The sequence below is a fragment of the Arachis stenosperma genome, chromosome 10 (genome assembly GCF_014773155.1).
Source record: "Arachis stenosperma cultivar V10309 chromosome 10, arast.V10309.gnm1.PFL2, whole genome shotgun sequence".
Classification (NCBI taxonomy): domain Eukaryota; kingdom Viridiplantae; phylum Streptophyta; class Magnoliopsida; order Fabales; family Fabaceae; genus Arachis; species Arachis stenosperma.
In genome coordinates, this window is record NC_080386.1 from 91,452,651 (window position 1) to 91,561,134 (window position 108,484).

The 108,484-nt window shown below is 36.5% G+C and overlaps 4 protein-coding genes, 1 long non-coding RNA gene, 2 other non-coding genes and 2 pseudogenes across 9 annotated transcripts; 3 read left to right on the forward strand and 6 right to left on the reverse strand.

Moving 5' to 3' along the window:
- The first annotated feature begins 27,734 nt into the window (after window positions 1-27,734).
- LOC130959636 (small nucleolar RNA R71) lies at window positions 27,735-27,842 on the forward strand. Its single transcript, XR_009078708.1, has one exon. It is a non-coding gene; the product is annotated as a small nucleolar RNA R71 (small nucleolar RNA).
- A 6,125-nt stretch (window positions 27,843-33,967) lies between these two features.
- LOC130959320 (small nucleolar RNA R71) lies at window positions 33,968-34,075 on the forward strand. The gene has a single exon (XR_009078412.1). It is a non-coding gene; the product is annotated as a small nucleolar RNA R71 (small nucleolar RNA).
- A 2,057-nt stretch (window positions 34,076-36,132) lies between these two features.
- LOC130954785 (uncharacterized) lies at window positions 36,133-42,958 on the reverse strand. Its single transcript, XR_009076419.1, has 3 exons — window positions 42,766-42,958; window positions 42,492-42,605; window positions 36,133-37,679 (listed from the first exon to the last, which is right to left on the reverse strand). It is a non-coding gene; the product is annotated as an uncharacterized LOC130954785 (long non-coding RNA).
- A 529-nt stretch (window positions 42,959-43,487) lies between these two features.
- Window positions 43,488-46,678, forward strand: LOC130956291 (uncharacterized). Of its 3 annotated transcripts, none has more exons than XM_057883332.1 (6): window positions 43,488-43,818; window positions 44,083-44,566; window positions 44,700-45,033; window positions 45,200-45,298; window positions 45,405-45,525; window positions 45,799-46,678. In XM_057883332.1, exons 1-6 carry the CDS (start codon window positions 43,590-43,592, stop codon window positions 46,011-46,013), a joined length of 1,482 nt encoding a protein of 493 aa, XP_057739315.1. In that variant the 5' UTR covers window positions 43,488-43,589; the 3' UTR covers window positions 46,014-46,678. The 3 variants fall into 3 exon arrangements, with proteins under 3 accessions (XP_057739315.1, XP_057739316.1, XP_057739317.1); XM_057883333.1 differs by having other exon boundaries at window positions 43,503-43,818; window positions 44,088-44,566; XM_057883334.1 differs by having other exon boundaries at window positions 43,503-43,818; window positions 44,196-44,566.
- Window positions 46,679-48,050, reverse strand: LOC130956292 (uncharacterized; annotated as a pseudogene).
- A 1,621-nt stretch (window positions 48,051-49,671) lies between these two features.
- LOC130956463 (GCN5-related N-acetyltransferase 3, chloroplastic) lies at window positions 49,672-51,373 on the reverse strand. Its single transcript, XM_057883510.1, has 4 exons — window positions 50,822-51,373; window positions 50,577-50,635; window positions 50,109-50,165; window positions 49,672-50,024 (listed from the first exon to the last, which is right to left on the reverse strand). Exons 1-4 carry the CDS (start codon window positions 51,320-51,322, stop codon window positions 49,874-49,876), a joined length of 768 nt encoding a protein of 255 aa, XP_057739493.1. The 5' UTR covers window positions 51,323-51,373; the 3' UTR covers window positions 49,672-49,873.
- A 1,436-nt stretch (window positions 51,374-52,809) lies between these two features.
- On the reverse strand, window positions 52,810-54,864 carry LOC130957338 (uncharacterized). Its single transcript, XM_057884205.1, has 2 exons — window positions 53,588-54,864; window positions 52,810-53,479 (listed from the first exon to the last, which is right to left on the reverse strand). The coding sequence occupies exons 1-2, from the start codon at window positions 54,862-54,864 to the stop codon at window positions 52,810-52,812; spliced, it is 1,947 nt and encodes a 648-aa protein (XP_057740188.1).
- Window positions 54,865-74,452: 19,588 nt separating this feature from the next.
- On the reverse strand, window positions 74,453-79,175 carry LOC130958082 (cytochrome P450 714A1-like). The gene is made up of 5 exons (XM_057884977.1): window positions 78,831-79,175; window positions 76,349-76,575; window positions 75,817-76,067; window positions 75,295-75,682; window positions 74,453-75,028 (listed from the first exon to the last, which is right to left on the reverse strand). Exons 1-5 carry the CDS (start codon window positions 79,168-79,170, stop codon window positions 74,603-74,605), a joined length of 1,632 nt encoding a protein of 543 aa, XP_057740960.1. The 5' UTR covers window positions 79,171-79,175; the 3' UTR covers window positions 74,453-74,602.
- Window positions 79,176-92,313: 13,138 nt separating this feature from the next.
- LOC130957339 (ATP synthase subunit a, chloroplastic-like) lies at window positions 92,314-93,274 on the reverse strand (annotated as a pseudogene).
- Between the last annotated feature and the right edge of the window lie 15,210 nt (window positions 93,275-108,484).

Consider the following 108,484-nt stretch of genomic DNA (forward strand, 5'->3'; position numbering starts at 1 on the left):
TGGCGCATGTGTATTGACTACAGAAGGCTCAATACAGTCACTGATGTGTGGAAAACGATCCAACACAAAACTCACCGGCAAGTGTACCGGGTCGCATCAAGTAATAATAACTCACATGAGTGAGGTCGATCCCACAGGGATTGAAGGATTGAGCAATTTTAGTTTAGTGGGTGGTTTAGTCAAGCGAATCAAGTTTTGATTGAGTGATTTGTGTTTAACAGGAAGTAAATGACAGTAAATGTAAAGGGGGAAGGGAAAAGTGCAGTAAAATAAAGAACAGGAAAGTAAAAGTGCAGAAACTTAAAGTGCAAGAAACTTAAATTGCAGTAACTTAAATGGCAAGAAAGATAAATGGCTTGAATATAAAAGGGAATTGAGGAATGGGATTACACGATCTGAACAAAGAAGAAGTAAATTGCAGCAATTGATTGAGCAGAATTTGAATCAGAAGCAAAGAGCATTCAAACAGAAAGAAAATAAAATGCAGCAAAGGTTCACAGAAGAACCCAAAATAAATTGTGATCTCAGGATCCCAAGGCTTAGGTAGCAGAGCCTAAAACCCAATTTCCTTCCCAGATCTGAATTATCTAAGCAATTGACAGAAAATTAAAGAAGAAGCAATAGAATAACAATGAAACTGAATTATGCAGAAAACAATTTGAGAAGAGTTTGAATGGGAATTGGGACAGAATTTCCCCAATTTCACACACCCAAAACTCAAAAACAGAAGAGTAGAATTGCCCAAGGGAAATGAGGAAGGAGATCAGTCAATTCTCCCTTGATCCTCTTAGTGCTCGGTCAATTCTCTCATGAAAACTCAAAGAAAGTGAAGCTCTAAAATAAAAGTAAAAATTCAAAGCTCAAAGTAAAGGTAGCTAAAAAGGTTCCTAATTACATCAAACTAACTCCTATTTATACACTTTCTATTCTTGGAAAATGGGATTTGGATGGGCTTTTGAATTGGTGAAGAAATGAATTCAAATGAATTTTTAATTTGAATTCTGGCCCAAAAAGTCACTCCCAGGAGGCTGCCCTGCCCTTGTGGAGGGCAGGGCAGAAAATTGATGTATGGTGCACAAGCTTGGTGCAGCCTTGGTGCAAGTTGGTGCTGCGTGGTGCGCGTCTGGCACGGCGATGAGTCTTAGAGCTTGGCTTCCTCATGGTTCCTTGTTCGAACCTTGTGGCATGCATGGGTGACCTTTTCTCTTTGATTTTCTTCCTTATGGAGCCCGATTCTGCTCTCCACAAGGGCAGGGCAGAGTTTGCTTTCTCTTGGTCCCAAGGCACCATTTTGTGCTCTGCCCTTGGAGTGGGCAGGGCAGAGTTGCCTTTTCTTATTTGGTTCTCTATGTTGCCCTCCTAGAGGGCAGTCTGCCCTTGTGGAGGGCAATGTTGCTTCCCCCATTGCAATGCGGCATGCTTCTCTCCTCTTTGGCCACGCTTTCCTTTTCTTGTGTCACGCTTCTTAGGCCACGCTTTTCATTTTCTTTTCTTTTCTTCACCTACAATAAACCAAACAACCACTCAAAGTATCACTAAATTCAAGAGGCTTATAATCAATTAAAATTCAATTAAAATTAGCTTAAACCTCATGGATTAACATTAATTTCATGGTGGTTGCTTGATTTAAAGAGTTTATGCATTTTCACTCCAAATCACTTACTTAGGATGCAAGAAAGTGCATAAATGCTAACAAAACAAGTGAGATTAGCTTGAAAAATGGGTATATGATGACTTGTCATCACAACACCAAACTTAAACCTTGCTTGTCCCCAAGCAAGCATCAAAATTAAGAGTAAATGAGATGAACAAGAAAAGAATGCATATCCTTATTATGCAGATAGCAGAACTTGATCTATGGGGTATTTATGCAGACAATGACAACTCATTTATTGTTGCTGCTGCATAATACACATTTTGCATCAAAGGTTTGCTAGACTTGCTGTTATAAGACTCACTTTGTTACTCTCTCCCTTGCTAACTTTTCTTGGCTTACAAAGCTTAACAAGCTTATTATTCTTTCATAGGTTGGGTGTCAAATGCTGCAGCATAGCCTTTGGCTTTATTTTTTTTTCTTTCTTTTTGCTCAACATCTCTCCACCACAGACACTTGGCTTGCTAATTCTTCCTAGGATCATTGATGCCCAGCATCTCTTTGGATAACTAAATGCTTTGTATCTAAGTTGCTCTTTATTGTGGATTTTCAATTGGCCATCCCAAATCAATTGATCTAAGTGACCAGGTTTCAAAATACCCCTTAGAATTTACTCATCCAAGCAGATCTTAGTACAAGAACACCATAGGCATATGTCCTAAGATTCAAGCTATTGGTGTCCAACCTTTATTCTTTGTTTTTCTTGCCATTTTGGCTTTTTCTTTCCCTTTTTCTTTCTGTTTTTGTTACCAAGGGTTGTTTCATTCTTGATAGGAGTTTTTATAACAGCAAGCTAACTCACAATTGAATGAGAATGATATTATGCAACACTTATTTCATGAGTCATGCATTTAATCAAACACATATGCCACCACCAACTTCCATTCATACTTATGCAACATTGGATATTTTACTTTTCAATTCAAACCAAACTCTTTTATTTAAGCATATGGGAAACAAAGCAATATTTAAGCTAAGTGATGGATACAAGCATTATGCAGACTTGGCATTTTCAACAAACAATTTCACTTGCAACTATATAAACACTTTAGCAAGACCTACAAAGGTTCCCAAATTCAAAACATCACACAACAGCATGGATTAAGTTCAGATACAACCTTTGAAGTTGCAGCTCTTTGATTTTTCCTTCTGTTGTGTCCTCTTTGAGTTAAGATGCATAATGTCTTCAATTATTGACTCTTGTCCTGCATAATCCTCAAAGTTGCTTGCTTCTCAAGCCTTTAAGTGCATGGTTAATATGCATACATTAAATGTGGCTCTTGGATTTATTTTGGTGTGGGAACACCAAACTTAATTGTTTGCCACTGTCTCAGATACAACAAGTTAACCATATTTGAAACCATGTATCCTTGCTAAAGGTTAATGGAATTAAAGCTAGAAAACAATTCAATAGTTGAATAATATGTTTGATTGCTTGGAGCTAGAATCATGCAAGAGGTGAGAATGTGTTTTTAAATGATATTTTTGGTGGAACACCAAACTTAGAAGTTTTCATTCTCCCTCAAATTGTTTTGGTGTGCAACACCAAACTTAGCTCCTTGCAATGCATACCAATTATTCAACATTTTTATTGAAAAGCTATGAAAAAGACAACTACCTCAGGTTGGGTTGCCTCCCAACAAGCGCTCTTTTATTGTCATTAGCTTGACATCTTCATTTTTGCTTCAAGAGGGATTCAGGTTTTGGACCTCCTTTTCTTTGTTCCATTGCCCACCTAAGTACAGCTTTGCTCTATGACCATTTGCTGTAAATTGACTCTTTGTTGCTTCATCGAGCAACTCAATACTCCCATAAGGAAAAACCTTGGTCACCAAGTATGGACCAGTCCATTTAGACTTGAGCTTGCCAGGGAATATCTTGAGCCGTGAATTATACAAGAGTACTTGTTGTCCTGGTTTGAACTCTTTCTTCAAAATCTTCCTGTCATGCCATCTCTTAGCTTTCTCCTTGTATATCTTGGTATTTTCATAGGCTTCTAGCCTAAACTCATCTAGCTCATTCAGCTGCAACAATCTTTTCTCTCCTGCTGCTTCAGAATCCAAATTTAGAAGTTTAGTGGCCCAAAAGGCTTTGTGCTCAAGCTCTACAGGGAGATGACAAGATTTGCCATATAGTAGTTGGAATGGAGACTTCCCAATAGGAGTTTTAAAAGCTGTTCTGTATGCCCAAAGTGCATCTTCCAACTTCCTAGCCCAATCCTTTCTTGTGCTACCAACTGTTTTTTCTAGGATCTTCTTTAGTTCCCTGTTTGCTAATTCTGCTTGACCATTGGTTTGGGGATGATATGGTGTGGCTACCTTGTGAATAACTCCATATTTGTGGAGAAGTTTCTCCATTTGTCTATTACAAAAATGGCCACCACCATCACTGATGAGACCCTTGGGTACTCCATACCTAGTAAAGATGTGCTTTTTCAAGAATTGAAGAACCACTTGTGCATCACAGGTAGTTGTGGCTATGGCTTCCACCCATTTTGAAACATACTCTACTGCTACCAAGATATATCTGTATGAATAAGAAGGAGGAAAGGGTCCCATGAAATCAATGCCCCATAGATCAAACAATTCTACTTCCAAAATGAAGTTCTGTGGCATCTCATTCCTTTTTGTTATTCCTCCTGCTCTTTGGCATTCATTACATTGATGGACAAATTCCCTGGCATCTTTGAAAATGGTTGGCCAATAGAACCCACTTTGTAGTATCTTTGCTGCTGTTCTCTCTGGACCAAAGTGTCCGCCGTACGCAGAGCCATGGCAATGCCACAATATATCTTTTATTTCACTCTCAGGGACACATCTTCTAATTATTCCATCAGAACATCTTTTGAACAAGTAAGGTTCATCCCACAAGAACTTCTTTGCTTCATTGATTAACTTCTTCATTTGTTGCTTAGTGAATTCTTGAGGTATCTTCCTTCCCACTTTGTAATTAGCTATATCAGCAAACCATGGTGTTTGTTGGATTTGCATGAGATGTTCATCTGGGAAGCTTTCATTCACAGGTAATGAAGCCTGTTGAATTGTCTCTGGTGGTAGCCTTGACAAATAATCAGCAACCAGATTTTCAGTGCCTTTCCTGTCCCTCACCTCAATGTCAAATTCTTGTAAGAGTAGAATCCATCTGATAAGCCTTGGTTTAGCATCTTGTTTTGACATCAAATACTTGAGAGCAGCATGATCAGTATAAACCACAATTTTAGCTCCTATCAAGTACGATCTAAACTTATCAAATGCATAGACCACAGCTAACAATTCCTTCTCTGTTGTGGTGTAATTTTTTTGAGCTTCATTTAATACCTTACTTGCATAATATATGACATGATGCAAGTTTCCCTTTTTCTGTCCAAGTACAGCACCAATTGCAATTTCACTTGCATCACACATAAGTTCAAATGGTAAATTCCAATCCGGGGGTGTGATGATTGGTGCTGTTGTGAGTTTATGTTTTAAAGTTTCAAAAGCATGCTGGCAATTTTTATCAAAAACAAAAGGTTGATCATTCATCAAAAGGTTACTCAAAGGTTTGGCTATTTTAGAAAAATCTTTGATAAACCTTCTATAAAATCCTGCATGCCCCAAGAAACTTCTAACACATTTCACATTAGTTGGTGGAGGGAGTTTTTCTATTATTTCCACTTTTGCCTTGTCAACCTCTATTCCTCTTCTTGAAACTTTATGACCAAGAACAATCCCCTCAGGTACCATGAAATGGCACTTCTCCCAATTTAAACTAAATTAGTTTCTTGGCACCGTTTCAAGACAAGAGTTAGATGGTTTAAACAAGTATTGAAAGTGTCACCAAAAACAGAGAAGTCATCCATGAAAACCTCTAAAAATTTTTCAACCATATCTGAGAAAATGGAAAGCATACACCTTTGAAAAGTGGCTGGGGCATTGCATAATCCGAATGGCATTCTTCTATAGGCAAAAACTCCAACTGGGCATGTGAATGAAGTCTTTTCTTGGTCTTTTGGATCCACCACTATCTGATTATACCCAGAATAGCCATCAAGGAAGCAATAATAAGCATGGCCAGCCAACCTTTCAAGCATTTGATCAATGAAGGGAAGTGGGAAGTGATCTTTGCGTGTGGCATCATTCAACCTTCTATAATCAATACACATTCTCCACCCTGTCACAGTTCTGGTGGGAATGAGTTCACTCTTCTCATTAATAATAACTGTCATCCCACCTTTCTTTGGTACCACTTGAACTGGACTTATCCATGGGCTATCAGAGATGGGATATATGATTCCTGCATTCCATAATTTCATTACTTCCTTCTGGACAACTTCCTTCATTGCAGGGTTGAGTCTTCTTTGAGGTTGGATTACTGCTTTGGAATTGTCCTCCAAAAGAATCTTATGCATGTATACTGTGGGGCTGATGCCTTTCAGGTCATCAATGGTCCATCCCAAGGCATCCTTGTGAGCTCTGAGAACATCAAGAAGCTCTCCTTCTTCTTTCTTTGTCAAAGCCGAATTGATGATCACCGGGAGGCTTTCTGAAGTGCCAAGGAATGCGTATTTGAGATGAGAGGGTAATGGCTTCAGTTCTTGCTTTTGCACCTCTTCTTTCTTGCTTAGTTCCACCTCTTTGTTTATGAAAGCTTCAGCCACATGTTCCTCTGTTGTCTCTTGATTATCTTTTTCTTGCTCATGCTGATTGATGTCTAACATTTCTTCCACCAGGCTCTCTATCATGTCCACCCTCAAATGATCTTCTTTCTCTGGGGGGTGTTGCATTGACTTAAAAACATTGATGATCATTTGCTCATTGTGTACTCTGAAAATCATCTCTCCTTTTTCCACATCAATAATGGTTCTTGCAGTTGCTAGAAATGGTCTGCCTAAGATGATTGAATTGTTGCCTTCCTCATCGGTATCTAGGATTACAAAATCTGCAGGGAAGACAAACTCTCCAACCTTTACTAGCAAATTTTCCACAATTCCATTTGGTATCTTGATTGATCTGTCTGCCATGACTAGTGACATCTTGGTGGGTTTGAGTTCTTCTATGGCCAACTTCTTCATCATGGACAAGGGCATTAAGTTGATACTAGCTCCAAGATCACAAAGAGCTTTGTCCAAGGATAGTTTGCCTATAGTGCATGACACTACAAAACTCCCTGGATCCTTGAGTTTTGGTGGGATTCCCTTTTGGAACACGGCACTACATTCCTCACTAAGCATCACCGTTTCCTTCTCATTCCAATCTCTTTTCTTATTGATGAGCTCCTTTAAGAACTTGGCATACAGGGGCATTTGTTCCAAAGCCTCTGCCAAAGGTATGTTAATTTCCAACTTCTTGAAAGTCTCAAGAAATTTGTGGAAATGCTGGTCCTTTGCTTCCTTGTGAAATCTTTGTGGATAAGGTAGTAGTGGTGTTGAGCTCTTCTCCACTTGATGCTGTTTTGGAGTTGGTTCCTCCAAGATCTTCTTTCCTTTCTTCAAATTCTGTGGCTTGTTGTCTTCCTCTGTGAGCTTTTCTGGAGCATTCTTGCTTATCTTGTCTTGGTTGATGGTTTCATCATTCTTTGTTGGCTCAGTGTCATTCTCCATAAGCTTCTTTGTTGCTCCTTGGCTACTATCTGTTAACACTCTTCCACTTCTCAGTTGCACAACCTTGCATTCTTCCTTTGGGTTGGGAATGGTCTCACTAGGTAGTGAACTTGATGGCTTCTCAACAGAAATCTTCTTGGAGATTTGTCCAATCTGCCTCTCTAGATTCTTCATGGAGGCTTCTTGGTTCTTGGTTGTCAATTCTTGGCTCTTCATTAGTTTCTCCATGAGTAGCTCTAGATTGGTGATTCTTTGTGAGTCTTGGGAGATGGTTTGATTTTGTGGTGTTGATGGATGAAGATAAGTGTTTTGGTTAGTTGGGTGGCTATTGGGTGGGTATTGGTTAGAATTTGGGTAGTTTTTTTGTGGTTTTCTGTATGAGTTTTGGTTAGTGTTTGGCTGGGGGTTGTGGTTTGTGTTTTTCCAATTGTTTTGGCCTGTGTTTCTTTGCCATGGTTGTTGGGTTTGATTATGGTTGTCTCCCCATCTGAGGTTGAGATGGTTCTTCCAAGATGGATTGTAGGTATCACCATAGACTTCATTTGTTCCAGGATTTTGGTTGTGCATGTATTGGACCTGCTCTTGTTGTTGCTCTTCTTGAGTTTCTTCACTTTGCACCCAAGTGGTTGGAGGTTGGCTTGTGGTGCTCACTGCTGCCACTTGCAAGCCATCAATTCTCTTAGCCATTTGTTCAAATTGTTGTTGGATCTGCTGCTGCATCATCTTGTTCTGGGCCAGAATAGAATCAACTCCTTCTAACTCCATTACTCCTCTTCTTTGTGATGGTTGGCGTTGTCTTTGATGAGCAAAGAAATATTGGTTGTTGGCCACCATCTCAATGAGGTTTTGAGCTTCCTCTGTGGTCTTCATGAGTTGCAAGGATCCTCCTGCAGAATGATCAAGAGCTTCTTGAGCTTTAAGAGTGAGTCCTTCATAGAAGTTTTGCAACTTATCCCATTCAGTAAACATTTCTGGGGGACATTTCCTCAATAGAGCCTTATATCTTTCCCATGCTTCGTATAAGTTCTCGGCCTCCAATTGAGTGAATGTTTGAACCTCTGTCTTCAACCTTAGGACTCTTTGAGGGGGGTAGAATTTGGCAAGAAACTTGCTCACCAAGTCATCCCAAGTGTTGATGCTTTCTTTTGGAAAGGTCTCTAGCCATTGAGTGGCTTTATCTCTGAGAGAGAATGGGAAGAGTAGCAACTTGTAACTATCAGGAGGTACACCATTTGTTTTCACTGTATCACAGATTCTCAAGAAGGTGGACAAATGTTGATTTGGATCCTCCAAAGGCCCTCCTCCAAAAGAACAATTGTTTTGAACCAGAGTTATGAGTTGTGGCTTGAGTTCAAAGTTGTTTGCATTGACATTGGGAGGAAGAATGCTACTCCCACAATGCCTAGCATTTGCAAATGTGTATGAAGCCAAGACTCTTCTCTGATGTTGATTATTATTGGCTCCTCCTTCAGGTTGATTGGTATCTCCTTCCATGTCTTGGAATTCCTCCTCAGATTCTTCTTCTCCCACAATATTCTTCCCTCTTTCAGCTCTTCTTATTCTCCGAAGAGTCCTTTGATCAATTTCAGGGATGATAGGAGAAGATCTTCCTATACCTGACATACAAACACACAACAATAAACACACAAACCCAGAAATACAATGGAACTTCAATCTGTAGCTTAGAATGAAGTTTTAGTTAGTTTAAGCAAAAATTCAAACAGTTAGTGTGTTAGTAAGAAGTAGAATAACAGAAAAGAAAAAGTGATTAATCTAGACCTCCACTTCACTTAATCATTGTCAATCTATTTCAATCCCCGGCAACGGCGCCAAAAACTTGATGTGTGGAAAACGATCCAACACAAAACTCACCGGCAAGTGTACCGGGTCGCATCAAGTAATAATAACTCACATGAGTGAGGTCGATCCCACAGGGATTGAAGGATTGAGCAATTTTAGTTTAGTGGGTGGTTTAGTCAAGCGAATCAAGTTTTGATTGAGTGATTTGTGTTTAACAGGAAGTAAATGACAGTAAATGTAAAGGGGGAAGGTAAAAGTGCAGTAAAATAAAGAACAGGAAAGTAAAAGTGCAGAAACTTAAAGTGCAAGAAACTTAAATTGCAGTAACTTAAATGGCAAGAAAGATAAATGGCTTGAATATAAAAGGGAATTGAGGAATGGGATTACACGATCTGAACAAAGAAGAAGTAAATTGCAGCAATTGATTGAGCAGAATTTGAATCAGAAGCAAAGAGCATTCAAACAGAAAGAAAATAAAATGCAGCAAAGGTTCATAGAAGAACCCAAAATGAATTGTGATCTCAGGATCCCAAGGCTTAGGTAGCAGAGCCTAAAACCCAATTTCCTTCCCAGATCTGAATTATCTAAGCAATTGACAGAAAATTAAAGAAGAAGCAATAGAAGAACAGAATTGAAACTGAATTATGCAGAAAACAATTTGAGAAGAGTTTGAATGGGAATTGGGACAGAATTTCCCCAATTTCACACACCCAAAACTCAAAAACAGAAGAGTAGAATTGCCCAAGGGAAATGAGGAAGGAGATCAGTCAATTCTCCCTTGATCCTCTTAGTGCTCGGTCAATTCTCTCAAGAAAACTCAAAGAAAGTGAAGCTCCAAAATAAAAGTAAAAATTCAAAGCTCAAAGTAAAGGTAGCTAAAAAGGTTCCTAATTACATCAAACTAACTCCTATTTATACACTTTCTATTCTTGGAAAATGGGATTTGAATGGGCTTTTGAATTGGTGAAGAAATGAATTCAAATGAATTTTTAATTTGAATTCTGGCCCAAAAAGTCACTCCCAGGAGGCTGCCCTGCCCTTGTGGAGGGCAGGGCAGAAAATTGATGTATGGTGCACAAGCTTGGTGCGGCCTTGGTGCAAGTTGGTGCTGCGTGGTGCGCGTCTGGCACGGCGATGAGTCTTAGAGCTTGGCTTCCTCATGGTTCCTTGTTCGAACCTTGTGGCATGCATGGGTGACCTTTTCTCTTTGATTTTCTTCCTTATGGAGCCCGATTCTGCTCTCCACAAGGGCAGGGCAGAGTTTGCTTTCTCTTGGTCCCAAGGCACCATTTTGTGCTCTGCCCTTGGAGTGGGCAGGGCAGAGTTGCCTTTTCTTATTTGGTTCTCTATGTTGCCCTCCTAGAGGGCAGTCTGCCCTTGTGGAGGGCAATGTTGCTTCCCCCATTGCAATGCGGCATGCTTCTCTCCTCTTTGGCCACGCTTTCCTTTTCTTGTGTCACGCTTCTTAGGCCACGCTTTTTATTTTCTTTTCTTTTCTTCACCTACAATAAACCAAACAACCACTCAAAGTATCACTAAATTCAAGAGGCTTATAAATCAATTAAAATTCAATTAAAATTAGCTTAAACCTCATGGATTAACATTAATTTCATGGTGGTTGCTTGATTTAAAGAGTTTATGCATTTTCACTCCAAATCACTTACTTAGGATGCAAGAAAGTGCATAAATGCTAACAAAACAAGTGAGATTAGCTTGAAAAATGGGTATATGATGACTTGTCATCAGTCACCAGGAAGGATCATTTCCCTTTACCATTCATAGACCAGATGCTAGAGAGACTAGCAGGTCATGAATACTACTGCTTTTTGGATGGCTATTCAGGTTACAACCAAATTGCAGTAGATCCTCAGGACCAAGAGAAAACAGCATTCACATGTCCTTCTAGAGTATTTGCCTACAGAAGGATGCCTTTTGGTCTGTGCAATGCACCTGCAACCTTTTAGAGGTGCATGCTCTCTATCTTCTCTGATATGGTAGAGAAGTTCCTAGAAGTCTTCATGGATGACTTCTCAGTATATGGAGACTCATTCAGCTCCTGTCTTAACCATCTAACACTTGTCCTGAAAAGGTGCCAAGAGACTAACCTGGTATTAAACTGGGAGAAATGTCACTTTATGGTGACTGAAGGAATTGTCCTTGGGCACAAAATTTCAAGCAAGGGAATAGAGGTGGATAAAGCAAAGGTAGAGGTAATTGAAAAATTACCACCACCTGCCAGTGTTAAGGCAATCAGAAGCTTTTTGGGGCATGCAGGATTCTACAGAAGGTTTATAAAGGATTTTTCAAAAATTGCAAAACCTCTGAGCAACCTGCTAGCTGCTGACACACTATTTGTGTTTGACACACAGTGTCTGCAGGCATTTGAGACCCTAAAAGCCAAGCTGGTCACAGCACCAGTCATCTCTGCACCAGACTGGACATTACTATTCGAACTAATGTGTGATGCCAGTGACCATGCCATTGGTGCAGTGTTGGGACAGAGGCATAACAAGCTTCTGCACGTCATTTATTATGCCAGCCGTGTTCTAAATGATGCACAGAAGAATTACACAACCACAGAAAAAGAGTTACTTGCAGTGGTCTATGCCATTGACAAGTTTAGATCCTATCTAGTAGGATCAAAGGTGACTGTGTACACTGACCATGCTGCTCTTAAGTACTTACTCACAAAGCAGGATTCAAAACCCAGGCTCATAAGATGGGTGTTGCTTCTGCAAGAGTTTGATATAAAAATAAGAGACAGAAAAGGGACAGAGAACTAAGTAGCAGATCATCTGTCCCGAATAGAACCAGTAGCTGGGGCGTCCCTCCCTTCTACTGAGATCTCTGAGACCTTCCCAGATGAGCAACTTTTTGCTATTCAGGAAGCTCCATGGTTTGCAGATATTGCAAATTACAAAGCTGTGAGGTTTATACCCCAGGAGTACAGTAGGGTGCAAAGAAAGAAATTAATTTCAGATGCCAAGTACTACCTATGGGATGAGCCATATCTTTTTAAGAGATGTGCAGATGGAATGATCCGCAGATGTGTACCCAGAGAGGAAGCACAAAGGATCCTATGGCACTGCCATGGATCACAGTATGGGGGACATTTCGGAAGTGAGCGAACAGCCACTAAGGTCCTCCAATGTGGCTTCTACTGGCCTACTCTCTATAGAGATGCCCGAGAGTTTGTGCGTAACTGTGACAGTTGCCAAAGAGCTGGTAACTTGCCTCATGGATACGCTATGCCTCAACAAGGGATCTTAGAGATTAAATTGTTTGATGTATGGGGTATTGACTTCATGGGTCCGTTCCCACCATCATACTCAAACACTTACATTCTGGTGGCAGTGGAGTATGTATCTAAATGGGTAGAAGCAATTGCTACACCCACTAATGATACTAAGACCGTGCTAAAATTCCTCCAGAAACACATCTTCAGCAGATTTGGCGTTCCCAGAGTCCTAATCAGTGATGGAGGCACTCATTTCTGCAACAAACAACTGTACTCTGCTATGGTCCGATATGGAATTAGCCACAAAGTAGCAACTCCGTATCATCCACAGACAAATGGGCAATCTGAAGTCTCTAACAGAGAGCTAAAAAGAATCCTAGAACGGACTGTAATTGCCCGTAGAAAGGATTGGGCGAAGAGCTTGGATGATGCTCTGTGGGCATACGAAACAACATTCAAGACTCCTATAGGAACCTCTCCATACCAACTTGTGTATGACAAGGCCTGTCATCTGCCCGTGGAACTGGAACATAAATCCTACTGGGCAACCAGATTCCTAAACCTGGATGCTAAGTTAGCTGGTGAAAAAAGATTACTCCAGCTAAATGAGCTAGATGAATTTAGACTCAATGCCTTTGAAAATGCAAAAATTTATAAGGAAAAGGCAAAGAAGTGGCATGACAAGAAGTTGTCATCCAGAGTCTTTGAGCCAGGACAAAAAGTTCTGCCCTTTAACTCTAGGCTCAGACTGTTCCCAGGAAAACTTAAATCCCGGTGGAGGGGTCCGTATGTGATTACAGGAGTGTCACCATATGGATATGTTGAGCTTCAGGATACTGATTCTGACAAAAAGTTCATTGTTAATGGACAGAGGATCAAGCATTATCTTGAAAGCAACTTTGAGCAAGAATGCTCAAAACTGAGGCTTGAATGATTCTCAATGAAGGTCCAGCTAAAGACATTAAAGAAGCGCTTGCTGGAAGGCAACCCAGTCATTAGCAGGTTATCTGTTTTGTTTAATCAAAGTTTGATACATATTCTCAAAGGGCAATCATCAAAATTGAAGGAATTCACAGAGTTACAGAAGGATTCAGTGCAAAAAGCAGAGAAAAGGAGCTTGCTGGCGAAAAATGCCAGTAAGGGGTACTTTGGGCGTTAAACACCAGAATGGGCACCATTCTGGGCGTTTAACGCTAGTAAAGGTCCCATTTTGGGCGTTAAACGCCAGAATGGGCACCATTCTGGGCGTTTAATGCCAGGTGTGCAGCATCCTGGGCATTTAGCAAAACGCCCAGTGATGAAGGGGTTTCTGGCGTTTAACGCCAGCCAGGGTACCTGGCTGGGCGTTAAACGCCCAAATTGGCCAACATTTGGGCGTTTAACGCCAGAAAGGTGGGAGACAGAGATTTTGCTTTCCACTTCAAATTTTTTCAAACTTTCCTGTTTTAATCCATAATTTTCTACATAAATACATTTCAAACTTTCATCATTCACCTTCAAATTTTCAAATTTAAAATCATTCTTCAAATCTCTTTCAAATCCTTTCCAAATCTTCTTCAAAAAAACTCAAATATCTCTCAATTTCTTCCCATATCTTCTCAAATCTCCTTCAAAATTTTCGAACTCTCTCTCCCTTCCTTATAAATATATGTTCGGCCACACCCCCCTTTCCCACCATTTGAATTTTCTCTCCTCCTCTCTCTCCTCTTTCCTTTCTTTTGCTTGAGGACAAGCAAACCTCTAAGTTTGGTGTGTTTTTCCGTGATCACTAAGTTAAGGCTCATCAAGATCATGGCCTCCAAAGGAAAACAAACCAACTCAAGAGGCAAGAAAGAGAATGCTCCAAAAGACCTTTGGAGTCAAGAGAAGTTCTTAACCAAAGAACATGCAGACCATTACCACAAAATAATGGGTCTAAGGTCAGTGATCCCGGAAGTTAAATTTGATCTGAAAGAAGATGAATATCCGGAGATCCAAGAGCAAATTCGAAACAGAGGATGGAAAGTTCTAACCAACCCTGAGACAAAGGTTGGGAGAAATATGGTTCAGGAATTCTACTCAAATCTGTGGCTGACAGATAAGTAGAGAATGATTGGAACCGCTTTTCATACCTACAGAACCATGGTCAGAGGGAGAATTATTTACTTCCATCTGGACAAAATAAGAGAGGTCTTCAAATTACCTCAACTACAAGATGATCCTGAATCCTTTAATAGGAGAATGGTGAGAGTAGATAAGGGGTTGGATCAAGTTCTAGAGGACATATGCCTCCCTGGAACCAAGTGGATGACCAATTCAAAAGGTGTCCCAAACCAACTCAAGAGGGGAGATCTCAAACCAGTTGCAAGAGGCTGGTTGGATTTCATAGGGCCTTCTATCTTGCCCACTAGTAACCGTTCTGAGGTTACTATCAAGAGAGCAGTGATGATTCATTGTATTATGCTGGGAAAAGAAGTGGAGATTCATCATCTGATTGCTTGTGAGATTTACACAATTGCAAACAAGAACTCCACTGAAGCCAAACTGGCTTACCCAAGCTTAATCTCTTTGCTATATAAAGATGCTGGGGTGAGGATGGGAGTAGATGAATTCATCCCAATTGAGCACCTAATCACCAAGAGGTCAATGGAAGGACAAATGCAAGATAACTCTATCAAAATGAGGGCGCAGGAGTTCCTACCTGAACTTTCTGAAATTGACTACTGGACTCGTCTAGAAGCATCTGTTGCCAAGCTGCAAGAAGCTATGGAACAAATTAAGGAAGAACAGCAGAATCAAAACTACATGCTCTGCAAATTACTGAAGGAACAAGAGAAGCAAGGGCGTGAGCTACAGGAGTTGAAGCGCCAAAAGCTCTCCCCTGAAGGGTCAAATACCCCACAAATTGAGGGAGCATCCACTTCTCAAAATCAAGGTTGTTGAATCCTAACTCTGTGATAACCTCTATCATTAGGAGTCTATTTAAATTTTTGTTTTCTATTACTATTAGTCTTATCTTATATCTATTTTTGAGTCTTGTTCTTAATTCATGATTAATAAAATTTAAGGTTCATGTCTTAAAGTTATGAATGTCCTATGAATCCATCATCTCTCTTAAATGAAAAATGCTTTAATCATAAAAGAATAAGAAGTACAGGATTTCGAATTCATCTTTGAAACTAGTTGAATTAGTTTGATGTGGTGACAATACTATTTGTTTTCTGAATGAATGCTTGAACAGTGCATATGTCTTTTGAATTTGTTGTTTTAAGAATGTTAAAATTGTTGGCTCTTGAAAGAATGATGGAAAAGGAGAAATGTTATTGAGGATCTGAAAAATTATCAAATTGATTCTTGAAGCAAGAAAAAGCAGTGAATACAAAAAAAACGAAAAAAAAAGTTGTGATCCAAGGGAAAAAGAGTGTGCTTAAGAACCTTGGACACCTCTAATTGAGGACTCTAGCAAAGCTGAGTCACAATCTGAAAAGGTTCACCCAAGTATGTGTCTGTGGCATGTATGTATCCAGTGGTAATACTGGAAGACAGAGTGCTTTGGGCCACAGCCAAGACTCATAAAGTAGCTATGTTCAAGAATCATCATACTTAACTAGGAGAATCAATAACACTATCTGAGTTCTGAGTTCCTATAGATGCCAATCATTCTAAACTTCAAAGGATAAAGTGAGATGCCAAAACTATTCAGAAGCAAAAAGCTACTAGTCCCGCTCATCTAATTGGAGCTAAGTTTCTTTGATATTTTGGAGTCTATAGTATATTCTCTTCTTTTTATTCTATTTTTATTTTCAGTTGCTTGGGGACAAGCAACAATTTAAGTTTGGTGTTGTGATGAGCGGATAATTTATACGCTTTTTGGCATTGTTTTTAGTATGTTTTTAGTATATTTTAGTTAGTTTTTATTACATTTTCATTAGTTTTTAGTTAAAATTCACTTTTCTGGGCTTTACTATGAGTTTGTGTGTTTTTCTGTGATTTCAGGTATTTTCTGGCTGAAATTGAGGGACCTGAGCAAAAATCTGATTTAGAGGCTGAAAAGGACTGCAGATGCTGTTGGATTCTGACCTCCCTGCACTCGAAGTAGATTTTCTGGAGCTACAGAAGCCCAATTGGCGCGCTCTCAATTGCGTGGGAAAGTAGACATCTTGGGCTTTCCAGCAATGTATAATAGTGCATACTTTGCCTGAGATTTGATGGCCCAAACCGGCGTTGCAAATCAGCTTCAGAATTCCCGCCGTTTAACACCAGAACTGGCACAAAAATTGGAGTTAAACGCCCAAACTGGCATAAAAGCTGGCGTTTAACTCCAGAAAAAGTCTCTACACATGAAAGCTTCAATGTTCAGCCCAAGCACACACCAAGTGGACCCCGGAAGTGGATTTTTACATCATTTACTCATTCCTGTATACCCTAGGTTACTAGTTCACTATTAATAGGATCTTTTGATGTGTATCTGTACCTCATGACACTTTACACGTTTCTCATTGTATCTTCTACAGCATGAGTCTCTAAACCCCATGGTTGGGGGTGAGGAGCTCTGCTGTGTCTTGATGGATTAATGCAATTACTACTGTTTTTCATTCAATCACGCTTGCTTCTATTCTAAGATATCACTTGTTCCTAAACCTGATGAATGTGATGATCTGTGACACTCATCATCATTCTCACCTATGAACGTGTGCCTGACAACCACCTTCGTTCTACCTTTAGATTGAGTAGATATCTCTTGGATTCCTTAATCAGAATCTTCGTGGTATAAGCTAGAATTGATGGCGGCATTCAAGAGAATCCGAAAGGTCTAAACCTTGTCTGTGGTATTCTGAGTAAGATTCAAGGATTGAATGACTGTGATGAGCTTCAAACTCCTGAAGGCTGGGTGTTAGTGACAGACGCAAAAGAATCACTAGATTCTATTCCAACCTGATTGAGAACCGACAGATGATTAGCCGTGCTGTGACAGAGTGCGTTGAACATTTTCACTGAGAGGATGGGAGGTAGCCATTGACAACAGTGAAACCCTACATACAGCTTGCCATGGAAGGAGTCTTGCGTGCTTGAAGAAGAAGACAGTATGAAAGCAGAGATTCAGATGATAGAGCATCTCCAAAACCTCAACCTGTTCTCCATTACTGCAAAACAAGTACTTATTTCATGTTCTTTTACTTTTTACAATCAATCCTGATAATTATTGATATCCTGACTAAGAGTTACAAGATAACCATAGCTTGCTTCAAGCCGACAATCTCCGTGGGATCAACCCTTACTCACGTAAGATATTACTTGGACGACCCAGTGCACTTGCTGGTCAGTTGTGCGGAATTACAAAAGTGTGATTGCAATTTCGTGCACCAGAGACACAGAGACACAAAACCATGTTTAGCAGATAAGACATGGACAGAGACATTATATCCAGAGACACTAAATTAATATATTTTGTGTCCATCATGATAGGAAGAACACTGAAATATTAACGAGGGACACAATATTTTTTATTTTTTCTTTTATTATTCTTATTAATTTTTCATAATTATACTTTTTATTATTATATTTTCTTCCTAAAGTTTTTGAATGAAAAAAATGAGAATAAATTAGATTTTTATAATTTGTTCTAGTTTATCACCAAATAAAATACAAAAACACTAATTTTTTTTATCTTTGTCCTTTATGTCTTGTTCTCAGTATCTTATCTTGTCTTATCCTGTTCTCAGAACCAAACACGGTCTTGGGGACTTTATCTTAGTTCTTGTCTTTTGTTATTTTTTTTTTTTGCTTTGTTTTATTTTTTTTTTTTTTGTTTAGTCTCTGTACACCAAAAAAATCTTTACAATAATATGATATCTGAATTCCAATTCAAGGATGGAACCTTTGTCGAACCATTTTCATTCAAGTAACGTAGCATATAAGGGAACACAATCTACAAAAAAACAAAAAACAAATGCTATTAAAATTTACAAGGAAAATGACTAAATTGATAGTGCTCTACTAGGGTTTAGTGAGTGCTCTACTAGGGTTTAGTGGAGTAATCCTAACTTGGAGTGATCTCTGCTACTGATCGTCTTAATAGATCAAAGTATGGCAGCAACCTTTACTGCTTCACAGAGTCAAAGAGGGCGGGGAAAAAGGAAAGAAGAAAAGAATGTGATTAGGTTTGAAGATGAAGACATAAGGGAAGGGTTAGAAGTTTGTTCTTGCAGCTTAATTGGCAGACTACTAGCCAATAGGCAATTCAGCTCTAGCACATTAGAATTAGCTTTCTATTCAATATGGAGGTAGCTAGAGGATTTTAAAGTAATGGATCTCGGAGGTAACTTATTCCAATTTTTCTTTGGGAATGAAATAAATATGATCAGAGTGGAAAAAGGGACTCCCTGGCTATTTAAAAATTATATCCTGAATTCAATGAGATGGAATGAGAACGTTCAGTTTTCAGAAAGTGAATTCTCTCATGTCCCTATTTGGATTCAGTTATGGAGATTACCGAAGTACTGTAAAACCAATGAGTTAGGGAGAAAAGTGGGGGGAGCAATGGGATAGGTGTTGGATGTTGATTTGTTTGCTTTTAGGGGAAAGCAGGAAAGAATAGTCAAGGTTCAGATCAATCTAGATGTCACTAAACCACTACGGCGGCTGTTAAAGATCGCAAGAGGTAACAATCGAATCATTGAGGTGAAAATCTGATATGAGAGGATCGAAAACTTCTATAACTATTGCGAATACCTAGGCCATGAAGTCCAATGATGCCCTATGTTTTTAGAAGATTCTATGAAAGGTGTTCAATGGGAGGAACGGCGGGGATCATGGTTACGATCAGAAGAGTTTGGATGAAGACTTAAAGACCACAAAGAAAATTTCAATCCAAACAGGAAACATCGAGAGCTTGGAGGGAAAGAAAGAAGTCAAAAACCTACTCTTGTGTGACTATTAAATGAATTTGCTTGTCTCTTAATGTAGCACAACAACTCTCAATGCAAAAAGAAGCAAGGGGAGGTCCAAAGCAAGAGAAATATTGAGAAAATAGTTGTTATAAAAGAAATGGTGAGGCATAATGAGAAGAATGCAGAAATTGATTTAGCAGTAAAAACTACTGAAGGTACAGGGGGGTGGTGCACGAAATTGTAATACACAATGGCACTAACAACTTGGTACGCACAATTGTAATCTCAACTCTTTTTCACAACTTCGCACAACTAACCAGCAAGTGCACTAGGTCGTCCAAGTAATAAACCTTACGTGAGTAAGGGTCGATCCCACGGAGATTGTCGGCTTGAAGCAAGCTATGGTCACCTTGTAAATCTCAGTCAGGCGGATTCAAATGGTTATGGAGTTTAATAATTAAAAGATAAATAAACATAAAATAAAGATAGAGATACTTATGTAAATCATTAGTAGGAATTTCAGATAAGTGTATGGAGATGCTTTATCCCTCTTGAATATCTGCTTTCCTATTTCCTTCATCCAATCCTTCTTACTTCTTTTCATGGCAAGCTGTATGTTGGGCATCACCGTTGTCAATTGCTACTTCCCGTCCTCTCAGTGAAAATGGTCCAAATGCGTTGTCACCGCACGGCTAATCATCTATCGGTTCTCGATCATGTTGGAATAGAATCCAGTGATCCTTTTGCGTCTGTCACTACGCCCAACACTCGCAAGTTTGAAGCTTATCACAGTCATCCCTTCCCAGATCCTATACCACAGACAAGGTTTAGACTTTCCAGATCTCAGGAATGGCCGCCAATATTATAGCTTATACCACGAAGACTCCGATCTTTCGGAAAGGAGGCTAAGAGATATACGCTCAATCTAAGATAGAACGGAAGTGGTTATCAGGCACGCGTTCATAGGTTGAGAATAATGATGAGTGTCACGGATCATCACATTCATCATGTTGAAGTGAAAGCGAATATCTTAGAATGAGAATAAGCATGAATTGAATAGAAAATAATAGTACTTTGCATTAATACTCGAGGAACAACAGAGCTCCACACCTTAATCTATGGTGTGTAAAAACTCCACCGTTGAAAATACATAAGAACAAGGTCTAGGCATGGCCGTGAGGCTAGCCCCCAATGTCTAAGATCACATAAACTGATCAAAGATAGATACCAAGATTCCAAGATGAAAATACAATAGTAAAAAGTTCTATTTATACTAAACTGGTTACTAGGGTTTACAGAAATAAGTAAGTGATGCAGAAATCCACTTCCGGGCCCACTTGGTGTGTGCTTGGGATGAGCATTGAAGCTTTCACGTGTAGAGGTCTTCCTTGGAGTTAAACACCAGCTTTGGTGCCAGTTTGGGCGTTTAACTCCAACTTTTATGCCAGTTCTGGCATTTTGACGCCAGAAAAGGGCAGAGAGCTAGTGTTTTGACGCCATTTTACGTCGTCAAAACTCGCGCAAAGTGTAGACTATTATATATTGCTGGAAATTCCTGGATGTCTACTTTCCAACGCAATTAAGAACGCGCCATTTGGAGTTTTGTAGCTCCAGAAAATCCACTTCGAGTGCAGGGAGGTCAGAATCCAACAGCATCTGCAATCCTTTGTCAGCCTCTAAATCAGATTTTTGCTCAGGTCCCTCAATTTCAGCCAGAAAATATCTGAAATCACAGAAAAATACACAAACTCATAGTAAAGTCCAGAAATGTGAATTTTTCTTAAAAACTAATAAAAATATACTAAAAACTAGTTAAATCATACTAAAAACTATATAAAAATAATGCCAAAAAGCGTATAAATTATCCGCTCATCACAACACCAAACTTAAATGGTTGCTTGTCCCCAAGCAACTGAAAACAAAATTTGATAAAAAGAAGAGAATATACAATGAATCCCACAGCATCAATGAAACTTAGTTCTAAATAGATGAGCGGGGCTTGTAGCTTTTTGCTTCTGAACAGTTTTGGCATCTCACTTTTTCCTTTGAAATTCATAATGATTGGCATCTATAGGAACTTAGAATTTTAGATAGTGTTATTGATTCTCCTAGTTCAGTATGTTGATTCTTGAACATAGCTAGTTTATGAGTCTTGGCCGTGACCCTAAGCACTTTGTTTTCCAGTATTACCACCGGATACATAAATGCCACAGACACATAACTGGGTGAACCTTTTCAGATTGTGACTCAGCTTTGCTAAAGTCCCCAGTTAGAGGTGTCCAGAGTTCTTAAGCACACTCTTTTTGCTTTGGATCACGACTTTAACCACTCAGTTTCAAGCTTTTCACTTGGACCTTCATGACACAAGCACATGGTTAGGGACAGCTCGATTTAGCCGCTTAGGCCTGGATTTTATTTCCTTGGGCCCTCCTATCCACTGATGCTCAAAGCCTGGGATCCTTTTTACCCTTGCCTTTTGGTTTAAAGGGCTATTGGCTTTTTCTGCTTTGTTTTTTCTTTTTCTTTCTCTCTTTTTTTTTGCCTTCTTTTTTTTCTCACTACTTTTTCTTGCTTTAAGAATCAATTTCATGATTTTTTAGATTATCAATAACATTTTTCTTTGTTCATCATTCTTTCAAGAGCCAACAACTTTAACATTCATAAACAACAAGATCAAAAATATGCACTGTTCAAGCATTCATTCAGAGAACAAAAAGTATTGCCACCACATCAAAATAATTAAACTAGTTTTAAGATAAAATTTAAAATCCAAGTACTTCTTGTTCTTTTGTAATTAAGCACATTTTTCATCTAAGAGAGGTGAAGGATTCATGGAGTTATTCATAGCTTTAAGACATAGATACTAGACACTAATGATCATGTAGTGAAGACACAATCATAGATAGAACCTACAGCATAAAGCCGAAAGACAGAAAAATAAATAGACAAGGAGATTAAGGAATGAGTCCACCTTAGTAAGGGTGGCATCTTCCTCCTCTTGAAGAACCAATGGTGCTCTTGAGCTCCTCTATGTCTCTTCCTTTCCTTTGTTGCTCCTCCCTCATAGCTCTTTGATCTTCTCTAATCTCATGGAGAATGATGGACTGCTCGTTTTTCTTGAGCATGAAAGGGACCTCAAGGATCACCTTCTTCTTGGCCACAACTTCATAGAAGTGGTCTTGATGGACCTTTGAGATGAATCTCTCCATCTTCCATGACTCAGAGGTGGAGGCAGTTGCCTTCCCTTTCCTCTTTCTAGAGACTTCTCTGGCCTTAGGTGCTGGTGCACGAAATTGTGATCAATACTTTTCAAAACATAAACAATCCCTAGTAATGGCTCCAAAGACTTGGTGCTCACTACCATGGCATAAACACAACTTCGCACAACTAACCAGCAAGTGCATTGGGTCGTCCAAGTAATAAACCTTACGCGAGTAAGGGTCGATCCCACGGAGATTGGTGGTATGAAGCAAGCTATGGTCATCTTGTAAATCTCAGTCAGGCAGACTCAAATGTATAATGGTGATGAATGAAAATAACATAAAAGATAAAGATAGGGATACTTATGTATATCATTGGTGTAAGAGCTTCAGACAAGCGTATGAAGATGCCTTCCCTTCCGTCTCTCTGCTTTCCTACTGTCTTCATCCAATCCTTCTTACTCCTTTCCATGGCAAGCTCGTGTAGGGTTTCACTGTTGTCAGCAGCTACCTCCCATCCGCGCAGTGAAAGCTAATGCACACACTCTGTCACAGTGCTGCCAATCACCGGTTTGGTTCCCTCCCCTACCGGAATAGAATAACTCTTTTGCGTCTGTCACTAACGCCCAGTAGGTTACAGGTTTGAAGCACGTCACAGTCATTCAATCATTGAATCCTACTCAGAATACCACAGACAAGGTTTAGACCTTCCGGATTCTATTGAATGCCGCCATCAGGTCCTGCCTATACCACGAGGATTCCGAAGAATCCAAGAGATATTCACTAAGCCTCAGATGCTTGTAGAACAAGAATGGTTGTCAGTCACCTTGTTCATGGGTGAGAATGGTGATGGGCGTCAATCATCACCTTCATCATGTTGAAGAACAAGTGATATCTTGGATAAAGAACAAGCGGAATTGAATGAAAGAACAATAGTAATTGCATTAATACTCGAGGTACAGCAGAGCTCCACACCTTAATCTATGGTGTGTAGAAACTCCACCGTTGAAAATACATAAGAACAAGGTCTAGGCATGGCCGAATGGCCAGCCTCCAAATGATCTAAGAACTAGATGTCCCAAGATGTCTAGATGTCAAATACAATAGTAAAAGGTCCTACTTATAGAAACTAGTAGCCTAAGGTGTACAAAGATGAGTAAATGACATAAAAATCCACTTCCGGGCCCACTTGGTGTGTGCTTGGGCTGAGCAATGAAGCATTTTTCGTGTAGAGACTCTTCTTGGCGTTTAACTCCAGCTTTTATGCCAGTTTGGGCGTTTAACTCCCAGTTAGGTGCCAGTTCCGGCGTTTAACGCTGGGAATTCTGAGGGTGACTTTGAACGCCGGTTTGGGCCATCAAATCTTGGGCAAAGTATGGACTATTATATATTGCTGGAAAGCCCAGGATGTCTACTTTCCAATGCCGTTGAGAGCGCGCCAATTGGGCTTCTGTAGCTCCAGAAAATCCACTTCGAGTGCAGGGAGGTCAGAATCCAACAGCATCTGCAGTCCTTTTCAGTCTCTGAATCAGATTTTTGCTCAGAACCTTCAATTTCAGCCAGAAAATACCTGAAATCACAGAAAAACACACAAACTCATAGTAAAGTCCAGAAAAGTGAATTTTAACTAAAAACTAATAAAAATAATAAAAACTAACTAAAAGATACTAAAAACATACTAAAAACAATGCCAAAAAGCGTACAAATTATCCGCTCATCACAACACCAAACTTAAATTGTTGCTTGTCCCCAAGCAACTGAAAATCAAATAAGATAAAAAGAAGAGAATATACTATAGACTCCAAACTATCAATGAAACATAGCTCCAAATTAGATGAGCGGGACTAGTAGCTTTTTGCCTCCAAACAGTTTTGGCATCTCACTTTATCCTCTGAGGTTCAGAATGATTGGCTTCTTTAGGAACTCAGAATCCAGATAGTGTTATTGATTCTCTTAGTTAAGTATGATGATTCTTGAACACAGCTACTTATTGAGTCTTGGCCGTGGCCCAAAGCACTCTGTCTTCCAGTATTACCACCGGATACATACATGCCACAGACACATAATTGGGTGAACCTTTTCAGATTGTGACTCAGCTTTGCTAGAGTCCCCAATTAGAGGTGTCCAGGGTTCTTAAGCACACTCTTATTGCCTTGGATCACAACTTTATTTCTTTCTTTTTCTTTCTTTTTCTTTTTCTTCCCCCTTTTTTTTTCGTTTTTCTCCTTCTTTTTTTTTTTGTATTCACTGCTTTTTCTTGCTTCAAGAATCATTTTTATGATTTTTCAGATCCTCAGTAACATGACTCCTTTTTCATCATTCTTTCAAGAGCCAACAACTTTAACATTCATGAACAACAAATTCAAAAGACATATGCACTGTTCAAGCATACATTCAGAGAACAAAAGTGTTGCCACCACATCAAACTAATTAAGCTAGTTTTAAAGATGAATTTGAAATCCTGTACTTCTTGTTCTTTTGTGATAAAAACAGTTTTCATTTAAGAAAGGTGATGGATTCATATTCACAGCTTTAAGGCATAGACACTAAGACACTAATGATCATAAGACACAAACATGGATAAACATAAAGCACTAAAATTCGAAAAACAGAAAAATAAAGAACAAGGAGATTAAAGAACGGGTCCACCTTAGTGATGGCGGCTCTTTCTTTCTCTTGAAGATCCTATGGAGTGCTTGAGCTCCTCAATGTCTCTTCCTTGTCTTTGTTGCTCCTCTCTCATGATCCTTTGATCTTCTCCAATTTCATGGAGGAGGATGGCATGTTCTTGGTGCTCCACCCTTAGTTGTCCCATGTTAGAACTTAATTTTCCTAGGGAGGTGTTAATTTGCTCCCAGTAGTCTTGTGGAGGAAAGTGCATCCCTTGAGGTATCTCAGGGATTTCTTGATGAGAGGGGTCTCTTGTTTGCTCCATCTTCTTCTTAGTGATGGGCTTGAGGTCATGCCTTCTCAGTTGAACCGGCTTTGGATGCCATAAATGGTTATGGAAAAACAAAAAGTAATGCTTTTACCACACCAAACTTAAAAGGTTTGCTCGTCCTCGAGCAAAAGAAGAAAGAAGAGAGTAGAAGAAGAAATGGGGAGAGGGAGATGGCTTTGTGGTTCGGCCAAAAAGGGGGAGAAGTGGTGGTTTATGAAGGATGGATGTGAGTGGTGAAGAGAAAGAGATGTTGAGGTGATTGGTGAATGGGTGAAGAAGAGAGAAAGTGGTGGGGTTGGTGGGGATCCTGTGGGGTCCACAGATCCTGAGGTGTCAAGGAAAAGTCATCCCTGCACCAAATGGCATCAAAATCCACGTTTTGAGCCATTTCTGGCGTTAAACGCCGGGCTGGTGCCCATTTCTGGCGTTTAACGCCAGGTTCTAGCCCTTTTCTGGCGTTTAACGCCAGTCTGGTGCCCCTTTCTGGCGTTAAACGCCCAGAATGGTGCCAGACTGGGCGTTAAACGCCCAACTGCTAGCCTCACTGGCGTTTAAACGCCAGTGAGTTCTTCCTCCAGGGTGTGCTGTTTTTCTTCCTGTTTTTCATTCTGTTTTGCTTTTTTCATTGTTTTGTGACTTCTTATGATCATCAACCTACAAAAAAGATAAAATAACAAAAGAAAATAGTTAACTATAAAACATTGGGTTGCCTCCCAACAAGCGCTTCTTTAATGTCATTAGCTTGACAGAGGACTCTCATGGAGCCTCAGAAATACTCAGAACCGTGTTGGAACCTCCCAACACCAAACTTAGAGTTTGAATGTGGGGGTTCAACACCAAACTTAGAGTTTGGTTGTGGCCTCCCAACACCAAACTTAGAGTTTGACTGTGGGGGCTCTGCTTGGCTCTGTTTTGAGAGAAGCTCTTCATGCTTCCTCTCCATGATGATAGAGGGATGTCCTTGGGCCTTAAACACCAAGGATTCTTCATTCACTTGAATGATCAACTTCCTCTATCAACATCAATCACAGCCTTTGCTGTGGCTAGGAAGGGTCTGCCAAGGATGATGGATTCATCCATGCACTTCCCAGTCTCTAGGACTATGAAATCAGTAGGGATGTAATGGTCTTCAATCTTCACCAAAACATTCTCTACAAGTCCATGAGCTTGTTTTCTTGAATTGTCTGCCATCTCTAATGAGATTCTTGCAGCTTGCACCTCAAAGATCCCTAATTTCTCCATTACAGAGAGGGGCATGAGGTTTACACTTGACCCTAAGTCACACAAGGCCTTCTTGAAGGTCATGGTGCCTATGGTACAAGGTATAGAAAACTTCCCAGGATCTTGCCTCTTTAGAGGCAGTTTCTGCCTAGACAAGTCATCCAGTTCTTTGGTGAGCAAAGGTGGTTCTTCCTCCCAAGTCTCATTTCCAAATAACTTGTCATTCAGTTTCATGATTGCTCCAAGGTATTTAGCAACTTGCTCTTCAGTGACATACTCATCCTCTTCAGAGGAAGAATACTCATCAGAGCTCATGAATGGCAGAAGTAAGTCCAATGGAATCTCTATGGTCTCATTTTGAGCCTCAGATTCCCATGGTTCCTCATTGGGGAACTCAGTTGAGGCTAGTGCACGCCCATTGAGGCCTTCCTCAGTGGCGTCCACTTCCTCTCTTTCCTCTCCAAATTCGGCCATGTTTATGGCTTTGCACTCTCCTTTTGGATTTTCTTCTGTATTGCTTGGGAGAGTACTAGGAGGGAGTTCAGTAATTTTCTTACTCAGCTGACCCATTTGTCCTTCCAAATTCCTAATGGAGGACCTTGTTTCATTCATGAAACTTTGAGTGGTCTTGATTAGATCAGAGACCATTGTTGCTAAGTCAGAGGGGTTCTGCTTAGAATTCTCTGTCTGTTGCTGAGAAGATGATGGAAAAGGCTTGCCATTGCTAAACCTGTTTCTTCCACCATTATTGTTGAAACCTTGTTGAGGTCTCTCTTGATTCTTCCATGAGAAATTTGGGTGATTTCTCCATGAAGAATTATAGGTGTTACCATAGGATTCTCCTAGGTAATTCACCTTTCCCATTGAAGGGTTCTCAGGATCATAGGCTTCTTCTTCAGATGAAGCATCCTTAGTACTGCTTGGTGCATTTTGCATTCCAGACAGACTTTGAGAAATCAAATTGACTTATTGAGTCAATATTTTATTCTGAGCCAATATGGCATTCAGAGTGTCAATCTCAAGAACTCCTTTCTTCTGATTAGTCCCATTGTTCACAGGATTCCTTTCAGAAGTGTACATGAATTGGTTATTTGCAACCATTTCAATTAATTCTTGAGCTTCTGCAGGCGTCTTCTTCAGATGAAGAGATCCTCCAGCAGAGCTATCCAAAGACATCTTGGATAGTTCAGAGAGACCATCATAGAAAATACCTATGATGCTCCATTCAGAAAGCATGTCAGAGGGACATTTTCTGATCAATTGTTTGTATCTTTCCCAAGCTTCATAGAGGGATTCACCATCCTTCTGTCTGAAGGTTTGGACTTCCACTCTAAGCTTACTCCATCTTTGTGGTGGAAAGAACTTTGCCAAGAAGGCATTGACTAGCTTTTCCCAAGAGTCCAGGCTTTCTTTAGGTTGAGAATCCAACCATATTCTAGCTCTGTCTCTTACAGCAAAAGGGAATAGCATCAGTCTATAGACCTCAGGATTAACCCCATTAGTCTTGACTGTGTCACAGATTTGCAAGAATTCAGCTAAGAACTGATGAGGATCTTCCATTTGAAGTCCATGGAATTTGCAATTCTGTTGCATTAGAGAAACTAATTGAGGCTTAAGCTCAAAGTTGTTTGCTCCAATGGCAGGGATAGAGATGCTTCTCCCATAGAAGTCGGGAGTAGGTGCAGTAAAGTCACCCAGCACCTTCCTTGCATTGTTGGAATTGTTGTTGTTTTCGGCTGCCATGGGTTCTTCTTCTTTGAAGAATTCGGTCAGGTCCTCAACAAGAATGCCTTTGTCTTTGTTCCTGCTCATATGAAAGAGAAGAAAACAAGAAAATATGGAATCCTCTATGTCACAGTATAGAGATTCCTTGAGGTGTCAGAGGAAGAAAAATGGAAGACAGAAGTAGAAAATTCGAACTTATCAAAGAAGATGGAGTTCGAATTTTGCATTAAGGAATAGAGTTAGTCCAAAAATAGAAGGATGTGAGAAGAAGGGAAGTAATTTTCGAAAATTTAAGTAAAAGATTTTGAAAACATTTTGAAAAACACTTAATTGATTTTCGAAAATAAAAGTGGAAAAGAAATCAAGTGATTTTTGAAAAAGATTTTGAAATTAGAAATCAAAAAGATTTGATTGAAAACTATTTTGAAAAAGATGTCATTAAAAAGATATGATTGATTTTAAAAAGATGTGATTTAAAAGATATGATTTGAAAAACATTTTAAAAAGATATGATTTGAAAACAATTTTAAAAAGATTTGATTTTAAAAATTAATGACTTGCCTAACAAGAAAAGATATGATTCAAGCATAAAACCTTCCTTAACAGAAAAGGCAAAAAATGTTCAATCAAATCATTAATTGTTAGTAAGTATCTTTGAAAAAGGAAAGAAATTAATTTTGAAAACATTTGATTGAAAAGATATGATTTGAAAAAGATTTGATTTTGAAAAACTTTGAAAACTTGAAAAAAATTGATTTTGAAAACAAAATCTTCCCCTAGCACCATCCTGGCGTTAAACGCCCAGAATGTGCACATTCTGGCGTTTAACGCCCAAACTACTACCCTTTTGGGCGTTAAACGCCCAACCAGGCACCCTGGCTGGCGTTTAAACGCCAGTCTGTCTTCTTCACTGGGCATTTTTGAATGCTCAGCTTTTTCTGTGTGATTCCTCTGCAGTATGTTCTGAATCTTCAATTCTCTGTATTATTGACTTGAAAAGACACAAATTAAAAATATTTTTGGATTTTTAATAATAAAAATAACAATGCATGCAAGACACCAAACTTAGCAGTTTGTACACTACTGACACTAACAAAATGAGAATGCATATGAGAAACAACAAAACACTCAAGTCAATAGAATTCAAAGATCAAAACAAGAAAATCATCAAGAACAACTTGAAGATTAATTAAGACACATGCAAAAATTCGAAAAATGCAAGAAGAACAGAAACATGCAATTGACACCAAACTTAAAATGAGACACTAGACTCAAACAAGAAATATTTTTGGATTTTATGATTTTGTAATTTTTTTTGTGCTTTTTCGAAAATTAAGTGAAAAGGAAAATAAAGGTATCAAAATTCTTAATGTGAATTCCAGGAATCATGCAATGTTAGTCTAAAGCTTTAGTCTAAAGGAATTAGACATGGCCGGCCAAGCTTCAGCAAGACATTGCATTCAAGAGCTAAATTGATGAGAATCAATCAGCTTTGGTGATGATAAGAACATCACCTTGAAACACTAGAATTCATACTTAAGAACTCTGAAGAAGAAAAAAAAAATACCTAATCTAAGCAACAAGATGAACCGTCAGTTGTCCATACACAAGAACAATCCCCGGCAACGGCGCCAAAAACTTGGTGCACGAAATTGTGATCAATACTTTTCAAAACATAAACAATCCCTAGTAATGGCTCCAAAGACTTGGTGCTCACTACCATGGCATAAACACAACTTCGCACAACTAACCAGCAAGTGCACTGGGTCGTCCAAGTAATAAACCTTACGCGAGTAAGGGTCGATCCCACGGAGATTGGTGGTATGAAGCAAGCTATGGTCATCTTGTAAATCTCAGTCAGGCAGACTCAAATGTATAATGGTGATGAACGAAAATAACATAAAAGATAAAGATAGGGATACTTATGTATATCATTGGTGTAAGAGCTTCAAACAAGCGTATGAAGATGCCTTCCCTTCCGTCTCTCTGCTTTCCTACTGTCTTCATCCAATCCTTCTTACTCCTTTCCATGGCAAGCTCGTGTAGGGTTTCACTGTTGTCAGCAGCTACCTCCCATCCGCGCAGTGAAAGCTAATGCACACACTCTGTCACAGTGCTGCCAATCACCGGTTTGGTTCCCTCCCCTACCGGAATAGAATAACTCTTTTGCGTCTGTCACTAACGCCCAGTAGGTTACAGGTTTGAAGCACGTCATAGTCATTCAATCATTGAATCCTACTCAGAATACCACAGACAAGGTTTAGACCTTCCGGATTCTCTTGAATGCCGCCATCAGGTCCTGCCTATACCACGAGGATTCCGAAGAATCCAAGAGATATTCACTAAGCCTCAGATGCTTGTAGAACAAGAATGGTTGTCAGTCACCTTGTTCATGGGTGAGAATGGTGATGGGCGTCAATCATCACCTTCATCATGTTGAAGAACAAGTGATATCTTGGATAAAGAACAAGCGGAATTGAATGAAAGAACAATAGTAATTGCATTAATACTCGAGGTACAGCAGAGCTCCACACCTTAATCTATGGTGTGTAGAAACTCCACCGTTGAAAATACATAAGAACAAGGTCTAGGCATGGCCGAATGGCCAGCCTCCAAATGATCTAAGAACTAGATGTCCCAAGATGTCTAGATGTCAAATACAATAGTAAAAGGTCCTACTTATAGAAACTAGTAGCCTAAGGTGTACAAAGATGAGTAAATGACATAAAAATCCACTTCCGGGCCCACTTGGTGTGTGCTTGGGCTGAGCAATGAAGCATTTTTCGTGTAGAGACTCTTCTTGGCGTTTAACTCCAGCTTTTATGCCAGTTTGGGCGTTTAACTCCCAGTTAGGTGCCAGTTCCGGCGTTTAACGCTGGGAATTCTGAGGGTGACTTTGAACGCCGGTTTGGGCCATCAAATCTTGGGCAAAGTATGGACTATTATATATTGCTGGAAAGCCCAGGATGTCTACTTTCCAATGCCGTTGAGAGCGCGCCAATTGGGCTTCTGTAGCTCCAGAAAATCCACTTCGAGTGCAGGGAGGTCAGAATCCAACAGCATCTGCAGTCCTTTTCAGTCTCTGAATCAGATTTTTGCTCAGAACCTTCAATTTCAGCCAGAAAATACCTGAAATCACAGAAAAACACACAAACTCATAGTAAAGTCCAGAAAAGTGAATTTTAACTAAAAACTAATAAAAATATAATAAAAACTAACTAAAAGATACTAAAAACATACTAAAAACAATGCCAAAAAGCGTACAAATTATCCGCTCATCAGGTGCCATAAATGGTTATGGAAAAACAAAAAGCAATGCTTTTACCACACCAAACTTAAAATATTTGCTCATCCCCGAGCAAAAGAAGAAAGTGAGATGTAGAAGAAGAAGAAAATGGAGGAGATGGAGGGTGTATAGGGTTTGGCCAAGGGTAGAAAAAGGTGATTGTGATGTGTGAAAATGAAGGTGTGAAGGGGGGTATTTATAGGAAAAAGTTAAGGAAGTGATTGGTGAAGGGTATTTGGGGAATAGATATGGAGGTGATTGGTGAAGGGTATTTGGGAAAGAGTGTTGTAGAAAGGTATGAAGAGGAGAGAGAGTGAGTTGAGGTTGGTGGGAATTCTGTGGGGTCCACAGATCCTGAGGGGTCAAAGAATTCTCATCCATGCTCCAATTGGGCGTTCAAAATGCCTTAGAGTGCAATTCTGGCATTTAAAAGCCAGTTTTCCTTCCTGTTCTGGCGTCTAAACGCCAGTTTGTTGCCCTGTTCTGGCGTTTAAACGCTAGTCTGGTGCCCTATTCTGGCGTTTAAACGCCCAGAAAGGTGCCAGATTGGGCGTTTAAACGCCCATTTTTCTACCCTTATTGGCGTTTAAACGCAGTAAGTCCTTCCTCTAGGGTGTGCTATTTTCAATGCTATTTTTTATTTTTTTTCTTTATTTTTGTAATTGTCTTTGTGACTTCACATGATCATCAACCTAAAAGAAAACAAAATAATATAGATTAAAATAAAATTGGGTTGCCTCCCAATAAACGCTTCTTTAATGTCAATAGCTTGACAGTGAGCTCTCATGCAGTCTCACAGATGATCAGAGTATGGTTGAGATCTCTCAACACCAAACTTAGAGTTTGGTTGTGGCCTCCCGATACCAAACTTAGAGTTTGAATGTGGGGGCTCTGTTTGACTCTGTATTGGAAAAAGCTCTTCATGCTTACTCTCCATGGTTACAGATGGAGAACCTTGAGTTTTTACTACAAGGCATTCTTTATTCACCTGAAGGATCAACTCTCCTCTGTCAACATCAATCACAGCTCTTGCTGTGGCTAGGAAGGGTCTTCCAAGGATGATGGATTCATCCTCATCCCTCCTAGTGTCTAGGATTATGAAATCAGTAGGGAAGTAAGGGCCCTCAACCTTCACTAGCACGTCCTCTGCTAGTCCATAAGCCTTTTTCATAGATTTATCTGCCATCTCCAATGAGAATTTGGCAGCCTATACCTAATAAATTCCCAATTTTTCTATTACCGAGAGGGGCATCATGTTTATCCCTGGCCCCAGGTCACACAGAGCTTTTTCAAAGTTCATGGTGCCTATGGTACAGGGTATTAAGAATTTACCAGGATACTATTTTTTTTTAGGTAAATTTTGTTGAACCAATGTGTTCAGTTCATTGGTGAGCAAGGGATGCTCTTCCTCACAAGTCTCATTACCAAATAGCTTGGCATTCAGCTTCATGATTGCTCCTAAATATTGGGCAACTTGCCCTTCAACAATGTCTTCATCCTCTTCAGAAGATGAATAGTCATCAGAGCTCATGAATGGTAAAAGGAAGTCCAAGGGAATCTCTATGGTCTCTGTATGAGCCTCAGATTCCTTTGGTTCCTCATTAGGGTATTCCTTGCTGACCACTGGACGTTCCCAAAGGTCTTCCTCATTGGGATTCACGTCCTCCTCCTCCTCTAAGGTTTCGGCCATGTTGATTATATCAATGAACTTGTACTCTCCTTTGGGATTCTCTTCTGTATTGCTTGGGAGAGTGCTGGGAGGAGTTTTAGTAACCCTTTTACTCAGGTGGCTCACTTGTGCTTCCAAATTTCTAATGGAGGATCTTTTTTTAGTCATGAAACTAAGAGTGGCCTTAGATAGATCAGAGACTATGTTTGCTAAGCTAGAAAGATTCTGCTCAGAATGCTCTGTCTGTTGCTGAGATGATAATGGGAAAGGTTTGTTATTGCTAAACCTGTTTCTTCCACCATTGTTATTATTAAAGCCTTGCTTTTGTTAATCCTTCCATGAAAAATTTGGATGATTTTTCCATGAAGGATTATAGGTGTTGCCAAAGGCTTCACCCATGTAATTCACCTCTGCCATTGCAGGATTCTCAGGATCATAAGCTTCTTCTTCAGAAGATGCTTCTTTAGTACTGTTGGATGTATTTTGCAATCCATTCAGACTCTGAGAGATCATATTAACTTGTTGGGTCAATATTTTGTTCTGAGCCAGTATGGCATTCAGAGCATCAATTTCAAGAACTCCTCTCTTTTGAGTCGTCCCATTACTCACAGGATTCCTCTCAGAGATATACATGAACTAGTTATTTACAACTATTTCAATAAGTTCCTGAGCTTCTGCAGGCGTTTTCTTTAAGTGAATGGATCCACCTGCAGATTGGTCCAGTGACATCTTGGAAAATTTAGACAGACCATCATAGAATATATCTAATGTGGTCCATTCTAAAAGCATGTCTGAAGGACACTTTTTGGTCAGTTACTTGTATCTTTCCCAAGCTTCATAGAGGGATTCACCTTCTTTTTGTCTGAAGGTTTGAACATCTACTCTAAGCTTGTTCAGCTTTTGAGGAGGAAAGAACTTGGCTAAGAAAGCCGTGACCAGCTTATCCCACGAGTCCAGGCTATCTCTGGGTTGTGAGTCCAACCATGTTCTAGCTCTGTCCCTTACAACAAAAGGGAAAAGCATAAGCTTGTAGACCTCAGGATCAACTCCATTGGTCTTAACAGTATCACAGATCTGCAAGAACTCAGTTAAAAACTGATAAGGGTCTTCTGATGGAAGTCCATGAAACTTGCAGTTCTGTTGCAGTAGAGAAACTAATTGAGGCTTTAGCTCAAAATTGTTTGCTCCTATGGCAGGGATTGAGATGCTTCTTCCATAGAAGTTAGAAGTTGGTGTAGTAAAATCACCAAACATCTTCCTTGCATTGTTGTTTGGTTCGGCCATAATTGTTTCTTTTGCTGCTTCCTTTTCGAAAATTTCAGTGAGATCCTCTTCAGAGTTTTGTGCTTTAGCTGCTCTTAGCTTCCTCTTCAGAGTCCTTTCAAGTTCAGGATCAGCTTCAACAAGTATGCCTTTATCTTTGTTCCTGCTCATATGAAAGAGAAGAAAACAAAAAAAATATGGAATCCTCTATGTCACAGTATAGAGATTCCTTGAGGTGTCAGAGGAGAACAAGAATGGAAGGATGAGGTAGGTAAGGAAGAATTCGAACACACAAAGAGAGATGGAGTTCGAATTGACAATGGAGGAGGAATGTTAGTGTTTAAATAGAAAAAGATAAGAGAGGGGGAAGAATTTTCGAAAAAAAAAGAATAAAATTTAAAATAATTTTTGAAAAATTGGTTGTGGTTTTCCAAAATTAAGAGTGAAAAGGTGGTTTTGAAAAAGATAAGAAATAAAGTTGAAAAATATAAGAAGTTATAAAAAGATTTTGAAATTAGAATTTAAAAAAAAGTATGATTTGAAAAAGATATGATTCAAAAAGATATGGTTGAAAAGATAAAATTAACAAGATTTGACTTTTTTTAAAAAGTTAATGACTTGATTAACAAGAAACTAAAAGATATGATTGCAAATTTCAAATATTGAATCTCTCTTAACAAGAAAGTAAAAACTTGAAATTTTTTAATCAAGATTTTTGAAAATATGAGGAAAATATTTGATTTTTGAAAAAGATATGTTTGAAAAGATATAATTTTGAAAAATTCATGATTGAAAATATTTGATTTGAAAAGAATTGATTTTGAAAAATTATGAAGATTTGAAAAAGATTTGATTTGAAAACAAGATTCCTCTCCTTGTGTCATCCTGGCGTTAAACGCCCAGGAGCTGCATGTTTTGGGCATTTAACGCCCAATTGCTGCATAGTTTGGGCGTTTAAACGCCCAACCAGGTACCCTGGCTGGCGTTTAAACGCCAGTTTTCCTTCTTCACTGGGCGTTTTGAACGCCCAGCTTTTTCTCTGTAATTCCTCTGCCTTATGTTCTTGGATCTTCATTTTGCTAAATCCTTTATTCAAGAAGATATGTTTTCAATTTTGAAAAATAACAAAATGAGTCAAAACATATAATTCTTGGATCAAAACACAAGATATATGTAAGAACATTATGAACGTCAAGATGAATACCAAGAACAATCTTGAAGATCAAGATGAACATCAAGAACTCAGTTTTCTTAATAAAAGAAAACATGGAGGACACCAAACTTAGAGCTTTCTCATGTTTGGGCCATATGAATGCAAGAATGCATATGCAGAATATCATGCAGTGCAAATCAGGAAATCATGAAGATCAAACAAGGCAATTTATCAAGAATGACCTGAAGATCATCAAGAACACAATGCATGTGTTTCGAAAATTGCAAGACAATTAAAATCAAGCAATTGACACCAAACTTAAAATTTGGCCCTAGATTCAAACAAGAACCATAAAATATTTTTGAGTTTTTATGATTTTATTAAATTTTTTTGGATTTTTTTTTCGAAATTTGTTTTTAGAAAAATGAAAAAGAAGAAAATTTTGAAAGATTTTTGAAAACTTTTTGAAAATAAAATAAAGGTTGAAACAAGAAGAAAATTACATAATCTAAGCAACAAGATGAACCGTCAGTTGTCCAAACTCGAACAATCCCCGGCAACGGCGCCAAAAACTTGGTGCACGAAATTGTGATACACAATGGCGCCAACAACTTGGTATGCACAATTGTAATCTCAACTCTTTTTCACAACTTTGCACAACTAACCAGCAAGTGCACTGGGTCGTCCAAGTAATAAACCTTACGTGAGTAAGGGTCGATCCCACGGAGATTGTCGGCTTGAAGCAAGCTATGGTCACCTTGTAAATCTCAGTCAGGCAGATTCAAATGGTTATGGAGTTTAATAATTAAAAGATAAATAAACATAAAATAAAGATAAAAATACTTATGTAAATCATAGATGGGAATTTCAGATAAGTGTATGGAGATGCTTTATCCCTCTTGAATCTCTGCTTTCCTACTGCCTTCATCCAATCCTTCTTACTCCTTTCCATGGCAAGCTGTATGTTGGGCATCACCGTTGTCAATGGCTACTTCCTATCTTCTCAGTGAAAATGGTCCAAATGCGCTGTCACCGCACGGCTAATCATCTGTCGGTTCTCGATCATATTGGAATAGAATCCAGTGATCCTTTTGCGTCTGTCACTACGCCCAACACTCGCGAGTTTGAAGCTCGTCACAGTCATCCCTTCCTAGATCCTATTCGGAATACCACAGACAAAGTTTAGATTTTTCAGATCTCAGGAATGGCTGCCAATAATTCTAGCTTATACCACGAAGTCTCCGATCTTTCGGAATGGAGGCTAAGAGATATACGCTCGATCTAAGGTAGAACGGAAGTGGTTGTCAGGCACGCGTTCATAGGTTGAGAATAATGATGAGTGTCACAGATCATCACATTCATCATGTTGAAGTGCAAGCGAATATCTTAGAATGATAATAAGCATGAATTGAATAGAAAATAATAGTACTTTGCATTAATACTCGAGGAACAACAGAGCTCCACACCTTAATCTATGGTGTGTAAAAACTCCACCGTTGAAAATACATAAGAACAAGGTCTAGGCATGGCCGTGAGGCTAGCCCCCAATGTCTGAGATCGCATAAACTGATCAAAGATAGATGCCAAGATTCCAAGATGAAAATACAATAGTAAAAAGTTCTATTTATACTAAACTGGTTACTAGGGTTTACAGAAATAAGTAAGTGATGCAGAAATCTACTTCCGGGCCTACTTGGTGTGTGCTTGGGCTGAGCATTGAAGCTTTCACGTGTAGAGGTCTTCCTTGGAGTTAAACACCAGCTTTGGTGCCAGTTTGGGCGTTTAACTCCAACTTTTATGTCAGTTCTGACGTTTTGACGCCAGAAAAGGGCAGAGAACTGGCGTTTTGACGCCATTTTACGTCGTCAAAACTCGCGTAAAGTGTGGACTATTATATATTGCGGAAAAGCCTTGGATTTCTACTTTCCAACGCAATTAAGAGCGCGTCATTTGAAGTTCTGTAGCTCTAGAAAATCCACTTCGAGTGCAGGGAGGTCAGAATCCAACAGCATCTGCAGTCCTTTGTCAGCCTCTGAATCAGATTTTTGCTCGGGTCCCTCGATTTCAGCCAGAAAATACCTAAAATCACAAAAAAACACACAAACTCATAGTAAAGTCCAGAAATGTGAATTTTGCTTAAAAACTAATAAAAATATACTAAAAACTAGCTAAATCATACTAAAAACTATATAAAAACAATGCCAAAAAGCGTATAAATTATCCGTTAATCAGGGGGTTATCCAACTATCGCTTTCTAAGGAATTATTTTCAATAGGGACTAGAACAAGAGGTAAAACTAGAGGGTTTAGGAAGCAAAAACTCAAGCAACTAGCTAGAAAAGGCATTGTTAACAAAACTGTGGCAGGTAGTAAAAGGAGATCAGATGATGAAGGTGATGTTATGAGCTTGAAGAAACCATGTTATTATGCTGATATAAGTTTGACTATGGGGAAGGGTGGCACCCAACAAAAGGCACCCAATAACTCATGAAGATGATGGCGTAGAACTGTCGGAGTTTGGAAAAATCAATGACGGTTCACAGCATTAAAGGGATTTGTAAATCCCATTCCCCTGAAGTAATGTTTTTATCTGAAATAAAAAATGTTACTTCGCATGTGGAAAGATAATATAGGAAGGTCGACTTTGACAATTTCATTGTGTAGAGCCCATTGGAGTTGCAGGGGGATTATGTTGGCTTGGAAGAGTATAGCTTGGGTAACAATTCAACAACATGATGAATTTTTTATCCACTTTAGGTGGGAAGAACAATAACTGCAAAAAGAGTGGAATATTTTGCGGTGCATCTGAGTTGTTATGATAATGTGAGACCAGGTCAATACGAAGCAATCCTAGAGATGGTTCATTATGCAGATGAGAATTTTTTGTAATAGGTGATTTCAATGCTATTTTAGCCTTTCATGAGAAAGAGAGTGGTCGGACAAAATCAGCAGCCTCGATAGAAAATTTCAACAATTTTGTTAATAGAGGGCGGATGGTAGATTTGGGGTTTGAAGAGCCGAAATTCACATGGTGTAACAAGCAGTTCGGTCCAAGCTTGATCCGAGAGAGGTTGGATAGATGTGTAGTTTCGATGCAACTAAGGTCAGCATACCCACAAGCTTCAATTCAACATTTGGAGCACATTGGGTCAGACCATAGACCCCTATTACTAAGTTCTGATGTGGATATGAGATAACAGAAGTGCAAGTTCAGATTTGAAGAGAGATGGTGCGAAAAGGAAGAGATAAGGAGGATAGAAAAGGAGGTTTGGGAATTGGAGGTTGTGGGATCACCGATGTTTAAACTACACTAGAAGTTAAAACAATGTAGACATCGTATGGTAGAATGGCAAAAGAATTCTAACCAAAACTCTGGCAAACTCACATAGACCTTCGACAAAAAATTGAGGAGGAGAAGAACAAGAATGACAAAGTAAATAAAGATGAGTTAAGAAGAATGGAGGAAGAACTAGTTGATGCTTAAGAAAAGGAAGAGAGATACTAGAAGAGAAAGTCACAGGTTCAATGGCTTAATTGGGGCGACCAAAACACCAAATTTTTCCATGTGAGAACTTAAACTCGAAACAGACGAAATAGAATTCTCAGATTGGAAGACAGTGAAGGAAACTTCAAATCTGACCCTGTAGGCATCTCAGATATTGCTCAGAACTATTTTCAGCAACTATTCTCTACCTCAAATCCTAGAGATCCTTCCGAAGAACTGGACAGCAAGAAGAAAAAGGTGGATAGGCATATAAACTTCAGGCTCACTCGTCCGGTTATCGAAAAAGAGGTTAAGGAGGCAACTTTCTCCATTAATCCTTTCTCAGGGCTAGGGGATGATGGTTTTAGTTCCAAGTCTATCAATTCTATTGGGACATCACTGGTTTTGAAGAGGTCAAGGCTGTTAGGAGTTTCTTTTTAGGAGGAAGATTGCTTAAATCTTTTAACCATACTCAAATATCTCTAATACCAAAGGTCCCAAATACAACTTCTATGAATCAAGTAAGGCCGATTAGCCTAAGTACTGGTTTCTACAAAATTATCTCTAAAGTACTGATTCATAGGATGCATCCATTAATGAATAAGGTTATTAGGGCTAACCAAAGTGCTTTTGTTCAAGGTCGTTTAATTAGCGACAATGTTCTAATTGCACATAAGTTTATGCACTTTTTGAAAAACAAAAGTTAGGGTAGTTATGACATGGCAGTGAAACTGGATATGAGCAAGGCGTACAATAAGGTAGAATGAATGTTTGTTTGGGTGCTGATGAAGCAATTGAGGTTTTATTAAGGATGGATTGGATGGATTAGAGAATGAATGACTACAGTCTCATACTTTGTTATTGTATACGGTCAAGAACGTGATTTGTTTAGACCGCGGAGAGGGTTGCGCCAAGGCAACCTTCTATCTCCCTATCTTTTTATTCTTTGTGCAGAAGGCTTAACCCATTTGCTCCACAAAAGAGAACAGAGTGATGTTATTACTGGTCTAAGACTCAATAGTCGCTGCCCCTCTATTTCCCATCTTTTTTTCGCATATGATTCCATACTTTTTAGCAAAGCAAACAACTGGGACTGGCAGAACATCATGAATATCTTACAAGTATACAGTAAAGTGAGTGGACAAGTAGTTAACTTACAAAAATTAACAGTTTTATTTAGCAAGAATACCCCTGAGGCAGTTCGAGCAGACTTGGCAACATTGTTATAGGTCCCTAATGTTGGTGATGCGTGAGTATCTTCTCTATCTTTTCCTAGTGAATTTGTATTTGAGTTGCTAAGTTTAATCAATATTTAATATATTTTAACCACTATGAATGTTACTTTGAGTTGTGTGCAATTTCTATTTATTTCAGGTAGCATTCGGATAGATTTGACAGAGTTTTGTAGCAGAAAAGAAAGAAAGCGAATGATGCTATCAACCCCGACCTCCTTGCACTCAAATAGAAATAACTTGAGTTACAAAGGTCCAATTGACATGATTTCAGCGGCATTGAAAAGATAACTTCTAGAGCTCTCCAACGATATATAATAGTTTACCCTTTTCTTCCATTTGATTTGGCCTCCTCCACGCTGAACTTGAAGATCTCCAAGTTCAGCGCCAGCTTGAAGAAACTCCAAAGGAGAATGCGCATATCACCCCACGCTGAACTTGGGTTGTGGACTCAAAGGAAAACCAATGAAGAAGCCACTGTCTCATCCACTGTTCAACGTGGGCCTGAATGAATCACATGGTCCCCACGCTCCACCTGAAGGCTTGCGAAAATCTTTATTTATTTTGGATTAAACTTTTATTTTATTTATAATTAGGAAAAGATATTATTTTAGTTTTAAGAAATATATTTTACATTAATTAGGATTAGATGTAAAAGGAAATATATTTTACTACCTCATTCCGCAATTTACAGTTTTTCTGAATCCTAATTTTCTCTCTGAACCATGAGCAACTAAACCTCCACTGTTAAAGTTAGGAGCTCTGTCTATTGTATGAATTGATACTATTACTTTTTTATTTTAATTCCTGTACTGATTTATAATTTAAGAATTGTTTTCGTTTTTTATTTTATGAATCTGGGTGGAACGGAAGTATGACCTTGGTTCCAATTGAGTTCTTGTATAACTTGAAAAAGCTCTTTACTTGACAGTTTGAAAATATATTCTCCTAAATTTCTAATTATCTGGACTTAACGGGATACGTGTCATATAATTCTCTTATATTTGGGTAATTAGGATTTCTGTGGCATATAAACTAGAATTGAACTTCACCCTCTAATAATTGGAATTAAGTGACCAAGGAATTGGCGGTTGATGAATTTTAGAGGAGACTAAAAAGGTCTAAGGAATTAGGGTTTAGTCACATAAAGTTTGCCATGAATTAAATCTTACATGATTAAAATAGTTAGTAAGAAAAGTCAATCCAAAAAATAGATAACTCTGAAGCTTTAACTGTTTCTCCATATATTATTCACAACTTGTTTACTGTTTACTTTTCTGATATTCTGAATTTACTGTTAATATTTTTGAATGCTCAAAACACTATTTTCTGTTTGTCTAACTAAGTAATCACTTAATCATTGTTGCTTAGTCCATCAATCCTCGTAGGATCGACCCTCATTCACTTAAGGTACTACTTAGTACGACTCGGTGCACTTGCTGGTTAGTTTGTGGTTATAAATTCCGCACTAGTTGGCGCCCAACACAAGTATCTTGGATTACCAGCTACAATACATAGATCTAAAACTGTCACATTCAGCTATATCAAGGATAAAGTTGTAAAGAAGCTTTAGCACTGAAAAAGAGGCTTATTATTAGTTAGTGGGAGAGAAGTATTGATTATGACTATAGCAACTACTATACCTCTATACTCACTAAGCTGTTTTAAGCTATCAGATGGCTACAGTGATTTAGATGGGATATTATTTCCAAGGAGAAGAAGTGGGAGGGGGGACTTGGTTTTAAGGACCTAAAAGCTTACAACCTAGCTATGCTAGAAAACAAGGCTGGAGACTTGTTACAAAGCCTCACTCATTGATATTCAAAGTGCTTAAAATAAGTATTTCAAATATTCAACTTTCATGAAAGCTACTGTGGGAAACAACCTATCTTAGGCTTGGAGGAGTTTACTAGAGGGTAGAAAAGTTTTGGAGAAAGGACTTCTCTAAAAATTAGGTAGAGGAGATCTAATCAATATATATGAAGACCGTGGATAAAAGAGTACAATTTCATTCCCAGAGACAGTTAGAATAGTAATGAAACATACATTAGAGAGTTTCACAATTAATTAATCAGAACAGACAATAGAACCAAGAATTAATACATGAATTGTTCAGCTCAGATATCGTAACAACAATTATGCAGACGAAAATTGAAGAACGGGAAGACATGCTTACTTGGTCAAGAGAGAAGTCAGGTTGCTATTCAGTCTCTAGTGCATGTGACATAGCTTATCTGTTCTTCCATCTCCCAATAGAGCAGTTGCCAAACCGTTATCGAAATCTGAACCTCTGAAATTCAATTTAGAACTTACAATGCCTGGTTAAAGTGAAGGTCTTTGTCTAGAAAGTGATGCATGATGAACTTTCGGTTGAATCAATAAATTTTTCAAAGAACAGGAGTAAAAGATGTTTCGTGCCCAAGATGTTACCAAAGGAAAGAAATAATTACCCACTATTTACTTAGTTGTCCAGAAGTTGAAGACACTTGGAGGTTGGTAGGAATCCATGGAGTAATGTCTGTAATGGGTGTTGATGATCCCATTTAGAAATGGTGGACTGAAACTGCAAAATCATTGGAAAGGCTGCATCGGAATAAAAAGGAAGTGCTTTACTCTGGCTGATTTGAAAAAATCGAAATCAATGAATATTTAAAGGACGACGTCTCTTACCACAATAATTCATCTCTGTCGTATGCTTTTCGGTGGAGGAGTATGATTTTAAACTTTTTTCTTTTTCTTATTAACGTTGTTTATTTCTCTGTATTATTAGTGGTGATAAGTCTCAACTGCATTTTATTTTTTAGCTTTCCTTTAATTATGTTAATGTTTTATTAGACTATTATTTTATCAGATAAAATCTTATTTTTGCTAAGAAAAATTACAAGAAAAACAAAATATCATAGAAAAGCTTGGCCTAATTTATTACATTTTTTATAGTTTAAAAATTTATAGTTGAATATATATATTAAATAAAAAATTTAATTTTGTCTTTATTAACTATTTTTTATGATATAAATTATAAAATATTTTTTCAAAAACAATAATTAATAAAGATTTAATTAAAAATTCGATAAAATTATTTTACTAACAAAGTAATTAAACCAATAAAGAAATGACAGTTGGGGGTTACATTATCCGTTTATGCAAAGACATTAAAGCACTCCAAGCTTAAGGTCTTTGTAGTAAGTACTGAGAATTCAAAGAGAAGCAGGGAGGAACAAGAAGTTGAAGGGTCCAAAACCCATCAGAGGGAGAAACACCGAATGAGTAAACAATGATGAAAGTTGGAGTCTTTTGTGGGCAATTGGGGTTTCTTGCCTCTTCAATTCCTACTCTTAACTCTACACATTCATATTTTTTGCGTATACATAACAACCATGGTGCTTCTCCTCTAAAATTGGCCGCCTTCGCTCCAAATTATGCAACTCATCATCATCATCATCGTGACTGTACCTTCGTTGTTGCTTCTTCTGCTTCTTCATCTCCTTCCTTTGGCGGTTCAGGTGCTGAATATTCTCGCCATCATCTTTTACTTTCCCTTCATCGAACTTCTATGTCCTATTTTGCATATTGCGAGTTTATTTTCTCCTTTCCTATTATTTGAGTAGAATTTTCAATGGTCAATTTTCAAATTCCTTCCCCTTCTCTACTTAAGCATTGGTTTGGTTCCCAGCATTAAGGGAAAACTTAGTTATCAGGATTATTTTGTTGTGGACAAATTATTATTTGTGATTGAGTTTGTGTTGAAGTGAATCACATGTCTTCAGAGCAGTTTTTGGATGTGGGAGTGAAGAAGAAAAAGGAGGGTATAGCTGGTCTAGATCAGGACGAACTAATGGACCCAAAGCTCTTAGCTGATAATGATAGTTGTTTTTGTCAGTTCCAAGGAGTTGAAATTCACCACAAGATACAGGATGCTGCTGAATCTCAATCTCAGAGTGCATTCCAGAATCATGGTGTTTCTCATCAAATCAAGAAGCCTGGTTTCCCCATGATTCTGTTGCACGGTTTCGGAGCCTCGGTTTTCTCTTGGAAACAAGTCATGAAGCCTTTGGCAGAGGTTACTGGTTCAAAAGTTCTTGCTTTTGATAGGCCAGCATTTGGATTGACATCAAGGGTGAATTTATCAAAACATCTTTCTTCGGGAAAAGGAGATGCAAAACCTCTAAATCCATACTCAATGGCATTCTCAGTGCTTGTTACGTTGTACTTTCTTGATATGTTGAACGCTGAGAAGGCAATTTTAGTAGGGTATGTGAATATTCTTTTATGTTGTCAAGTTGCTTTGTTTTCTGATATATCAGGTTGATTTCTTCCATTTCTTTAACATCGAATAATATTAATGCATTCTAGCCAAATAAAATTCACATATATTTATTGTCAGGCACTCGGCTGGTTCACTTGTGGCAGTTAATACGTATTTTGAAGCCCCCGAACGTGTTGCTGCTCTGATCCTTGTTGCTCCGGCAATTTTTGCGCCACTTACTAAGCCCAAGATTGTTAAAGAAAATCCATCAAGACAAGACAACCAAATGAAAGAAGAGAGCAATGCTGTCAGTCAAAATCCAATTCTTGAGTTTTACAACATGTTGTTCAACTTTGCCAAGTTCATTGCAAATGCAATAGCAAAGATGATGAGAGGGATGATAAATATGCTTAACTCTCTGTATAGGAAATTTTTATCAGCTATCCTGCGTTCTTCTGTAGCTATAATGCTGGTAATAAACTTTGTTTATGGCTAATTCAATGCCATCTTTGTTACATTTGTGCCATGTGACCCTTGCCGATGCAATCCTTTGAAACAGACTCTAACAGTAATTTATCATTGTCACTGGTCTAATTGCCTATCAAATGGCCTTTTCCTTTTCATTTCATGAATCTCAGGTAAGAATGGCAATTAATAAGTTTGGTACTTCTGCTGTTCGAAATGCATGGTATGATCCAAAGCAGGTCTCCGATGATGTCCTTAGTGGTTATACGAAGGTAATCTCACTGGGGATTTTCGTATTTCTTAATCTGCCATTGTTGTCTTTTCTTTTCCCCCTAACCTCAATAGTCGTGCTCATTTGGTTGCTGGCGATGAATGCAGCCATTGAGGATTAAGGATTGGGATAAGGCACTGGTTGAATTCACTGCAGCAATGCTTCTGGATGAGGAATCCAAGACAAAACCATCACTTTCTCAAAGACTTAATGACATCTCATGTCCAGGTTAGGTCACTAGTCCTATTGTATTATTTCCATTTTCATTTGCCTAGTTTAGTCCTCAAAGATAATATCTGGATCATGATGTAGTTGACTTTGATAGAATATAGCTGTTATGTGCCTATCAATGTTGATAGAGATATTCTGTAAACCAGGCAAATGAATTGGTACATATTTTATTTCTAGTTTGAATCATATGCCTACCCTGCTACATAGTTGACAAAACCATGAGTTGGATATTAAAAATATAACTGATGAATGAACTGTTTGGATGAGCAGTACTGATTGTCACCGGAGATACGGACCGGCTAGTTCCTTCATGGAATGCTGAGAGACTTTCGCACGTTATACCAGGAGCATCGATTGCCATAATTAAGCAGTGCGGTCATTTGCCCCACGAAGAAAAGGTGGAGGAGTTTATTTCAATTGTTGAAAATTTCCTAAAGCGATTAGTGACTGATTCAAATGAGCAGTATCTACAAACTATAACTTGAAAATTCAACTACTTGGCTTCGTACTTTACTTTCACACAAGATCCATATTGAGCAAACACCAAAGGCAGTTAAACAGACGAATAAAGATTTATCGAAGGAGCAATGATGCATGCTCTTATTTAAGTTCTCAAGCATGGTCACCTCATTCTAGCGGCTAGTAAAGGCTTGGAAGTGGAAAAATTCCAAAAAGCAACAAGTTATGAGTTCATATTCCATTATACGTTCTGAATTTGGATCTTCTAAAGTAAAGAAAATGGTAAAGTGATAAAGTGAGGGGTTAATCACTGTTGATTTTGTAACTTTCATGAAATGTGTGACCCACTATCTTAATTTAAGAGTGATTAACTCCTTACTTTACCATTTTACTAACTTTCTCACTTTAGAGGATCTTGATTCATAGGTTCTAGCCTGCGAATAAATCTTCACTGTGTTTGTCTTTCTGAATGATCTCCGTTTATACCATATGACCGGTGAGCCAAATATAAGTGGCTCCTCGGATTTGACAAGATTTAGCATTAGCCAAATTATCTATTTCATTTTGAAATGAATTCTAAACAGTGGCAGTTTAGCAACTTCTTTATGAGAGAAAACATCCCCCGTTACTAAGAGAAACTTCAATAAATGAACTTTCATTATTATGAATGACAGTCAGCACTATTTTTAACAGAGTTGATCCCAATAATGTAAAATTTATTTACAATCCTGATGGAATGGCCATTTGGCCTGCTTGTTTAGCTATGTACAACCAAATAAAATTACATGAAATAACCCCTTAATGATTGTTCAGAAAGGAGGATTGATCTCTTTAATAAGATAATCATCCCCTAAGCCTGGAGAAACTTCAAATCCTGACATAAAATCATCACCAAATATTAGAGCACCGGCTGCTAACGTCCCAGCACCTAACTCCATTGCAAGTGTTGTTGGTCCACCGGGAGGTTTCCTTGGTGGTGGCATGTCAGTGTACCTTAGAGGCAGACAATCATTTCTTGTGAGAAAAGTGGGAATATAACCAACATTTGAGAGTTGGGGTGGTGGTGGAGGAGTTTGAGTTCCGAGCTGTTCATAGCTTTGTCCAGCTACAGCATCGTAGCTCGGTTCACCCTCATATGGGTCAGCATGGTTTATAGCAGGGAATGGCATTGAATGGAAATCAGGTACAGTTCTCTCTTCATGATTTTCTTCCTGATGGTATGAATATTGAGGGTGTTTTTGCGGATAGGCTTGGCCTAATCCTCCCTTTGAGGAGAAGTGTGTATTATTGCCACCATTTAAGGGCACCATTCCTCCTTTGCCACCTACAAAATGGAAAACTTAATGTTTTGCATGAGTATATTGAATTAAGATCTTTCTGAAATAAGAGAAGCCAAAGATCATTGCACAAGAAGCTATAGTGAAGCTGAAATGAAAAACTCTTCCTTGTCTATGGGTTGTGAAATAATTCACATACCTGACTGGGATTTTGGTTCTTTTTTTACCTCATGGACACGGATTGAAATATCAATGAAACCTCTTGGTTTGCTAGCATTCTTCTTACGAAGTTGGTAGCTCCGAACTTCCGCATGCCTTAGCTGTGACTCCTCAGAATTCTTTACCTCCTTGTCAAGAAACTCTCTGAGAACAACCGTTGTTGAACCATGAAGCTTTTCCATGAGGAAGATGGGCTCGATACTGTAAACTTCCACGTTCAGTGCCGAATCTTGGAAGTTTGGTGCCGAATCATCAACAGGAATGGTTAATATGGTTCTCCAAACAGGATTTCCATTCTCAGAATCATCAACCTTGGTGCAATATTTGCTGTTATGATCAATCCACCCAACAGCAAACCATTGACGCTTCCACAGTGATGTGGAATGCTGAAGTCCATGAGCAGATATCAAGCACACCTCCAACCAAGTAATCCCCATATAGAGTGCACAGAGAAGAAATAATGAGATGTGAAATGGATGTTGTCCCCTGTAAACTTCTTTAGATATGGGTTGCTCAGAAAAGAGAGGTGAAAATGGACACGTTTAGCTGTATTTAAAATGTGCATGCTTTACTTTGAGATGAGAAAATTCTTATTCCTAAGCTCCATTACAGGGTACCCTTTTGCCGACTCTTGATTTCCTGATAAGTGCATCACATCACATGCAGAGAGGAATCTGTTTACGTATACACATTGGGAACAATTAAAAAGTACGCATGTAAAGATCATATCACTTACGCCAACTTTAATTTGATAAACTTATTTTTGATTGCTTAACAAAAAATTTTAACATGCAAATTCTTTGGGTTTTTTATTTAAATTAAATAAATATAAAATTTACAAATATACATCAAGTACAATACATAATTTACGGAAAGATTCTGAAAATTGAACACATTTTGACTTTTCGAGTATTAAGACTCCAGTCTGTGCTTATCCAATTTAATTCAAATAATTTTAAATTTTAAAATTATAAAAGTATTTTATTTAAAATTTAGATGATTATTAATTTATTTAATTCAATAAAAACAAATATATTTATATTGTTGTATATTAGTTATTTATAAGTACTGCAAAATTAATTAGAAAAAATGACTTTAAAAATAAATTGGCTACACTTACGTGTATACTTAATTTAATAATGTTATTGTTCCTATCCTGGCCCAATAATAAAAGCCCAGGTCCAAATAAAAGGCCTAGTCCAGAGGATTGAGCCTTACTAACCACCAACCTTCACACTAAGAAGTCGGTGTCAAATCCGACTTACTCCCAAGAAGTCGGGACGGAGAATAGTTGGCGGATAAGCACTCATTCAAATGAGTAACTGCCCCTAAAATCTCTCTAACTACCTTATCGAGCCATATCTTAACCTCCCTAAGATAAAGGGACGGTTAGCATCCTAAAAATACGGCACTACTCCAACGGTGGTTATTGGCTCATCACTATAAATACACTGACACCCCTCAGGTATCTCTAAGCCCAATACTCTCTCATTATTTATCAAAAAGACCTTTTTTTATAAAAATTTTAATTTTTAATTTATTTATTATTTATTATTAAAATAAAAATTTAAAATTTTTATTTATAAATATATAAATACCATTGAAACCTAAAGAAAACAATATACTCACCAGAAAATAATTCACCGAAAACAAGTTAGACCAACACATATGCCTCTCTTCATCCTTATGTACCCTCCTTTACCCCCATTCAATGCCTCATGAATTCTTAACAATCAAACCAACAGACATAACACTATGATCAAGCTCATACCCACATATTCTATCAAGTTTCGAAATGTTCGAAATTTTCTCAATAACCAATATGTGACTAATTGTGTATTTATGTAATTATGCTATATTTTATGTATTTTCATAAATTTTATATATATTTATTTAATTTAAATAAAAAAAACCCAAATCCTTTTTATAGAAAAAGAAAAAATATATAAAGACAATGAAAATAATAAATAATATAAACAGTGGAGAAAAAATAAAATTAAAATTATAAATCAGATTATTTATTAATATTTTTAATTTCAGATTTTAAAATTTGAAAAATAAGAATTAATAATTAAACCAAACACAATTGGCACAATTACTCCCAATTTTAGACTAACCGCCCATTCTCCATTTGCTATAAAAAAAAAATAAAAAATTAAAAATAAAGAACTTTGGAAAGTTAGGACTGTTTATATGCAGATGTTCTACAAAAGAGAGTATTCATCCATTTATCATGTTTCTACATTTACAACGAAACTGCAACAATTTTTTGTATATTTGGCATTTACAAATTTTTAGTGGGGACACCTATTTATCAAACCTCTTGTAGAGCAGTGTGTGTCCTGATTCTGCTCACTGTTCATGTTGTTCTTGAAGACTCGTATGGTCCCTTAGGACTTATGAGGGGGAATCAACAATAGCTTTCTACCCGCACGTGTAAAGGTCTGTTCTTCCTCGGCAGTAGATGAAGCAGTTCTGGTGTACATCATGGTTGTAGAGCCTAAAATGTCACCCCCAAATCCACATGCCTTAAAAAACAACCTGCATAAAAATTTGAGGACATAACTTGCTATTCACAAAGGAATAAGATTGTGCACTCTAGAAGGAGTTGAGGAAAGTTGAAACCTCTCGTTCTCGGTGCAAAGGGCTGCTATGTCATAAACCTCTCTATTTATAAGCATTCTGCAAAAATATGCAATATTAACTATCGTATAATAATTGATCTGTAAACCAAATATAGTAAGTAAAATTATTACCGTCATACTTTTAAGTCTTTAACAACCAATTTCATATGTTTTCTTTTTTCCCAAGGTTTAGGCCAAAAAAAAGGGAAAAGAGAAGTATCTTATTTTCATCTTTTCGCAGCACCCAATGCATACAAGTACACAACCTCCAAGACATGTGAATGTAATCAAAACATAAATGCTAAAAGACAACCATGAATTGAAGTGAAATTCTATACCAACATTTCCAACATGGCAAAAGCTTCAGGATTGAGAGTACATGTTGAAAGCCCGTAACAAAACAAGGTAAGGAACCAGCAAAGTAAATGCTAAATCATGAGAAGAACAATGGCCTGTTGGCCTTGCATACCTCACAATTCTTTTAAGTATCACCCTTCCAATTCCCATTCTCCTCAGGGATGGAATAACCTGCGAGACATTGAACCACGTTTATTCATATACATGTTAACCAAATTAACCCAGTACCCAAAAAACAAATAATCAAAAACCCAATGTTATAACTCTTTTATGTGTTTATTGCCATCGAACTCAGCGCATGGGCATTTTATCAAACAGGTAAAGCTCATCTTTTTAATTTATTTTTGCAGGTGTTACCATGACATCGTATATTGAAGCAGTGAGGCCGCAGTCGGAAACGGCACGCCCAAACCCCACCAATTCACCGTCGGAAGGAGTCACCGGCGTCACACACTCAACCAAATCGTCCATCCCAAAACTTCCATCGTCACCACTATCAGCAGCGGCAAGAACGTGGTGAGACTTGCAGAAGACGGAGACAACGACGGCGCTGTGAGAGAGAGCAATGCGGAGCTTGCGAGTGTCGACAAGGAGGGGCTGATCCTCTGTCACGTGGCCTGGGAACCTGTGGAAAGAGTGGTGGCACGTGCCGCAGAGGTCACGGAGGCGGAGAGGATCGACGTGGTGGGGATCAGTGGAGATGTAAATTGGGAAGATGGGTGGTCTAAAGAGAAGGTTCTTGTTGGTGGTTGATTTTATTGTTGTTGTAGTTCTGAGCCATTTGAGTTCCATGATGGAATTTCTGGAGGTGGAACACTCTATCATCATTGGTAACGGTGCGTGTGCTGCCACTCCCATTGTTTCTGACTATTGAGCTTTTGGATAGGCAGAGTGGGGAGTCGGAAGTGGTAGTTGTAGTGGGTGTTAGAATTATAGATTATAAATGAGAGTTTGTATAAAATTGATTTTATAAATTTAATTTTGATGAAAAGTAAATTTGTATTAAAGTGATTTATGTTTAATAATTTTTATATTAAAATAAAATATTATAAAATAAATATTATTTGGATTATATTATTTAAAATTATTTTTAAATAAAAAATTATTAAAATATATATCAACTTAAATAAAATTTTTATATTATTCTATATTTTTAAAAGGGCAAAAAATCAATTTAAACTAATGGGAGAATTTAATTACTCAAATCAGCCAAAAGAAAAATTTTTTTACCAATCCACCAACGATCAAATATATATAATTCGAATCAATTCGATTCGAATTGCAAATGCATGTAATTCGAAACAACTTGTTTCGAATTACCATTGAAACAAAATGCATGTAATTCGAATCAACTAGATTCGAATTAATGCTTGCTAAATCGAATTGAATCGTTTCGAATTAGTATGGAAAAGTGACTCAATAGAGTTCGAATCATGTTGATTCGAAAGGTAATTCAAATTAAGTTGATTCGAATTACTTGTTAGTTCCCTGTATAAGGAGTTGGAACCAAGCTCATTCGAATCACTTTTACTTGTTACCTTGGTTATTTATATTAGTTCCGTTATTAACCTTGCAAAATCTGTTAAATTAGACAATCCTTTTTAATGTTGATGCTGTGTACTTTATGATGGAATAATAAATTTTTTGGTAGTTCACATTCGTTATAAACAACAGACATACATAGCATTTGCAACTAAGAAATTTTTTAACCTTACATAAATAAAATTCAAAATATAGTACAGTAGTAAAACAAACAACTCAAAACCAACCCTACCCATCTATCACTGTCCTCCCTGGCTACCTCCAACCTGTGGGCAGCTCCGACGAGTGTGTCCGGGGAGCCGACATAAGCCGCATCTCTTAGGCCGGTTTGGATCTGCCTCGTCCATGTTCGTCCGAATCCGAGTAGACCTGAGACGACCCTCCCTTGCATGCCTCTTGTTCGGGTCCGGTATTATCGTCGGCCCATCATATGGTGGCCAGAAACCCTCTGGGATTGGAGGTCTAAATCCCATCTGATAAACACTAAAAATGTTACTGAGTCGATAGACTGGGTGGACATAGGAGTGCCAAGTGACTCGTGAGTAAGCACAGCATGCCAGTGCGTGCGGACAAGGGAAATGCAGTGCCTGGAAGAATCCGCAATCACATGTCTGAGATCCAAGTGACACCCTGTAGCTACCAAGGGAGAAAGAACCAGTAGGAGTGGTCTCTGCAACCATGTACTCCGAGTTGTCCCTGTCATACAAAGTAACTGTGAAGCACCTTGCCGTCTTTAAGTTGGCCTCGATACATTTAACAAGGTGTTGACTGAATTGTTGTCCCGTACCCAGCTGGGCCTCCACCTATTTCCCCTTGCGAACAAAAAGTTCGGCCAACTGACCGTACGTTGCTTTAACCAACGAGCATACAGGAAGGTTCCTCACACCCTTGAGGATTGAATTCACACACTCAGATATATTTGTGGTCATGTGACCGAATCTTCGGCCCTCATCGCAATACTGTGTCCACAATGAATACTCAATCCGGTTTGCCCAGTCACGCATCGCCGGATCTTCCGAACGAAGAATATCAAACCAGTAATGGAACTCGACCTCCGTCTTAGCATAGGCAGCGTTCACGAGAAGCCTCCTTGCGTCTTTACCCTTGAAGGTGAGGGCGAAATTTGCTGCTACGTGCCGAATGCAGAAAGCTCGGTATGCAGCCGGAGGTAGCCAGCCACCGTCGGGAGCCTCAAGGGCGGCCTTGATGCCGTTATGCCTGTCAGAGATAACGAGCAGACCTGCCTGTGGTGTGACGTGCTGACGGAGGTGGGAGAGAAAGAATGACCAAGACTCAGCATTCTCACCCTCGACTAGTGCGAAAGCAACAGGGAGTATGTTGGAGTTCCCGTCCTGTGCAATCGCCACAAGCAGAGTACCCCCATACTTGCCATAGAGATGGGTCCCAGCAATACTAACCAACGGCTTGCAATGACGAAATGCCTCGATACACGGCGGGAAAGTCCAGAACAGTCTGTGAAAATATACCTGAGATTCGTCCAGCTATCCCCCAACTCGAACAGGGCTAGTTCGAAGAACTGCAATAGAACCAGGCATTGTCACCTGCACTCCTAACACCCACCGTGGGAGCTCATTGTAAGACTCATCCCAGTCACCATAAATGAGCGCAACAGCCTTCTGCTTCGCCATCCACACCCTCCTGTAGGTCGGCCTGAATCCGTAGTGCGATGCAGTCGCATTTAGGAGCACCTTGATGCTAACGGATGCATCAGCTCTAACCATTGGCATAATGAATGCCGATATCACATGATAATCCAAACTCCTGTGATCACTGGAGATAGAGCTGGCGAGACAAGTGTGCGGTCCATTGTACCGTTTGACCTCCCATATGCCCTTGCGCTGCCGGAGACTCAGCCGAATCAACCATGTGCACCCATTCCCGAACTCAGAACACTTACCAACGTAACGGAGATAATCAGACTCCACAACCTTGTACTGTACACCTCGGCGGATGCTGTAAGTCTTCACACTTAACAGGGCATCATCCTTATCCTGAAATTGCTGACCAACCTGAAACTCTGTCATACCAACTGACCCTTCAGCATCTCTAGCGCCAAATCCTGCAGCCTCCCCAGGTACCCCCGGATGCCTCATGGCATCCAAGTCCAAAGATGAAAAATGTGGAGGGTACTGCTGCGTGCCAGAGCTAGAGCCACCACCGGCACCGGCAGGCTCACTCGCTCCGATCTCATTGCCACTATCATCAGCAATCATATCCGGCTCGACATCATCGTCCTCTACATCATCAAACAATCCATCTCCAGCCCCAGCCGGTGCAGCACAGTGTACAGAGGTAGGAACAAGTTCCGCTGTTCCAACCTCGTCGCCAACACTGCCGTTGAGATCAACAGCGAACGAAGGGGAGGCAACAGGCGGGGCGGGTGGCTCGTAAGCAGGGACTGAGGAAGATGCAACGGCAGGTCTTGAGCTAGAACCGACAACCGTCGCTAAAGTGTTGGTATTCCGGTTCGAACCCCCCGAGCTGGACACCACATCAACCAGCTTTGCCAACAGCTCCGGTGTCCGAACTTCGGGAAACTGCCGGCGACAAAGAAACATGACCTGCAAGTCCTCATCATTCCCGATCGTGAAACTATCATACTTCACGCTATCTTGGAGCACTGTGATTGGAATGCGATAGAAAAACTTCTTTACCCTTTTAACACCTTCCAGACCAAGTTTTTCCAGTACAGACCTAGCAAGGTCATCATAGCTCGTCATAGAACTCACGATAATACAGAGAGGATCCTTATCGGTGAACTTGACACCTGACCGAGTTTTCCTCTTAATCGATCCTCTGTGGTGAACCAACACTATAAAACTGTCCTCACCAGCCATATGACCCCTCAATGTTGAGAGCAACTTCACGTTCATCACATATATATACAGGCCTGGAACACACTAATTCGAAACAACCTAATTCGAACTATATACACATGATTCGAATCAACTGAATTCGAATTAACTAATGCTTTGTTTTCCTTAGTAATTCGAGTCGACCTAATTCGAATTACGTATTGGTCCATTTTGCTACTAGTTCGAATCTACTTGATTCGATTTAATAAAGGATAATTCGAATCTACTTGATTCGAATTACATGCTTTTTACTTCAATGGTAATTCGAAACAAGTTGTTTCGAATTACTTGCATTTGCAATTCGAATCGAGTTGATTCGAATTCTATATATTTGTTCGTTGGTGGATTGCTGAAAAAATTTTGATTTTGGCTGATTTGGGTAATAAAATTCTCCCATTGGTTTATTTTGGTGTTTTGCCCTTTTTTAAATATTTCAATAGATCTTATTAATTAATTTTATAATAAAATTAATATTTATTTATTAAAATAAAAATAATATATAAAAATTGACAAAATATATTTTTATATCAAAAACAAAAATAATATATAAAAAATATTTTAAAATATATTTTATTAAATTATATTACTTATAATTTTTTTTAATGGGATCAATCATTTATATTAGAATAAAATTATAATAATAAATTTACATACAAAGAATTACACTTACAAATTTTAAGAGAGTCAAACAAAAAATAAATTTGTTTTATACAAAACTAAAAATAAAAATTTTATAAAAAAATATAATTATATATTTAAAATATTTGAGTACTAAAAAGTTTATAAGCAAAAAAATAAAGGGTAGAATCCATAAGAAAAAATAAATTTAATTCTAACGTAATTTTTTAAACGCAAGAACTGTAATTTCTAACTTCTTATAAACGTCGCACGTTAAGAATGTAAAATTACTTTGGCGTTTAGAATAAAAAAAATATCAAAACATAAGGAGGGAGTGTTCAATGCACTCAAACGTCTCTTCTTTCTTTTCTTTTTAACGCTAAACTAAATACAATTGTAGTCATTTGTAGAGTAATAATCTAAATTAGTATGAAAGGTTTAATTCTTAATGAATTTTAATGATTAAGGGCTCGTTTGGAAAATTTTAAAAGTAATTTTTTTGAGTTTTTGACTTATGGAAAGTAGTAGTATTAATGTCTGGTGCAATTTTTAAAATCAAATTGCAACTTTCTAAAAAGTTATTTATGAGCTTATAGAAAAGTTAAAAAAATGACTTCTCTCATAATACTACTACTTTTTATCACATTTTTATAAAATACGTACTTTTAAAACTAAAAATCCAAACATAAAATAACTTATTTATAAGCTACTTTTAATATAGTTATTTATTGTTTAAGCTATTTTTTTTAAAAATAACTTAATTAAGTTGTTTACCAAATTGAACCTAAGTGTATTGAGCATTTTCCTTATCTTCTTATAAATAATGCTCCGCATTTAAGTGAACTGCTTTCACGCGCGGCATTAGTTATTTATAACAGACTTTTAATAAAAATATCATTTTTTTCTTTTCATTTTTCTTTAACGTAAAATTTCTTTTCTTTTCTAATTTATATTTTTATCTAATTATTATCTCTTTCTCTTCATATTTTTATTTTTTTTATTAATTTTGTTCATACCTAACCCAACGCTAAGTCCCAGATCCAAATAAGATAAAAAGGTTCAATCCATAGATTGGCCTTCCCACGTAACCGATCTCCTCCAAAGAGGTCGGGTTCAACACAGACTTCAACCCAAGGAAGTCGGGACCGAAGGATTAGCTGGCAGATAACACTTATTCAAATAAGTAACTGTCCCTAAAATCTTTCAACCCACTTCCAAGAGTCATATCTCAACTTTCCTAAGATAAAGGAACGATTATCCTCTTTAAAATGTGGAACTACTCCAACGGTGATTATTGGTTCACCACTATAAATACACTAACTCCCCTCAGGTATCTCTAAGTTCCAATATTCTAAGAACTTGCTTAGCCCCCTACTGAGTTAAGCATCGGAATATCTTTGCAGGTACCTGGTGGACGAAATTGTGATCCAGGTTCTAACTATTTTGAGATGAAGGCTTCTTATGGCACTGGTTAAATTCACAACTCCGTTCAACTAACCAACAAGTGTACTGGGTCGTCCAAGTAATAAACCTTACGTGAGTAAGGGTCGATCCCACAGAGATTGTTGGTATGAAGCAAGCTATGGTCACCTTGTAAATCTCAGTTAGGCAGATATAAATTGGTTTATGGTTTTGGAAATTAATAATAAGAAAATAGATGATATATAATAAAAGGGATAGAACACTTATGCAGATTCATTGGTGGGAATTTCAGATAAGCATATGGGGATGCTGTATGGCTCAAGGACGCCTGCTCTCCTACTGCTTCAACTCAATCCTTCTTACTCCTTTCCATGGCAAGCTGTGTATAGGGGTTCACCGTTCGACGATGGCTACTTTCAATCCTCTCGGAAAAATGGTCCTCTGCGGCTGTCACTCGCATGGCTAATCGTCTGGAGGCATCACCTGGCCGAAGGCTACATCCCATCCTCGCAGTGAAAACTACGCTCACGCACTCTGTCACAGCACGGCTAATCACTGGTTGGTTCCTGCGCCTACTGGAATAGAATCCCTTGATTCTTTTGCGTTTGTCATCACGCCCAGCACTTGCAAGTCTAAAGCACGTCACAGTCATTCATTACCGGAATCCTACTCGGAATACCACAGACAAGGTTAGACTTTCCGGATTCCCAGGATCCTACTCGGAATACCACAGACAAGGTGAGACTTTCCGGATCCTCATAAATGCCGCCATCTATCTAGCTTATACCACGAAGATTCTGTTGGGGAATCTAAGAGATACACATTCAAGCTCGGTTGCATGTAGAACGGAAGTAGTTGTCAATCACGTGCGTTCATAAGTGAGAATGATAATGAGGGTTATCTAATCATCACATTCATCATGTTCTTGGGTGCGAATGAATATCTTGGAATAAGAATAAGAGAGATTTGAATAAAAGAAAATAGAATTGCATTAATACTTGAGGTACAGCAGAGCTCCACACCCTTAATCTATGGTGTGCAGAAACTCCACCGTTGAAAATACATAAGTAAAAGGTTCAGGCATGGCCGAATGGCCAGCCCCCATGGTCTAAGAACTATGCGTTCAAAGATCTGATCCTAAGATCTAAAGTGATCAAAAGATATCAAATACATTAGTTAAATGTTCTATTTATAATAAACTAGCTCCTAGGGTTTACATGAGTAAGTAATTGATGCATAAATCCACTTCCGGGGCCCACTTGGTGTATGCTTGGGCTGAGCTTGATCAATCCACGAGCTGAGGCTTCTCTTGGAGTTGAACTCCGAGTTATGACGTGTTTTGGGCGTTCAACTCCGGATCATGACGTTTTTCTGGCGTTTAACTCCAGACAGCAGCATGAACTTGGCGTTCAACGCCAAGTTACGTCGTCAATTTCCGAATAAAGTATGGATTATTATATATTGCTGGAAAGCCCTGGAGGTCTACTTTCCAACGCCGTTGAGAGCGCGCCAATTGGAGTTCTGTAGCTCCAGAAAATCCATTTCGAGTGCAGGGAGGTCAGATTCCAACAGCATCAGCAGTCCTTTTTGTCAGCCTTTTTCAGAGTTTTGCTCAAGTCCCTCAATTTCAGCCAGAAATTTCCTGAAATCACAGAAAAACACACAAACTCATAGTAAAGTCCAGAAATGTGAATTTAACATAAAAACTAATGAAAACATCCCTAAAAGTAGCTTGATCTTACTAAAAACTACCTAAAAACAATGCCAAAAAGCGTATAAATTATCCGCTCATCACAACACCAAACTTAAATTGTTGCTTGTCCCCAAGCAACTGAAAATCAAATGGGATAAAAAGAAGAGAATATACTATAAATTCCAGAATATCAATGAATATTAATTATAATTAGATGAGCGGGACTTGTAGCTTTTTGCTTCTGAACAGTTTTGGCATCTCACTTTTTCCTTTGAAGTTTAGAATGATTGGCTTCTCTAGGAACTTAGAATTTCGGATAGTGTTATTGACTTTCATAGTTAAGCATGTTGATTCTTGAACACAGCTACCTATGAGTCTTGGCTGTGGCCCTAAGCACTTTGTTTTCCAGTATTACCACCGGATACATAAATGCCACAGACACATAACTGGGTGAACCTTTTCAGATTGTGACTTAGCTTTGCTAAAGTCCCCAGTTAGTGGTGTCCAGAGCTCTTAAGCACACTCTTTTGCCTTGGATCACGACTTTAACCACTTAGTCTCAAGTTTTTTACTTGGACCTTCATGACACAAGCACATGGTTAGGGACAGCTTGATTTAGCCGCTTAGGCCTGGATTTTATTTCCTTGGGCCCTCCTATCCATTGATGCTCAAAGCCTTGGATCCTTTTTTACCCTTGCCTTTTGGTTTTAAGGGCTATTGGCTTTTTCTACTGCTCCTTCTTTTTCCATGTACTCTCTTTTTTTTTTTCCGAATGCTTCTTCTTTTTCACTGCTTTTTCTTGCTTCAAGAATCAATTTCATGATTTTTCAGATCATCAATAACATTTCTCTTTGTTCTTCATTCTTTCAAGAGCCAACAATTTTAACATTCATAAACAACAAGATCAAAAGACATATGCACTGTTCAAGCATTCATTCAGAAAACAAAAATTATTGTCACCACACCAATATAATTAAATTAAATTCAAGAGCTATTTTCGAAATTTATGTACTTCTTGTTCTTTTTGAATTAAAACATTTTTCTTTTAAGAGAGGTGAAGGAGTAATGGATTTTATTCATAGCTTTAAGGCATGGTTACATACTAATGATCATGAAATAAAGACACAAAACATAGATAAACACAATACTAAAAACCGAAAACAGAAAGAAATAAAGAACAATGAATGAATCCACCTCTAGTGGCGTCTTCTTCTTGAAGGACCAATGATGTTCTTCAGCTCTTCTATGTCCCTTCCTTGCCTTTGTTGCTCCTCCCTCATTGCTCTTTGATCTTCTCTTATTTCTTGGAGAATGATGGAGTGCTCATGATGTTCCACCCTTAATTGTTCCACATTGTGACTCAATCCTTCTAAAGAGGTGTTGAGTTGCTCCCAATAGTTGTTTGGAGGAAAGTGCATTCCTTGAGGCATCTCAGGAATTTGTTGATGATGAGCTTCCTCATGTACTTCTTGAGGGCCGTGAGGAGCTTCTCTTGCTTGCTCCATCCTTTTCTTGGTGATGGGCTTGTCTTCTTCAATAGAGACATCTCCTTCTATGATAACTCCAGCTGAGTAACATAGATGGCAAATAAGGTGAGGGAAGGCTAGCCGTGCCATGGGTGAGGGCTTGTCGGCTATTTTGTAGAGTTCATTGGAGATGACCTCATGAACTTCTACTTCCTCTCCAATCATGATGCTATGGATCATGATGGCCCGATCCACAGTAACTTCGGATCGGTTACTAGTAGGAATGATAGAGCGTTGAATGAACTCCAACCATCCTCTAGCCACAGGCTTGAGATCCAGTCTTCTTAGTTGAACTGGCTTGCCTTTGGAATCTATTCTCCACTGAGCTCCTTCCACACAAATGTCCATAAGGACTTGGTCCAATCTTTGATCAAAATTGACCCTTCTAGTATAGGGGCATTCATCACCTTGCATCATAGGCAAGTGGAATGCCAACCTTACATTTTCCGGACTGAAATCCAAGTATTTCCCCCTAACCATTGTGAGATAATTCTTTGGGCTTGGGTTCATACCTTGGTCATGGTTCCTAGTGATCCATGCATTGGCATAGAACTCTTGAACCATTAAGATTCTGACTTGTTGCATGGGGTTGGTTAAGACTTCCCAACCTCTTCTTTGAACTTCATGTCGGATCTCCGGATACTCATTCTTCTTGAGCTTGAAAGGGACCTCAGGGATCACCTTCTTCTTTGCCACAACATCATAGAAGTGGTCTTGATGGCTCTTGGAGATGAATCTTTCCATCTCCCATGACTCGGAGGTGGAAGCTTTTGTCTTCCCTTTTCCTTTTCTAGAGGATACTCCGGCCTTAGGTGCCATTGGTAATGGAAAAACAAAAAGCTTATGCTTTTTACCACACCAAACTTAAAATTTTGCTCGTCCTCGAGCAAAAACAGAAAAGAAGAGTAGAAGAAGAAGAAGAAAATATGGTAGAGAGGGAGAGAAGGAGGTTCGGCTATGTGGGAGAAGAAGGGGTTGTGTTGTGTGAAAATGAAGTAGAAGGGAAGGGTATTTATAGGGAGAGGGGAGGGTGGGTGTTCGGCCAATTTGGGTGGGAATGGGTGGGAAATTGAATTTGAATTTTATGAAGGTAGGTGGGGTTTATGGGGAAGAGTGGGGTGATGTGAATGGTGAATGGGAGAATTGGGAAGAGGAATTGAGGTGATTGGTGATGGGTGTTGGGAAGTGTGACATGGGGAGTAGGAAGAATGAGATTTAGGATTAGGAGAGTGTGATTAGGATTAAAAGGTAAGGTGGGAATATGGTAGGTGGGGATCCTGTGGGGTCCACAGATCCTGAGGTGTAAACAAATACCATTCCTTCACCATAAAGGCATGTAAAATGCCTTCATGCATCATTCTGGCGTTCAAACGCCCATTGGTGCATGTTCTGGGCGTTCAACGCCCATGTAATGCATGTTTCTGGCGTTGAACGCCAGTTTCATGCTTGTTACTGGCGTTCAGCGCCAGCTTGTCTCCTCTAGGCACATTCCTGGCGTTCAGCGCCAGGATGTTGCTTGTTTCTGGCGTTCAGCGCCAGAATGGTGCTCTGTTCTGGCGTTGAACGCCAGCCAGATGCATCTTACTGGCGTTGAATGCCAGCCTGTGCGTCCTCCAGGGTGAAAATTTTTTTTCTTCTGTTTTTGACTCTGTTTTTAATTTTTTTGATTTTTTTCGTGACTCCTCATGACCATGTACCTAATAAAACACAAAATAACAATAAAATAAAATAAAATAAAATTAGATAAATAAAATTGGGTTGCCTCCCAACAAGCGCTTCTTTAATGTCAATAGCTTGACAGTGGCTCTCATGGAGCCACAAGGTGATCAGGTCAATTTTAGTGTGTTCCCAACACCAAACTTAGAGTTTGGATATGGGATCTTAACACTAAACTTAGAGTTTGGTTGTGGCCTCACAACACCAAACTTAGAGTTTGACTGTGGGGGCTTTTCTTGACTCTGAACTGAGAGAAGCTCTTCATGCTTACTCTCTTCTGTCACGGAGGGATGGCCATGTGCCTTAAACACAAGGTAGTCCCCATTCAATTGAAGGACTAACTCACCTCTGTTGACATCTATCACAGCTCCTGCTGTGGCTAGGAAAGGTCTTCCAAGGATGATGCAATCATCCTCTTCCTTCCTAGTGTCTAAGATTATGAAATCAGCAGGGATGTAAAGGCCTTCAACCTTTACTAGCACGTCCTCTACTATTCCATAGGCTTGTCTTAATGACTTGTCTGCCAGTTGTAATGAGAACAAGGCAGGTTGTACCTCAATGATCCCCAACTTCTCCATTACAGAGAGTGGCATAAGATTTATCCCTGAGCCCAGATCACACAGAGCTTTTTCAAAGATCATGGTGCCTATGGTACAAGGTATTAAGAACTTGCCAGGATCTTGTTTCTTTTGAGGTAGAATTTTCTGAATCCAAGTATCCAGTTCATTAATGAGCAAGGGAGGTTCACTTTCCAAAGTCTCATTACCAAATAACTTGGCATTCAGCTTCATGATAGCTCCTAAGTATTGAGCAACTTGCTCTCCAGTCACATCTTCATCCTCTTCAGAGGAAGAATAGTCTTCAGAGCTCATGAATGGCAGAAGGAGATTTAATGGAATCTCTATGGTCTCTGTATGTGCCTCAGATTCCTTTGGATCCTTAATAGGAAACTCCTTCTTGCTTGAGGGACGTCCCAGGAGGTCTTCCTCACTAGGATTTTCGTCCTCCTCCTCCCTTGTGCATTCGGCCATATTGACTATGTCAATGGCTTTGCACTCTCCTTTTGGATTCTCTTCTGTATTGCTTGGGAGAATACTGGGAGGAGTTTCAATGACTTTCTTACTCAGCTGGCCCACTTGTGCCTCCAGATTTCTAATGGAGGATCTTGTTTTACTCATGAAACTGAAAGTGGCCTTTGACAGATCAGAGACTACATTGGCTAGATTAGAAGTGTTTTGTTCAGAATTCTCTGTCTGTTGCTGAGAAGATGATGGATATGGCTTGCTATTGCCCAGCCTATTACGTCCACCATTGTTAAAGCCTTGTTGAGACTTTTGTTGATCCTTCCATGAGAAATTTGGATGATTTCTCCATGATGAATTATAGGTGTTTCCATAAGGTTCACCCATGTAATTAACCTCTGCCATGGCAGGGTTCTCAGGATCATAAGCTTCTTCGGAAGCTGCCTCTCTAGTACTGTTGGATGCATGTTGCAATCCATTCAGATTTTGAGAGATCATGTTGACCTGTTGAGTTAACACTTTGTTCTGAGCCAATATGGCATTCAGAGTATCAATTTCAAGAACTCCTTTCTTCTGAGGTATCCCATTGTTCACAGAATTCCTCTCAGAAGTGTACATGAACTGGTTATTTGCAACCATGTCAATGAGTTCTTGAGCCTCTTCAGGCGTTTTCTTCAGGTGAATAGATCCACCTGCAGAATGATCCAATGACATTTTCGAAAATTCAGAGAGACCATAATAGAATATATCTAAAATGGTCCATTCTGAAAACATGTCAGATGGACATCTTTTGGTCAGCTGCTTGTATCTTTCCCAAGCTTCATAGAGGGATTCACCATCTTTTTGTTTGAAGGTTTGAACATCCACTCTCAGCTTGCTCAACTTTTGAGGAGGAAAGAATTTATCCAAGAAGGCAGTGACAAGCTTATCCCATGAGTCCAGGCTATCCTTGGGTTGTGAATCCAACCATACTCTAGCTCTGTCTCTTACAGCAAAAGGGAAAAGCATGAGTCTGTAGACTTCAGGATCAACTCCATTCGTCTTTACAGTCTCACAGATCTGCAAGAACTCAGTTAAAAACTGATAAGGATCTTCAGATGAAAGTCCATAAAACTTGCAGTTTTGTTGCATTAAAGCAACTAGTTGAGGCTTAAGCTCAAAGTTATTGGCTCCAATGGCAGGAATGGAGATGCTTCTTCCATCAAACTTGGACGTTGGCTTTGTGAAATCACCAAGCATTCTCCTTGCATTATTATTATTTTCGGCTGCCATCTCCTTCTCTTGTTCGAAAATTTCTGAAAGGTTGTTTCTGGATTGTTGTAATTTAGCTTCTCTTAATTTTCTTTTCAGAGTCCTTTCAGGTTCTGGATCAATTTCAACAAGAGTGCCTTTATCCTTGTTCCTGCTCATATGAAAGAGAAGAAAACAAGAAAAGAAGAGGAATCCTCTATGTCACAGTATAGAGATTCCTTTATGTTAGTAGAAAAAGAAGGGGGTAGAAGAATGAGGAGGGGGATTCGGATTTTGGATGAAGAGAGGTGAAGAGAAGTGTTAATAATTAAATAATTAAATAGAAGAAGAAAAGAGAAGAGAAAATTCGAAAATAAGTTTGAAAAGGAGTTAGTGATTTTCGAAAATTAGAGATAAAATGTAATTAAAATTAAAACATGAAACAATTAATTAATTAAAAAGAATGTTTGAAAAAGGGATGAGATATTTTCGAAAATTAGAGAGGGAAAAGTAGTTAGGTGGTTTTGAAAAAGATAAGAAACAAACAAGAAGTTAGTTAGTTGATTGAAAAAGATTTGAAATCAAAATTGAAAAAGATAAGAAGATAGTAAGTTAGATAAGATTTTTTTTTTTTTTGAAATCAAATTTTGAAAAAGATAAAATTTTTGAAAAAGATTAAAATAAAAGATAAAAAGATTTAATTCAAAAATTTTGAAATTATTTACTTCACTAACAAGAAACTACAAGATAAGATTCTAGAACTTAAAGATTGAACCTTTCTTAACAAGAAAGTAACAAACTTCAAATTTTTGAACCAATCACATTAATTATTAGTGAATTTTCGAAAATATGATGTAAAGATAAGAAAAATATTTTGAAAAAGATTTTTGAAATTTTTGAAAAATAGAAAAAATGAAAAAGATATGATTTTTGAAAAAGATTTTGAAAAGATAAGATTTTTAAAATTGAAATTTTGACTTGACTTGTAAGAAACAACTAATTTTTTTAAAAAATTTTTGACCAAGTCAACCCAAAATTTCGAAAATTTGGAGGGAAATAAGGAAAAGATAATTTTTTTTTATTTTTGAATTTTTAATTATGAGAGAGAAAAACAACAAAAATACTTAATGCATGAAATTTTTAGATCAAAACCATGAATGCATGCAAGAATGCTATGAATGTCAAGATGAACACCAAGAACACTTTGAAGATCATGATGAACATCAAGAACATATTTTTGAAAAATTTTTGATGCAAAGAAAATATGCAAGACACCAAACTTAGAAATTTTTAATGCTTGGAAAATATGAATGCAAAGATGCACATGAAAAACAAGAAAAGACACAAAACAAGAAATCATCAAGATCAAACAAGAAGACTTATCAATAACAACTTGAAGATCATGAAGAACACTTTGAATGCATGGAATTTTCGAAAAATGCAAAAAATTTTTAAGGCATGCAATTGACACCAAACTTAAAAATTGACTTAAGATTCAAACAAGAAACACAAAATATTTATTTTTTTTTTTGATTTTCTAATTTTTTTTTTATTAATTTTTTTTCGAAAATAAAGTTTAGAAAAAAAACAAAAAATAAAAGAAAAATTTTTGAAAAAGATTTTGAAAAGAAAATTACCTAATCTGAGCAACAAGATGACCCGTCAGTTGTCCATACTCGAACAATCCCCGGCAACGGCGCCAAAAACTTGGTGGACGAAATTGTGATCCAGGTTCTAACTATTTTGAGATGAAGGCTTCTTATGGCACTGGTTAAATTCACAACTCCGTTCAACTAACCAGCAAGTGTACTGGGTCGTCCAAGTAATAAACCTTACGTGAGTAAGGGTCGATCCCACAGAGATTGTTGGTATGAAGCAAGCTATGGTCACCTTGTAAATCTCAGTTAGGCAGATATAAATTGGTTTATGGTTTTGGAAATTAATAATAAGAAAATAGATGATATATAATAAAAGGGATAGAACACTTATGCAGATTCATTGGTGGGAATTTCAGATAAGCATATGGGGATGCTGTATGGCTCAAGGACGCCTGCTCTCCTACTGCTTCAACTCAATCCTTCTTACTCCTTTCCATGGCAAGCTGTGTATAGGGGTTCACCGTTCGACGATGGCTACTTTCAATCCTCTCGGGAAAATGGTCCTCTGCGGCTGTCACTCGCATGGCTAATCGTCTGGAGGCATCACCTGGCCGAAGGCTACATCCCATCCTCGCAGTGAAAACTACGCTCACGCGCTCTGTCACAGCACGGCTAGTCACTGGTTGGTTCCTGCGCCTACTGGAATAGAATCCCTTGATTCTTTTGCATTTGTCATCACGCCCAACACTTGCAAGTCTGAAGCACGTCACAGTCATTCATTACCGGAATCCTACTCGGAATACCACAGACAAGGTTAGACTTTCCGGATTCCCAGGATCCTACTCGGAATACCACAGACAAGGTGAGACTTTCCGGATCCTCATAAATGCCGCCATCTATCTAGCTTATACCACGAAGATTCTGTTGGGGAATCTAAGAGATACACATTCAAGCTCGGTTGCATGTAGAACGGAAGTGGTTGTCAATCACGTGCGTTCATAAGTGAGAATGATAATGAGGGTTATCTAATCATCACATTCATCATGTTCTTGGGTGCGAATGAATATCTTGGAATAAGAATAAGAGAGATTTGAATAAAAGAAAATAGAATTGCATTAATACTTGAGGTACAGCAGAGCTCCACACCCTTAATCTATGGTGTGCAGAAACTCCACCGTTGAAAATACATAAGTAAAAGGTTCAGGCATGGCCGAATGGACTTATTATGACCCTTTCCCCAAGCGCCTGGACAAGTAAAATATCTAATAGTGGGAGTGGACTACTTCACGAAGTGGATAGAAGCAGAACCATTAGCCACCATCACGACTCAAAAAAGTCAGAAGTTCCTCTACAAGAACATTATCACAAGGTATGGGGTACCTCACTCCATCACCATTGATAATGGAACTCAGTTCACCGACTCTACCTTCAGAAACCTAGTAGACAGTATGAAGATCAAGCACCAGTTCACCTCGGTAGAACACCCACAAGCAAATGGGTAAGGCGAGGCGGCTAACAAGGTCATACTTGCTGGGTTGAAGAAGAAATTGCAAGATGCAAAAGGAGCATGGGTTGAAGAGCTTCCTCATGTATTATGAGCTTATCAGACTACGCCTCAGTTTACCACAGGAGAAACACCCTTCCGACTTGCTTATGGCATAGAAGCCATGATACCAGCTGAAATCAACGAGAAAAGTCCAAGGGTGAGCTTCTACGACGAGGTTGGAAACATACAGGGGCATAAAGAAGAACTCGAGCTACTCCCTGAAGTTCGAAAACAAGCCCAGATAAGAGAAGCAGCATTGAGGCAAAGGATGATAAATAGATATAACAAGAAAGTCATTCGAAGAAGCTTCACTCCAGACAACTTGGTCTTGATCAGAAATGACATTGGAGTTAACAAATCTGGAGATGGAAAGCTTGCTGCCAACTGGAAAGGGCCATATAAAATTAGTGAGGTCCTAGGAAAAGGCTACTACAAGGTGACCGACTTGAACGGCACCGAATTACCTAGGTCGTGGCATGCTTGTAATATGAAAATGTACTACAGTTAAAAGCGAACTCCACTCCCCAATGTACTCTTTTTCCCGACTTCACGGTTTTTTTTCCAAAAAAAGAGAAAAATGGGTTTTCCTGAAGGGGGTTTTAACGAGGCATCAAAGTGGAGGCTAAGGGGCAACAATCTTTTAATCCCTTGGAAGCAAAAAAAGTAACTTTGCAAAATAAATAAAGATCTTTTTCTACATCTCTTTTTTAAATTCCATTAAGTTATTTTTTACTACGAAATGCGCCAACTTAAGCTCGACAAAACGTAAAAATCCCATGACCGACCTAAGTGGTCGTCAGGATAAAACGACGAGGTACAAGTTGGTATAAAGAGGTTATAAAAGCTGATTGACGTTAGGATTTTTGCTAGTAAAGAATTTTATAAAGTCGCGTTGTAGATATAGTTTCTGAACCAACAAAAATCCCTTCGTACAAACGTTTTGGTTGTCACAAGTAACAAACCCCTTTAAAATTGATAACCGAGTATTTAAACCTCGGGTCGTCTTCTCAAGGAATTGTAGGGAGGTATGTTCTTATTATTGGTTATGGAAAAACATTGTTTGGGGTTGAAAAAGGTTTCAAGCAAGAGAAATAGATTACAGAATTGATAAATTAATAACTAATAAAACCTTTGGCAAGGTATTAGAACTGGAATTCCTATCCTTATCAATTGTGATGAGAATTGGATTTTAATCCCACTTAGTTAACCTTTACTAAAGCAAAGGAAAGTCAAGTGAAATAATTAATTTGATCCTCAAGTCCTAGTCAATCCCTGTGGGAAGAATAGCTTTAGAGCGATCTGCCAATTTCAACCACTGCTTTATTTGATAATTCAAGAGTTACCAATTATTTTACTCAAGCCAAGAGGGAAAATTCTAAATTAAATTGAAGACATCATAAATAGAATAAAGCAATCATAAATCTGAAAATACCTCAAATCATATTAAATAGAAATATCAAATGTAACATGGAAAAGTTCATAGACAAATAAAAGAGAAAGTAAATACAAAGAAACATTGAACCTGGGATCGAGAGTCACTCCTAAAACTAAGAGAAGTCCTAAATCCCTATCCTAAGAGAGAAAGAAGAGAACCTCTCTCCAAACTAAACCTAAATCATGAATTGTAACTAAAAATGCGAGCTCTCCCCGAATGGATGCATTCCCCCACTTCATAACCTCTGGTCTATGCCTTCTGGACTTGGATTTGGGCCAAAAAGGACTTCAGAATTCGCTATGACTGTTTTCTGCAATTTCTGGTGCGTGGCCTCTGTCACACGTCCGTGTGGGTCACGCGGTCGCATCAATTGGAGTTTTCCTTATCGCGCGGCCGCGTCAGTCATGCGGCCGCATCATAGGTGTTCTTTTTTAGGTGCGCGGTCACGTCAGTCATGCGGCCGCGTCACTGCTTCTTCGCGTTTGGCATGCGGCCGCGTCGTCCATGCGGTCGCGTGGATGCCAGTTTCTCTAAAACTCCGTTTTACGCTTTTCTTCCATTTTTGTATGTTTCCTTTTCCATCCTTTAAGTCATTCCTGCCTTAGAAGATCTGAAACTACTCAACACACTAATCATGGCATCGAATGGAAATAAAGATAATTAAAATAATTAATTCTAAAGCATAGAAAACATGTTTTTCACATACATCACATAATAAGGAAGGAAAAGCAAAACCATGCAATTAATATGAATAAGTGGGTGAAGGATTGAATAAATCACTCAAACTAAGCACAAAATATATCATAAAATATGGGTTTATCACTGATCATGTAACTCGGACAGATAACGACTAACAAGTCCTAATACCGAGAAAAGCGAAATGTATCGCGAAAATAACCTAAATTACAAACGATTCAAAATAAAGAAAATTTGAATGAGTAAGGAATGTCAAAAAGAGATAAAAGAAAAGCCACCAAAAATGAAAGGCAAAAGCTGTGTCCGGTCTTTAAAAATTCAAACATAACTCAACACAGCATGCCCAGGTAAAAGGCTTTTTTCAAAAGCAAAAGATCAAAAAGGTTTTTTTACGAAAACCTAACAGAGTAAAAGTTGAAAGTATGCACACACCAAAGATTTGTTAAACCCTTGTCCAAAAAATGATTTTTCTAATTTTGTTAACGGCCATAAAAGGCCAAGAAATGTTAGGAGCAAACCACCACAAAAACAAATAAAAAGATAAAAGTGTTCAACAAGGAGACCCACAAGCCAGGCCCACAAATAGCTCAAACAAAGAAAAAAGTTAAGAATCACCAGAGGTCGGGTCAGCAGCAGGAAAGGACGGAGCAATCTCTTCAGCAGCAGAAGTAGGCATTCCTGAAGAACTCGGCGGGTTATCATTTGGTCGCTCCTCACGGGGAGGAGACTCTATTATCCTTTGTCCCCGAGTCTTCAGGTCGGAGTCAGTCTCAGGACGGGGAGGAGAGACAATGGCCCCATCCACTACAATCTTGTTGGGGTCAAGGGGAGAAAGGTCCAGGTCAGGAGCAATAACCCCGACCTGCTTCTTGAAAACCCTCCTAGCCTCCTCCGCACCTTCAGCCACCGAATCCTCTAGATCCTGGAAAGCCTCCCGACATCCTGCCAACTCCTTTTTCAAGTCAAAGTTCTCCCCAAAGAGCCTGATATAGTTCTGCTCTGCCTTCTCCTTAAGACCCTCCGCCATGGCGCATTGGCCCATCAACTTCTTCTCCCTCTCTCGAAGCCGATCCTTCTCCTCCTTTAACTTGGCGACCTCCTCCTTTAGCATCTTCTCCTCCTCTTGATAGAGGAAAATTCTCCCCTCAAACTCCTCCACTTTTTGGGTAGAACTCAAAGAGCTAAGGGGAGTCTTCTCCAAAATATCAAGGAGTTCGGTACACACCCCCGCCGCCCGGACACTCTCCTGAACTATAACATTCAGATGGTTCCGAACCATAGCATCTTCCATACTGATTGAGGTATGGAGAAAGACATGGTTCCGGACAAATTGAGGACCATCGAATGTAGAAGCCCCAGAAGAAGAGCCAGAAGTCTTACGCTTTTTCTTCTCGGGTTCAGAAGAAGATCGGAGAGGAAGGGGAGGAGGAGGAAGTGAAGAGGCAGAAGAAGAAGATACCACAATGGGACGAGAGGAGGTCCCCAAGTTGTGAGGAAGATGCGGGGGAAGATGAGGAGGAGGAAGAGTGCCAGCAGCCCTGGTAGCGTCAACTCGATCCCGGGACCTCCTCTTGGCATCCTGGACCTTCTGGTAAGAGGAGTTAGAAGCTTTCTTCACCATTTCTGAAAAAAGAAAACAAGGAATTAATCCACAAATCAAAAGAAGTCGGAAATAGTAACTCAAAGAGATTTCAAAGTCGGAAGTGATAAAATTAAGTCGGAAATTAACAAAAGTCAACAACAAAATCTACCTATTTGGGCCCGAACAAAATTTGAAGAGCCTTGAAGGAATCTTTTTGTATCCAAGTAAGGGGCCCTCTCCCAAACTTCTCAGAAGAACCCCACGACAGTCTCTTCCACCTCATCCAGGTCATCTAGACCATACTTATCCACAGGAGAGGCCTCTAACCAGTAAAGAGGAAAGCAGGGAGAAGAATTTTGATCTAGGAAAAAGGGGTGGTGACCCTCTACAGCTTGAATTTTGAAGAAAAAAATTTTAAAGTCGTGGAAGGATTCGTCAAAAAGGTTGAAAACTCTCCGACCTTGAATAGCTCGAAAAGAAATCCATTGTTGCTTATTGTTTTGCCCACTGAAGGGCTTGGTCATATGAAAGAGATAGAAAAAAATCTTCAAAGACGTCAGAAACTCCAGTTCCCGACTGAAAAGTTGGTAAATTTTCATAAAATCCCAGCAGTTGGGGTAGAGCTGAGTTAGGGCAACTTGGCAGTAGTTCAGAACTTCTATCTCAAAATTAGTAAAAGGTAGAAAAACCCCCATACGGGTAAAAAGGCTCTCATACATAAAAAAGAAATGAGGGTCAGCATCAGCAGCCCTCCCAAAGTAAACCCAATCTTCAGCACCCGGGGCAATCAACTCATATTTTGGCTCGTCGTCATCAGAAACACAGATCCAGTGGTGGGTACGAAGGTCGGTGATATAGTCTGTATCTACTAAGGGGCTCTCCCCAAGAACAGTAACGTCCACCCACAGTGAAAGAGACTCAATGGAAGACATCTTTTATAGTAGGTAGAAAGACAATGAAACCTACAAAGAAAAAACGGGAAGGATCAAAAACAGGTCTCTAAAAAGGCCTAAGTAAGTTTTTCAACAGAATAGAGTCACTAGGCCTACAGTCCGGTTCACTACGAACACACTATAAAACGCTCCTCTAAACAAAACATACAGACAAAAGCATACATTAATAAGAGAAGAGAGGAGAAAAAACTGACCTTTGCTTGCGACGAAGGACAGGTGCGACGGCAACCAAGGCACTCGAAGAAGGAAGAAGCTTTCTTTCGAACAGAGAGTGTAAGCGCCAAAGTTTTCAAAAAAACAAAGAAAAGAAAGAGAGGGAAAAGTATTTATAAACACGCCGGGGCATAATGGTAAGTCAACATTGTCATTAAAAGATGCGCCGTTACCAATGTAACTGCTCCCCATGTGTAAATACGAAACCTCTAACGGAATCAACTTTTGATTAGACGCGACTATTGAAAATTTTTAAATCACGTCGGTTCTAGAAATCACGTTGGCTCCCACTTCACATCGGCTACAAGCTCGAGTTCAAATACTCGAATCCAACTCATTAACAAAAGAGATTGGACTCGAGTAGGGGCACTGTTCATACCCTGACCCAATGCTAAGGCCCAGGTCCAAAAAGATAAAAAGGTCCAATCCATAGATTGGCCTTCCCGCGTAACCGACCTCCTCCAAAGAGGTCGGGTTCAACACAGACTTCAACCCAAGGAAGTCGGAACCGAAGGATTAGTTGGCAGATAACACTTATTCAAATAAGTAATTGCCCCTAAAATCTCTCAACTCACTTCTAGGAGCCATATCTCAACTTCCCTAAGATAAAGGGACGATTATCCTCCTTAAAAGATGGAACTACTCCAACGGTGGTTATTGGTTCACCACTATAAATACACTGACACCCCTCAGGTATCTCTAAGTTCCAATATTCTAAAAACCTGCTTAGGCCCCTACTGACTTAAGCATCGGAGTGTCTTTGCAGGTATCACCCCTCATTCTTTCATTCACGCAAGTCGGACGGAAGCTCCTAGACATAAACCTAGTCAGCGGCTTCCTTCCTTAGACGATTGGGCCAACCTTATCAGTCCAGCCCATCAATCTCCGGTTATCCATCGTAACAAATTTTATTGTGTTTTTCTCTGATTTTAATATGCATTTGTATTTTTGAAATCGAATACTGTATTATTCTTCTAAATCGAATAGCGTATTATGTTTCTGTATTAAAACAATGAAAAATTCAAGTTCAAATCCGTTGAATGAGAGCAATTTGGATTATTCTTCTGAATTGAATTAAGTGGACAATGTTTAGATCGGTCCTAATTTTATTTAGTTTCATTCTTCAACAATTTTGGGTTCATTTGTTATTATAGTATCATTTTGATAATATTTTGGTTTATTCATCAACAATTTTCGGTTCATTTGGTATTATACAATGGTGTTGTTTCTGAATTTATATAATGCACAATTTTCGGTTCATTTGTTATTACACAATGATCTTGTTATAATAATATTTCGGTTCATTCTTCAACAATTTTGAATTGAATGAAATGGAATGCAATTGAATAAAATGATAATGCATAATTTTATCCTTTTTTGCTAAAACCAGTGTTGCTTATGAATTTGATTTTGGATAGAATACAGGAGTTTCTGAATTTATAGAATGCACAATTTTCGCTTCATTTGTTATTGTACAATGATGTATTGATGTTGTTGTCGATGAATAATTTGTCCCAAAAGTTGGAATGACTTTCAAGACACTTGAAGAAGTTGAAAAGTTCTATAAAAATTATTCTTAACTTGTTAGTTTTTCTACGAAAATAAAGAACACCACTCAGAAAGGGAGATGAAAATAAGAATTAATTAATTACATGTACTAAAAAATTTGGTCAATACTTATAAGCAGAATAAAGTAAACCTCAATTAACACACAAATGAATCGAAATTAGTTCAAATTTGAACAAGTAATAAAAAAAGACTCAATTATCAACAAAAACACATCAAATTCATTTTTGGATGTAGTTACAAAATTAACTACAAAGCCTCTTCATAGCTGCACAAGTGGTCTAAGGAGTACAATTCACTGAGATTCAGCAAGCGTAATCGAACAGCTGCAGCAGAGTCCCCTGGATCAATCTTATTAACTTCTTTACTTATTGACTTATCTCCTGATAACTTCAATTAGCATACAGAAACAAAGACATTAATATTTGTGGGATTGTAAGAAAGCATTGTCCTTCAATGTGATCATGAATGTTTGATTAAGCTATGAGGGTGTCGGGATGAAGCTTCTGACAAGAAGATAGTATATAAGCATGATTCACGATGATGATGTTCAAATTGAAAGGTTTGAGAGGTAAAAAAGATACACATTGGGAAAGAGGAGGAAGATTAGTGGGTGAAGATAAGAGAGAAGATGACCACTGAGGGAGACTGGGATTTGGGAAAAGTGTTGCATTGAACAATATTTTAGGAATTCTCTATTCATAATTTTTTTTTCTTTCTATACTGTTATACAGTGTGCATCGTAGATGATAGATGTGTGAAATGGAGTGATTCATATATCATTACTCGTTAAAACTTAAAAAAGCATATTACTATATAAGCTTAACAACAACTAGAAGCAACACCTCATAGAACAAGTACATATATATAAGAATGAAATTCCAAATGCTCATGGCAACATGGATTAGATCTTTCGAATAAGGATATGCACACCATATCCTGGTTCTATAATCATCCTATATTTGGGAGAATGCTTATAACTTGGAGACAAAGTGAAGCTAAACTTGGAGATGATGAGTGCCAACACAACCTTTAACTGAACTATTGCAAAATTTTTGCCTAGACACAATCGAGGACCCAATCCAAATGGTACATATGCTTGTGGATACTTGCAAGCTTTAGAGAGACCCTCACTGAACCGTTCTGGTTTAAATTCATTTGCATCTGGTCCCCAGTTTTCAGGATCTCTATTCATTGTTGGAATCAGGGTCCATAAACAAACTCCTTTAGGGACATGAAGGTTTCCAATTTGAATATCTTCATATGCCTCCCTTGAAACAAAGGCTGCCGGTGGATACAAACGTAGCACTTCTTGAATCACCATATTCAACTGTCAAAAATAATAGTGTGGCAATCAATATCAACAAAAAATTATGACTCCCTATAGTTTCTGTATAAACAAAACCACCTCTTAAAAGTTTAAGTTGATAGAAAGTGAAATGTGAATAGTTATATGTTAACATGCATCAAACTCTAGGCCTTTTAAGTCATAGAAGCTCTGATGCATAAAACAATTTCTCTCAAAAACTTAAACTAATAAGAGAAGACACATGAAATATTATATCTCTAACATTTCTTATTTTCGCCAGATAATACCGTTTTCAACAGAGGGAGAGAATCTGCGTCTGGTATGCCACTGGGAAAGAGTTCAACGACCTCATCCCGAATACGAGTTTGCCAGTCCGGGTACTTAGCAAGAAGCATCAAACACCAAGAAGCCGTGATAGCAATGGTTTCATGGCCAGCAAAATATATGTTCTTGCAATTATCCACAATGAATTGCTTCCCAAAGTTCTTGGGTAAACCTTCATCAATTGCTGCTGCTTCTAATAGTAACTGCATCAAATCTTTTTCCAAATTTGATTTCTCCGAGCATTCTCGTTTGCGTTCCTCCACTAATTCCCAAATTAATGATTCTATCTCTGTCTCCATCTCCTTCATGCTAACCTTGTTTTCCTTCTTTCTCCCGAAATTTAATTTATCCCTGCTATTACTTGTTAATCACTTCCAGAATACAATTCATACGAATTTCGTAACACATGCTACCACTTATGTCTAATTTAGGAAAAAATGTTATTAATTTAATATAAGTGATTAAGTTCTTGGAGTTTGACGTACCAGAAACCTTTGATGCCAAAAAGGAAGGTTCCATGCTTGGACATAGTCTTCTGCATAAATCTAAGTTTAGAAAAAACTTGCTTCCCCTTGGAATAAGAATGACCAAAACAAACCCTTGAAATAACATCAGCTGCTAAGCTTCTCAAATCTCCATCAACCTCAACTTCAGCAATGGCTTCTTCTTCCTCAATAAGTTTCTCCCACTTTGTCAGTAACGGTTGCGCTGACTCTATCATTAGGCCCACCATACCCTGCCATCATTATTTCATTTTCATTCAGATTATATTCATGTTCAATAATGTCCCTACCACGTTTTCCTTCACAAAATTTCAATTTTGTATCCACCAGTGCCTTCATTATTCTGCTAATTATATTACTTTATTTGCATAGACTTTAGAAATTAAAAGGGCAACTTGCATATTTTTTCCCTAGCTGTTTTATCAATACAATTAGTCTAATCTAGTTGAATAACACTAAAGCTAAAAGATGAAGAAATAAATAGAGTAATTGTTAAGATGTTTAATTTACATACCTTAACTTTATCGATGAAGAACTCAGCAGCAACGAGTTTTCTCTGATGTGCCCAGCTAAGGCCATTGGCTCTTAAAATGCCATTGCCAAGAAGGGGTGCAAGGTTCTTTGTTATGTGAGTAGGCTTACCCAACTCCAGAGTCATAATCTTGTTCATTTCTGTCACTAGCTCCGGTTGGTTAACATATAAGTGTTGTTTCATCCCTGTAGAATAAGTGTACACAAGCCCTGCATGTCCATGCGTACACAATTTATTTATTATTTACTTACTATAACCACTTCTAAATAATTGGAGAAATGCTGTGAAATATGAACCTCATATTGGACTGGTAGAATTAAAAGTTTAACTAAAATTAAATTAGATATAATAAAATAATAACTATTCTAAGTGTACACTAAAATTATATTTTTATAAAATAATATATTTATATATAAAATATATATTTTTTAAAAAATTATTTTATTAATTTAAATCAATTAATTATTTAAAAATGGGATCAAATCGATTGATTTATTAATATTTAATTAATTTATTAACAATTTTTATTCTAAATTGAACTAATTTATTAATCAATTTTTAATTAAAAAGAGTGTTAGGAATCAGCAAATTTTATGATTTGTATCCATCAATTATCTATCATTAATATTTTTAATGGTGTAAAATTTCATTCGATAATATTTTTTATAGTTAAATACTGACTAAATTTTAATAAAAATATTAACCTCTAAACTTTCTCTTTAATTAATCCGTTTAAACCGGCTCATTCAACCTAGTTGTTAGAACCATGCATTAAAGTGTCAGTGTCAAAATAAAATCACATGGTTAAGAGACAGTAGTTGATGAGCGCATATGCATGATATGATAAGTCCAACTTAGTCATGTCGCAACAACTTTACACAATTGAGTTGCTTTTAGATGTGTCTGCTACTGTACACAATTAGCAGCATTCAATGTGTCTTGACCCTAGTCCTTAGACATGCCAATTGCTATTACAAAATCTTATCTTCTTTTCAAGTCAATATGACAAATATCCCATCATCAATTTGGTTAATTCTACTGTATCTTTATTTTATTATCTAATTTTTATTTAACTTATTTTTTATAAAAATTTTTAAATATTTAACTTTTTAAATTTTTATACTTTTATATTAAAATTAATTATTTAACTTTTTTTTGTAATTAGATAATAATTTTTAGAGATAACAACAAATACCAATCAATTTTAAATTAATTTTTTTAGATATTAATCAAATTTTAGTGTAACACTTAATTATTAAATTTTATTATATTTTTAAAAATTAAGAAATAATACAATTCACAGAGAATATATTGTATTTTTAATATTTAAATATACAATATACATGAAGTATATTATATATTTTAATATTAAATATACAATATACGAAAGTATATTATCAATACACAAGAAATATTATTGTTTCGCTTTTAAAATTTTAAAAAATATCATAAAATTTAATAATTAAGTGTTATATCAAAGTTTGTTCAATATCTAAAAAATATATGGATTTGTCTTCCATTTTTAAAAGAGGGCCGATATTTGAACATTCTTGATACTACACATGCAAACAAGGTCAAAAATAAAATTAAAAAATAAATAAAAATTTGAAAAAATGAAGAAAAAAAGGACAATCTAAAAAATTATATGAATTTGCCTTCCATTTTTAAAAGAGGGCTGATATTTGAACATTCTTGACACTACACATGCAAACAAGGTAAAAAATAAAATAAAAAAATAAATAAAAATTTAAAAAAGTAAAGAAAAAAAGGACAATCTTTTTTGTAAGTAAATAAATATTCTTACCCTATATAACATAATTTATCTTATTTTATCTCAATAGTATGGCAAATTTAAAATTATTTTTTATTTTATTAATTTTATAAAAGTTAAATTAGAAAACAATAGTAAACCTATAATAGTAAATCATAAGCTGAAAAGAGAAAAAACCGAGCCTTTGGCTCCAAAGTAAATCATAAGCTGAAAAGAGAAAAAAAAGAGAGTAATGTGAAAGAGCTGCAAGTCTTCTCAAAAAGATGCGCTTGAAGGCAGTTGCGTGCAAAGTTAGAGACGCACTTAGACTAAACTTTTCGGCTAAAGTTCATGAGCTAGTGGGTAGCTGTCTCTAAATTCATTATTGATAAAGTTAAATCAGAAACTATTCATTATATTATCAAGGTGGGGATTACTCAAGTGATAAAGATCTTATTTACTTAACTACAAATAGATTAGACACTGTGTCTTATTTCGTTCCAAATTCTAAGATATTAATAAATCAACAAAACTGATAAACATACAGCATACTAAATCTAAATTTAATCAGTGACGCAAAACATCTACTAGTAATGTATTACAACGTGATCATTTTCCAACCAAGGAAACAATAAGAAAAACTATGTAATAAACTGAAGAAACATTAAGAGGCTAATGAGAAGAAAGTATGATGAAAAAGATAAAGGTGTGTACCGTATTGTTTTCTCCAGTGTTCAAAATACGGGAAGAGGGAAGCAGTGAAGTCACGTTCCTGATGAGGATGATCGTCATCATGACTATCTGTGTGAACAGATTTGGCTTGTTGATGAGCAGATTTATTGATTCTATGGATATCAGGAAGATTTCCATGTAGAAATGAAGAAGGTGGAGGCCCCTTTACACCTTGCATTCTTAACTTCCTCCTAATCCTTTGGGACTTGCTCCACTCTTCACCATACACACACATCAATATTATTGATATGCCCCCAACAATAATAAGAATAATACCAACTGGAAAACTGATCTTCATTATTGCAACAAGCACCTCCGCCATCTCTCTCTCTCTCTCTCTCTCAAAGGTTTTTTTTTTGCTTAGTGCATATATATATAATGGTAAGATATTTGTAAATACACAGTACGAGGCTTACTTTTTTTTTTTTTTAAATTGTAAGTACTTTTTGAATAAAAGAACATAATGTGTCTACTTTTATGTATATCTTTTGTATTTTTTGAGGTATAAAATATAAATTTTTTTAATAAGATTTGGCTAATAAGTACACAAGCCATGTTTTAAGAATTAAGTTGTGTTATGAGTACATACAAAATAAACTATTAAATTAGTTACTAATATATAATTATAATAATATATATTAAAAATATAAAATATACATAAAAAATAAATAAAATATATATTTAGACTCAACTGTATATTAATTAATTTAATAATTATTTTTTAATATGTATATAATTTTTTATTTAAAAATAATATATAAAAGAAAATATTTACTAAAATTTATTTAAAAAATGTTTTTTATATTTTTAATATATTAAATACAATAAAAACTTAAAAAATTTATATTGTTATACTTTTAAAATGTCGAGACAAAAAAAATATTTTTTAAATATGTCTTTAAAGAATAAAAAGTATCTAAATTTTTTTATAATTATGCTAAATATATATTAAAATCAGCCATCAAAATTAGTTATGAATATAAAATAAATATTAAAATATAAAAAAGATAAACTCAAAAACCAACCAAATTTATTATTTTTGTTCAATATTTTTAGTTATCACTCCAATTCTTTTAATCAAACAATCCAATATCATACTTTTATCCTACACTTTAAAATATTCATAGCTAACTACTTGACAAAATTAATAAATTTTATTGGCTTTCTAGCATTTTTTGATATAAAATATATATTAAAAATAAATCAAACAATATATATTTATATATGTACAAACACATAATAATTCATTTTGAGAAAATCTAGGAAGTCGACATTTTTATTGAAATTTGGACTAATATTTAACCATAAAAAAAAATAAGTAATTCTTAACCATTAAATATCATTTCATACTATTAAAAATATTAATAATGACTACACATTACAAATTCTACTAATTTTCTAATATTTTTTATTATTATTAATTTTTGTGATTAATTTTAGTATACAATAATATTCTTTTATCATTTTTTTGTTTCTTAGCTTAATGATTATTTTTAATACTATAATAATAAATAATATACATATATATATGACGTACATAATTTTTTTAAATAATATTTAATGAATAAAGTTACAAAGCCAACATAATTTATTTTTTTGTCCACCAATTTTTTAACAATAATTTTTTTGTGCATAGTATTAATTAAAAGTATAATGTTAAATTAATGAATTAAAGATATTAGACTATTGACTAAAAATATTAATTAATATAAATTAAAATGATTGAGACTCATTTTTTAGATTGAAAATATTTGATATATTTTTGCTGAAAATTAATTAATTTTGTATAATTGTAAGTGGGTGAACGTGTTGCAAGTAAATAAGACCAAGGTGGTATATTGAGCCAACACGTAAGATACGTGTTAGACATGCGGCAAACTCTCATCTAACAAAAAGGAGCGTGTTGCGCCATACAAATTGTGTGCTGGTGTTGGACACATGTCATGTATTGATTTGCTGTGATTTTAATACGCAATTTGAGTGTTGAGTGTTTTATTGTCTATAAATATAAAGTTTGTTATCAATTTATTTATTGTGAGGAGAGTTGTTTAATATGTTGGTGGTGTGATAGAAGGTACTGTAAATATATTGGTGTATTATAATTGTGAAATTATATAAAATACACAAAAAAGATAAATTTTGCGTGTGAGAATTTATTTTCATTTGTGATTCCATGCATTATGAAGCTTGCGAAGCTAAAGTATGATCTCTATTAAAGTATAAAGAATTATCTTTTAAAGTGAATGAACAATATTTTATACAAAAATTCTGTTATTATATTCAACGATCTAATACACTTTATGACTTTGATATTATATATGTCGATCATTGACAAAACAAATATGTAGCATATGTTTTATATTCACTAATAAATTCAGATGCAATAATAAAAAATTAAATTATATATTGAATTTGAATATATAGTTATGAATTTAACTCAAATATAAAAAATAATAAGACTAAAAGGTACAAAAGAATAAATAGTGATAACAAAAAATATTTTGAAACTTATTACAAAGTTGGCGACGATAATAAGGATAATGATAAAAGAGACGAGACAATCGTAAAAAATATAAAGTGTCTAAAAGATATTATCTAATTATTAAAATAGATTAAATAATTAATTTTAAATTTAAAAATATAAAATTAAAAAAATTTAAATATTTTAAATCATTATAAAAGATAATTTAGACAAAAATTAAATACTAAACAAAAAATACAATAAAATTGACCAAAATATAATGGTTCCACTTATAGTCTACGTGTTGGGGCAACACGCAATCTGCTTATTGCGTGAGAGCAACCTATAATAAAGTAAATTAACACCATATTTACTTAGTGATACATAATAGATAATACGAATTAAAATAAGTTTTAATGCGCATATAGTGTAGTGCACATTGTAGGTAGCATATTCCTTCAAACTTCAAAGCAAAAAGACTACTCAAAGAGATATCAAGGTGTATTCTATATTTTATTAGAGTAAATAATAATAAATAAAGATATCATTCCTTTTAACTTTATATTTTTGGATTTATTTGGGGTATGCGATATCTCCGTGTCCGGTGCCCGCATTATTGTCATTTGTCCCTGAATTAGAAAAATATTTTGTGAGTATAATGATAATGATGAAGGTTGCACTTTCCCTATCATATGTTATGAGAATTTTGGTTTTTTTAATATATATAATACTAAAAAACTAATAAACTTTATTATTGTTGTTCATTATTTTTAATTATTAATTTAATTTTTTTCGTTTAATAATTTAATAATATATTTTTAATTTATATTTTTAAATATTAATAACTAATTACTGACTAAATAATAAATTTTATTGATTTTCTATCATTTATATATATTAAAAATTTTAATACACCTTTTTAATATTTTTTAATTTTAAATAAAAATATAATTTTTTTTATATTCTAAAAGAAAACTTACATATATGTTTAAAATTTTATTCATTTAAAACAAATTAAAAAATAAATTAAAACTTTTAGTCATTACTCATATGTATATATACGGCTTATTTGCAAGCAAACTTTGCAACTTGCATTGCGCCACTGAAATGAAGATAGTCTTCTTTTTTACCAGCAAGTTATATTTTTTAAAGGAGTAGGCATATATATCATCATGTAAATCGCGGCCTTAGTTGTTGGTCTTTTTCTGGTTTAAGTTTTTCATGGGACTACTTTAACTCTTCCTTAGTCTTCAAATTGATGTCTTTATCCAGAACAAATAATATAATGTGACATGGAATCATAACTTATATGGTCTTCAATTTCCAACCATGGTATGACAACTGCATCTGCAACTAACATTTATTTATTTATTTGACAGTCTGCAACTAACATTCATTTGATTAAAGTAATTCCAATTTTCACGTGACCGTAACAACCACCATTTCCTACAATATTATCGTTTGTAAATATCTATATAAATATAAATAGTTAAATTAATTTCTGAAAAATTATATATTTTTAAAATTAATTTTTATTTTTTTAATCAAATTTGTTGTTTAAAAATTTTAAGTTAGTTATGTTAGTCCTTTTAATGTTTTTATTTTTAACAGAATCAAAATTTGTTGATATGATTCTTTAAGTGACACCACAATACACAACTAGTAGTCATAATTAGCAACTAACATGATAAATATTTAATTACTCTGCAGGTCTTTATAATTTTACCGAATTTTCAATTAGGTCTCTCTACTTTTTTTCTTTTCAATTGGGCTTTAGACGTTAAATTTTTTTCAATTTACTCCCTGTTAACGTTAAACGTAAAAAAAAACGTTAGTGAATTATGAAATTACTTGTATACCCCCTATCTTCCACCTATAAACACTATATTTCTAATTTCTCTTATATATCGCTTCTTCCCTATTTTTCCTTCTTCCCAGTTTTTCTCTTCCACAAACCTATAGATCAAAATCAAGGAACTTCTTTCATTCTCTCTCCGGGAAGCTGTGTTTCGAGGAAATCTAACCTAAAAGAAAGAAGACACCTATGTTTTTGTGGGAAGGCAGTAACTGTGTACCCTTCATCAGCCATTTCTAACCATGGTAGGAGATATGTTGCTTGTAGAAAGATTCCAAAATATAACTTTTTTGAATGGATTGGAGACGATGACAGTTCAAACAATGGGTGACCAAAGAAAATGAGGGTTCACTATTTTCGTGGTGACACTATAATTCTTCGAACTTCTGGAATAATAAAGAATCCTAATAGAAGATTTATTTCTTACCCTAACAGAAGATGCAAATTTTTCGAGTGGGTTGATGAAGATGGTGCAACAAGAAGCATATTTGCTGCTGTTGGAGTTGTTGGAATACAAGATTATGGTAAGTTGGAGGCTAAAATGAGAAAATTAGATGCACAAAAAAGGAATATAGAGAGACTAGCATGGAGATTGCGAGATTGATTATAAAAGTTGGACAAATAGATGCTTGTGTGGGTAGATTATGTGATGAGTTTAATATTGTCCAAGAACAAGTTGAGATATTGTTGAGTTAAGAAATTAACTAATATAATTGATGATGACAAACATGATTTTATTGGGCAAAGTAAATAATTAGTGTTGATTGTTTTATGATTATATGTGGCTAATTATTTATTGATGCAGGCCAAAACCAATATAAAAGCAAGCAGTCCAAACTAAATGAAATCAAGAAACAAGACTGGCGAGCTATAAAGCAATGAAAGACCAAAGAAAATAAAAGCAAGATATCTAACGGGCTGAACTTGAGTGTATACCCAAGCCCGATTTGATATTTAGCAAGCAAATTCCCTCTCACTTGCTTTCACCAACTCAACGTACACTTTAACCTGCTGTGGTGAGAACTCAAAGTAAGTGAGAGAAAGCTTCTTTCCTAAGCTGATCATCAAAGAAGGAAGAAAGAAAACGATAGGCAAAAAAGGGTAAGGTCTAATCCACCATTTCAAACCACTTCAAGAAAAGATCAGAAGCTAAAAGGTAACCCATTTTCTTATGCATGCATCATATGTTCTTCTCCTCTTCCCAACTCTCTGCTCAGTCCAAAATAGGATACAAAGGAAACTTGATTTCTATTCTTCACTGTTGTGTATCTACGGTCACAAGTGATTCTTGGGGACCAAGTAGTTTCTCAATGGCTGAGATTTGGTTTACCATTGGAAGACTAGTTGTGGTTGCTGTATTGAGACTTTTGGTCAAAAAGATTGTCAGAAGCAAAATCCCTAATTTGAGTAAAAAAGGGAGAAAATGAACGGATGGGTTGGTGAAGCACAGAGCTCAAGAAGTTGACCTAGGGAGAGCAGCCCAGCAACATACATGGAGATAAAAGAGGTTTGCTGTTCATTCAGAAGCCAAGGAGAGTAAACCAGTGTTATTGAGATTTTGTTCTGTGAAGAGTTCCCTGAAGAAGTTCTTCTACTTGGATAATGCTTTCTTTCAAAGAAGCATTCGGCCAATATTGAAGAACCAAATCAGAGGCTTGCAAATCTAGTTTATCACATAGCAAAGAGGCTGTTGATGAAGTCAATCTCGTTCATGTTTTACAGATTGTAATATACTTTTCAATGTTTATCTTTCTGTAATTTCTTGAGTGAAAAGGCATAGTGAGATAGCTCAAGTAAAAGCCATGAGTGGAAAAAGGCTGAGTGATACACTTGAGAGAAAAGCCTAGAGTTATTTCAAATTTCTTTAGGTTGATTAAGTGTCTTGTATCTTGTACCTGTTAGGTATCCCTTTCTTAGTTGGGTTAGCACTAAGAGTGAAGAGTTAGGTATTAGCATAGCCAATGTCAAGTTAGGTTAGAACTTGAGTGTGAAATGATTGGGTCAATCCTGTGAAATTGGTTTATATAATACTTTTAACTATAGTGGAAATTCATCCATTGTTGTGGAGGAGACTGGACGTAGGTTGCATAGCACAAGGCAACCGAACCAGGATACATGCTGGTGTTAGCTTTCCTCTTCTCTATTGTGTTCTGTTTTCTGACATTCATGAGACAAAAATAAATTGTCTCATAAATTTTTGCTGTTGAGTACAAACAGAATCAAAATTGAAAGTTTGTTTTAAAGGGTCTTTTCAGTAACTTAAAGGAAGGCATAGATTCCACCCCTCTTCTCTAAGCCTACCATAACCTTCAGATATTAAAAGGCAATATGATAAATCAATACAAAATGCAATATATACTGTTTATATTTTTGATAGTCTTAGTAATAACAATGTGGTTTGTAAGGGTTTAAAGTTAATTGTGTTGTGAAATTCTAATTTAAGAGATTCTACAACTTCAATCCAATTATTGTTAATTATGTTTAGTTTGATTAAAAAAGTTAAACCATATGTCCACAAGTTATAGAAAATAAGTGGGCCTATAACATGCTACATATCTAGATATTCATTAAATAAGTGTTCCTTTAAAGCATCTGTCCACAATATATCATAAAATAAGTGGTCATATAATATGCCACATACCTAAATGTAATCATACTTCAATTTTCAGTTAGGTCTATATGTAGACTTAGTTACCTTGTTGGCTTTTTCACTCCTAATTTCATCCGCCCATTCTTTCTCATACTAAACACTTTTGTCTTTGGTAAAGCTTGAGAAGATGCTCTAGGTAGTTGCTAAGAAACTGTAGTTGCGACAGGTAGGAGAGATTGGGAGATTACAGAAACAGGAGGTAAGACAAATTGTGAAGATCCAGGAGATGCTATGATAGGAGGCTCAGAATTTGCTGCATCGATAGTTGTGGTTGGAGTCTGAGAATCTGAAGTAGCAACTTTGTGAGGTGGTTGAGTAGAGGAAGCAGCAAGTGTGGTGGATAGCGGTTGTGAAGATGCAGTAGCAGGTGTGGTAGGGAGTGGTTGTGAAGATGTAGCAGCAGTCCTTCCTCTACCCCTTCTTCTGCCCTTGCCTATTCCTACATGTCTTCTTCTTTCAGATCTATGGATATTTACACCAGATCTATTGTCAGCAGCTCTATTTAAGTCAGCCACATCATCTCCGTTGGTGGTAGCAACAGCATCAACAGGCTCTGAAACCAAGTATAACACAACCAATTTGTAACATAAACCAGTGGAAAGTTAATAGAAATTAAAGCAAGTTAAAGTAGTAAAATAGCAACATGTGTAACACCATATCACACAGAGCTTTATGCCTAAAACGTAAAGTAAAGGTGGCGATGCACAACGAACTCTAAAAACAAAAATACATACTCATATAAAAAGGATAATATAGCTAGGAGTCTTGAAAAAGAAGCTAACCAAAACGAAATAGAAAATCGTATCACTCACGATCAGATACACGTAAATCGGATAGACAAAAATGAAAGGAAGGATCAACAAGATTGAGAAGAAGACTAAAAATATAAATATACAGATCAGAGCTCTAAAGGTACAGATAACAAGCTCCAGACTCGACCTGCGAAGCAAAGGTGGCCAGAGTATAAATATACATATATATAAAAGGCAACCATATCCAAAATACAGAATACAAATCCTAGTTCTCCAAAGTCATCCTCTAAGAGGGACAAAACATGTTTTGATACAAAATCGGAGAAAGTACATATATAACTAAGTACATAATATAAAGAGCCCCAAAGGATAAGTCTTCGCTTCCAACAGAAAGGCAAATCTAGCACGCTCAGCGAGGCGCGTCACGTCCTACATCTGAAAAATAATAAATACATATGGAATGAGAATCAGAGGTTCCTAACATGGTATAAATGCCTACATAGATAATATATAAGGTATCGAAAAAGTCAGATGCATTCCTAAAACTCCGACACTCAGATTCAAACTTAAAATTAATTCTAAACCAAAAATCTCAGCAATCTATCTAAGGAAATTCTATTTCTATTCTAGATCTTCACCTCCTATCAACTCAAACTTCCTAATTACCGGTGGAACTACCCTCAGCGTCACCTCTGCCAGCATGAGAGATCTCTCAGTTGCAAAGACATAAAAGCTTACAAGTAATACACTATTAAGAAACAGATACAACAGTTAAATCATGTAGCATATAGAGATATATAAACAAATAGGCAAACCAAACTATGAATACTCAAACAAGTCATATAAATTCACATAATGCATGTCTGCCCTATGGCCGATGAGTCTCATCTGTCAGTTATCCAACCAAATCTAACATGTCCAGTAGCTAACCCTGAACAATTACTGTGTGCGTGCATCCCCAAGCTCAAAAAATCATAATCATTCAATATATATATATATATATATATATATATATATATATATATATATATCCTTGGGGGAGAGCTCATCTGAAAAGGTATAAGTGTTCGACCACACTTATGACGCATGGTCAAAGGAATGAGATGCAAATAATTTATAATTTCCATCCTAGAGCAAGTGGAGCGAACCGCAACCCTTGCTACTACCCAGGAAGCTCAAATCATCATAACCCGGGACAAGTGGGGTGAACCACACCCTTGCATCTATCTGGGGAGCCTCAATACTAACCAAGCTGGAGCAAGTGGGGAGTAACCATAACCCTTGCGTCTACCCAGGAGGTACGTTTTCATATGTCCAAGAGGAACAAATGAGGGGATCCTAACTTCCCACCATCTCGCTAGAGGCAATTTTACAATACCAGGAGGAATAAAGAAGGGGATCCTCACCTTCCATCATTTTCTGGGGTCGCACTTTCAAGAAAAAGTGCTCAGATGAAACAATTATTCCTTTAAAAATAAGTTTTATAATATTAAAAATATATTTATGCAACCCTATCTTCTCTATACTCCGATATATTCTCCTTAATTTACTCAGAACACCCCATAGACCCACTCTAGTTAATTTACCCATAATACTCTGTCATCCTAAGTCTCTAGCTCTAAATATAAAATAGAAACTACTTCTTTATTTTACCCATTCACTCTTGCCCATCCCAAAAGTCTAAACACTAGCTAGGAAAACTCAATTGGTAGTTACAGAAGTTTGGAGAACTAGAGGAATCATTTGAAACTTAAAAACATACTTTTTTGAAAATAGGATTTCCGCATATGCAAGCCATGTCTGCATACGCGAGCCCTTGGGCAGGGAAACATCCCCGCGTCGCGTAGCATTGCTCGCGTACGCGAGCCTGTCATTTGGTCCATTCCTCATATGTACTCTATGTCCACGTATGTTGGACGTCTGGGCAGAGCCTAGAGTCCGTGTCACGTGAATGTCCGCGTACGAGCCTGTACCAGAAACTTCAAAAAGCAGTTAAGTTTAAAAATTTAGTTTTTCACCCCCAACTTCGGTGCATAACTTCTTCGTTAAATATTGTTTTTAATTTGTTTTTCAAACATTATAAAATTCACGGACCAAATTTTCATTCAAGACAAATTTTACAAAATTTGAGGATCCGAAAGCCAAATTATAACCCGCCGAAGTTGGTCAAAAGTTCAGTTTTACCAAAAATTTTCAAACCTCTATTTTTACCAAAACCTCACTTCTAAACCAATGTTTCAAATCCAGAAATAACACTAACAATACTCAAACCATATCCATATCCTTTCCAACTCTTCCACAATATACCAATTATTCAATTTTAGCAATTCTAACCCAAACAATTTATAATCAATACAACACAATTTATTATTCATCAATATATATATATATATATATATATATATATATATATATATATATCATTATCACAACTCATAATCATCATCAATCCTCATAATTGTCATCCACATCAATCATCATCTTATGCTCATAATAAACTCAATATTTTCACCAAAATTACTAAACATTAACAAGTTCACATAATTTAACCTATTCTATGGTCAACTAGCCTAATTTTTTTTATGTAACATTACACATTATCTATGAGAAACCAAAATCATACATTGGCCGATTCCTCCCTAAACTCAAAATGCTACAATACAAGCTTTAAAGACTCCAAGTTAACTCAAGCAAAATTCCAGCCACCAAAACTTTGTCCCAAGAGCTCCAATTTGCTAATTCATCTCCAATTCAACACAAACTCAAGTTAGTTCATACAATTCTCTCAAATTAGTACTAGGACACATAAAATTGGACAAATCACAAGGGTTTAGAGTTTTCTTACCTTAATCATTGATGATTGGGATAAAATTCAACAATTATCAAAATGTTAGATATATAATAACGGATTCGAAATTGTAACCAAGCATCACCCATTGGTTCTATTCCCGATTCATAATTAGAAAGTTTTTTGGGCCCTTTGCTAATCGGGGCTAAAATTCCAGAAATTAGAATTGCCAAAATAGGAAGAAGACTGGATATTATTAGAAATGCCCAAAAAATATCATAGTCATAAAACTAAAACATAAATGTACTCCTATGAATGCGAAAAATCTAACAGAAACAAATTAGTAATTGTTATTAGTCGATTGTAATATATGTTATTAGTCGATTGGAATATCGAATTTCTAAAATTCAATTATTTAATCTATTTAGAATTCTATCTAATTTTAAAATTTTTCATTATTCTATCTAATATTAATATAACCTATTCTTTTCTATGAGAGATTCTTTTATATTTCAAAATCTAAGGTATAATATTATTATGTATAGTATTCTAAATCTAGAATACTAATAAATGCGATAAATTATATATTCAATTTGTGAGTATATTTAACAAGACGAACTTTGCAAAATCCATTCCAAGAACAAGAGATAAAAAAATAACAGAAAATAAAGAAAAAAATCATTATGATTTGCTTGTTCCTAAATTCTTTTTTTTTGCGCTAGACGTCATAGAGAATTAAGAATTCTAATTTATTTCAATTCTAAGAATAGAAATAGTGCACATAGAAAAATAACATTTTACAATAAGAATAATAAAGTAAATAATTGCTGTAACGTTTTGGTTGAAAATAAGGATCTTGGTAGAAAAAAACCTAATGAATTTCTTTTTTTTTTCTTTGGCCAAATTTTTTATTAGAGGATTTAGCTTGTATGAATCGCTATTGGTTTGACACCGATAATGGAAGCCGTTTCAGTATAGTAAGGATAAATCTGTACCCACGATTGAGAGGTCGTTAATCTATAATCTATATTTCTTTCTTTAATTTAGCGAAACATATCCGGTATGCGGATACAAATGGATGCACGCATAAATGCGCACACGCATTGTGTTAACTGTATTCTGAAGCCTTGATACTAATTCAATTATATATCCTTTAGATACAAAAAGGAATCGAAAAAATCGTCTTATCGTCTTATATCTACTTTTATCTATATAATTATATATATAATTAGTATTTTATTTTTTAAATCGACCATTTTTTTTACAGAAATATAGTATGATTTGACATCAGAATCGCAAAATGTTAAGAAAATTTAGATTATTGTATATACAAAATACCTAATTTAAAATTAGTATCATTACTATTACAGATCAAACAAGATATCTATAAAATATGAAAGGAGGAGAAGAACACTTTTAACTTATGGTAAAAAATTTATTTCTATCAGGATTTTCACAAGAAAAAAAAAGAAAAAAATCCCAGCTCGGTTGAATTTCAAGTATTAAATTTCACCAATAAGATACGAAGACTTACCGCACATTTGGAATTGCACCGAAAAAATTATTGATCTCAAAGAGGTTTACAAAAAATTTTGGGAAAACGACGGCTACTATCTTATTTGTCAAATAAAAATAGAATACGCTATAACAAATTAATAAATCAATTGGATATTCGGGAGTCAATAATTCGTTAATTGAATTTGAAGAGTCATTTTGAATTATTCAATTTTTTAGGTCTTGAATCTTGATTAATTTTTTTCTTTCGAAATTCATGGAAGAATAAATCGAGGAAAAACCTATGAATGGGACAGCTAAAAGAAAAGATCTCATGGTAGTCAATATGGGACCTCACCACTCATCAATGCATGGTGTTCTTCGACTTATTGTTACTCTAGATGGTGAGGATGTTATTAATTGTGAACCATTATTGGGTTATTTACACAGAAGGATGGAAAAATTGCGGAAAATCGAACAATTATACAATATCTGCCTTATGTAACACGCTGGGATTATTTAGCTACGATGTTCACAGAAGCAATAACCGTAAACGGACCAGAACAGTTGGAAAATATTCAAGTACCCCAAAGAGCCAGCTATATTCGAGTAATTATGTTGGAATTGAGTCGTATAGCTTCTCACCTATTATGGTTGGGACCTTTTATGGCAGATATTGGTGCACAAACCCTTTTCTTTTATATTTTTAGAGAAAGAGAATTAATATAAATCTAATTGCTCCACATATATTCCTCTAACCATATTTTCTAAATGAACCAGAGCCAATCCGAATTGATCTTGTAAGAGATCTGCTACGAAAAGAATACGTTTATTTTTCAAATGATTCATATCATCAAGTGTACCCATTCCAAATTTCATTCCAGTCAAATGATCGGCAGCTGCCAATATATCTCGTGGTAACAAAAATGTATTATTCTGAGGTATATCAAGATTCAATCTTCAATTCAGATTTCGTCGACCAATCCTTCCTAATTCACATTGTTGGTGAATTTTTTTTTTGTAATTTCTTGCACAAAGATTCAGAAAATACAGGATCTCCACCTACACAAGTAAATTGTTGATAAAACTCCAAAATTGCATTTTCTTTTGACCCAATTTTTTTCCCTTATCATTCAAGAAAGACAAAAAAAGTTCGAAATAGCAAACATTCTCTAGAATTTCGTTTAAATTCAAACTCATAGCTGATAGTAGAACTAGAATAGATATTTTCTGTTTCCTACTGACACGAGCCCATATCTTTGCTTTTCTATCAATCTCTAGTTCTAATCTTCCTCCCCAATCTGATATTATAGTGCCAGCATAGACCAAAATCCCGTTATGGTCGAATTTTGACCGATAATAGATACCAGGGCTTTCCAATATTTGATTGATTACAATTCTATAAATTCTATTTACTATAGAAGTTCCCAAGGAGTTCATTAGAGGAATCTTTTCTATTTTTTTACCAAATCATATATTTATTTATACTTTGATTGCATTTAATTTAACCCCGTATTTATGAATATTCAATTAATAGAATCAGAATTCAAAACTTATTTGTTTATCTTTTATGTATTTTTGTTACCTAAGTATATTATCTTTAGCCGCACATATATTGTGGCGAGTCAAACTAAACTAGAAACTAAAAAAAAAAAGACTATTTCCTAAATTTGTTAAGTTAATGATGGCCTCCCATGGATTCACCTATATAAGCCACAGATAAAGTAGCAAAAATAAGGGTTTGAATACCGCTTGTAAATAATCCAAGGAACATGACAGGTATAGGAACTACTAAGGGTACTAAAGAAACAAGAACAACAACTACTAATTCATCAGCTAATATATTTCCGAAAAGTCGAAAGCTAAGCGACAAGGGTTTTGTGAAATCTTCTAAGATGTTAATTGGTAGAAGGATTGGAGTTGGTTGGATGTATTTACCAAAATAAGCTAATTCCTTTTTTGAAAGACCCGCATAGAAATATGCTACTGATGTAAGTAAAGCTAATGCAACAGTAGTATTTATATCATTTGTGGGTGCAGCTAACTCCCATGAGGTAACTGTATTATTTTCCAAGGCAAAAGAGCCTCCGACCAATTTGAAACAAAAATAAATAAGAACATAGTTCCAACAAAGGGAACCCACAGACCATATTCTTCCCTAATCTGAGTTTTACTTACATCTCGAATGAATTCGAGGACATATTCAAAGAAATTCTGACCAAAAGAGGGAATGGTTTGCGGATTTCTAACAACTAAAATGGATGAAACCAATAAGATAGCAATTACGACCTAAGAAGCTATAAGTACTTGGGCATGCACTTGGAACCCCCTAATTGCCAATAGAGATATTGACCTACTTTCACGGAAGATATTTCATATAATCTTTTTAATGTGTTGATGGAACATAATAGAATATGGAATTGCATCAATTACTTGTCTATTAATATAATGATTTATTTTAGCAAATTTTCTTACATTTGTAATGAAAAAACTTCCATAAAAAGCATCCAGATAACCATGATTAGATGACCAATCATATATGGCATTGATTATTTTTTCTAGAATTTTTGTTTTACGAACATTTTTTTCAAATATATTTTTTAAGTTCAAATTTTGTAAAACCGAATAAACGGGCTTATAGATAAAAGACGCTATAAATATTCTGAAAAAAGACAGACTCACCGAAAAAGTTGCATTTGTTAAAAATTCAAACCAATCGAAAGAATTTTGAAAATTTTGATTCAACAGGTCCATAGAAGGGATTAACAATTTGGATAATATATCCAAATTTGTTCCTTCTTGGCTAAAAGAGATTCCTATTGCTCCAACCAACAAAGTAAATAATACTAATATAAACATAGAAAAAAGCATAGTATTGGTGGATTCATGAGGATAAAAAGTCTAAACCACCAAAATCATCAAAATCACTCAAAACTCATTCTAAAATGAAAATACAGAAAGAGAAATGAAATTGGGCACAAATTACAAAGTGTTTTACCATTTTGTTTAAATAGAATTGAAGAGAACTCTGAGACGAATGCGTGGCTGACGTTAGAATTTTTGCTAGTAAAGAATTTATAAAAATATTCGCGTTGTAGATATAGCTTCTAAACTAACAGAAATCCCTTCGTACAAAAGTTTTGGTTGTCACAAGTAACAAACCCCTTTAAAATTGATAACCGAGTATTTAAACATCGGGTCGTCTTTTCAAGGAATTGCAGGGAGGTATGCTCTTATTATTGGTTATGAGTTTGTAAATTGGGGTTTTGGAGTTTGGGCAATGGGCACAAGCATATTTAAATGACAAGTAAAATAAATTAATAATAATAAAATCTCTTGGCAAGGTATAAGAACTGGAAGTCCTATCCTAGTTATCCTTATCAATTGTGATGAGAATTGGATTTTTCTCCCACTTTGTTAACCTCTAACTATGAAGGTAAGTCAAGTGAATGAATTAATTCGAATCCTCAAGTCCCAGTCTTTCCTTGGGAAAAGTTAGAGTTATTGGATCTCGAATCAATTCTTGAAGAATTCCAATTTTCAATCAACAATGAGTTTGATAACTCAAGAGTCACCAATTAATCAACCAAAGCCAAAAGGGAAAATATCTAAATTAAATTAAAAGCATTCATGTAAATAAAGCAATCAAACTACGTTTAAACACAAATTCAAATTCAATATAAAAGAGTTCATAAATTAAATTGGAAAAATAAGTAAAGGGAATATTAAACCTGGAATTCAGAAGAAAATTGTAAATTAGAATAATAATAAATCCTAAATCCTTTAAGAGGAATCCTAATCCTAATCCTAAGAGAGAGGAGAGAACCTCTCTCTCTAAAAACTACATCTAAAATAATAATAATAAGTGAATTATTAATAGCATGATTATGAATGGATGTATTCTCCCACTTTATAGCCTCTAATCTGTGTGTTCTGAGCCGAAAACTAGGTCAGAGACAGCCCAAAAGTCACTTCCAGCGCTTTCTGGTCCGTACAGGTCGCGGCCAAGTGACGCGGAGGCGTCGCCCACGCGGCCGCGCGGATTGAAGTTCGTAGATGCAACGCGTCCGCGTGGATCACACGTTCGCATCGCCTAGCGTCAGGGCACTATGGCATATTATATATCAAATCGAAGCCCCGAATGTTAGATTTCCAACGCAACTGGAACCGCATCGTTTGGACCTTTGTAGCTAAAGTTATAGCCGTTTGAGTGCGAAGAGGTCAGGCTGGACAGCTTAACAACTTCTTCAACTTCTTATATTCCTTCCACTTTTGCATGCTTCCTTTCCATCCTCCAAGCCATTCCTGCCCTATAATATCTGAAAACACTTAACACATATATCAAGGCATCTAATGGTAATAGAGAGGATTAATAATAAACAAATATAAGATCAAAGAAACATGTTTTCAATCATAGCACAAAATCAGGAAGGAAAATGTAAAACATACGAATTGTATGAATAAGTGAGTAAAGAGTTGATAAAAACCACTCAATTGAGCATAAGATAAACCATAAAATAGTGGTTTATCAATGGCCGCAAACAACTCGTCAATCGGAGCTCCGAATTGAAAGTTACAAGGATTTAAAGTTGGAAGTGGAATAAGGGATTAAGTTATTACTCTTCTCTCTTCTCACTGTGAACTCCCCCTTTCACAATGAAATCAGAAATGTTTGTGGCTGCAAATCGGGGGGGGGGTGGGGAGGCTTATATGGGTTGGGCTTTGGGCCCAATATGGGTCCGATTCAATCGGTTTGGTTCGTTGGCTCGATTTTGGACCAAAATTTTTAAAATTAGTGTCAAAATTCGTATTTTAAATATTTCTACTCCTCTAAACTATAAAATTCAATTTTCTAATTTCTTTGAATAATAATTAATTTATTGGCTAATTATTTATTAATTTCGTAGAGTTTACATCCTACCCATCTAATTAAAAATTTTGTCCCCAAAATTCAGATTCAGTTACCTGAAAATAGGTGAAAGTACTCTTCTCTCATTTTTTACTTAAGTTCCCAGGTGTATTCCTCAGTTAAAGCTCAATTCTAAGAAACCTTTACTAACAAAACTCCTTTTCTGCATAGCCACTTAACACTGGTATTGTCAATTCTAACCGGAGTTACTTGATGTGTTAGATCCTCTCTCAATTGCACTAGTTCAGGTTCTAAAACATGATTGGCATCAGAAGTGTACGTCTGAAACTGCAAAACGTGAAATACGTCGTACCGGTTCAAAAGATGTGGGGGCAGAGTTACCCGATATGTCACCAGCCCAATCTCTTCAGAATTTGAAACATTCTGTGCCACTAACTCAGGTCCCAATACACTTCGGCGTCAACCCGTTAGTCTTGATTGCTCATCGATTCTAGTTTGTTGCAGTAATCTTCACAAATACAGGACTTCCTTATTCAAACTTGAAAAATTTTCTCCTCATGTCCTCATAACTCTTCTGTCAGCTTTTCATAGTGAGAATCTTCACTTGATCGCTTTTCCGTCGTCTCGACTATCATTTCGGAATCTAAGACGCTTGATTCTCCGGTTTCATTTCAATATGGAGGTGATTCACGCATCATGCAACCTTACTACCTCTCTAATGTATAGTCTCGCCAATTTTTTCAATGAATAGTTCACCTTATAACATGTCAAATGCTGAGTCACATGTGCCGCTACGTCATTCTTCACTCCAGGTCACCCAAAATATCCTCTTAAATCATGGTACATCTTAGCTACTTCAGGGTGAAATGAAAATCCGCTCCTGTGAGCTTCAGACAATCATTTACGTGTCAATTTCTGGCATTAGGCACACTAATGTCTTCTTATTCCTCCAAACCCCTTTTCTTATTCCTCCAAGTTCCTTCTTTGTCTCCCTTGATCTCTTATTGATTTTCCTTGTTTAACAGACTTCAACATCCTTGGTAGCTTTCTGTTGTCTTGCTGCGCTTTCCTGAATTTTAGTCTTTCCATTGTTTATAGTTGAAATTGATTCAGTCCAACTCCTTCAGCCACTTTCTCAAAATCCAACTTAAGACCCTAAACTCACTTAACAATTCTTCTTCCTGAATTAACATCCAAGTAACACTTAGAAACTTCCTGCTTAGGATGTCCATCACCACATCACGATGTTACATCCGAGTGCATCCTAAGCCCTTCAAGAATGCATCACAGAAATCATTAATTAGTTCATTAGGTTCATGTATTACGAATACTGGCACTAAGTTTAATCTTTCTCTCAAGGTCCGAAAGCTTTCTTCAGATTCAGGCATCCATACAACTAGTGCATTCTAGCACGTCAACTTAATCACAGGAAATACGGTCAGCAAAAATTAAGGCTCCAAAACTCATCTTAATGTTGTATACTTACACATTTCATCTCCTGCGTTCAGAAATCTTGCTTTAAAGATTTAATGTCTTAATAGTTATATCCAGAAATTGTACAAGATGATAACTATGATCGAGTTGATTTCCAACAAGATATTAGGCTCAAAGGCGACCAAACAATACAAAAGGTGTTTGCTAGAAAGCAGAAAGATGTCACGTATGGTGATCAAACTAAGTCTTAGAAAATAACAAAAGGGACAAAGAGAAGAATTAAAGTGCATATCAAGAAAGAAATTCAATTCAAAATCTTGATAGAGAGAGGACAAAGCATATCGAATCAAGTAATTCTCAGCTGATGTCAAAGAAACACAAGTTTGCAAAGGAGAGCCACTTCACTCACAGCAAGTTTCCAAGATTTAAGGATTACATGATTATACCAAGACAAGTTCAGGCTCATCCCAGAAGAGACAAAATTCATGCATGTAAGGAATAAAATTGGAAAGGTGGTCAAATTGTTAAGAAGAACTCCGAAATAGAATTTCAATGTAGGTTACAAAAAGAAAGGCTAGATTGAGTTGAGAAGATTCGTTGGCACACTTTCTTCCTCGCATAAAGCTTCTTGCTATTGTTTTTCTTCTTCATCAACATACAGGTGCTCCCCATAGAAAAACACTTAGTCAAACCAATTTTTTCAACTAGGTCCTAAGCTCTGCCGATTCTAACGGGGTCACCTTATACGGCGCAATCGAAACTGGTCCAGCTTCCAGCACAAAGTTTATCGCAAACTAAATTTCTGTCTATGATAGAAATTTTGATATACCTTCAGAAAATACCTCGAAAAACTCTCTTGCAATAGGAATTTGGTCTCTACTTCACTCGCCTCCTAGACAATTAGTAGCTAAAGGTTAAATTCGTGTCATTCCTTTTCCTCGCAATTCAACATCACTGGATTTCAAATAATAATCACGTGCAACTTTCGACACTTTTGATCCCTAAGGTATAAATCAAATTGAATGCTTGAAATAGTTCAACCCACTTCTGTTGCGTCACTCTTATTATTATCCTCTAAGAACCTAGCCAATCTTCTATATTAACCAAATATCACTCTGTCTTAACGACTAAAAGTCATCGGTCAGTCATTCATTTAGAAATTACGATTTTTATAAATTATTCATGCGTTACGAATGAATGCTATATACCAACATTATGCAAAGCGGTTAAAAATTTAGCTACTAGTTCACAATAACTTTGGGTATGAGAATTAGATTTAGCTACATCTCGGCTTTTCCTGTGTGGAGAATTCCAAGACATATGTCCTGGTTCTCCACACTTGTAAGATACGCCTAGCCCAGCCCTGGATGGTCTGTCTTGATGATATCTTTTACATTTTGGGCAAGCCAAATCATTTGAATGAGTATTAGTTTGCTCTTCTGCTCCATACCCTAACGATTATCATTCCTCTGGTCAATGTTTTGGCTTTGAGGATGTGAAGTGACATAATAAACCCTCATGAAACTCTGGATCCTTGGTGTAATCTTCTTTCCTTTCTTCTTTTTATGGAATCCTCGGCGGTCACTCCTTGCCACCGTAGTCCTTCTTAAGCATTCTCCCGTTACTTGACCCGTGTTAACTAACTCCAGATAACTCACAATCTCCATTGGTACCACTGCACTAGGAATATTATTTTCACCCGGGCCCCTCATGTTCATTACCACCTTCATTTCCATCTCTGGCTTGTTGTCTCATCCTATCCACTACTGCGTTAGTCGCAATAGCAGCAACATTGATGGCAGCAGCCACGTTCACCATTGCAGTTGCAAATTCGGTCAAACTACCTACTGGTATGATTACCTCGTTACCCTTCCATCCTCGACCTTGACAACGTCCACGAGACGCCATTTGGTTCTTGTTTATACCACACAATCGATATCAAAGTGATCAGTCTTAATATCTCAAGTCTAGTGCTTCAAAGTCCCAAATACATGCTCGTGAACAAATATGCAACATATATGAGTTAGATATCCTTAATAGCATATACACACACCTAGAGTATGATCAAAAGCACAGTCAGTCCGTCCCTCAAGCTCTACAAGAATGAATTGCTCTAATATCATAATGTAACACCCAACCACATAGAGTTTTACACCTAGGACATAAAGCAAGGGTGGCGAGGCCCTACGACCTCTAAAGACAAAAATACATACTCATATAACAAGGATAATATAGCTAGGAGCTTTGAAAAATAAGCTAAGAAAAACGAAACAGAAAATTGCATCACTCACGACTAGATACACGTAAAACGAATAGGCAAAAATGAAAGGAAGGATCAACAAGATTGAGAAGAAGGATAAAAACATAAATATACAGATGAGAGCTCCAAAGGTACAGATAACAAGCTCCAGACTAGACCTGCGAAGCAAAGGTGGCCAGAGTGTGTATATATATATATATATATATATATATATATATATATATATATATATAAAGCCAACCATATCTAAAATACATAATACAAATCCTAGTTCGCCAAAGTCAACCTCTAAGAGAGACAAAAGATGTTTTTATACAAAATCGGAGAAAGTACATATATAACTAAGTACATAATATAAAGAGCTCCAAAGGATAAGTCTTCGCATCCAACAGAAAGGCAAATCTAGCACGCTCAGCGAGGCGCGTCATGTTCTACATCTGAAAAACAACAAATACGTATGAAATCGGTTCTCAGCATGGTAGATGTGCCTACATAGATAATATATAAGGTTTCGGAAAAGTCAGAGGCTTTCCTAGAACTCTGACACTCATATTCAAACTTAAAATTAATTCTAAACCAGAAATCTCGGTAATCTATCTAAGGGGATTCTGTTTCTACCCTAGATCTTCACCTCTTGTCAACTCAAACCTTCTAATCACTGGTGGAACTATCTTCAGTGTCACTCCACCAGCATGAGGATCTCTTAGTTACAAAGACATACAAAGCATACAAGTAATACACAATTAAGAAACAGATACAGCTGTTAAGTCATGTAGCATATAGACTTATATAAACAAATAGGCAAACAAAACTATGAATACTCAAATAAATCATACAAATGTACATGATGCATGTCTGTCCTGTGGCCGAGGAGTCTCATTTATCGGTTATCTAGCCAAACCTGACATGTCTGGTAGCTAACCCTGGACAGTTCCTGTGTGCGTGCATCCCTATTCTAAAAAATCATAATCATTCAATATAAGTGTCTGGCCACAATTACAATGCATGGTCAAAGGAATGAGATGCAAATAATTTATAATTTTCATCCTGGAGCAAGTAGGGCGAACCGCAACCCTTCCTACTACCAGAAAACTCAAATCATCAAAAATCGGAGCAAGTGGGGCAAACCACACATTTGCATCTACTCGGAGAGCCTCAATACTAACCAACCTAGAGCAATTAGGGGGGACCACAACCCTTACGTCTACCTAGTAGGTACGTTCTGATACATCCAGGAGGAACAAAGGAGGGGATCCTAATCTCCCACCATCTCATTGGAGGCAATTTTACAATACCAGGAGGAACAAAGAAGGGGATCCTCACCTTTCACCATCTGCTGGGGTCGTACTTTCAAGAAAGAGTGTTCAGATGAAATAATTAGTCCTTTAAAAAATAGTTTTATAATATTAAAAATATATTTATGCAAACCTATCTTCCATATACTCCAATATGTTCTCCTTAATTTACTCAATACACCCCCAAAGCCCCGCTCTGATTAATCTACCCACAGTACACTGTCATCCTAAGTTTATGGCTCTAAATATAAAACAGAAGCTACCTCTTTTATTTTACCCACACACTCTCGCTCATCCCAAAAGCCTAAACACTAGCTAGAGAAACTCCATTGGTAGTTACAGAAGTTTGGAAAACTAGAAGAATGGTTTGAAAATTTAAAAAAAAAACTTTTTTTGGAAAACAGGAGTTCTGAGTACGCAGGCCATGTCCGTGTACGCGAAAGTTGGAAATTGGACAATCTCGCATGCACGCCCCTTGCCCACATACGCGAGCCCTTGGGCAGGAAAACATCCCCGCATCGCGTAGCATTGGTCGCATACCCGAGCCTGTCATTTGGCACATTCCACGTACGCACGCCATGTCTGGATACGCGGGACGTCTGGGCAGAGCCCAGGTCCGCGTCGTGTGCATGCTTGCGTACACACCTGTATCAAAAGCTTCAAAAAGCTGTTAAGTAAAAAAATCAGTTTTTCATCCCCAACTTCGGATGCGCATAACTTTTCGTTAAATACCATTCTTAATATGTTTTTCAAACATTATAAACTTCACGGACTGAATTTTCATTCAAGACAAATTTAACAAAATTTGAGGGTTCGAAAGCCAAGTTATGACCCGTCAAAATCGGTCAAAAATTTAGTTTTACCAAAAATTTTCAAACTATTATATTTACCAAAAGCTCACTTCAAATCCCAAAACAAAACCAACTATATTCAAACCATATCCATATCCTTTCCAACTCTTCCACAACATACCAATTATCCAATTTTAGCAATTTCAACCTAAACAATTCATAATCAATACAACACAATTCATTATTTATCAACATATATATATATATATATATATATATATCATTATCAAAACTCATAATCATCATCAATCCTCATAATCATCATCCACATCTATCATCATCTCATGCTCATAATAAACTCAATATTTTCACCAAAATTACTAAACCTTTAAAAGTTCACATAATTCAACCTATACTATGGTCAACTAGCTTAAGTTTTCATGTAACATTACACATTATCTATGAGAAACCAAAATCATACCTTGGCCGATTCCTTTCTAAGCTCAAAATGCTACAATACAAGCTTCAAAGACTCCAAATTAACTCAAACAAAATTCCAGCCACCAAAACTTTGTCCCAAGAGCTCCAATTTGCCAATTCAACTCCAATTCAACATAAACTCAAGTTAGTTCATACAATTCACTCAAATTAGTACCAGGGCATACAAAATTGGACAAACCACAAGGGTTTAGAGTTTTTTTTACCTTAATAATTGATGATTGGGGTAAAATTCATAATTATCAAATGTTAGATTGTACCTAAACCACCAAAATCATCAAAATCACTCAAACCTCTGAGATCGATCGAGAGAAAGCACCTATTCGCAAACGACGTTGCATCCTTTCTAAGCTCTGCCATTGCATCCTCTTCACAACATCGCACTTTCGCCGCTTACACTGTCGCCGGTCTTCTGCGTAGGTGCACAAGATCGTCACTGCCAGTATATCTTCTCCATTTATTTTTTTTATTTTCTATTTTTTATTTTATATTTTTGCTAATTCTAAAATTAGCAGGATTTTGTTGTTGTTGCTGCCGTCACCGTTGCCAACGGTTGTTGCTGCTCTTCAGTTTCTCTTTGGTGGCCAAACTTGTTGCATTGTTCGTTGCTACTCTGCTCTTCTATTTCTCTCTGGTAACAATTGCTACTTCTCCTTCTCGACATATTTTTCAGTTGTTGAATTTTCCTTTTGCTCAATTAATTATTTGGTTTGAATATTTAAAAGCCTAAGTTTTCATTTTTAGTTTTATCTTCTTTTGTGGAATCTGAGAGAAGAGAGTTCATAGAGACATTGTCTGTTTGTCATTATTGAAAGGTAATTTTTTCATCATTCTATTGTATTATAGTGTACATAGGGAAGTATAGGGGTGTTCATTACTTTTGGTATTTTTCAATAGGTTTAGCTGAATTTTCCAAAAATCAACATTGAATATGTTGAGATCAGCGGCATTACTTAGCCTAATTGCTCATTTGAATCATATTACTTCACCCCATCAAAGCTTGGTGGTGACTTTTTCATAGCAGATGTAAGATACACATAAACCACAAAGTAAATATACTCTACTTGAGCAATGAACATGTCAACAAATACAAATTGATTTAACGAAATTATTCTCTTTTCTTGATATTTTAACAGAAAGCTTACTGGATAGGCATTCGTAAATTTGTTCCCAACGAGTAATAAAAAAAATTTATGTTAAAATTTCACTTCTTATCTATTTCAAACTTTTGCATATTAGAGAACACTCACATTAATTGGTTTCCGTTGGATAAAAGAACTAATACAAAATGTTTCACTACTTATATGCTCTCCTAATGATTGGGGCAATTGCATCTAAATTTTTTAAGATAATTTACAAAGTACTAAAACCGAGGGACTGTTCAAATATGTTAGATCTTTTTACAGGTACTTTTGTCATTGGAATGATGAATTTCAGGCACTTTATTCATATATATATATATATATATATATATTGATTCCACCAAAATAAAGCATTATTTTGATATTTTATTAATCAAAATTTTAGGTCCCAATTGCTGCATAAATGGTTCAAGGCTGGAATTATTTGCTACTTATGAACCAGAAGCATCATCAACAAAGAATTTGATACATCTATCACAAAGTAAGTATTTCAGTTAGATAATAATATCTGAGAACTTTGTTATTGACGGGTATTTTTTATTAGGTATTTTATATTAAAAGTCTTATTTTATTGATATATTTATCACAAAGTACATCTTTCAATTAATAATTTTATTTTATAAATTTTCAATAACAAGATATTGTTTGATTTGAAGCTTTTTATTTATATTTTTATAAAATTCTAAATTAATGAATAATGTTTCTTCATATATGGCTTTTCATAAACCCTTATTCTTGTATGTTCCTACTTGTCAATTTGAATAGATATAAGAACAAGAAAAATTACAAAATATAAATATGGAAATCGAGAAAAAAATATACAACACTATGGACAACCTAGTCCTCCTCCTTATGATATAGCTAGCATTCCAAAAGAATTCTCACTTTTCTTTGACTATGGAGGAGCAGATATGTTAGCTGATGTAAAGGATGTCCGAATTTTGCTGCTAGTTATATATGTTTTTAAAGTGTCAAGTATGCTATCCTGTCTCTATTGCTGTCTAATTTTTTATGGTTGTAAAGTGTCAATTCATGATATCTAATTTCTAGTTAATCACTCTTGCTTCTAAATTCTTCTGTGAAAGGCTCTGAAGGACAATGTGGTCATGATAAAATCAGAAAGAGAAGATCAAATGCTGAGTACTTTGAAGATAAAAGGCAGCGGTCCTGAGTTTAAGAAGATGCTTTGGTCTGCTGCACAGAAATTTCTTAACTCCAAAACTATTATGAAAATACAGGTAGAGAATGTAACATCCAGCTAATAATATACCATATGCTCTTCTCCTGCATTGCCACTGAATTTATGTTAATTTCTAAAATTTTCAAATTCTTGAATTTAAGTCTTTGTGTAAATTACCTGAAGTCATTGAATCTAGGTATATGACTGTGCCTTTGTCACACTCACTTCATTTAAGTTCTATTACTTTTTAATTGATTTGAAATTTATAAATGAATTTGTACAGTAAGTTTCCAGGCTTTTTGGATGGCTCATGTACATGTCCTAACGAAGATGGATGTCTTAGGTCTAACAAGGGTCCATGGAGTGATCCTGATATAATGAAGGTAATGTTTCCTTTTATATATATATTTACTCCTTAATTAGTTTAAAGAGCTTGTCAGTTCATTTATTTTTGTAGCTGTTATGCCAATGCTGTATTCTAGTGCTTAGTATTTACACCACCCATGACTGCATATTTTCTTCAAGGACTACATTCTAAAGCTAGTGTTATACTCAAAAGGCATACCATTGACACAATGCAATTTGTTTGCCTTATGAATACTGGGGTTGATGTATCTGGCTTATTGGAAGAGGACACTATTTTAATTGGTCTAACATTTGAGGGTTACCTTAGATCAAAGGTAATTTATGTTTATATTGAAATATACTAAATTATTATGTTTTCCTCCTTTTCTGTGTTATAATGCACCAACACAGTATTGTCATGCTTTTGCAATAGATAAATTCCTATCATTTTAAGATCCATTAATTCAAATAATGTGGAGAGTAAACATACACCTCATACTAGAAGGGGATATAGCAACCCTGCAGGAAGCTCTTCGATGATTTACAAATACTGATTCTTTGGATGGAGAAAACAAGTACCACTGTGTTAGGTTGGTTGATCCTAGAGGGGCCTTTTTAAAAGTTTCAGTGTTGTTATATAATAAGAATTTGAATTTTGTTTTAAGATATAAATACTAGTTCCTTAAATCAGTGTAGGCATTTGTAATCCTGCAAAAAAGGATTAAGTCCTAAAAAATGTTTAAACTTTAAAAAAGAAAGTCACTCCTAGAATGTCTGCACATATGGAAGCTCTAGCTAGCCTTCTCCTATACTTGCAGAATCTTGTTTGGTGTACAAGTATTTTTAACATTGGCATTTTACGTGGATTGTGGATTACTAAGGCTTTGGTATGTTATTTGGCATTTTCGCTTTTATTGTTCAAATTGCTTGTGCTCAAAGTTAGTTTTCTATATTATTAATGTAACCTCTCCATTTGAAGATGTAAATCTTATGAGAAGGCCAAGAAGAAGCTGACAATTTCTGAGACACCTAATGTTCTTACAATTGCATTAAAGAGATTTTAAGTGCTTTATGTCTTAAAGTCAAAGTATATATGTTACTACCTTCATTTGTGCTATCTATATGCACAGAGTACATTAAATTTGTTACATTTGTCTTGTAGTCAGGAAAGTTTAGGAAGCTTAACAAGCCTATATCCAATTTTCTAAAACTCTTGACTTGGCTCCTTTCATGATTGTATGGTGTAGTTGTTCACTTGGATATCATGAATGCTGCCTTTTTTGGTCACTATGTAAGCTATGTGAAGAATAGACAAAACAAGTGGTTCAAGGTTGATGACAATGTGGTAAGTCTCTCAGTTTTCATTTGTTTGCATATATCCTAAAAATATTTCTCTTGGCTTTAATGTACTTGCTAGATTCCCACACCAAATTAGTAATATGTAGCATTGGTTCCACCACTTGTAACATTATAAATCTGTGACCTATATATATCATTTGTTCTTTATTATTGTGAATAAAAATATATCTGCATAGGCTTGGTTGGATTCTGTGACAAAATTTTCTATTGTAAAATGAAAACTTATGACAATCATTTGGTCTGGATAAAACCATTCCAAGGTTTATCGACAAGCAGGTTTTCAAATCATTTCTAAACTTTAAAACAAATCATTTTATTTCATTATTACTTACCATTCAAATCTGTCAGATACACCTAATAAAGTTTCTTCATATGCAATTTTGATTTGTTTGGCAGGATTCATCTTTATGTGCAGTGCTCTAGAGCTTTTTATGGTTAAAAGAAAGATTAAGGAACCCTCATGACTATAGGTTTCAAATTTTTTAAAGCAAGAGCAGAGACCAACTTCAAAGCTAGGAGAAGCGTGTCATTGGTGTCAAGGCGAAAAACATTACCAAGCTATCGATTCCTTGAAAAGTAGCCAAAGGTTTATAGTTTTGTATTCTTTAGTATATTCATTATTCATGATTTTTATTTCTAATTTACTTTTAAATTCTTAGATCAATTGCTAAAAATGAAAGCTAGGCTACTTTAAAGGTGCAACTTTAGATCAGTGCTAACACTTGTACTGCTACATTGATTTAACATAGTTATAGCCTTGTAGCATTTTTTGTTATTTAGATTTGTAACATGATTTATTACTTGTTAAGAGAAATTTGTGTATCAATATTTTGAGTTCAATAAAATATCTCATTTTGTAGTAATTAATTTCAGTATATTTATATTATGCATAACAATAATAATTGTTGGCAATAATTGAGATTCTAAAAAAAAGATAGTTAGTTGATTCTAAGAAAATGAGTATAATATAACTAAAAAAAGTCTTAAAATTTTAGCGGCAATAGTAATGGCCGGTAAAAGTAAATAACATTACAATTTTAGAATTATTTTTAGTGGCTGTATAAATTACCGGTAAAATGGGTTTTTGCGGCAATAGTAATGGCCGCTAAAAATAAATAGCATTAATTTTATAATTATTTTTTGTGGCCATATAAATTGCCAAGAAAATGACCACTAAAAATTATATACTTTTTGCGGCCATTAAAAAAGTCTTTACTGGCAAATGTTATAATTGCCGCTAAAATCTTTTAGTGACAAAGTATAAGACGGCTAATATCTAATTGCTGGTAAATATATTAGTGACTATTTTTATTGCCGCTAAAAGCAAAATAAATGTCCGTTAAAAGTGATTTTTCTTGTGGTGTAAAGGGTTAGGGTTTTATTGCTCTTCTCTCTTCTCACCGTAGACTCCCCCTTTCACAATGAAATCAGAAATGTTTGTGGCCGCAAGTGGGGAGAAAAGGCTTATATGGTTGGGTTTTGGGCCCAATATGGATTCGGTTCAACCGGTTTAGCCTGTTAGCCTGATTTTGGACCAAAACCTTTAAAATTAGTGTGAAAATCTGTATTTTAAATATTTCTACTCCTCTAAAATATAAAATTTAATTTTCTATTTTGTTTGAATAATAATTAATTTATTGGCTAATTATTTATTAATTTCACGAGGTTTAAACATGTATTCTCACAAAATAAATCACATTCACTAGATTAAAAAATAGTAAAATAACAGGATATATGTCCCCAAAATATATCATATCCACTAGGTTATATGACACTATGACAACCTATTTCACTAAACACATCAAACACAATATTTTGACAAAAAAAAATAGTAAAATAGCAGCATATATATATCTCTAAAATATACCACATCCACTAGGTTATATGACACTATGACAACGTATTCCACTAAACACATGAAACACAAAATATTTCAAAAAGAAAATAGTAAAATAGCAGTATATAGGTCCCCAAAATATATCACATCCACTAGATTATGTCACCTATGACAACACATTTTCAGTAGCGAGTATTTTCAAATTTGTTTGATATCTGACACTATTAAGTTGGGGCAATGCCTTCTATTATGTCCATATTGTCTGCAGTTGCTCCATGTCACAAATGTACCCGTCTTTCTAAGCTTTGTGTGAGAATGATTCTCATAAGCTTCAAAATCCTGACCAACAGCAGCATCATGAATAATAGCATCATTACCAGCAGCTTGACCATTGTCATCTTGATTTAACGGGCCATTAAACCCTCCAAAAGTATTTAACGCTCCACTATTATTTCCATATTCAATATAAAAAAATGGTCCACGTGATCTCCATCATTAGCATTATCATTAAATCTATCTTCCTCACTAGATGACCCTGATTCACCTTCAACTTCTACTTCTGTTAAACCGCTGCCACTGTAATCAGTTTCAGTTGGCACATAATTCTTATCATTTGAAGATATGT

Coding starts and splice junctions, on each gene's coding strand:
- LOC130956291 (XM_057883332.1), top strand. CDS start 43,590: ATGATGAAAGTTGGAGTCTTTTGTGGGCAATTGGGGTTTCTTGCCTCT. Junction 43,819..44,082: donor TCCTTCCTTTGGCGGTTCAG/GTGCTGAATATT, acceptor ACATGTCTTCAG/AGCAGTTTTTGGATGTGGGA. Junction 44,567..44,699: donor GAGAAGGCAATTTTAGTAGG/GTATGTGAATAT, acceptor ATTTATTGTCAG/GCACTCGGCTGGTTCACTTG.
- LOC130956463 (XM_057883510.1), bottom strand. CDS start 51,322: ATGGGAGTGGCAGCACACGCACCGTTACCAATGATGATAGAGTGTTCC. Junction 50,636..50,821: donor CTTCAATATACGATGTCATG/GTAACACCTGCA, acceptor AATGTCTCGCAG/GTTATTCCATCCCTGAGGAG. Junction 50,025..50,108: donor CTTTGCACCGAGAACGAGAG/GTTTCAACTTTC, acceptor ATTTTTATGCAG/GTTGTTTTTTAAGGCATGTG.
- LOC130957338 (XM_057884205.1), bottom strand. CDS start 54,864: ATGGCTGGTGAGGACAGTTTTATAGTGTTGGTTCACCACAGAGGATCG. Junction 53,480..53,587: donor TCTTACAATGAGCTCCCACG/GTGGGTGTTAGG, acceptor ATATTTTCACAG/ACTGTTCTGGACTTTCCCGC.
- LOC130958082 (XM_057884977.1), bottom strand. CDS start 79,170: ATGGCGGAGGTGCTTGTTGCAATAATGAAGATCAGTTTTCCAGTTGGT. Junction 75,683..75,816: donor TTTGGCATCAAAGGTTTCTG/GTACGTCAAACT, acceptor AAGTAATAGCAG/GGATAAATTAAATTTCGGGA. Junction 75,029..75,294: donor CTCTCCCTCTGTTGAAAACG/GTATTATCTGGC, acceptor TATTTTTGACAG/TTGAATATGGTGATTCAAGA.